Source organism: Ctenopharyngodon idella, chromosome 2, assembly GCF_019924925.1.
Source record: "Ctenopharyngodon idella isolate HZGC_01 chromosome 2, HZGC01, whole genome shotgun sequence".
NCBI lineage: Eukaryota > Metazoa > Chordata > Actinopteri > Cypriniformes > Xenocyprididae > Ctenopharyngodon > Ctenopharyngodon idella.
The window spans coordinates 23,744,158-23,888,336 of record NC_067221.1 but is presented as its reverse complement, the minus strand read 5'-3'; the positions used below and the strand labels follow the sequence as shown (position 1 = coordinate 23,888,336).

Here is a 144,179-nt window from a genome sequence, read left to right as displayed (position 1 = left end):
AAAAAACCAAGCTCCTTACCTGTCACTGTAGATAGTTATGTGAATGCATCCTACCCAACACATTCCAGCATCTTTGACAAGTCGAAGGCATTCCACCCAAACGCACGTCCCATGTCCGGAGTAATAGGGATGATGGAGCATTCATTGAGAAATCCTCGCAATGCGTGCCCTACTTTTAATGAAGCTTTTTTCTTTTCTGTTCTTTTTTTATTATTATTATTTTGATATCAGGACAGTTGTAAGAAAAAAAAACCCAACATAAAATTGAATTAAATTAAAAACATGTTCATCATAGAATAGATATATTCAAGTGTTTTATGTTTTTTAATAAATTATTAAAAAAGAGCTTCAAGTCATTGACCTTTACAGGCTCTGATCTCTCCTCACATTCCTGCTCAGCTGTGCCACTACTACACAATAAATGCTCCTTTCCTCAGCTCAAAACCTTATGTACACCAACTAGCCAGTATTTAACAAGGCCAAAAGCCAGGAAGAGAAGTGCTGTGGGGTTTTACAGACAATAATGCTCAAATAAGAGGCTTCTCTGAAAGAGCCATCATAGAGTCAATTTCTGTCTACCCTCATCTGATGGTTCAAGACTGCCTTTTTGAATATTGTTTTTCAGCAGTTAGCATAAGGCTTTGATAAACTAGAAAATGGTAGTTTCTGTCGTGCTGCTTTGTGAGATCTTTCATTTTCAAACTTGCATTCAAAACTTAAATCATCATTCTGAAAATTACAGTTGTGAAAACCACCCCCTCACTTAAACAGGGGGCAGAAAATAACTAGTGTGAACACAGTTTGGGTTTTCAACGTGGCTGCAATGTCTCAGTTGTTTATTATTTAAACAATAAAAAAACAGATACTTTATCTTGTTGCTTCTGTTGAAATCATATAAGATATGACCACAGTTTCTTTAATATAATGTTACAGTCTGACATTTTAGTAAGTTATGTCTGCCAAGTTTGTTGCTTTGGTGCAAGTTTGATTTAATGTCAATGGTTTTACAGATAACTAGTTGTCTGTAAATTAAATACAGTTTAAATTAAACTGTATTTAAGGTTGTATCCATCAATGTTATAGGAATGCTAGGAATTTTTATTTCACTGCCAATATCCAGGAAAATATCCAAGTAATTGCTATAATACAACAGATTGTAGCTCCAGAGTTTCATGATGACCTTAGAACATTTTGTTTTGAGAATGGAGAGTGAACTAAATGTTATATATGACTCTCTGTTCACCTATCTCTATGTTTTTATTACTTTTCATTACTTAGCTACTCCAAAAGCTATAAAGCTGACATTGCTCAAACATTGTGAGGAATCATATGTGAATCTTAAATCTTAGGAACTCCATATTGACTGCTTTCTGATAACTAATTTTCCTTCTACCTATTCTATTTTTATTTATTTATCCCCCCACCCCCATAATAAAAAAATTGTTTCTAATCATAATTTATGTGCAGTTTCTAAATTATTGTCCTACTCATCAATCTCTGTTTTGTTGACATATTTCTTATCTTTCTATTATTATGCTGACTTCTATCTCATCTTTCTAAGTATTTTTTTTTTTTTTTTTCATGAAATACAGCCCTCCACACAATATTATGACTGCACCCCCTTCAAAACAATTTAAAAGTAATAAATATTCTTCAGTTTGACTCATATACGTAATAACAATTCCTTATTAGTTATGCAGTAAGTAAGAAACAGTATTCTAAAGTGTTACCAAAACAGTTAGGCAGTTAAAGTTGAAAAATTACAGTTCTAACAAACTTTAAATTAGTTTCCCCTTTGCTCAGTGATGTAATATTTGCTGAATGTCCTTTGATTTGAGGATCAAGAGAGTCTGGACATAAAGCAATATTTTTCCTTTTACTTCAAGTCAAAAATCAAAAGATGAACATCAAAAAGTTACAAGTGTGAGACCCCTTGGGTATAGAGAGTCTGCAATTTCTGAAGTAAACAGCAAGTGACTAAGTACTTCCTGTCTGTTGGCAGAATTGGCATGAGTGAAGGGTGGAGAAAAGAGGCCACCGAACATACTTAGAAGCGGGTCCAGCTCTCTCTGAACCACCTGGCAAAGAAAAATCTTTCAAAACACAATTTGAGATGACAGTGTGCTACAGAGATACATTTTGGGCTTTTTTTTTTTTTTTTTTTTTTTTGAAAAACAGATCTGTGATGCAATCTGTTACTTGATGTTTAGAACTTTCACAGCTCTTGGCTCTGTTCTTAAACCAAGCTGCCTTGTTGTCTATGGTCTGCAAAGCCATCTGCCTTTCAAGGAAGCATCCAAACGAAATGTAACCTCATAAGTGACTGATTTGAAATGCTTTATGCCAGTAACTCCTCACGAGCACCACATGTTGAATTTGCTAACCTAACCTTTCTCACTTTCACAATATACAAGATAAAGACAATTCAGAAGCTAAGTTACATTTACTTTTGGTCATCCAGTAGATGCTTTTATCCAAATAATCAAATTCAGAGTTTTTAAAGAGCTTAAAGGCCAACTGAAGTGTCTTGGAAGGCATAGCATTATTCAGTGTGTTGACGTAATTTCAACTGATACAGGAAGACATTTTTTTAAAATAGCCAGTAGCATTTCATTTATATCACAGGTCGGCCAGAGCCGCTGAGCTCGGTAAAGCTTTGGTTTCCTTCTAATCTCTATCTGTTTCTCATCCTAATCTCCTCTATATCGCTTTAAAATACAGCATTCTGTGCAGAATTCAAATCGGTCCAATACATTTTGTGGTCTGCGCCGACTCACGCATATGATCCGCTCTGACTGCTCGCGCTGCGGTGGTTCACCTGACACTAACAGCTGAAAACAGACTTCATTTGTGTCAATGGAAAGCATATTTACACTGTCTGAATCATTCCCTATCCTCTATTTAGTGCACTATGTGCCATTCACCATACAAACTAGTAAATGTGTGAACAAATGACTGATTTCAGCCGCAGCTTCAGCGTCTGTTTATAGTGTAGGAGGGGTGGGACTTCAGATTCTAGAGAACATTTGATTGGACAGAAGATTTGATGAGAAGCTAAAGTGTGCGGTGATGTCATGAAAATCTGTGATCCATTTTAGCGGAAGTGAGAGACTGTATGTTTTGAATGCTTATATCGCCTAAATGTGAATTTTGTCATTGTTTTGGAAATTTTTAAACTTTGATTTCAAGGGGACTTTAAGTATTAAAACTTAGTTACTGTGTTTATCAGGGATCTGCAAGAGAGAGGACCCTGGCGCAGAACAGTGAAGGGGGTTTTTATTAACAGGACTGTAGACAAGGCAAAAGGGGAGTGAGACGTGAAACACAATTTAAACTGTAGGGCAAGGCAGACGACGCGATGCAGGCAGGGAGGATGACCATTGAGACCAGTCTTGGGTGACAGACTTGAGGACTGCAGAGCAGGCAACACCAGGTGGTTAAAGGAGGAAAAGACTAGGCAGGAACACAAAGAACTTAAAGCTTGATGCTTGCAAATCAGATAGCTGCATTAGTCTTGCTGCCAGGCAGTGAGTCAGCAACCAGGGAGAACTCAGGATACAGGGCAATTCAATTCAATTCAAATTTATTTTATAGCACTTTTCACAATACATATAATTTCAAAGCAGCTTTACAGAAAATGCATGTCAACATTACAATTTTGAGTAATCTGTTATCTGAGGTGACTGTGTCCAAATTATGTAATTTCAGAGATGTACATATACAAATAAAACAGTTAGCTAACACTGTATTAATTTAAGGTAGAAACAATGAGCTCATGGAAGTAATGAATACATGTTAACAATGATTAGGATATATGGAAAAATTTGGAATGGTGCATATTGATCCAGAGTTTGCATCATCTGAAGTCCTCGCAGAGGTTGGGGTCATCTAAGGGCAGGGCAGGAACGAACACGAAACACGAAACTCACAATAAACAAGACAAGACACAAGATAACAAGGCAGAATGCAAGAATAAAGAGGCAAAATTAACCCGATGCACCTACTATGACTAGAGAACAAAACGTAGGGGAAAAAACTAGGAACTTATAACTGGAGCTTGCAAATAAAACATAAGACAAAAGAATAAAACTAGCAGGGAACTCTATAAATACTAGAGGAGAAAAATATTAAGTAGAAACAGAAATGTAAATCAAAAGAAAAAACTAAACAAGACTGGGATGCACAGGAGCAAAACTAGCTAGAACAAAACTAGAGAAAAACCAAAATGGCAAAAGGATTCACTAGAGCTAGAAACAAGATTAAATATCATTCAAGGTCCAGAAAGGTATTAAAGACATTGTTAAAATAGTCCATGTGACTACAGTGGTTCAACCTTTATATTATGAAGTGACGAGAATACGACGGTGTTCGAACATAAACACGGAAGCGCTGAACTGCATCAACTGCGTAAGAGAGTAACAGGGTAGAGAAGAAACTGTTGAATAAAGTCGTTATTTTTGTTTTGTTTTTGCGCACAAAAAGTATTCTCGTCACATCATAACATTAAGGTTGAACCACTGTAGTCACGTCGACTGTTTCAACGATGTCTTTAGTACCTCTCTGGACCTTGAATGACAGTAATAACGTTGCTTTCTATAGGGGATAAAAAATAAAAAATAACCTTTTGGATTTCATTAAAAATAACTTAATTTGTGTTCTGAAGATGAACGAAGGTCTTACGTGTTTGGAGCGACATAAGGGTGAGTACTTAATGCCAGAAATTTCATTTTTGGGTGAACTAACCCTTTAATTATTTGAGGCAAAAACACAAGAAAACGTTAGGATTTTACTGTAGAAATAAGTATTGCTTTTCATTCACCGTGAGGAAGAAATAGTGTTCTACTTTTTTTTACCGGTTTTTGATTATGGGGATGTAGTGTATCAGCATGCTCCCTCTTACCTTCTCGCCTCTCTGGATTCTTTGTACCATGGTGCTCTGATGTTTATAACTGATTGTACATTTTCAACACACCATTGTGAACTATACAAAAGATTGGCTTGGCCTCGAAGAAATATTTGAAGAAAAATGCACTGGTATTTATTGATTTACAGAGCCATACTGGGTTACCTGCCCTCTTATCTTTGTTGTTTTATTCAGTGGAAATTGCCTGCGTTCCACTCCACTTTTAGACACGCACTCACAAACTTACCTAAGCACTTCCCCTCGGGGAATCCCTGCCGCCATTTTGAAGTGCGTTCCACTTCGTAAAGTGGATGAGGGAAGTTTATATGGACAGACCCTCTTCGCCTCGATTTTTTACAGAGGGAGCAAGTCTACCTCGATGTACACTTCAAGCAACTCTATATCCCACAATTCAACGTGATTGTGACGTGGGGGTTTAAATAATAAATTACCCATAGTGAATTTCAAGTGATCAAGGGCTTAGTGCATTCCATTTAAACCTTATGCACGAGTTCCACCAGTAGTGGGCACTCATGCAACGTAAGCAATGACGCACATCCGAGTCCACGAGATGGAGGGAAGTTAGCGAGTGAAGGCCGTAAAAATTTGGAGTGGAACGCAGCCAAGTTACAATCTTTGTGTGCCCCTTGTCAGAACTGAGCTTGGAAAAACTTCCTACATATATGCTGCCACCAGTTACTAATGGATTATTTGGGTGCATGTAAACATACAGTAGCTACAGTGTGCAATAATCAAAAAATTGCAGCAATAGTTAGTGAAGGTTTGTAAAACATTATGGAAAACGTAGCACCACCAAAAGCCCAAGAAGGCAAAAGAAAGTATTGTTCTGTTCTGATGTTAACCTCTGAAAAATGCACATCAACGAATTTGATTTTATGTTTTAAAATATATGTGGGCCACAGAAGAAGTTCCCTGTTATTACTGTCAGAGGAACATGCCTTTTATCCTATTCACTGCAATAAAGCTTGCATTCTTCTCCAGGGCCAACAATAACTGTTAACTTCTTGTGCATTGAGCCAGAAGCCAAGTGTGCAGCGCCGCGATGACTTGGAAAGTGAATGGGGACAAATATTTTGAGGAAGCGTATGAAAGAGACTGTTAAGACTCAGGATCTCGGGGGTGGACTAAAATGTAAAATGTAAAATAAATGTTAAGTGCATTTCCTGGAGAAAAAAAAAAAAAAAATGTCTATAAAGACATGGTGTTTTGTCATGAGAGATTTTGTCAAAAGAAAGGAGCCAAGACACCAAATTTTGCATTAGAATCCGGTGACAACTACACCTTCAGTCCAGTTGAATTAACAATAAGTAGTGTGAGAGGGAAAGTTTACACAGAGGATCTGAATTCTTTCCAAAGAAGCTGAGTGGTAACTGTGAGAGAGTTTGAAGCTGAGTGATTATGGCCTGGGGACTGAGTCAGTCAGTGTAGCGCTACTGTAAAACATGATTGTAATAGCTACCACACTACACTGCCATGCCCTTATGCTGCTGCTAATGATTCCAATGCCTCAGTCGAGTGGTTGCAACTGTGCATGTGTTGACATACCGAAACATTAGCCAAGACTTTTCCCTCTGGGTATAATGAGCTTGTCAATATCATACAACAGTGAATACTTTCAGTACTGATCAGCTTCACATTACCACCCAATGTGATCTCATTGAACAAGAGACAATGAAGATACAAAATACCAAACTGATTCTTTGTTGAAAATGTAATATTTACAGTGAAACTTCTTTACAGTGAGTAAAATCTACAAGCAGGCCAGAGGTGACTGGTGAACATTAAAGGGTTAGTTCAACCACCCCCAAACACCCCCAGCCCAAAAAAAAACGTCATCTTTTACTCACACTCATGCCATTCCACACTTGCATGATTCTGTGGAACACAGAAGATTTTTGAAGTATGTTTCAGTTCTAATATAAAGTCCAAAACTTTCAATCTCCTTAACATCATGACCAAAGCACCAGTAAGGTTTAATGGTATTGATGTATCAGCATATTTGATTCAGGCTTTGTATATATGAGTTTATCAATGATTTGATTTGATTTGTGAAAGAATACTTTATAAAATTTTGCTTGTTCATCATACAAAGTGATCATATTGCTTCAGAGGACTTGAATTAAACCACTAGAGTTGAATAGATTATGTTTACGCTTCCTTTATGTCCTTATTGGAGCTTCAAAGTTTTGGACTCCATCTACTTCCACTTTACGGACTGAAACAGCTCATAAAAGGTTGAGTTTGGGACACCATGAGGGGGGAGTAAATTATGACAGAAATTCAATTTTTGGGTGAACTATAACTTTAACAGTGAAAAGTCACACATTCACACCAGCAGTCATTCTTCACTGTCAGAAAAAACTGTGCAAAAACGTTACTTTTAGGGGTACAACAGCTTGTCACTGGGGAAGTACGCTTAAAGGGACAACTTTGTACCTTATCCGCCCCTGACTGCATATTAAGAGTAGTGATATGTACCCTAAAGGTACTACTATGAACCTTTTAGGGGTAAATAAGGTACCAAGATGACCTTTTAAGGGTATTGCCCCAGTGACAAGCTGTTGTACCATTTAATTTTTGCACACATTTTTATGAGAATGTTGACACACTAGTCCTACACCACTATTAAAGCAAATCAACCATAGTTTCTTTATACAAAAAGTGCAAACGTTAAAACCAAATATATTTCTTGGAATCCTTCGGTTATAAAGAATACCAGCACAAAGCCGCTCCTCATCGCAGCTTATATACAAGCAGTCTTCTCCTCAAGTCTCTAATTCAAGTAAAGTGCTTCTAGAGCAACAACCAAAATGGTTAGCGCTTTCAAGTGTTCTCTTTTGAGTTCTTGTTTGCTGCTCCTCCGTTAGAAGTGTTGAAATAAAACAAGTTTTAGTCAAAAAAGTCCCACGAAGGAAAATAAATTCTAAAGCCATCACACAAAATCCAGTTTGCCTCGGCCGCTGTACTTTCCCCAGTTGACCAATGACAGAAGTCGCTGGCTGCTAAGATCGGACTGTCGAATCTTGTCACAGGTCAAGCAGCAGTTCTCATGGCCTCCTACTGGAACCATACACTCTAAGTCCAGTTTGGCCACATGACCCTTGGTGAGGTGTTGGCCGTGAAAGCTGTAATGAAGGCGAGACAGCATTTCTCGCCTCTGTTGTCGCATTTTGCGGTTTTCGCTGCGGAGCATACGCAAGGCCAACATGATGAGGAGGACCAAGATGAGGCCACCAGCGATGGGAACGGTGATGACTGCCGCACGGAACCATACCTCCTTGGAGGAAGGGATTTCCTGTAGACGTGCAATCACGTGACGACTGCCTTCAGTTTGATGTCGGTGTTTGTCTGAATAAGAACAGAGAGTGTTTAAGGCCACGACTTTATGAAGCAACTGAAGAAAAGCAATGACACTCTTTTAAAAAGATAGTTCAACAAAAAATAATTTACTTGCCCTCATTTTATTACTAACCTGTATGATTTTTACTCTTATGGAACACAAAGAAGCTAATTTGAAGACAGTTCTTCAGAAAGTCAATGGGTTCAAAAACAACATTGGACAGAAGATTTTTTTTTTTTTTTTTTCCCAAAATATATTTTTTTGTGTGTGATACACAGAAAAAATAAAGTCTTACAGGTTTGTAACAACATGAGAGTGAGTACACAATGAAAGAATTTCCATTTTGGGGTGAACTATCCCTTTAAAAGAAATGTACTCTGTTTCACAAACCATCAGCCAAGCACAGAGGGGAAGTTGTTTCTTGGGTAAATTCGATATTTCAACTTCAGTTTAGTTCAAGGATGAACAGAGTAATATTATTAGAGAGCAGAGTGGCAAAAATAGCAATTGAGATGTAATAATATTAATAATAATAATAGTAATAAAAGTTTATTTTCAGCATATAAATGAATTCTTATTTTTATTATTCCCTACAATTCCCTACAATATCTATATAAAAAAAAAAATGCATTATCAACTGACACAATCATTTATAGATAATTCACAGAGGTAGCTAAATTGGCAGAAAAATTCAATAGACTTCTATTAATTGGCCAAGTAGGGACAGTTAATGACTAAAATAAAAAATGGCTGATAAAAAATGGCTGATTTATCTATCACTAGCAATAACTAAAGAAGACTTGTACCATGAATTTCACCTCCTCTGTATATGAGATCTTGCAGGCCTCTGTAGTTGCACATATCCTCGTGGCAACACTGAAGAGTGGAAGATCCAATAACAGTATCATAGGTTGACTCTGGATGGCAAGTTTTTCCAGAGTTCAGCAGAGGGTCGTAACACCCGTGAGATAAAAGAGACTTGGTGCTTTGTGGGTCTAAGGTGCGGGTGAAGCAGGCATTCAGCTCTGATTTGCACATGTAACCGGTGGCCACGCAGTGGGGAGCATCGCAGTAACACCGTATTTCTCCTGTTACAACAAAAGAGATATTACTGCATAGTAGGCTATTGATAGAATACACTCTAGTCCAACTGAACTTAAACATAGACATTCATTTTCATAACTGATCAAAGATAGTTGCCACATTGATATAAAAGATCATATTTTGGCATTTGGCTTTCAGACTTGGTTCTTATAAAGATGCTGCTCTGGATAATTGCTCTGACAGAACTATAAAAAGAATTGTATTGATATTGACAAATATGTGACAATTCATGTTGCAAAGTAATGCAAAACAAAAGTGCAGTGGAAAATCTAATTAAATAATAATAATAATTAGGTGTTCAGAAAACTTTTGATCACACTTTACATTAGCACTCATGTTACAATGTAATAACTACGTAGCCTAATGATATTGTAATTGTTAGTACTTACTGTGGCTTTTAATCACTTTTAGCTTTTAGTTTTATTTCTAAAACAATTCGTTATATTTATAAAGAATTGTAAATATATCAATTCGTAGACTATTCTGACTATATGATCACTCATTCACTCACCCTTAGTGAGGAGAACAGCCATCGCGCACAGCTCGAGCTGAAGCCAAATGGAAACGAGACTGCTGTTCCGCCGCATTGGACAAAAACACTTTGCCTTTCAGATTCGCATAGATACAGACTTTATAGCCCAAAATGCTGTATTCATGTCCAAAATGTGTTCCAACTCGCTTCTTTCAAAACTTTTCGTAGCATTTTTTTAATAGAAATGATCACATCGTGGTTCTGTCCTCGCTGCTCTCTTCAGGACTTCCAGATAAAAATCATTTGTGTGCAGAAAAGCCGACGCGCAGTCGTTTGATTAAAATTAAAAACCCATGTTATAATCCATTTGTGTTTAAATTCGTATGCGAAATTCTCAGACTTGACTATTCACATAGACAATCTCCTGTGTATATACTCCGCTTGAGTGCTCTTAAATGTTGAAGGCTTGAGAATGAGCGAGCAGCTCCTCCTATTAAGAGTCATCGAGCCGCTGGGCTGTTTCATTCACACGAGTGAGTTGTGACTGTTGCCTCCCCATGTGCCCATGCACGGCTAATACAGCTTAACCCTCATGTTTTGCAGGGAAAGCATGACTTTACTTATTTTAACTTAGTGACGCTTGTGTGTAAAAAATAGCCAATGTTTAAATATTTTCTCCTCACCTTTTTCACCTTTTAAATTGATATATCCTACACAAGTTTCATTCATGAATTACAGTAGTATATTAGGATATTTAAATGTGTAGGCTATTACACAAGCATATTTATATGCTCTCCGGAAGCCAAAACAAGTACAACTTACCCTGGTTATTCAGTTCAAAAATAAATAAATAAATAAATAAAAATTGCATCTTTTTTCATGCATCAATGCATCATTTTTGCTGCCTTGAGAATCAGTAAATGTTTGCACCTTTTGTAATAGTATCAAGTCACCTTTATTTAGTGCTTTACAATATAGATTGTTTCAAAGTAGCTTTACAGGGATAAACAGGAATATAATGATTCAGTGATGCAGAGGTAATTTCTTCTGCAAAGCAGCTCTAAAAATAAAATTGTCATTGTTCAGTTGATTCAGTGTTGATTCAGTTCAGTTCAATGACCGTAAAGATCATCACAAATTAGTTCAATTAATTTATGAAGCAGCTCTGTAGAAAACAGTGATGTCATAGTCCAGCTCAGTTCAGTTCTCATACAATATCGTCAGTGCAGTCAAATTACTAATATTGCCTATTATGTCTTCAGTATGAAAAGAGGGATCAGGAAGTCACGGATGGAAACGGTTCAAATATGCAGCAAATGCTGAAAAACCAGGATCTGGATTATTTAAGTTTAACTGCTCAGGGGAAAAAAATGACTCATTAATCACAGAAAATAAAAAGTTATGGATCATCAAGGTATAAAAACACAATATTAAGAATCAGTCATGTAAACTTTGATATGGGCCATTTTATTATTAATATTATTTAGCTAATTTTGTACTATTTGTAAACATTTGTTGTTTGAAATAGCTCATTTCAGTGAAGCATTAAAAAAAAAAAAAAAAAATTAGGGGCCAATTGTTTAAAAGGATTCTGATCGGATTTCGGCCATCAGATTGGATCAAATCTTGAAAATGGTTTGTTCAAAAGGAAAAAAGGATTCTGAAATCAGATTAGATCACAAAATACAATCTTGGTTTTGATCTGGATAAAATCATCAGTTTGTTTTGTTCAAAACTTTTTAGTAAAATTGGGATACCTTTGATCCAAAAAAATCTGGATTATACTGATCCCATCAGAATGGTGGATTTCAAGAACAAAAATGGAATAAAACTTTAAAACTGGTCAAAACATACATTTATATCATGTAATATACATACACACACATATTTTTTTATTTTGCTCTTGATTAGTCTGATCCAGATTAAACTTTTTGAACAACTGGCCCCAGGGGCTAGTTGTTCAAAAAGTTTAATCTGGATCAGAATTATCTGGATTTGGAAATCTCAAGTTTTGCTATCTAGGATCAGGTAATCCATTTTACTTTTGTGCTGGTTTTTCAAAGCAAAACTGGATTGGATCACCCTGATCCAGATACACACTTTTTCAGATAACCAAATCCGGATTTACTAGTGCTCTACAGAGCCCCTAGAGGGACATGGTGATGGAAAAAACATTAGATATGATCATTAGAAATGATTATATATATATGCATGCACTGAAATATTTCAGTGCATTTGCATTCTCTCATAAAAGTTTTGCATAGTGTTCACCTGAGAAACTGCGTTCGCTCACAAAGAACTTTTGACTGGTTCATCTCTTATGATTGTGCCAATGTAGTTTACAAACAGTGCTAAAAAAACACTTTGAATTAAATACAGTATTTTTGTTTGATATTTACAGCTGTTTGGGGATTATTTTATGGCACCAAAATCTATTTTTTACTTTACAGTAGGTTACCAAAAGGCTAAATATGTTGCCTAATGTCTACTTCTAATTTATTACTTTAACAGTTAAACTAATCAAGAGCAAAATACAAAAATGTGTGTATAATATATGATACAAATGTTGTTGTTGTTTTTTTTTTGACCAGTTTTAAAGTTATTACATTTTTGTTCCAGAAATCCACCCTTCTGATGATCAGTATAGTCCAGATTTTTTGGATCAAAAGTATCCCAATTTTATTAAAAAGTTTTGAATAACACAAACTGGTGATTTTATCCAGATCAAAACCAAGATTGTATTTTGTATTGATTTCAGAATCCTTTTTTTTCTTTAGAACAACCCATTTTTAAGATATGATCTAATCCGATGGCCGAAATCCGATCAGATTACTTTTGAACTGGCCCCTGGTGATTCTGCAATGTATAATCTTATGACAACGGTAAACTTTTAATGTAGCCTATTGCTTTTATAAAATGATTACTACATACTACAAATATAATTTACAAAAATTATTTTGATGCCTTTTTTTTTTTTTTTTGTAGCTTAATCACAAAACTACTACTTTCTAGCCTACTTTATTCTCGTAGAGGATTTTTAAAAGCAGCAAAATTGACTTGACCTTTAACTTTTAAATTGGTAGTAAATGCCATCTCTTTTCCTGCACTTTGCTGTTACTGTGTGAAGTTTTCTCCAATGATGTAATTGAAAAAAGTAATTAAAACACTGCAATTGAAACTTTGCTCCACAGGAGGGCGAACATGTACAAACCTGCTAGCAAAAGTTGAGTCCTTGAAAGGGACTACCTCTACCTCGGCCAGGGCATGACTGCATGCATTTTTATTAAATCAGCCAATGCACAAAAGCAAACATGTACCAAAACACAATGTGGTAATTTGTTTATTTCCTGTAGCTTTTAGAAACCATATACAAAGCAACATACCCATCATCTCTATTTTGAAAGTCCATTTACAGCCTATTGCATTAAAATTGGTCTAAGTTCAAACCCTGCATTAGAGGGCAGCAAAGACAGAAAGAACAATGGAGCAAAAACTATGAATGACATTGCAAACATCAAAGAGGAATCACCAGTTTTGCCTTATTTTCACATCCTTTTCAAATACAAACTGACAAGTTGACTAAATGCTTACAGATTCTTTTTTTTTTTTTTTTTTTTTTTTTTTTTTTTTTTTAAGACTGGTTGATAGTTTATGTAAAAGATGAGAAAAATGCAATCACATCCTGTACTTCACCATACTCTTCTCCCACAGGTCAGTTCAGACAGTCCCAGTGGTCCTCTTTCATCCTTAAAAGATGCATTTTTGATGTCCGACCATAGCTCGTGTATAAAATAAAAAGTCCTTTCATTGCATCCCCCAAAACCAGGCAATATGGGAATGACGAAACTCATTTATATGAGTAAAAAAACAACTGAGCAAATACAAACAAATCAAAACATTAATACAAAAAGAGTCAAACAGTGCTGGGGTGCAGCATGAATAGTAATCTCAGTTAGATGTGTAACAGCACTGCAGAGAACAAGAAACATCAAAGGCAGATAGTGACAAAAACCCTTCATCAGGGTCAGAAACTCAGAAAATGTGCGTCTACCGCTTCGGCAAAAGCTTTTAAGTGCCACATCAACAAATGAGAAATCGCTAGCACCCATTCGTTTTTCTGTTGTGAATTAAGGAAGATCATTTATACATCCTAAATAATCTTCTGAGTGGCAGATAATCAGCCAGTCATGCCTAACTTTTGAGAATGAGTGCTCAGAATTATATTGGGTTTATTTTAATTGGTCACTTTGATAAACGCCAGCACAGCTGGAAGCGCCCTTGTGCACAGATAGCCCTTCTAACATCATTCATAATCACTGTCAGTCAGTGGAGGACGGGGGATTTTAAGTCTCCAGTGTGACAGTGAAATTTAGGATCCATTAACACAGGCATAACCTTGAAAAACCAGCACATGAATCGCCAGATCCACTGCATGATTCCTCACAGGTTAGTCTGGGTTGGAGAGCGTGTTCTCTGAACACTTCTCTAATTGCCTGTGGATCTGAGAATTGAGAAGCCATGTACGTCAAAGGACAGTGAAATTAATCTATGATCTCAGGGCTTCGTGTTGCCTAAGCACTTTTGTAAGGTTCCTATCTCTCTGTCCCGTTTCAGGCATTGCAGCCGGTAGTTTGACTGCGGATCTGAGAGCTCGGGCTGAGAGCAGGGGTCCAAACAGCCAGGGGCTGGACTTGTTCGGAAAGAGACTGCCATGAGCTCCATAGCCACCCTCTCAAACCATGAAGGAATTCTGATTCTTTAGTTTGTCAAGTTCTTTGATCTGCTGTCTCAGAAACAGAATCCTGTGTGAAAGCAAATAAAAAAAATAATTCACTAAATGTCATGTAGTTACACATTGTTCATTATTTAATCTAAATCGGGGTTACAGACCTCTGCTCTCTCAATGTGGCCTGGATTTCACACACTCGCACTAAAGAGCGAAGGTTCTTCAGCTCGGTGCAGATCTCTGACATGTAGAGGGTCCCCATATTGTGGATATCCTCACGCAACCGTGACACCTGTGCGACAGGAAATTGAGAATAAGAGTGAGAGAGGGGAGAACTTCAACAGTTAGAGAACTGATGTTTGATCCTTTAGAAGATTTATAAACAGTTGAAGAGACAAAGGCATGTTCACACCTGCTTCTCTACATGTTCTGCAGGCCAGCCTTGAACATGCTTGATGAGATTTTCATCAAAGTGCAATGCTAGAGAAGGAGTGAAAGTGCTTTGGGTTCGAGAGGTGCTGCCTGAGGCGGGAATGCTGATGCCCGCACTGCCATTAGAGCTCGACAAGCCCTCTTGGCTACTATAAAACAAAAAGAAAAGATTATTAAAAAAAAAAAAGGAAGAAAAAAGAAAAAAGAAAAAAGGAATTAGAACTTTAGTTAATAATAATAAGTTTTTTTGTTTGTTTGTTTTTTTATAGAAGTATTATAATGTATTAAAGTCATATCTTCACCAAAATTACAATATGACGTATACACTCACCGGCCACTTTATTACAGTAGGTAAACCTGTTCAACTGCTTGTTAACAACCATCTAATCAGCCAATCACATGGCAGCATCTCAATGCATTTAGTAGGGGTGGGTGGTATATCAAGTTCGCATGACATATTGATATGTTTTTTTACAAACAATATGGAATGAGGCAATAACGTTTAGATCAATATACAGTAGTTTTATACGAGTGCATTTGAAAAATAGAATGCAGAGTGAGCTGCGGCGGGGAAAGTGCATATTCCAATTTGTCCTAATCATGAGACAGGCTTTATATATAATAACTGGTAAGATATAGTTAACACAGTTTACAGCGGCTTGCCCTGTCAGATGCTGAGTCTGACAGATATATGTGCTGACAAATACTTGAATGTTTAATGCTTGAGATGTGGTGTTTCCTCAGTGCATAACTTACAGGTATATTTAAATGTAAATGTAAACGTAAATGTAAGAAATTCATGCAAATATTTCAATTTTGCTGTTAGGAGTGGATGAGTCTTCTGCAAGCAAATCTCTGCTAAACTTCACAGACTTTCGTGAACGAGCAGTGCTGCGTGCTCAAATAAAAACTGGTTACAACCGAGGTATGCAGAAGAGCATCTCTGAATGCACAACACGTCAAACCTTGAAGCAGACAGAATACAGCAGAAGACGACCCCACCAGCACACTCCTGTAAGCCAAGAAGAGGAAAGCATGGATCCATCCTGCCTTGTATCAATGATTCAGGCTGGTGGTGGTGTAATGGTGTGTGGGATAATTTCTTGCCACACTTTGGGCCCCTTGGTACCAATTGAGCATCATTTAAATGCCACAGCCTACCTGAGTATTGCTGCTGACCATGCCCATCCCTTTATGACCCATCTTCTGATGGCTACTTCCAGCAGGACAACGCACCATGACACAATGCTCAAATCATCTCAAACTGGTTTGTTGAACATAAAAATGAGTTCACTAAACTCATATGACCTCCACAGTCACCAGATCTCAATCCAATAGAGCACCTTGGGGATGTGGTGAAACAGATCATTGATGCAGCCGACAAATCTGCAGCAACTGCGTGATGCTAACATGTCAATATGAACCAAAATCTCTGAGGAATGTTTTCAGCACCTTTTTGAATCTATGCCATGAAGAATAAAGGCAGTTCTGAAAGCAAAAGAGGGTCCAACCAGGTGCTAGCAAGGTGTACCTAATAAAATGGCCGATGAGTGTACATGTACATGTGTGTGTGTGTGTGTGTGTGTGTGTGTGTGTATATATATATATATATATATTAGGTTTTATATAAATGCAATTTCTTTGTAATTGTAACATGCAGGTTGCAGTTCCACACTGAACTGGTAGATGGTGCTGTAAGACAACATCTGATAGGCTGCTTCTACATTGCCTACAAACAAAAGAAAAGTTCCTACTGAGAGATCCATACATTTGCCTGTGAAGACGGGGATCACTGAATTCCAGAGGTTTGTCAGAGCTGACTGACTGCTGGGACATTGATCCTTGTCTCTGAATTGATGCACTGACCTGAATTTGAAGAACAACAGAGATCAGAGAATCTAAACAGAGATGTCAATTAAATAATGGCAAATATACTTACAGGGTTCCCAATCTAAACCAAACATCAAATTCCCTGACTTTCACTGACTAAAAAGCTGAATTTCCATGACCTATAATGAACGGAAAAACAGGCTGCTGTTGTGCTGAGCACTGAGCAGACAAACATCTGCCACAGACAGTATTTTAAAATCCATCCATTTGCAAGCTTTATTTACTTGTTCACAGACGTTTTTAGTACAAAACTAAGTTAAACATTCATACACACTACATTTTTTTGCTCTTTTACCCATTAAATGCACTTTGGTATTTTTCTGTACTATTTCTACAGAAATTAATTTATAGTTTTTATGCTTTCAGGTGTTAAACGCTTTAGAGGATTTTCTGTTTCTCATCAAGTTCATCATTCAGTCTTTTGATTTCTTCACATTTAGTTTTTGCAGACCGTCTTAGACTGTTTGACACTAGGCTATTTATGTAAATGGTTATGATTATTTAAGTCTGAAATAAATAATTATTAAATAATTAAGTCCCATAATATTTTTCCTTCACAAGCAATGTTGGTAGTTTATCCAATGTGCATTTATTAATTTATTCATATTTATTCATTCTACCATGGTGAATAAACGAAGGTAACGGCTACGCACGACCAATTTGAAAATTCTGTGCGACTGCCACTAGCTTACCGTGTCCTAACCAGACTTGACAAAGCTACAAGACGACAAAATCAATCATAAATCACAGCCAATCATAACAGCATGTGGGTGGGCTCTGTTCGCAGCTAAACATGAAAACCAAACGAAATTAAACAAAATTAAACCATAAAACATTCAAAATACATACTCAGTGACTGATTCAATCTTTGTCATGAAATACACTTGTTTGAGCTTTGCTTAATATTAAAATGGTTTTAGCTTGAATATCATTTTGCATGACTTTAATAGCCACTATGAGAGCAACAATGGATAATTTACCTCAGGGTTTGAAAAGAAATGAAAGGAAAGAAGAAACTGTAAGTAATAAATACTTTTCTTTGTGCATTTATGTCCTTGTTCCCTCTCTATGACCTGAACTATTAGCTGCAAAATCCCAGAAATATAGAAACCATTTCAAAAATAGAATCCTGTGTCGTGTCGCGGCTGGTTAGGACAGTCTTTGAAGTGGTCATTTTGTAGCCAAAGCTCTTGAAATTTACATTTTCCTGGCATGTTTGCCTTAGCAGGTACAGGTGACTGCATTTGACTTAAGTGATTGCCAGTTGAGTTGGAAGGGAATAAAATGCCGCTGAAAAATAGCCTAACCATAATACGCAAAACACGTAAAAACGCAATAAAAAAAAATGTGGTATAGAAAAATTACATTGATAAATGGAAAGTAAAATTTAATGCAACAAACAAAAATGACTTGAACAAAAATGACTTGAACAAAAAAAACAAAATAAGAATTCCCTGACTTTCAATGTCTGGAATAGACCTTTTAAAATTCCATGATATTCCAGAAATTCCATGACCCGTGGGAACCCTGTACTTAGTATAAACCTACAGCAGTACACGTCTCTAAAATGTATGAACATCATTGCATTAGATAACTAAATATCAAACCAAAGTGGCATTTCTTTAAAAGAACTATAGCAAAAGCACATTTTAAATAAAACAGTATTAAATGATAAATATGGGTGTTTCTTCAGCTTTGGGTACTTTTATTTCCCAGGGGATGATTTTTTTTTCCTCTTTTCTCTTTTTACTTTAAGTTAAATGAAAATCATATTTAAAAAAAGTTGTGAAATCTTATTAAATCTGTCAAAAATGCCTTTTATATAGAAATCTGATTGTGTTACCCTTGTCCTAGACTCAGATTTTCAGATTTTAAACTACACAAATCCATCATAAAAATATAGGAATTATAACATTTAAAACCTAAACAGAATATCTAAACCAAAAGCAAAACAATCAAACCATATTTATTGTTAAAAATGACGTCAATTTTTCAAAAGTAACTGACCCACATTTGTGGTATCTCCACCAACCTAAACAATTTAATATCAAAAAAAGTTTTTTGAAAATTATATTTAAAGCTGCAGTCCGTAACATTTTTTGGTTAAAAATGATCCAAAATCAATTTTTGAGCAAGTACATAACCAACCAGTGTTGAAAGCTATCTTCTTACCTTAGCCCAATTCACAACAGTAAGCTTGTAATAACGTTTTATAATTCGGGTGGTACTGGTAGGTTTCTGCGGGAAATTCGAGCATGCAGCCTTTCAACTTTGTGTCATTACGTCACGTGTGTTTACATAAAGAACGAGTCCCAGCTAGGCTATATGGCATGTGAGGATGCTGCATGTGATGGATCATTTGTAGCCTTTTCTCACAGCAGCTGGAATAATTAAACATTTTAATGGCGGATTATATGGTATGACAAATTAACATTAGAGATTAGACTGTACAGAAATTGAAATCTACAGGTAACAATAATACACAGTAAATACACGTAGTCACGCAATGCTGATGTTGTTAACATTAACAATTTGAGAACAACGTATAACAATAATAATTTGCATGGTTTGATGTGATATGAGCTAAGTGATCGTTAGATTTAATCACCATTGGTAGCATGATTTATTGTAAAGCTTTTTTTTTTTTCCTCCCCTCAGTTGGTCAGAACAAAAGTGGCAGATTTTTTACTTGTTGTATTTTGGCCATACTTCAACGGCTACAATCTGTGATTACGAAGTACAGTATCCTCCGGTGCAGTGACTGACAGCCACAAATTCTCCTCAAAACATTAGATTCACCCACGCTCAGGAGCCGTGCCGATGCACAACCCACGTAAAGATGATAATTCCGCAAATAACTGCAATTGCAGGTTTCGAACAGAGATGGCGACAAAGAGGCAAAACTTACGGACTGCAGCATTAATAGTGTCTTTAGGACACTATTACTACACAACTGTAAAGTTATCCTCCGCAAGATGTAATTTTACTCCAAAAATGTAATGTAATTTTGATCACCACCATCACAGAAAGCTAATTTGGTTGAAATCACACTGTGGTGGGAATTTCTGACTTGCAGAAGAAAAAAAAAAAAAAAAGACAATTCTGGTGTGATGTAAAAGTCAGGAGGACCATAATTGTCTGTAGTTAAAAACAAACAAACATATACGTTCTGGTTGTCAAACTTACTGGAACAAGTCCATAACTAATGAGATGCATAAACTACACTTGTTCTTGCTCTGCATTTAAGGCTGGCATACACTACATGACTTTTGCCCAGATTTGCAGTCTGTAGGTGTTGACTCTACTTGCCGAAAGTCAGAGCACAGAGGGGGGGAAAAAAAAAAAAATTCACAGAAAATCATGTAGTGTCTGATGGTCAAAAACTCCTGATTTTTTTTTTTTTAGCATATGCCACATGGATTGATATGTTATCTAATACAATGACTGAATGACATTCTTAAATTAAGCATGGCTTAAGTGTCCAAACACCTTCTGATGCCACTTTAACAGAGAAGCTTATAAAATGACTAACTGCTACTGACCTTTGGTTGTGAAGAGAGAGATGCGCAACTGAGCAGGGGTTTAGAGACAGCATTGGTCTGAGGCGTGCTGACTCTAGGAGACACGTATGACCTCGGTGAAGAAGCATCTGATGCTAATGACATGGGTGACTGTCCGGACTGTTGAGCTGTTCATTAGAAACGCAGTTATAGACATGGAATCCAGTAAATAGATACATAAAAGTTGGTGTGAGAATAAGAGGACTTTTTAAATGTGTCGATCTGCCAGTTTTGGATTGCTATAATTTACAAAACAACAATATAACAAATATACTGAATCGTACTTAACTAAATTACATTTTTTTTTCAAAATGTCTTATTCTGCACCCAAGTCTGAGCTCACCCATGTAAAATACAGTGGCTTAAAGAATTGTTCAGCATGTGCGTGTCCATGGTCTTGGGTGTGTATGAATGAGGAACAGTACAATACACAGTTTTGTAAAGTATGTTCACATAGTTCCATTACAAAATGTGGATTAGTTGCACTGCAGAACAACATCAGTTAAGGGAGGTGTGGAGGGTGACTTCAGCCGTACCTTGTGTGGAAAGCTGAGCAGCTTGGGAAAGCAGAGTAGTGACGTTGAAAGCGGACGGTCCGGCAGTGAGAAGCTTATGAAGCATAGACTGTAAGGAAGCTTGTGTGACAGCGGCTGTGAGGACTTGAAGACAAAGACAGAAAAAGACACACGTAGAGTCAAAGCAGTCCTAAACAAGCAAAGCAATCTGAAAAAGGCTCTAGCCTTTCAGCTTATGGTATTTTCACCATGTGGAGAGAAGATTCCACATATTGTGCAAAAAGCAGTTGTCAAGGTGTCAAAACAGCTAAAGCACAACATTTTTTGCAGTTTGGATGAAGGCCTAATCGTAAATATAAATTGCTACAGGTAGGTGCATTTGTATAGATCTTTATTATTTGCTTCCAAAGAATACAAAAACTCACATCACAGGGTTGATGTCACTTATGAATGTATTCTATCATAATTAAGAGTTATGACAACATCCCACTGGTTCAAATGGGTTTGAAATCATTAACTTGCAGAGACAACTCAAGAGAATGAACCAAACTGATCATTCAAGAATACATCAATTGACAGATTTAGGGCAGGGAATCAAAACTCAGTTCCTGGAGGGCCAACAGCCCTGCGGAGTTTAGCTTCATCCTTAATTAAATGTACCTGATGATCCAGCTAATCAATTCCTTCAGGCATATTTGAAAGCTACAGGTATGTGTGTTGAAGCAGGGTTGGGACTAAACTCTGTAGGAATGCGGTCCTCCAGGAACTGAGTTTTACACCCCTGGTCTAGAGAGCATCTCTTCCTGATCAAGGTATTAAGGGCTCTTCCTCCCTGAAGCAATAGATAGTTCAGCTGTCTACTGAATAGGGTAAGGTAAAAACATAGATTTTTCAATTAGTTTTCATTTGAACAGTCCAAATATTGATTCTTAAAATCCCAAGATGGAATTTTTACTGCACCATACATACCTATACCCAAATGAGTAAGATCAAAGTAAACCAAAATAGGAATCAAGAGCTTGTGAATCAGAACTGAATTTGGAAATCTGTAGGGCTGCTCCCTAATAGTCACCTAATCGTTAGTCGATAAGAAGGGGCTTAGTCAACTAAAATTTTATTAGTTGCGGGGGAAAAAAAACTCCACAGGAAGTGGTGAAGTCACGCAGTCCGTGATGGACAGATCATTACCAGCTGGTCTATGTGGTAATTACAGTACATCGGGCAGGACATCCAAACACTCGCCCATCATTCATCGGCCTCAAACATGGTTTATCATCCGAAACATGTTAAGTAGTAGCAACATGCCCACAAGCTTTAACATTAACCTAGAAAAATGTTGGCTATTCAAGTGTTTGTGCGGAGTGTGAAAGCTTACTGTAGTGCGCTTACTGCATAACAGCTAATATGGAGATCACTTGCACTTAAAATACGCCGTCGTTTTTGGTCTTACAGATAAAAGTAATACATCTTTTGAATCTGTAAGTCTACTTTTATTTTTGTGCACTCATAGTAACAAAACGTGCTTTTGTAAAATAACGAAAGCAAACAGGGTGCGCTTTCTGCCATCTCTCTCTGTGAATTTAATTGTGCGAAAAAAAAAAAAAGAGGAAAGAAAAGAACCGAAACTCCACGTAAACTTGCTTCATAGACATGAAAATGTCTATAAAAAGCAAAATGTCTACTTTTAAATGAACTATTTAAAATGGAAAACAAATATTCTCAGGTCATGTAATCCATATGAAATGTGCATATATGCACGTCCACTACTGCGGAGATGATTCAGCATCGTCAACTTCATCACTGCAGCCGAAAATACAGAAAACACTAGTTTATCAGTTAATTATTAAAATGTTAAAGCAGTCTCCTTGCCGTTTTTCCCTGATGCATTCATAACTGCCGGTACACTGTGGCGAGCTTTATGCGTGCGCTTGAGTGCCGGCTCTTTATTATGATTTATATGGTTTATTAATAAACGTGCGATTAGTCGACTAATCACTTAAAATGAACGACTACTAGTTCACTACGAGGAAATCTAGAAATCTGTATCCAGCCCCACCTCTGATGAATAGGAAATTTAGACAAGATTAGAGAGAAGAATAACAGTGTAAGCAGCATGAAAAGTACGAGGACCAGGAAAAAACTTGCAAGATCTGATATTTTTACTTTAAAGAGATTTATGCACAAAGAATAGTTTATTTTAATAGGAGCAAGATGACAAGAATGATTGGAGTGATTTATGAGAGTGCATCTTATAGAAAATAATAAGAAGCTTAAAATTACTTTTTTACTCTGAAGACTTTGAGTGCAAACCATCCTTTTACTGCCAAACAATTTGGAAAAACTTGAAAAATGTGGTATACTTTTATATTATAGGCTTTTTACAAGAACCAAATCAAACTTCATTAACCATAAACTGCATTTAAAAAAATAAAAAATAAAAAAATAAATAAAAAAAAAACTTATTGATTTATCATAGGCCACATTCCCAGTTTTTGATAAATTTAATGTCAATAAAACAAAAACTATCATGATTTATTATTAATTAAAAAAAATGATTAAATAAGAAATATATTACTTTTGTGATAATACCACTGTACTGTAAAATATAAAATGAAGTACTTAAAAATAATAATTTAATTTAATAGAACAACTGTAATACAACAAGACTAATATCTTAATATATTTATTTTCAAATGTTATACTATCAAGCTTTTATTTTGGCAGTCCTCAAAGCATTTCTTTTGCTACAAATCAGATGAAATGGGTGGCGCACACTTTATTCCCAAAAGCGCGTTCTAAGCAACTTGCAGACACTTGCAGAGATGGTGTTTGAATCGAACAAAATTTACTGAGAACTGAGCCATCACTGAAAACATCAGATCATAAGCTGTTCATGTGTGTTTAATGAACAGTGCAACTGCGGACTGGTCCACGATAGACGCCCGCTTTCAAAAGCTCCTATCTGTATCTGTGTAAGCGCTCTGTGAAGAGCGTCATTGATGACTATTTACAGCATGTTTTTGAAGCTGTGATTATTGAAGCCAATCAGACATATCTGATGAGCGCGTGAACACAATGGCCAATCAGAAGGGATTACTGATCTAATGGTGATTACTGTACACGTTTTTGAAGACTCCCCAAACAGAAGAAACCAAAAGCCCTAACCAGTAAAAATCAATTTCATTTTTAAGTTTATTCTCTCGATAAAAACAAAAACAAGTTAACGTAGCACTTAGCGATTACCTTCATTAATTTTGCCCATGTCCACATTGCTGTGGTTCATCTGCAGGGTGGCCTGCAGCGCGGGCAGCAGCTGTCGGAGGAGTGCGGGGTCCTGAAGCAGAGTGGAGGCTGAAGCCTGCAGGGCAGGAGACACAGGCACTGTGGAGGACGAGGAGGAGCTGGACGTACTGGAGGGGTTAATGGACAAAGGCTGAGAATAACCAGAGTGTGATAATGGCTTCTCCGCTAAAGAAGATTCTGAGGAAAGAAAGGGATTGTGGAAAAACAAGACGCATGTTCAGAACCACTGAAACCATCAGCAAAATGAACTATCAACATAATACAACTTGAAGGAACCAAAGAAATTTGTTTCCGTTACTTGTACTACTGAGGGCACTTGTGGCACTGGCCTGCATCGCCTCTTGTCTGTAGTCTCGGTCTTTGGGAAAGCTGTTAACCACAGTCTTGGCACCTTCTCTCTGCCTTTGTTCTCTGTTCACACAGGAAGACTAGCGTCAGTTGATGGTTGAAGAGGAGTATAGGCAGTTACAGGAGATCTAAAGCAACTAACCTTTCCAGCCATTCTTTAGGTTTCTCCCACTGAGAGACTTCTGTCCTGCAGTTATAGTAGTACTTCTTCCCAGATGAACTGATATGCTCTGACCAGTCATCTGCTGGCTCACGATGCTGAAAGAGACAGGAAATAATGTTGATATTTAGAGAACATTAGGAATAGAGATGAGTCACAATTATTCATTAGTGAGGTCAACTTAGTCTTTTTTTTTATATCTGCTTTAAATATCCTGTACAGTTGAATCGACCTTACAATTAGATCTCACGGTTTAAAATTAACCAATACATTTTTTTTTTTTTTGTAAAATGTTTGAATTAGAATTCCATTTATAATTTTATTAGAACAAAACTCTGCTGTGAATGAGTATATTTAATTATACATTGTCATTTGAACTGAACAACCAGCAGACTGATTTAAGTGTCAGACACTAAAATATACATCACAGTAGCCTCATGTAGCCAGACCTTCAGACTGACAGCATAAGGTCTGGACTCCATCGCAGCTTTCACTGGCCAAGGACCCCCCAAGAGTCTGACCGACATGTAAAGCAACCAATAACAGTCCGTTTTGTTCCGCATTAAGTCTAGGGTGTGAAAATGTAAAGTCGATGTCCCTACGATTACAGACCAGCGCGCGTCTAATAACGTTGTGCAAGTTTACCGCAACAATGGTGCCGTGAACTTCACATACTTTTGAAAATCCAGTGTTTAGTTGATCCTGATAAGCGCTCATTGTCACAGTCGTAAACACAACGGCTTTCTTCTTCCATGAAGGGGGTTTGGCACCACAACAGCTTTGTTTCCAGGCAGACCGTTAAAGAACGCGACACACGTCTCCCGGAAATCCTGTAGAATTCAACCAATCAGATGACGACTACGAAACTCCTGAAGTGTTTCCCATTTTGTGTGCCTTATGCATCAGACATTCAGCCATCGGTCCGTGACGTCTGAGGCTGAGACTGACATCACAATAACAATTCTTTTTTTATTTGGGATCAAACATAAGTGAAAAAAATCAGTGAGGGAGTCAGTTATGAACTTTGCAATAGCTCTAAACAATTTACACACAAGTGAGTTGTTGTGAATTTTTTCGACTGAAACAAGTCATTTGTTTGCAAATTGGACATCACGCCTCATACTTTGTTTATTGTTGCATGCTGGAAACTGGTGCACACTCTAAAGCTGTAATTAATTAACAGCACCACATATAAGATGGTATCAGACAAAACATCATGGGGATGCACATAGTTTTCCCAACATGTTTGTCGCCAATGCCAACTGGATTTTTTTTGTGAGGACTGCGACAGCGTTGTTCAATAAAAGTATGGCTGCAACAACTAACTGATAATAATCGATAATGAAAATAATCACATTTGTTGTTGATCATTGATTATTCGCACATGCGCACTGAAAACATCTACCAGTCATGTCACTAGTGAATAAAGCATTTCTAAGTATAAAACGCATCTGAAATATAGTGAAGGACAAAGATTGAGCTGTTGGAGGCGAACACTGGTGCACATATGCGTGCTGATGGAGCACAATAAAATAGGAGTGCAATAATTGACTAAAATATACATTTTGATATGTTATATATTAGGGGTGGGAATCTTTAGTCACCTCACGATCCGATTCCGATTCCGGGAGTCACGGTCCGATTACAAAACGATTCTTGATCTACTTTTTTTCTTATTAATTAATTATATTATTATAAGTAGCCTAGTTTTTAAAATAATTATAAATTGAAAAAATTACTAAATTAAAACAATTGTTTAAGAATTTTAACTTACATAACCTCAAAACATACGAGCAAGTAGCAAATAATAAAGAGGAGCAAAGAAACATAAGCAATAAACAAATAGTGCTTTCAGTATTTAAGATTATCTGAACGTTTTCCATTCAAGAATTATGAGTGATTTTTCTTTATCTTTACGGTTGTTTGATTGTTACTATGACAACATAGACGGCGGGAACTCTTCACGCATGGATCTCTTTTGAAATATAAGAAGTAATGTGGTTTGTCCTGTCCTTTTAATCCCTTAAGACATAACTGGCTGTGTTTACATTAATTTTGCGTCACAAAATCATTTTTGAGACGCAAGTGCATTAAACCACTTAAGCTGGATTTATACTTTCGCCCTGGCTCCGCACCGCGAGCCTCCGCAATCTCCACAAACGGACAAGACTTTTATACTTGGCGCGCTCGCCGTTGTTCTATTCTTTGAAACGACAGGGGGTGACTCAGAGAAATTGTCCTCTAAATCAGCAGGAAGCAGCGGTGAGAAGAAAGGTACACGTGACAAATGTTTATTCTAGTAACCTTAAACTTCACCAAAACCACACTGCAAAAAGAATCGTGTAAAACCCAGTAAACTGTGAGATCATTACTTTCGACATTAGAAAAAAATATATGGATATGAAAACATGTATACAACTAAATTAATGATCTCTTAAAAAAAATGTCTAATTCCACTAAACATTTTCATTTAGTTTCGTAAACATTTTTTATTAAACATAGACCTTTATTTTCATTAAAAGTGATTATTTCTGGTATTGTAGGCACATTTTGTAAATGTAACCAACTAATTTAGAAGCACAATCTGGGTGCCGGTGTGGTGAGACGTACATACTCGGCCAGATTCGCCTCACATTCGTGCATCTTCGGATGCGGAGCTGCGTGGAAAGTTAGAAAATTTGCCGTGCACACCGCCACACGAAATGGGTTTGCACACACTGAACGCCGCGATGACATCACTTTTGTCGCGCGCACCCAAGCAAACTTGTGGACGCGTCGAGTATAAATCAGGCTTTACACGGAGTCGCGCACAGCCGCATGCGCGAGCACTCTTCACAATAGCGCGCATCAGCATTTGAAATTGAAAGCAGCCTTCTGAGTTTCATATTTTAAATAAATAAGTCCACTGCATTCCAAACGACATAAATGATGACTTCGTAGAGAATTTGTAAGGAAAATACCGGCGAGCACTGCATGTGTAACATCAAACAAAGCGCACGTCTCTCACAGGCCACCCTGTTCAATGAAGCCCGCGAATGTCCTTGTAATTCGCTTCAACCTTTCCGAACTTTATGAATGATTATTTTGCGGAAGGTTTGAGTGGTGTATGTGTTTGAGGAATTGGAAGCAGGCAGAATACGGGTGTTTCTAAAGCACACTCAGCGTCATCGCACATCTGGTTAAAAACTATAAGCTCAGAATCGATCCAGAATCGTTGGAGAGAGAATCACGATGCATCGATGGATCGATTTTTTCTCTCACCCCTATTATATATGCATTTTGTAGGACATTAAATGTATGTTTAAAATGCTACATGGAACCCAAGTAGTAAATTTAAAGGAACTGTTTTAATGAGATATAACTTAATATATCCAGATAAGTTAGTGTGTGTGTTAATGAGTGCGTTTAACCCTTTGCTTTGCACAATGTATAGCATAGCCTACATGCCTTCTTCAGTTTGCAAACTGTTTGAAGGAAAACACTGGGCAAGAGGTGTTTAAAAAAAATAATAAAATTAAAATTCAGAATTTTAAATCTAATTAATCGATTATTCCAGGACACAGTTGATTGATTGATTATCAAAAAAGTACCCTAAATAAAAGGTTGCATAGTTTTTATTTAGTTTTGTTGAATATCTGTCAGTTCCATTGCTGGGCTGTGTTAAGCATTCATATACTGCTAACAAACACATCTGATCTGTGTCTGGGTGACATGGCCCTAAACCAGCTTAATTATACAGGGCTTCCTTAACACTAACTAGCTGTTCAGACAATCCAGTGACTAAACAACTTACCATCTCTGAAGTTCTGTTTGGATGAGGGTGAGAACTGGATGCATGATGGGAGTTTTCTTGTGGAGAAGAACTGACGCCTGAAACATAATTGAGATGATCAGAAACAGAAACTACTATGCATGTGAAAACCTGAAGTATTTGCAGAATATAATTCACTGAAACAAGGCAGATTTCTGGATATCCATTTAACACACTGGACTGCTAGTTCATAGGCTTGAGATGACAGTCCTGCGGCTGAGTGGTGGAAACATGGCCTCATGACAGAATGAGCTGGTTTCCACTGATGTCCCAATTGTTGATCACTGCATATATAATTTTAGACCTTGTGTTTTTTAAATTTTTGTCCAGTTGTGAGAAAAAGAAAAAAAAAGTAATTATTTCTCACTAGAACATTTTTATATTTTTGGACTTGAAGCGGTACTGCACAGACCGTTCGGTGTATGACATCAAAGTACTGCGAGGGCTATTAGAGAGCTGACGGCTCAGTATGCTTTTGAGTCACTCTTGCGGTACTTTGACGTCATCGGTTAGTGCTGCGGCACTTCAAGTTCAACAAGCCTAATAAATGGTTCACCCGATTCTTTCAAAACACAGATTCAGAAATGAAATGCAGCTGTGTGTTGCTCGGAGATGAACAGTTCTGCTTTGTCTTTATATTTTCTTTGGCAAAATTGAGCAAAACAGAATAAAATAAAAAATAACAATAAAATAAAACAATATTAACTTATTTATTTAACTGTTGTATAAAATCAGTATCACATTTGCACTCGCGCTATTCTGGACAGAAAAACAGCACTTTTCTCGTGTGATATAGATCATATATATATGTGATTAACTATCCCCTGGTTTCACAGTCAAGGCTTAAACTAGTCCCAGATTAAAATGCAAGTTTGAGCTGTCTCAACTACACAAATTCCCATGATCGATCGTCATTTAAATTAACGATCAATTAATCGATTAATCGTTAGTCTTAATACTGCAATATGTGTCTACTGCAGTGGCATATAGTCAACAGCATGACAGGGTGTGCAAAATGCTGCTCAATGCCATGTTCCTCACCAAATGAATGAGAAGGGGTTTTAATCTAAATAAATGGCTAGAAGGATTGTAAAATGAGTTGATGTGATTGATCATTTATTAAATTACTTATCAAATATAACAACTAATACAACGTGTCCCCAACACCACCTCAGATGCGTGCTTGTCAGAATGTGTAGGCCTACTCTTGTTGTGGACGCGCTCTTCCTGGAACAAAGCGATCTAAACGGCAACTAAACCTAATGAAATCAAAACGATTTTTTAAAATAGTGTTCTCATTAATGTTATGGAATATGACAGTCCCAATCATAGTTATTATTAGTCGTGCATTGCTATCTGAGCTGCACGTACTGAAGCACTGAATGAACACCGGTAAACTGGAGCACTTTGATAGCGCATTATTTAACACAAAGAAACGCATCCTATATGAGAGTAATCAGATATATACAAATTAAACATTACAAAATGTCGCGAATGCACAAGTGAACTTGAACTAAGTTAGATGCTATTCAGAATGTGAATCATGTTGTGGGCGCGCTCTTCCAATCTGATAATCATGATGAAGGTGTAACTCTAGCTATAAAATGGTCCCAAACATAACTCTGGCACGCTCGCTTCATTTTTCCTCGCGTCTGCTTAACATGTACCTGTGAACCTGCTTAATCGACAATTGATAAGTTTTAGCGATTAAATGTATTATCGACAGTTAATCAATCATCCATTAAATGGTAACATCCCTAGTCTCAACTGAAAATAACTTGCACTGACATTTCTTAAAATAGGTCAGTGCCATTATTTTGTCTCAAGATGCACACCAGTAAGGTTTTTTTCTAAGGCATTTTTATGCTTAAATATCCTAATTTAACGAAGGCCTATTCCTAGCTTAAACTAAGCCCTGTCTGTGAAACCAGGCCTTTATCATATGATGTAAATATGAGACAAACTCAAACAGGGACATTTTTGCCCCATATCCATAATTTTAGGGACATTCTATAGGCTCCATCATGCAGTGAGTTGTTGCCCTGCATCATAGTCGTCATCAATCAACTGCATGAAATGTCAGATGACCTAGGTAGGTCTGGGGCGGGGCAAGTGAGTAAATATATGAGCACTATCACACGAGTAGCCGTGCGATATGGCTGTTGGATAAGGGTGAGAACTGGATGCATGGAAACATGGAGTCGTTGTTTTCTTGATCACTGCATATATAGTTTTAGACCTTGTGTTTTTTTTTTTTTTTTACATTTTGTTCCAATTGTGACCAAAAAAAAAAAAAAAAAAAAAGTTAATTCTCACTTGCCCTTAAGCCAAATCTGTTAGCTCTGGAACAAGTAATGGATTAATAAGACCAAAGATTGCCCGTTTGATATACCCAAAACGAATTATGCCTCATGTTTAAACACTATCTTTATAAGAGCCAGCTGCAAATTCCTGAAGGACTGGCCGAGATGAAGCTGTACCCGCACATGAGCGCTAAACGGTCACTGATGGCCTGGAGCTCGCATCTCCGAAAGCATCTAAATAAATTCAAATAGGCGCTATGTTTATATTAGGGGTGACCCTGAATAGTTGACGATTCAATGCTTCGATAGGAGCCTGATTCGACTACCAATTTCACAGTTGAATCTTCGCAGAGGTGTTATGAAACGAGATATGGGGGAGCTCAATATCTGATTTTACATAGACGTACCGGTTCTCTCCCAATAGGTTAATATACAGCCTATTATGATAATGCTGTAAATAAAAATGTGAAAAGTAAGAAGCTTTTAATAAATATTTTTAATATTTTTGCGTGAATAAATCCAACCACCCCTGTGACAGATTTAAGTTTCACTTCCATGATCCCTGACCAGCAGAGGGCATCTTGGCGGCAAGGATTAAATCTTTAACAATGTCTGGGATAAGAAAATCTAAAGTGTAGAATTAGATGCACTTTGAAATGGTAAAAGATGATCCAAAAAACCTAAGATGCAAGTTGTGCCAACAAGTCATGTCCTACCACTCAACAACGACAAACACTGCGGCACGCTTCTGCCAGCCAACGTTAACGAGCTGACTAGCGCACTGTTTGAAAAGACTCAAACAGACACAGGCAGATCGCGTGAAAGATGATCAGGTAGGGTACAAGTGATTTCAAAACATTTCAGCCGGTTCTAATTTGATTTTTGGATGCTGTGAATGTTTAACTAAAAAGACTGCCACTCCAGTTTAGCGTTTATTGTCTCTGCAGTTAAAAAGACAAAGTTGACAATTCTGGCTATACTTTCGTTATTTTAATAATTTCTTTAATTTTAATTTATTTATTGATCACTCTGGGTTATCTAATTTAACTATTTGTGGCTTGTGTTTTGAATATATTTTCCCCTGCACTTTAGGCATTTTGCACTTGTGACTTGATTATGACCATTTTATTTTTATAATTATTTTTATTTATTAGAACGGTAGGCTATATTCTGTTCTAATTCAATTCTGTAAATTAATCAGTCGAATATAGGCGATCTGATTCGAATCTGATTCGACTATGTAAATCCGTAGTCGAGGACACCCCTAGTTTATATATAAATCGCATATCTGGGGTCTAAACAACTATATTCTTGCCTAAAAAAAAACTCTTAAAACTACATTCAGTAGTAGTCAAAATGCTGTTTTCTTACTTGCCATTTATTTAAATCAAATCTGTTTGTTACAGCCTCAGCTACAACTACAGTGTTTGAGGGTCAAAGTAGATGCTATTCACAGGCAGCTAATGAAGACCATAGGCTGGTATTAGGCAAATTTGTTACAAACCTACGTAGGTTTGTGCAGGAAGCAAGGCTGGAATTACAGACGACTCGTTTTAAGCACTTCAGAATCGGTTCTTTCTTTTGAGAGACAATAATTCTTTGATCTTTGAAGCTTTGCAGACCTTTTACATTCGCAAAGAGCTATATTACACACTGCATAAAGGTACACAAAGGTAATATCTGAAAAAGCATAATGGGGGGACTTTAAGTTCATCATAAGCATTAACTGATAACTGTACATTATATTTCCCCATATAGCCCACTTAATAAATAAGTGGGTTATATGGGGAATTGTTTTTGTTTTTTTTAATTAAAAAATAAATATGATTTCCCATATAACCCACTTAATTATTAGAAAGATTAATGATTTTTAATGATTAATTTAAACAGAATAGGATTTTAAGGTTCTAGGGAATTAAGAACAACATGCAAATGACATTAACTATATGCATATGGAACCACACTTTGCTCATACTCTTACCGCTGTCCCTCTCACGAGGCCGGTAAACGTGGAGTGCTTTCGTTTGACTGTGCCCTGTTCCGTCACTCTGCTTATTGTCTGGACTGTCTGATCGCCGCAGCATTTTAGTTGGTGGTGTGGAGTCTGACGAGTCTCGCATCTTGTCATGGCGATGGTCATTTGCAGAGTGACTCTTTGACTGATATTTGACAGGCTGGAAAATACAGTGTGTAAGAAAAGGACAGACAACCTTTTTACAAAGACCACTGAACTTTTATTATTGAAGAGAAAAGCAGGTGTAAATGATTTCAATATTATTAAATAACTAAATGAACTCTTAAAAATTATTTTACTACAAATGCTGTTAAAGAAAACCTGGTGCTTTTGAAAGAAACTCAAATAGGATGCTCATTAACCAAAACTAGACAGGAATCCAGATGATCTGCACTCTTATCTGTGTTTGTTAAGCTCACCAAGTCAATTCCAATAAGACGTAATACTGTATCTGATAAGACCTAAAAGTAAATGAGAATTATGAGCTATTATCTATTGGTTGTGAATCCAGTAATTAGGTTAGCTGACTACAAAACAAGCTAGCAAGCTGAGACGTAAACTCTCTAATAAGACTCTTCATAAACTAGTAGTCTATTTAATCTATAGAGCAATTTGCCAAATACAGATAACTGAACGCGATTACCTACAAAAGTATGACGTGTAATGTATATCATAGTTTCAGTTAGCAAAGCAGGAACTAGGCCTGTGAGCACTAGTGTTGTGCTAAAGCCGGCTAATACAATTTTGACACTATTTCGGCTTCTCTGCCAAATATATAACTACTTTCAAAGATAAAATACTTAATTGTGTACCTGGTAGGATTGAGGATCTCTTCGATCATTACACCTGTGAAAGACAAAAAAGTTAATATAGTCAGAAACGCGCTCTGCTAGCCAGCTAATGCTAACGTAGAGAAATAAAAACAACTCGCTATCAGAGGTAAAACAAAAACAAAAACTACTTTGAATCAATTTCCTCAAATATGATACGCAGTTAGTTTAGGCTTTAAAAGAATAGCTGAAGGGTGTAAACTGGAGGTAAATGTCTGTTTACCCATCATTGAGTCTGGATGGATTCGTTGCATGCATTACCATTAATGCTGCAATGATGTGGAAGTGAAGTGTTACTACTGAAGCAGTTCTGTTGAACTACAGCTCTCTTTACTGCTACTGTCTGCAAACACACACTGTTATATCGGTAAAAGTAGCTCTGCTGCAGTGCTGCTTCGCTATTCGGGAAAGAGCTGACGGTCCATCGCTTCGTTTTGCTCGCGACTGCGCCCTGCAAGTGCACGAGCAGATCAGCACGCGACGTGCACGAGCAGATGACTGCAACCTGTGCTCGCGAACCGACAAACGTGAAATATTTGCTAAACCTATTTAAATAAAACCAAAAGAAATGAAAACAATTGAGATAAGTACAAATCCAATTAACAAATCCAATTAAATTAAGTAACTTTTTTTATGTATTTGAATTTCTCCATAGATAGGCTACGAGATTCAATAGTTACAGAAAACAATATATATGACGCCATTCCATTTGTCGTATATATAGGACTTCCTGATGAAAGCAAACTTGACTGAGTAGGCCTACGCTCTACTGGCTACAACGGGGCTACAGGCGCACCAAAGGTGCATTTGATTTAATTTTCCTCTTAACCACTAGGTGGCACAAAATCCCAACGCACCACTTTCGTATGGGACGGAATTAGACTCAAAATGATTTACGAATGCATGCACAATTATCCATGAACTTGATAAATGTTGCAGATATGTTTTAGCTATCCACAACCAAATGCCTTTCAACTTGCGTGTGCAAAATTCAGAATTAAGTGAATGTGCAGCAACTGTAACAAATTTTGGTCATGTTGTCATTACTCAAAAACCTTTTCATTACTCAAAAACAATTTTTATGTCGGTAACTTGTATCTGTGTTCTACTTGTTAACAGTCACCAAATGTTTTTACAAGCAATGTTAGAGTCACAATATTGTTTGAAACATTAGAAGTCAAATGTTACATCTGCCCCCACATACAGAAGTAACAACACTACCAGTCAAACGTTTTTGAACAGTAAGATTTTTTAATGTTTTTTTAAAAAGTCTCTTCTGCTCACCAGGCTTCATTTATTTGATCCAAAATACAGCATAAACAGTAATATTGTGAAATATTTTTACAATTTAAATTTAAAATAACTTTTCTATTTGAAAATATTTTAAAATGCAATTTATTTCTGTGTTGGCAAAGCTGAATTTTCAGAATCATTACTCCAGTCTTCAGTGTCACGTGATCCTTCAGAAATCATTCTAATATGCTGATTTGCTGCTCAAAAAGCATTTATTATTATTATCAATGTTGAAAACAGTTGTCAAGTCAAGTCAAGTCAAGTCACCTTTATTTATATAGCGCTTTTTACAATGCAGATTGTGTAAAAGCAGCTTTACAGTGATAACTGGTATATAATTTTGGCTGCACAGCAGCTCTTAAAGAAAATGTCATTGTCCAGCTTAAGTAAGTTCAGTATTGATTCATTCTGTTGTAAGAATCAATAGTTATTAATTTAGTTAATTTATCTATATCAGCACTGGAGTAAACAGTGATGTCATCATCCAGCTCAGTTCAGTTCGCATACAAGGGTGTCAATGCAGGCAGATCAAAACATTGTTGAATATCAAATGTCAAGTGTCCCCAACTAAGTAAGCCAAAGGTGACGGTGGCAAGGAACCCAAACTCCAACAGGTAACATCAGGTGGCAAACAGGTGTTAAAATGGAGAAAAAAACCTTGGGAGTCGGGGGGCCAGTTCTCATCTGGCCAACAGTGAACAGTGCATGATTATGATTCAGGCAGCTTTCATAAGTCCGATTGGGATCGCAACAGTCAAAGTATTTATTCCAGTTCCATCTAGTTGAGGATCGTATTCATCACGCCAGTATAGGACGGTTTGTTGAGGATCTTTGCCACTGGCTATCGTGTTGATGAGGCCTTCACAGTGGATGATCTAGTTGACACAATCTCTGCTGACACTTCAGGGCTGCATTGTTGTCGTTTCTAGGCACAGGTCCTTGATCTCACCTGTATACAGCCCGGATCCGGCTGACTATGGTAAACCTCGGGATAAACAGAGAGACTAATATTAGTATAGATGCCATTCTTCTTCTGATGTAACGAGTGCATCTGGTGTTATAGGAAGTGTTCCCGGTTCCGGCTGACCTAATTAATGCAGCCTGACAATCCTTTAATGGATTATATAAATGTGATAATGTGTTATGTGTATGCCAGGTTAAAGAGATGCGTTTTTAGTCTAGATTTAAACTGACAGAGTGTGTCTGTTTCCCAAACAATGCTAGGAAGATTGTTCCAGAGTTTAGGTACCAAATAGGAGAAGGATCCACTGCCTGTGTTTGATTTTGATATTCTAGGTATTATCAACTGGCCTGAATTCTGAGATCGTAATAGACGTGAAGGACTATAATGCATTAAGAGCTCGCTCAGGTACTGGGGAGCTAAACCATTTAGTGCTTTGTAAGTAATTAGCAAGATTTTAAAATCTACATAATGTTTAACAGGGAGCCAATGCAGTGTTGACAGAACCAGGCTAATATGGTCATACTTCCTGGTTCAAGTAATAACTCTAGCTGCTGCATTTTGTACGAGCTGTAGTTTGTTTATCAAGCGAGCAGGGCAACCACCCAGTAGAGCTTTACAGTAATCTAGCCTTGAGGTCATGAACGCATGAACTAACTGTTCTGCATTTGTCATTGAGAGCATACTGTATGTCGTAGTTTAGATATATTTTTAAGATGGAAGAATGCGGTTTTACAAATGCTAGAAATGTGGCTTTCAAATGAAAGATTGGTATCAAAGAGCACACCCAGGTTCCTAACTGACGAAGACTTAACAGAGCAGCCATCAAGTGTTAGACAGTATTCTAGGTTATTATGTGCAGAAGTTTTTGGTCTAATAATTAGAATCTCTGTTTTTTTCTGAATTTAGTAGTAGGAAATTAATCCAATTTTTTATATCAGCTATGCATTCCGTTAATTTAGTGAATTGGTAAGTATCGTCAGGGCACGAAGAAATATAGAGCTGAGTATCATCAGCGTAACAGTGAAAACTAATGCCATGCTTCCTAATGATATCTCCCAAGGGTAGCATGTACAGGGTGAAAAGCAACGGTCCTAGTACTGAGCCTTGCGGTACTCCATATTGAACTTGTGATCGATATGACATCTCTTCGTTTACTACTACAAACTGATAACGGTCAGATAAGTATGATTTGAACCATGACAATGCAATTCCACTAATGCCAACATAATTTTCAAGTCTATTTAAAAGAATGTTGTGATCGATAGTGTCAAATGCAGCACTAAGATCTAGTAACACTAATAGATACAACCCCGATCTGATGATTAGAGCAAATAATTTGTAACTCTAATGAGAGCAGTCTCAGTACTATGGTACGGTCTAAATCCTGACTGGAAATCCTCACAGATACCATTTCTTTCTAAAAAGGAACATAGTTGTGATGATACTGCCTTTTCTAGTATTTTTGACAGAAAAGGTAGATTCGAGATCGGCCTGTAATTGACTAATTCTCTAGGATCAAGTTGTGTTTTTTTAATAAGAGGTTTAATAATAGCCAGCTTAAAAGTTTTCGGTATGTATCCTAGTGAAAAAGATGAATTAACGATATTAAGAAGAGGATCTATGAGTGTGCTCATTGTACCACGGCATTGGACTAATTTCCTTAATCTTTTTTAAGCGCAAAGGAGCTACTGCGTCTAATGTGCTGGAAAAGAGAGAGTCACTAGTTTCTGTTGCAACATTGAGTTCTTCTAAGCTGTCTGGTATGCTAAGGTGATGAAACTGATCAGGAAGATTATTTATAAAGCAATCTTTAGTGGTACAAGTGATAGTTCTACCATATTTGTGGCAGGGAGGCAGTTTAGCAGCCTTGGCTAAATGTAGTATACACGAGACTAGATAATGATCTGAGATGTCATCGCTCTGCTACAGAATTTCAACAGCATCAATATCGATTCCATGTGACAATATTAGATCTAAAGTATAATTACGACAATGAGTGGGTCCTGAAACGTGTTGTCTAACTCCAATAGAGTTTAGAATGTCTGTAAGTGCCAATCCCAATGCATCTTTTTCATTATCTATATGGATATTAAAATTATCAACAATTAGGACTTTATCCAAAGCCAGTACTAACTCAGATAGAAAATCAGCAAATTCTTTCTTTCTTTCTTTTTGAAGTTTGTATGGTGCCCTGGTGGCCTGTATACAGTAGCCAGCACAAATTTCAAATGGGATTTGTCACTTACATTACACAATGTTACATGTTACAGTTGTGTACAATTTACAGTTGTGTACAATTTTGTTTCAGAATTATTTGATGAATAGAAAGTTCATCAAAAAAAGCATTTATCTGAAATATAAAGCTTTTGATATATATTATATATACTTTCACTTTTGATCAATTTAATGCATCCTTGCTGAATAAAAGTATTAATTTCTTTAATTTCTTCCCCAATAGACCCCAAACTTTTGAATGGTAGTGATAATGTTACAAAAGCTTTTTATTTTCTATTTTCTATGATAATTTTCTAGCTTTCTATGATAATCCTTGAAATTACCAAATGTACTGTTAAACAAAGGCCTTGTTCATGTATTTCAGTTTTGTTAAATGTAATTAAAAAATATTATTTTTTGGGGTAATATTAAATCTTAAAATATTATTTTATATTTGGGGTAAAAGGCGCCCCAACTGTCGGGGTTAAAGGTACAATAATTGACGTGATAATATATAGTATTGCCTGAACTTTCCAGTCATTGACATGAGGGTATTCACTAATCTCAATATTTATAAACTAATGATCATCATATTTAACCATAATTAAAAAATACTGTATTAATCATATGATAGGCTATAATAAATAACATTTTTTTTTATTTTTATAAATGATATCTATAAATAATATTACCCCTGTTCTACTATAAAATGAGCTGTGTGAAAATATCTAGTTAAAAATGCAAAGCTGTAGTCAACGAAACGTAACAATAACAGTTTTACACAAATATTAACATTTGCACAATTTATTAGCTCAAAATACATAGATTGAGAAGGGGGACTGTGTAGAGGGGGCCCAGAGGCCAGGAGGGCCTATAAGGGTCTTCCCTAAGGGCCCCGGTTCTGGAATGAGATTTTTATGTGTAGCTCCATCAGTTCAAAAAAATAAAAAATAAAAAATTTCCTGCACTCTACAATACACTGTGGGAGTAGTGAAAAGCACATTTTCCTTAAATCTCAGCACAGAGGGACTCTTTCACCTAGATCAGTGGTTCCCAAACTTTTTAGAGTGGAGTACCCCCTCAAGGGATTACCATCCTTCTGCATACCCTCTCTCTTCCACTTAGACTGCAGTCACACCTTTACCATTAAGGGACAATATTTGCCCCATAAATTGATTTTCCAGTGCATATTTTTACCTTTATGAATAACTTTATAAAATAAATTATGTTTTAAATAAAAAATGTTCAATAGAGAAATATGCAATGATGGTAAAACAAAGTGATACTTTTAAATATTAAACTAAAACCGCCAGTAGGTGGCAGCAAGTCACTGTTTTTATGAGTGAGTCATCGAGTCATTCATTCAGTAAAGAAGCAAGTGGTTGTGAATGAATCATTGACTCTCACGATTCGTTCAAAGCCGCAGAATTGTTCGTGAAATACCGACGTGTGTTGTAGTTCTGCTGTGGTTTTCGTTAGAACTATTATTTCGTTGCAAAATAGAGTAAATACTGACATTACCATGTTTAAAATGTACGTTTTGTTTTTTGACCTGTTGTATAATAAAGTCACGTTTGCAGTCATGTGGATATTTGGGAACAATTGCATTCTTGCGCGTTATCAACATTAAATACAAGAACTCACACAAGGTATGTTTTTGTATCGAAGAAAGTTTGAGTCTTGAATCGATATCAATCCACTGTCTGTGTCTATATTTGTTCTTCATGCGAGTAAGTGCTAAATCCCCACTTTTACAAAGGTGCATTGTCGAGAACAGCAGTAATTTAGCGTGATTTAAGGCAGCAGACTCTGCACGCAATCTATGCGTGCTACTTCTGTGGATACAGTCATTTTTGACTGCAAAAGATGAGGTAATTTGATTAAATGTAATGGGTTTACGGCATTTTGCCAGTTAGAAAAACATGCTCGGTTTTAATATTATTTTAAGGTAGGGTAGAACTAAATGAACTACTCAGCATTTTGTTCGCGTACCCCCCTTTGTCACCTCACGTACCCCAGTTTGGGAACCACTGACCTAGATATTATAATATAGAGACTATGTCTGTTCCCCGAACTAGTAGATACAAAAACCTCCCAAACCCATTTTAAGGTAATAATTTAATTGATGTCCAACAAATAAAAAAAGATAGAGTAAAAAATATATATAATACAAATAAACAAATGATAAAGCTCGGTTTACTGAATATTATATCCCTTTCTATAAAAGCACTTTTTGTAAATGATATAATAATGCAAAAATACAACATAAAATGTGCTCTGTTTGACAGAAACCTGGATAAAACCAATTGCATTACCCCCCAGGATTACTGTTATAAACATGAGCCTCGTCTGAACAGCAAAGGGGGAGGTATTGCTGCAATTTATAGTAATATTTTCAGTATTACTCAGCAGTCTGGTTTCAAGTATAATTCTTTTGAAGTGATTGTGCTTTATGTAACGTTATCTAGTGTAAGTGATAAATCCCATGCGACATCTGTACTGGCTACTGTATACAGGCCACCAGGGCACCACACATACTTTATTAAAGAATTTGCTGATTTTCTATTAGAGTTAGTACTGGCTGCAGATAAAGCCTCAATTGTTGGTGATTTTAATATCCATGTAGATAATGAAAAAGACACATTGGGATTGGCACTCTATCGGAGTTAGACAACAAGTGTCAGGACCCTCTCCTTGTCATAATCATACTTTAGGTTTAAAATTGACACATGGAATCGATGTTGATACCGTTGAAATTTTGCAGTAGAGTGATGACATTTCAGATCATTATCTAGTCTTGTGTATACTCCACTTAGCCAAGGCTGCAAAACCAACTCCTTGTTACAAATATGGCAGAACTATCACTTCTACCACTAAAGATTGCTTTAGAAATAATCTTCCTGACTTGTCTCAACTCCTAAGCATACCAGATAGCTTAGAAGAACTCGATGTTGCAAAAGAAACTAGCATCTCTCTCTTTTATAGCACTTTAGACAAGGTTGCTCCTTTACACTTAAAGAAGATTAAGGAAAACAGTCCAACACCGTAGTACAGTGAGCAGACTTGCACCCTCAAGTGAGAAGCCTGGAAAATGGAACGCAGCTGGAAGAAAACAAACCTAGAGGTATTTCCATTGCGTGGAAGGATAGTGTTTTGGCCAACAGAAAGGCATTAAAAACTGCTAGGTCTGCTTACTTTGCGACTCTCTTAGAAGAAAACAAACACAACCCTAGGTATTTATTTTATACAGTGGCTAAATTAACCATAAATAGAGCTTCAACAAGTTCAGTCATTTCCCAACACCACAGAAGCAATGACTTTATGAATATCTTTACTTGTAAGATTGATACTATCAGAGAGATAATTATAACCATGCAACCTTATGTTTTGCATCAGATATTGCACTGTAGACCCTCTAAGGAACAATTCCAATCTTTTTTTCAATCTTTTTTTTTTTTTTTTTTGCTATAGGAGAGGAAGAATAGTCTAAACTTGTCTCAGTCATAGATCCCCTTCTTAATATTATTAATTCATCATTGTCACTAGGATAGGTCCCAAAAACTTTCAAGTTGGCTGTTATCAAGCCTTTCATTAAAAAAAAAAAAAACACAAAACTTGATCCTAGAGAATTAGTTAACTACAGACCGATCTCAAATCTCCCTTTTCTGTCAAAAATACTAGAAAAGGCAGTATCCTCACAATACAGAAATGGTATCTGTCAGCATAAATCCTTCCAGTCAGGATTTAGACCGTATCATGTACTGAAACTGCTTTCATTAGAGTTGATTTGCTTTTATCATCCAAACCATGGTTGTATATCTGTCTATTAGTGTAACTGGATCTTCGTGCTGCATTTGATACTATCGACCACAACAGTCTTTTGAATAGGCTTGAAAATTATGTTGGCATTAGTGGAATTGCATTAGCATGTTTCAAACTGTGCTTATCTGACCATTATCAATTTGTAGCAGTAAATGAAGAGGTATCATATAAATCGCAAGTTCAATATAGAGAACCGCAAAGCTCTGTACTAGGATTGTTGCTTTTTGCCCAGTACATGCTATCCTTGGGAGATATCATTAGAAACCAATGTAACGCTGATGATGTTCAGCTCTATGAAACTCATACAGGTTTGGAACAACTTGAGGGTGAGTAGGTAATGACAAAATTTTCATTTTTGGGTGAACTATCCCTTAATGTTTATTGCAGTCTCAAAATTTTGCCAGTGGAATATCAAAATCAACTGGAACAGCCTTCCTAGCCTTGTTCCGGAGGCAGACACTCTTTGTCAGTTTAAATCTAGATTAAAGAGCCATTTCTTTAACCAAGAATACACATAAAACACTCACATTTCTAAAATTCAAATCCATTAAAGGACATTTCCACTACCGCTGTAGTGGAAATGAAAATGCAGATAGATCCGTTTTGACTAATGGAACTTTGAGACAATAAACAGGTGATTGCAGTTTATCTGTGTTCTTCAAGCCATCTCGGGTATTTTCATAAGAATAAAGTGTATTTATAACGCAATGCAAATCAACGTAGCCTTTATCACAGTATGAATACTATAAAGTAATATATTTTCTGCCTCATTCTGTGATAAGAAGTCACATCAGATCAACATCGCATGGACATTATATAGTGAGTTTGGAGCAAAAACGTGGTTTCAATCAAATAGTTAAGTCAAGTCACCTTTATTTATGTAACACTTTAACAAGTACATCAGATGTTATGGGACATGTTCTCGGTTCCGGATGACCTAATTAATGCAGCCTAACAATCCTTTAATTGATTATATAAATGTGATAATGTTTTATGTGTATGCCAGGTTAAAGAGGTGTGTTTTTAGTCTAGATTTAAACTGACAGAGAGTGTCTGCTTCCGAACAAGGCTAGAAGACTGTTCCAGAATTTGCATGCTAAATAGGAAAAGCATCTACCGCCTATAGTTGATTTTGATATTCTAGGTATTATCAACTGGCCAGAGTTTTGAGATCGCAATAGACGACATGGACTATAATGCGTTAAGAGCTTGCTCAAGTACTGAGGAGCTAAACCATTTAGTGCTTTTTAAATAATTAGCAAGATTTTAAAATGTGTGTGATGCTATATAGGGAGCCAATGCAGTGTTGACAGAACCAGGCTAAATACTTCCTGGTAAGAACTCTAGCTGCTGCATTTTGGACCAGCTTGAGTTTGTTTATTAAGTGTGCAGGGCAACCACCCAGTAGAGCATTACACTAATCTATCCTTGAGGTCATGAACGCATGAACTAACTTTTCTGGATTTGTCATTGAGAGCATATGTCGTAATTTTTATATATTTTCAAGATGGAAAAATGTGGTTTTACAGTGGCTTTGTGGCTTTCGAATGAAAAATTGGTATCAAAGAGCACACCCAGGTTCCTGACTGATGACGAATACTTGACAGAGCAGCCATCAAATGTACAGTATTCTAGATTTTGGTTCAATAATGAAAACCTGTTTTTTCAAGTAAGAAGTAGTAGTAGAAAAAATACTAGTCATCCAATTTTTTATTATTTTTTTTTATATCAGCTATGCATTCCGTTAATTTTGTGAATTGGTACTATGTTTCATCAGGGCATGATTGTAGTGTTTTGATGCTGTGTTAAAGTGCCCCTATTATGCCTTTTTTAAGGTTCCTAATATTGTTTTGGGGACTCTCCTACAGCAGGTTTACATGCATGCAAGGTCAAAAAACACTTTTGTTTTCTCATAATATACATTTCATTTCACCTGAGTTTTCAATCTTTTGTAAACGATTCGTTAGAAGCAGTTCAAACAATCAGTCTCTCTAAACCCCTCCTTTCCGTGAGCCTACACTGCTCTGATTGGTCAGATGGCCCAATCCTTTGTGATTGGTCTACTGCGCGCACATTGCCATAACTGAATGACAGCTATCAATTCGCAAGACATTGTATAAAGTGTATGGACAGAAAAGATAGCATCGATTTTACCTTATCAATTCGAGCCCGAGTCTGACGATGAAACGTCTGAAGTAGTCTATTAACCAGAAACTGATTCTTAATTACGACTGGAATATGACGTTCCTATATGGTAAGTTTTACCTTAGTTGTTTATAAGACGTGATAGCAGCGTCACTGTTATACTTTATGTAGGGTCCGTGTACGTTTTGATAGTTTGTTTTCCAATTTGAAATGAAATATGCAGAAACGAGAAAACGGTAGTTTCCCGTTTTTTCGTTTGTTGAAAAAACGGAAAAACGAGATTTTGGCTCGATTTTCGTTTTTTCGGGTCACGGATAGAAAACGGAAACACGAATTCAAAACTTGTTTTCCACACGTGGGCGGTCATTACACGCCCTTTTCAGCCGATTGGTCAATCAAATCTGAGCCAGTGACGTCATCATCAGTTCGTTCAACAAAATAACAGTCCTCTGCTGCTATATCAGTTTATGTCATATATCGGCTTTTTTCTGTGCAACAATAACGCGTATTTCACAGAAATAAAAAAAAACCTACAGTAAATTTAATTAAGTCTGTTTTTAAGCAGTCATTGTGTTTTTAAAATGTAAAATGTAAATGCCTCTATATCTGTAGCCAAGCGCATGACATCCTTTGGGCTAACGTTACTATCACCGATCTATATAGGCTATATATAAGCTAATGCTATTCTCTATTATAGATCAGTGGCTACTGCACTAATTTTTTTTTTTTTTTTTTTCTTATTTTAATGTTTTGTTTACATTTTATACATTTAAATTCAATCATTTAGCAGACGCATGACATTCCTTGCAGTATATAGTAGGCTATGCAGTCATACATAATCATTACAAAATAGGCTATCCACCAGGTGGCGCACAGGGACAACTATCACCATGGCCGCGATAACCTCCGTGCTGGGTTTCGTCTTTTTTACAGTGGTTTCGTCGAAAGGCGCAGTAGCTAAATATATTTTCATATTTTCATTGTTATTCATGCACAGCAATACTAATGCGCTGCGAAGTCATCGATAAAAAAATAAGAGCAACTTCTTAACCAAAATAGTTGTTGTTGGTGGTGGTGGTGGTGTGTGTGTGTGTGTGTGTGTGTGTGTGTGTGTGTGTGTGTGTGTGTTACATTTGTTTTCACGATATGTAGCCTATGGAAAAAAGACAAATATGAAATATAATAAATATAGGCTAATAAAACTGTTATTCCTATTTGACATGTGACAACACCGGGTATGTAGGATGTAGAATTTTTTTTTTATTTTTTATTTTATTATTTTATTTATTTATTTATTTTGGCCAGATTCTGACGAATTAGGACCAAGCAATAATGAAAAATAAAACCATCTCGAGATTAAAGTCATTATAATCCGAGATTACATTTGTTAAATTTCAAGAAAAATTGTCAAAATAAAATGTTGAGAATAAACTCAGTAAATTACAAGAAAAAATGCGTTTTGTTTTGAGAAAAAATATAGCTAAATTTCGAGAACAAAATCGAAACAAAATGTTGAGAATAAACTCGAAGTCAGAGACGTTTTATTTTGAGAAAAAAATCGTTAAAATAAAATGTTGAGAATAAATTTAATTGCAGAGAAAGAAGGTGTTTATTCATAACCTGTCACGGCTTGTGATTAAGTCACATTAGCTGCTGTTGCTGGGGAAGTAGCCTAAATGTAAATGTACATTCATGCGACATGTCATCGTTAAATGCGTCTGCCACGGGATCCGTTATGCTCCTTGCTACAGGTTTGACGCTAGACAATCGGTAGGCCTAATCACAAATGCAATATATATATATATAGATAGATATAGATATATATACAGGTGCTGGTCATATAATTAGAATATCATCAAAAAGTTGATTTATTTCACTAATTCCATTCAAAAAGTGAAACTTGTATATTATATTCATTCATTACACACAGACTGATATATTTCAAATGTTTATTTCTTTTAATTTTGATGATTATAACTGACAACTAAGGAAAATCCCAAATTCAGTATCTCAGAAAATTAGAATATTACTTAAGACCAATACAAAGAAAGGATTTTTTAGAAATCTTGGCCAACTGAAAAGTATGAACATGAAAAGTATGAGCATGTGCAGCACTCAATACTTAGTTGGGGCTCCTTTTGCCTGAATTACTGCAGCAATGCGGCGTGGCATGGAGTCGATCAGTCTGTGGCACTGCTCAGGTGTTATAAGAGCCCAGGTTGCTCTGATAGTGGCCTTCAGCTCTTCTGCATTGTTGGGTCTGGCATATCGCATCTTCCTCTTCACATTACCCCATAGATTTTCTATGGGGTTAAGGTCAGGCGAGTTTGCTGGCCAATTAAGAACAGGGATACCATGGTCCTTAAACCGGGTACTGGTAGCTTTGGCACTCTGTGCAGGTGCCAAGTCCTGTTGGAAAATGAAATCTGCATCTCCATAAAGTTGGTCAGCAGCAGGAAGCATGAAGTGCTCTAAAACTTCCTGGTATACGGCTGCGTTGACCTTGGACCTCAGAAAACACAGTGGACCAACACCAGCAGATGACATGGCACCCCAAACCGATCACTGACTGTGGAAACTTTACACTGGACCTCAAGCAACGTGGATTGTGTGCCTCTCCTCTCTTCCTCCAGAATCTGGGACCCTGATTTCCAAAGGAAATGCAAAATTTACTTTCATCAGAGAATATAACTTTGGACCACTCAGCAGCAGTCCAGTCCTTTTTGTCTTTAGCCCAGGCGAGACGCTTCTGACGCTGTCTGTTGTTCAAGAGTGGCTTGACACAAGGAATGCGACAGCTGAAACCCATGTCTTGCATACGTCTGTGCGTAGTGGTTCTTGAAGCACTGACTCCAGCTGCAGTCCACTCTTTGTGAATCTCCCCCACATTTTTGAATGGGTTTTGTTTCACAATCCTCTCCAGGGTGCGGTTATCCCTATTGCTTGTACACTTTTTTCTACCACATATTTTCCTTCCCTTCGCCTCTCTATTAATGTGCTTGGACACAGAGCTCTGTGAACAGCCAGCCTCTTTTGCAATGACCTTTTGTGTCTTGCCCTCCTTGTGCAAGGTGTCAATGGTCGTCTTTTGGACAACTGTCAAGTCAGCAGTCTTCCCCATGATTGTGTAGCCTACAGAACTAGACTGAGAGACCATTTAAAGGCCTTTGCAGGTGTTTTGAGTTAATTAGCTGATTAGAGTGTGGCACCAGGTGTCTTCAATATTGAACCTTTTCACAATATTCTAATTTTCTGAGATACTGAATTTGGGATTTTCCTTAGTTGTCAGTTATAATCATCAAAATTAAAAGAAATAAACATTTGAAATATATCAGTCTGTGTGTAATGAATGAATATAATATACAAGTTTCACTTTTTGAATGGAATTAGTGAAATAAATCAACTTTTTGATGATATTCTAATTATATGACCAGCACCTGTATGTGTGTATATATATATATATATATATATATATTTACAACAACACTATCCAACACTCGCACATTTAACAACAACAACAACAACAAAAGATAGGCTATATTTGACGCTGACGTTCAGCATCTGTAGCTGTAATTTTGATCTTTAATGTTTGATCTTTACATCTTTCCCCAATCTTTTAACCAAAGTGTTATTAACATTATTCAGTCCAGGCAATGTTAGGCTATATAAAAAAATAAATAAAGAGAGATGAGCTATTGTTCGTTTTTTAAAATTGCTTACTGTGACTTCAAAATAGAATAAAATGAAAACTGTAGTTTTTTTTTTTTTAATCTGTGCTTCTCATCCTCTACTCTGTGTATGGGTAGCGCAGTTTCACCATGCATATTAAACTACAATCAGTATTACAACAGCCTGCGTGCTGATTAACATTTCTGAAATAAATATTTCTGTGAAATACGCCTTAGGTTGCACAGAAGAAAGCCGATATATGACATATACTGATATAGCAGCAGAGGACTGTTATTTTGTTGAACGAACTGATGATGACGTCACTGGCTCAGATTTGATTGACCAATCGGCTGAAAGGGGCGTGTAATGACCGCCCACGTGTGGAAAACGAGTTTTGAAGTCGTGTTTCCGTTTTCTATCCGTGACCCGAAAAAACGAAAATCGAGCCAAGATCTCGTTTTTCCGTTTTTTTTAACGAACGAAAAAACGGGAAACGACCGTTTTCTCGTTTCTGCGTATTTCATTTCAAATTGGAAAACAAACTATCAAAACGTACACGGACCATGTAGGTGCACCAGTGGGAACTGTATCAGAATGCCAAGCGAAGCTGAAAACCTCTAACATAAGATAAACATTTAGGCCAGATGTGTACAGACTTTTTCATCATATCTACTAACAAAGTAAAACATGGCTATATCACTGTTTGACAGAGTTTTTACTGTTTACAGAGAGAATACTTCAACTAGTTAGCGCGGACTAGCATCTTAACATCTTATTATAATACAGATAGAGCTCCACTCTACTGTAATAATAAAAACGCAGAGGAAAAAACAGTTTGTTTTGTATGTTGTAAACTCCCACGTTAGCCGAGCACAAACGTGAATAGCTGATGATGCATTACACTTTGTAAACAAAAGTCGTGCTCCATCCTTGATCATTACTCCTAATAAGACAGACAAGCTGAATTAATTGACACATTTTTAGACAATATTGGCCCCACATCTGAATAGCAGAACTACAGAAACGTGAGTTAGCCGGTTAGCAGGAGACAGACTAGGGTGTACGTTACACAACATAACATACAAAACTATGAATTTTGAACGATCGCTAGAAAATATAAACAATTATTAATCATACTTACAGGTTGAGATTCAGAGGAGCAAGCTGGTCCAAATAAACGGGGCATTGATCCATATTTTAAGACCAAGCATTTTGTGAATCCTGCGTTAAACTCCCTGAGGTTTGAGAAGCACTCATCAGTAAAATGACGGGAACACAACAAAAGACTGTACTGCTGTGGTATTGTTGAAAAAATGAATTTTCCCTGGTGTCTGCGCATGCAATAAGTGGGCGGGCAATATGCTAATGTTTCGTTGTGACGTCACAACAAAATGGCTTGGGATTCATTTTACAAATGACTCGTTTAATTGACTCAGAGTTGAGACAATAACTTTATATACGGTGCACTTTCAGATTTAAAACTTTGCAGGATGTTTTCATTCACTTAGAGCTATGTTACACACTACACGAAAGGTAATTTTCAACTTTAAGCTAACATGCTAGCTAGCCCTTAATCAGCTGTTACCAAGACAATTACTAATTTTGAAAAGTGAAGATCATTAGAATGTTTCTTTTTTAAATAGCTACATTAGGTTACACCAACAAAATTAAACTAGAGGTTAGATCAAGTAGAAATAGCATTTTAAGGTAACACTTGCAGCTTAAAGGTAGGATAGACAAAGTTTTTCATAAACACTTTTTGTTATACTGGTTGAAACTCTGTTCACATCCTGATAACAATCAATAGAAGTGCATTTAAAAAATGCACTGGTAACACTTTACAATAAGGTTCATTAATTAAACAATAGTTAATGTATTAACTAACATGAACTAACCATGAGCAAAACATTTGTTACTGTATTTATTAATCTTCGTTAACCTTAGTTAATGAAAATACAGTTGTTGTTTGTAATGTTAACAAGATTTTAATAATGTATTAGTAAATGTTGAAATTAACATTAACAAAGATTAATAAGTGCAGTTCATTAATAGTTCATGTTAACTAATGTAGTTAACTAATGTTAACTAATGAACCTTATTGTAAAGTGTTACCAATGTAATTATATCGTCTGTGGAAGTCTCAGGACCAAAATGTTTGTCCAATCATTGCATTCGGTCCAAATGCAATAATAGGATGTCAGACATCACACATCATCAGCATGTTTCATGAGGCAATGCAGAGACAGACAGTCACCGAGCACTGCAAACAAACAGCAACCACCTTTTACAGTTCCTCCTGAACCAAAACAATGAGGGTTCATGACATAACTACCGTGATGAAGAGATAGCAACCCGTGACGTTCTACTCGGTGCAGTTCACGTCCTCAGACTTGGATTTATGCATTTCTATGGAAACACTATCAATGGCGAAATGAATCTGCAGCAGTCAGGTGGTACAAGTCAGTGCTCTTTGTTTACGTTCATTATTGAAATGTCATGTGCTTTGAACCATGAGGTAATTTAATGCCATCTCTCGTGGTGGTTTGCAGAATCTGCTCTGTGCGCATTCATGTGTTTTGGAGGAGGTGTGGCTTTGGAGAGAGCTCTGAGGGGAGGTGGTGGGATCTTCTGATTTCAAAGCTAGCGCGCTATTGCTAGCCCCTCTGAAATTGCCTACCCTACCTTTAACACTTTTAATAGTGTTCCATAGATTTGCATAATGCTTTTGCCTCTGCTGCCTCCTTTGTTTGAGGCAGTACACCCCTTACAATTAGATTACCTGAAATCTAAATTCTACCTAAAATATTGTTGTTGGTGTATTAGTTTATTTTCATTATAGTAAACTATTCCAGCTCAAGAGAGACATGGGGAGATGGAGTTCTTTCTAGAGTTCTTCTCTAACTGGTCTACAAGGCCATATTATCAGCTATTTATTTAAAATAGGTCAGTAAATAAATGTTGTTGGTTTTGAATGTGCCTGTTTGTTTGTTGCAAAAGGTTTATTTAAGGTTTATTTGTGCTACAGTATGTGGGAGCTAAATAGGTCAAATGCTGTGCTGCATTATTGAGTGTTTCTGCTTGTCTGTTTCATTTAGGTCATTATTGATGATTATCAGTCTGCCTGATAGTCTGTGAATGAGCCATTGTCACTCTTTTTTATTTCATGCAGAGTTCAGAAGTGAACTACCAGACAAGACCATTATTGGAACTTCATTCTGCAGGCCAGGTAAGCTTTCGAATATAGCAATGTGTGATTTCTGATACTAATAACAGTTTCGTGACAATCATAGTCACTCACGTTTATAGGGTCTTGTGAGAGATGTTTGAGCAGATTAATATAGTAGGATTATTATCCTATCTTAAATGCAGACATTACTGTGTTGTTTTATATTTGTAAAAGTAAATAATAACATGACATTATAATAATGACATTTATTTTTGAGGCTGAAATTGAATAAAATAAGTGGTTATTTATAATAAGAGAAATGGGTTGAATTTAAATGGAGCTGAAGGTGCAAAAATGTGTGGAAAAGCAAAATCAAACAAAAGCAGTATCTACTGATAACATTTTGTAAAAGATATTTACCATCAATAAAGGAGCAATATGTATTGTTCCAATTATAATATTGTTAAACCCTTACTATACATTACCGTTCAAAAGTTTGGTGTCAGTAAGATTTTACACTAGATTTAAAAAAAAAAAAAAAAAAAGCCTCTTATGCTCACCAAGGTGATTTGATCAAAAATACAGCAAAAACTGTAAAATTGTGAAATATTATAACCATTTAAAATAACTGTTTTCTATTTGAATATTGTCAGGATTATGCTTTGTGTCCTTGTGACCTAGTTTTCATGTCTGTTTCTTTCTCATTCAGTTCACCTGTTGTCAATTAATTAACTCATTAGTTCCCCCATTTGATGTTGTATTTATACTCCCTGTTTCTGTCAGTTGATTGTCCGATCTCGTCAATGTTTTACATCTGTGTAGCTGTACTCTCTGTTTATCTCCTAAGTTTCCCTGTGGATTTCTACATAAAGACTGTTTCATTTGACTCTCATTTGGTGTGAGCTCCTTACACTCATAATACGTAACAAATATATTGCAAAATATAATTTATTCCTGTGATGGCAAAGCTGAATTTTTCAGCTTCATTTACTCCAGTCTTCAGTGTCACATGATCCTTCAGAAATTCTAATATGCTGATTTGTTGCTCAAGAAACCTTTCTTATTATTATCTATGTTGAAAACAGTTGTCCTGCTTAATATTATTGTGGAAACCATGATATTTTTTTTTTTTTTTTTTTCCTCTGGATTCTTAAATATAAAAGAACAGCATTTATTGTTTTGTCTCAAGATGCACACCAGTAATGTTTTTTTTATTTTATTTTATTATTATTATTATTATTTTTTTATAAAAGCTACTTAAATACCCTAATTGAACTAAGGTCTAATACTGGCTTAGTCTAAACCCTGTCTGTGAATTCAGGCCTACGTATTTACTGTCATTTTTTATGCATTTAATCCTTGCTGAATGTAGGTAAAAAAAAAAAAAAAAAATTCTTACTGACAATGAAGTCATCTAAGCTAGAGGAGAAATATTTACCACTAGGTGGAATTATTCTCATGTGAAACCAATTGAAATTACACAATTATAATCTTTAAGTTTGGTTTATTTTTAGATATTATCATGATCTTCAAATATTTCAACTAATATCTATATATTGTTTAAAATGTTTGTTTGTAAGCAGGGTCTTCATCTGCTGTCTTATATCATCACCAAACCACAGAATGATGATAAACCCATCATCTGGACCAGGAGGTAAGAAGGATGTTTAAGGGTCATGAATGCTGTATCTGTAATTAATCATCATGTTTTAGTTTTAATACAGAGGGTGAGAGTTGCAAACTTTTACTTAATACAAGTAGAGGGTAATATTTGAATGAGAAAAATCATAAACATTCTTCATTCACATGTCTGTTTGCTCACTTAAAGGAAAGAAAATGCATAATAATAGAGATTAATAGTTTAATAGTCTAATAGTAGAGACTAATAGACTGTTTATCAAATTCCTCTCCTTCTATCTTCAGGTGTGTGTAGGTTGCTCGCCTCTTTGCTTTATGGGCTGGAGTCTCACATGAACACCTCAGAGGATAGCACTTTTCTACAGGACATGCTCATGGGCAATACTCTGCATCTGCTTATCAAGGTCAGATTTTATTTTAGCAGCAACCAATATATGAGTGGTGTTAGCCCACTTTAGTGACTGCTGTTTGCCAGTGCTATGACTCGAATTGGGTGAAATCATTTAGATCAAGTTGTTCCATTAACTTGACCATAAGAAGATACACCTACACATTCACTCATTCATTCACTCACTCAGTTATTCACTGATTCAGTGACTCGCTGACTCATTTATACTCTCATTGTCTTGCTCTTTTACTCACTCACTCATACATTCATTATTCACTCAGTCACTAATTTGTTAATTTTTTTAATGACTTGTGGCTGGAATTCACTTCACAGATTTTTGCCCTGATTTGCAGTCTGGAGGTATAACGCGGGGGTTTCAGAAATGAGGGAGAGTCGAATCCAAACGCCACAAAATACATTTATTAACAAACACAAAAAACATAAACCCAGGCACAAGGAGACATAGGCCAAAAAAAATAAATAAAAAAAAATTAGACACTCCAGACACGGAGCAGAACAGAGTAAATCCAGACATGGGGCAAAACAGAGTAAATCCAGGCATGGGACAAGGCAGGCAAAACAAAACTGAACACAACACACACGTAAACATCCATAAAGGACAACACCAGACACTAAACAAGGGGTATAAATACACAGAGGGCTAACAAGGAAATAAGAAACTCCTGGGAACAATGATGGGCTGATTAACAGAAAAAACTACAAATTGACTACAACATGGTGCTGGAAACATGAAACTAGAAGTACAAAATAAAAACCAAAAAAACAGGGAACAAAAGTCCAGGAGGGTGGTGGAGCAGAGGTGGAGAAGGGGGAGGGAAGGAGGGCCAGGCCCCTGAGGAGGAAGTGGGTCTGGTTCATGTTACCAGCCGAAAAGGCTGTTTTTGAATTATATGCTTCTCCTGTATCAGCCAAGGAAGCCGTTTTTAGACTCTCTGTTTGTCCAGTATTGGCCAGGAAGGCCGTTCTTCACTGTCTCCTTTCAGCCCTTCATCTCCTCCTGCACTGCCTGTTCATGTTACCATGGCAAAGCCGGTGGAGATGGAGACCACAGCGGCACTGGTGGAGCTGGAGACCATGGTGGGGCTGCCGCAACAGAGAGAGAGTGTCCAAAGTGTTCAGAGGCGGCTTTAGTGGCCGTGAAGGGGGTAACAGAGGGTTTAGAGATAGCCTCCTTAGCCGTGACAGGGCAGGCAGGGGGTTCAGAGATGGCCTCCTTGGCCATGACAGGGCAGGCGAGAGTCCAGAAACGGCCTCCTTGGCTGTGACAGGGCAGGAAGAGGGTTCAGAGATGGCCTCCTTGGGCATGACAGGGGAGGCAGAGGTTTCAGAGACAGCCTTCTTGGCCATGATGGAGTAAGGCAGGCAAAACAGAACTAAACACAACACATGAGTAAACATCCATAAAGGACAACACCAGACACCAAACAAGGCAAACACAGTGGTATAAATACACAGAGGTCTAACAAGGAAACAAGGAACACTTAGAAATAATGACGGACAGATTAACAGAGAAAAACTACAAACTGACTACACCATGGCGCTGGAAACAGGACGCAACATAAAAGTCCAAACAAACAGGGAACATGTAATAGAAGGAGTCAACACTAGTTGCAGAAAGTCAGAGCCAGTTTGAGGATTTTGGGCAGCTGCAGTTGAAAGATTTTACATAAAATCACACAGTGTATGATGCGTAGTGTATGATCTCTGATTTTTTTTTCTTTCTTTTTTTTTTTGCTTCTGAATGATTCCATTCATTTGGAGGACATGTTCGATAATTCGTGCCAATTTTAGAGCTGAGTTATGTCTCATTTTCTCTGTGTTTGTGTTAGCTTGAGTTGGACTTTGAGTTGGTTTTTACAGTTTCTAGATAAGTTTTCTTTGTCTGAATTCATTGGTTTCCATGGTTTTTTACTGATTGGTTGAGTTGTATCACCTGTGTCTTGTTTCTTTGATTTAGTTTGCTTGTGTATTTAAACCCTGTATTTGTTCTGGTCATTGTCTGATCTCATCAATGTGTACCGGTTGTTCTGTTCATGTTTTAAGTCTTAGTATCCTAAGTGTTTTGTTTCTTTGAGTTTGTATATTATAAAATAACTGCTGCATTCAGATCCTGCGCATCTCATACTCGCTGCAACCATTTGTGACAGAATATCAGAACCTATGGATCTAGCAGCAGTCCGGATGTTCCTTCTCTCTCAGGGGGATCTGCCCCTCAAGGCTCATACGCAGAAGTATTTAGATCTCATCACCTTTGTCCACTATGGGAGCTCGAGGGAGCTTCCAGAACTACATTGACTGGATATCATTTGCATTGTGCCAGAGCACAGCAAAAAGTCTTCTTCGTCAGTCCGTGAAGGTGTCCTTGTTGGGTATGAGGGAATTGAAGCCCTATCTGTACTTCAGAGGCAGTGGTAAAAATTATGTTTTCTGGACTAATTATGAGCAGTGAGGAGTGTGAAGAGAGCACTATGCCTGTTTTGTCACCCAGCACCATGCCTGTTTCGTCGTCTGCACCGAGATTGTCGCCCAGCAACATGTCACTGATGTCTTTGATGTTCCCTCCCTGCCTCCCACTCCCACCTTCTCTGCCTGTTCTGCGCTGTCCAGAGAGGCCGTTCCTGAATCTGCCTGTTCTGTATCAACCAATGAGGCCATTCCTAAAGTTTCTACCTGTCCTGTGTCGGCCGAAAAGGCTGTTTTTGAATTATATGCTTCTCCTGTATCAGCCAAGGAGGCCGATTTTAGACTCTCTGTTTGTCCAGTATTGGCCAGGAAGGCCGTTCTTCACTGTCTCCTTTCAGCCCTTCATCTCCTCCTGCGCTGCCTGCACCCAGCATTGTGGATCCGCCTTGGGCTTCGAGGTAGCCAGCTCAGCCCTAGTTCCACCTAGTACCTCCAAGCCTGTAACTCCACCTTGGCCCATCAATCAGTCGGCTACACCATGGCTCCTCCCTCCCTCTCCACCACCTGGGACCGTCATCCCTACGGCTCCACCAGGCTTCCTCTTCCATTCGGCTCCGTTTTGGTCAGTTGTTACTCTGACATCACCACTTTCACTTTCTTCCTTGACTTGTCTCTCCACTCCTTTGCGTCCATTGGGCTCTGCCTTCCCACCAGCTCCAGATTACTCCCTGGCTCCACCTGCCTTAGTTTTCACCTTGGTTACTCCTGCCTTCATCTCTGCCCTGGCTCCTCCCTCCTCCGGGAGACCCTGCTCAGTCTGGCCCGACATCCTCCTCCAAAGCCCCCACCCACCCTCCTCTGTTGGACTGTTTTTGATGTTTTGAGGTACGAGGCCATGCCTTCCTGATGCACTATAAAAAATTTCAGACTGCTCCAACTCAAAAAATTTTAGTTACTGGTCACATCTAAATTGTTCAATTGGCCTAATTGAATTTCTGTGAATTTAATTTTATCAGTTGAGGCAACAATCTGTTAACATTGGCTCAATAACAAATAATATGTTAAGCCAATTGAAATTTCAGGGTGTCAGGGTTATGTCTAGTTTTCTCTGTGTTTATGTTTGCTTGAGTTGGGCTTTGAGTTGGCATTTACTGTTTTTAGATCAGTTTCCTCTGTCTGAGTTCATTGGTTTCCATGGTTTTTCATTGATTAATTGAGTTGTATCACCTGTATCTCGTTTCCTTGATTTAGTTTGCTTGTGTATTTAAACCCCGTGTTTGTTCGGTTCACTGTCTGATCTCGTCCGTGTGTGCCAGTTGATCTGTTCATGTTTTTGAGTCTTAGTATCCTGCCTTTTATGAAAATAGCACATATTGTTTTCATTTGTCACACATCTCCTAGCAATGAGGCGCATGTTTCCGAGTTTGTTTGTGTTCTGAATGACTTGAAAGTCTTTTAGTTTGTGACCCTCAATCGTTTGGTATATGATGCCCAGTTTTTCCCAGTTTTTAAGTCAGCAAGTGTATGACAAGACATCATTTTACTGTTTTAAAATTTGTGTATGATTGTGATGTATTCAAGTCTCCACTCTCTCATTCATTGTCTCTTAATCATTCGCATTCTTGATATTTCACTCATTAGCTTTTTATTTCACCTCGTTCAATGTTATATAACTCATTATTTCAAATTTTCATTCATTCAGTGAGTAAGTGAATTACTCACTTCAATCACTCATACATTTGTTCTTCCATTCAATTCTCTTAATCATTCATTCACTCACTCACTCACTCACTCATTCACTCATTTACTCACTTTTAGTTATGGGCATTGGGCACACTGGCATTTCTTTAAGATGAAATCTTTTGCAAGCTGAGTTCTCCAAACACTGCAGCCAGTGCACACCCAGCATCATCATTTGCTGGCAGACGGGTCTAATGAATCCAGCACATGCTGTCTGCGACACTGAGAGAGGGGGAGGTGGGGAGAGAGGGAGGAGAGGTCGAAGGGGAAGGGGAGACTGTGATAAAAGCCCAAACACAGCTCAGCTGGACTGCTGGTGCTCTGTTCCATGAGTCACGTGGAGCTGTTAAGTGTTCAGTGCTCTTGCTGGATTTTGCTCTTTTAATGCTAAGAAAGGATCAGATTTTCCAATCGATCTGACTTTTTACTTTCCCTAGAGAAACTACAAAACTGCTCAAGAAAATTGTTTGAAAGCTGTTTCTGTCATACAGAAAATACTTGTACAAATGCATGCCAGAAATATGCCACAATGATCATTTTAATGCACAAAGTACTACATTATGAATACTGCTTCATGCTATATCATAAACATGCACATACTGTACAAACATGTGCAGAGGATATAAAACACATTCAAGATGGAGAATGAATGAATGAATGAATGAATGAATGAATGAATGAATGAATGAATGAGGGGTCAGTGACATTTTTATTTTAAAAGAAATTAATACTTTTATTTAGCAAGGATGTGATCAAAAGTCTATTCATCAAAGAATCCTGAAAAAAAAAAAAAAAAAAAAAAATTACAGTGCATTACAGTTACCACAAAAATATTAAGCATCACAACTGTTGTCAACATTGGTAATAATAAGAAATATTTCTTGAGCACCAAAATCAGCATTAGAATGATTTGTGAAGGATCATGTGACAATGAAGACACTGGTGCTGAAAGTTCAGCTCCACCACAGGAATAAAAAATATTTTTTAAATTATAATAATATTTCACAATATTTCGTTTTTATTGTTTTTTTTATTATTAAATAATAATAATAATTTTCTTCTAAAATGAACATTTTTATCAAGCTTGTATGTTTAATTTGTAATGTAAAATTGAAATGTAATTTCACTTTAATGGCAATTAATAGGTCCCTTTCATTGCCATTAAAGTTAAATAACATAAACATACAAGCTTGATAAAAATGTTCATTTTAGAAGAAAATTTCAGACGGCACTTAGAGGCTTTTGCATCTGAACTCTTCATATGTATTAATAGTATGTATACTAGGAAAGTGTATGTATTATGTCCTGTAATTTAATGACCTTTTTGCCTGTGTTACATTTCATTTAATGAAAATGATTTATAATTTTCAAATATTACAAACATACCATGTAGTAATATTCTATGTAGTTTTAAATTAAAATAAGATCATAGAAACCTGCAACTGTAATAATTATAAAAGAATTCTAAAATATTTTTAGATGAATTATAGCATGTCAAACCACAGGACACTGCTGAAACTGTTTAAACTTCACCCACACACACCTGTTGAGGGACCATTAAAAAGTAAAGTGTTTGTTACATTGACAAGTATCCCCCAAGAAGCAAGTTATGAATTTATTTTGTACATTTCAGCATGAGTCTGAAATATCTTAGACCGATATACCAATTCTCACCACACAACAAGATCCAACTAATGTCAGAGCCCATCTCAGCAGCGAACACAAACATGCAACTAAAGGATTATACTAAGTACTCGCAAAGAGTATGTTTTTGCTTTTTCCAAGGCACTGCCATATGACTGTAAATGAAATCAGAGCTCTTTTTCAGTTGGAAAATAAGCAATTATACTGCCATTAAAAACAAGAAGAAACTTTACAAATAATGTACCATAAGAATCTGAAATAAATGTAGCATGTGGTCTGAGTCAGAATACATCTCCATAAATTGTAGTTTTTGCATATCGCTAGGTTGACATAATGGCAGTTCTCTTATTGTGAAAATATTTATATTTATTTAGACATATGACTTTAAATAATTTTTTGGCCTTCCGCTACAGGTAGGTGTGATTTTTTTTTTTTTTTTTTTTTTTTTTTTTTGGCGCATGGATTTGCATTAAGAAACAACAAGAGTCATTAAGCGACAGCAAGTCTGTAAAGATACTTTATGTGAAGTTTTGTGTAGAATGTGGTCCCAAACCTGGCCAAAATGTGTCTAGTTTTAGTGTGTGATATCATCTTTAAAAAAAATGTAAAATTGTTTTACTTAATACATCTGTTATGAAACATGTTCCTCTTTATGAGTACTGTTAGCTGTGTGAGGGCCGTAAATACGATTACATCTTTCTTGGCTGATATTATAATAGCTTTCCCATTACTTTTGCTGCACATAAAGAACAGCCAATGGATGGACAGACAGATAAACACACAAAACTCCTTAGCTTTTAATGTTTGTATATTAATGTATTTGACTGATATATTACCCTTTGGTAACTTTTGCTCATCATAATGTGTGATATATTACTCACAGAAATACAGAGAAACATTTTGCTACTAGATGAATTTCGAAGGTTAGGGTCAAAGGGGTGAGCACTAACCCTCTGGGCATCGAACGGCAGCCTAACGCCACTTCTCCTCTTCTCACAGGTCTATGACAGGCTGCAGAAGTACAAAGCCCAGCAGCCCGCTCCGCTGCTGGATAGCATACGCGGCCTGGCTCAGGACGTAAGTTCTCCTCTGGGGCATCTAGTGGTTTTTGTCTCCAGACCAGAGTGATCAGACAATCCAGTGGAGCTTGGATGAGATTCAGTTGCAGGACCTTTAGTCTGTTTAGTGTTGTCGGTTTGAAGTGTACTGGAAGGGATTACTAGTGAACACTCCAGAGTCACATAAATATATGAGCTGCACATGCAGCCTCAGACACTCACTTATTTATTGTTTTTTTTTTTAATAAAATAATTTGGCAACTCCTAAGGCCAAAATTTTTGTGTGTAAATGCCCAAAATGACCTGGTTTTCCCTTAACTCTAAAAAACCACAGTGTATAACCACCAACATGACGAAACGGAAATATATTGTTTCAAACAAGTTTCCCGAACACTCCTTTTATCTGCCATTGGTAGGGCAAATAATTAATCCCGCCCTAAACTCGCTCCATTGGTTGAGCCAATATTGCTACGTCATGCTGGTCAGAGGTCGGTCTCAGGAAATCCAATAGTATCTGGCCGCAGAATCTGCAGAAACCAGCAGTTTCAGACCAGCAGTGCCAGACAAGCAGCCACAGGACAGAAGTAAGGGGCAGAGCTTACACAGTTAATAGAGTTGCGCTAGTATACACGTAATGTTCTTTTATTAAACATGAGCTATATTCACATGGATTTTGATTGGATCGATATTTAACAACAATACTTTTTAATAAATCACTTTTGTGTTCGTATATGCATAAGATATCATGATGTACAATGAGCAATATTTGTTTAAAAAAAGTTTGTTAATGGATAATACAAACACCGCTTTGTTAGTTCATACTGCATGAACAAATTAAACTAGTGAGAACAAATATGTTTAACTTTTTAATTTTGAAAATATATTAATAAATGTGTAACTGTATGTTTCCCATTTGACTGTATTATGTGATAATATTATTTCCTTCAAGTTCATGTTGTTACAAATAGTAGCTGCTTAAAGAGTAGGGGCATTTAATGTGAAATTTACTGTATTTAATCAATGCAAAGCCTTGAACAAGTGAAACGTGCATTTAAGCCAATAAGACATTGACAACAGAACAAGCTTGATGGAGAATACGGTGAGTTGTCTTGTCTGTAATACTTCTGTTATGATGTGTTTCATTTTAAATGTTTATCTGCTAAAAATATTGATTCTGTGCACATATTTCTCATTTTATCACTGAAGCTTGAATTTATTGTCATACTTTAATTAATAGTTGTTGTTTTTTTTCCCCCTGTGGTCAGTTCGATTACTTTTCAGATTGGTTTTTGTAAATGGGCTTTACGATGAACTTACTTTGAATTTACTACTAATGAATATAATTTCCCTCTCTGTTGGTCACATTCGACAATGTTGTGTTGAACCGACAGGTTGGGGGTCGTGATGGGGGGCCCCGATTACCTCTGAGAGTATCAGAAAAGGCCAATGAAATTGGTGTGCAGAATTTGCAGTGCACTGCACATTTCAGTTTTGTTCTTCTGAGCCAAAGCAGCGCGTCTCTGTGTATGAGCGACTTCCTAATCACCTCATCTCCTGGATATACAGCAGTCTCTCTCGAGTGTGCACGGTTAAGTGCGAGAAAGTTCCCCTGGGTGCTTCAGCAGCCTAAAAGAGAAATTTTCTTTTTCAAGAGCAAATTTTTTCTAAAAGAGTAATTACACGGCGGTTCGCTTCTTTTTAAAGATGCTGTTCCGGCCATGTCCAATTGGATGCAGGCAATTTCTTTCTCCCTCTGACGGGCAGTGTGTTCAGAGTTTGGGCCGTGCCCATGCTGAAGCAGCTTTTGTGGGTAGCTCATGTTCTCATTGTGAAAACATGACCATTGGAACGTTGCGGTCGCGGTTCTTCAAGAGACCGAGAGCCTTCACAGCAGCTTCCCATCCTGGTCTTTTTTACCCACGGGTATGAGGCCTCTGCGGCGAGCACTGAGGGCGATGTGAAGAGCGAAATGGCAGCGTTTTTGCTGGGTAAATCCCAGCGAGCCTCCCATTCCCCAGCACACTCAGTTCCCCCGATGGAGTTACTGGATGAGTTAGGCAGCTCGCCCATGGGTGAGCTTAAGTGAATTTTACAACATCACAAAAAGAGCAGTTTCCTCTTTCCCTGGGTCACACACACATATTCACTGACGGTGGTCATGGCTCTCGTCTTCACGACCAGACACCAGATGGCTGCAGCTGAACCTCGGTGGACACGAAATCTTCACGTTTTGCTGCATCAGGTCCGCACACAGGAGAGTGCAGCGGTGATAGATACCATAACTCAGGCCAGAGCCCCCTCTACTAGGCAGCTGTATAACCTGAAGTGGCACATTTTCACTATGTGTTGTTCTTCCCGAGGTTAGGTCTGTGCACTCCTTCCTACAGCAGGGCCTAGAGAGGCACCTGTCTGCTTCCACTCTTAAGGTGTACGTGGCTGCAATAGCAGCGAACCACGACACTGTGGACGGCAGGACTTTGGGGAAGCACGACCTGATACTTAAGTTCCTGAGAGGCGCTCGGAGGTTGAATCCTCCAGCTGAAATTCTCTCTAAGCTTAGACTTACGGCCTAAAAAACAAAAACAAAAAAAAAACAGAAGAGGCCCTTCACCTGCAGTGACCTCTTGTAAAAGACGACTAGCCTCCTTGAAAAGGATAAGGTCATTTTACCCTGGGCATTGGAAGGTTATAAGGTTATGAGCTTTGCTGCACTTGTTGTTGGCACGAGGAGGCTTGCCCGCATTGCACCGCAGTATCTCGTGACTTGGTGTTGTGGCGATTAGTATAGGGACCCCCAACCTATTGGTTCGACACAACGTCGAACGTGACCGACAGAAAGGGAACGGCTCGGTTAAGTATGGCAACCTTTATTCCCTGATGGAGGGAACGGAGATGTTGTGTCCCTCCTGCCTCAACTATGTACTGACCGCTGAATGGCTGAGATGCTACCTCAGCTCCTCGGCACAAACCTGATATGTGCATTGCATGCTGGCCGCCCTATATACCCGTATGTACGGGACGTGACCTGGCATGCAAATTCTACACATTACCAATTTCATTGGCCTTTTCTGATACTTTCAGAGGTGAATGGGGCTCCCAAGGATGACCCCCAACCTGTCGATTCGACACAACGTCTCTGCCCCCCCCATCAGGAAACGAGGGTTACCATTTGTCAAAGTAAAGATATTATTCATATTAATTTCATTTTCAGGGATAACTGAGGTCTTTCTGTAGAAATGCCATGATAAAATGGGCTTAAGAGTCGTTTTTGTTGTTGTTTAAGTGTTTTTGTTTTTGTTTTGTTTTTTGTTTTTTTTAAATTATGAGCAGTTTATACATTTTTTACATTATTACTTTTTTTAAAAAACAATAATAATAATAATAATAATAATAATAAAAGAGAAATGCATGTTTCACTTTTTCTATGCTTTGAATAGTTATTTCTAATTCCATATGATAAAGTACAGTATTTTTTTAAGTATTATTTGTAACAACATGAGCATGAAGGAAATAATATAACATACACAGTCAAATCAGAAACACTTGTTACACATTTATTAATATATATATTTTTTAAATGGAAAAAAGTGTAGTTGTAGTCTATATCGTTGAACTAATATTGTGTTTGTATCCATTAACATTAAACATGATTAAAAGGCTATGTTTTAAAATATTGCTCATTGTACATCATGATATCTTATGCATGTAGCAACAGAAAAGTGTAACTATGTAAGCTCCGCCTCTCACTTTATCCTATAAAATCTGAGAAAGGATAAAGCTAGACTCATCAGTTGACAGCCATTGACCTGAAGTTGGTGCAACAGTCACTAGTCGCTCCATCACTTCGCTATACCATACTGAACACGTAAAAGTCTGTCATGTCATTCAGTGCGAGAGCCACTCTGCACTGTGCAGATGCTTATTTCATGTGTGTTCCAGTATTAATGGACATATGAGCTGTGTGTCATCTGAAGACTTAGATAGAGTTGTCGTTGGATGCTCCCATAAGTTCATTTTTCTATTTGATAGTCTTGAAAGCATCAAATGAATCAGTAATGTATATGCACCATCATTTTCTGACAAAAGTTTAAAAAAAAAAATCTGAAATTACTGAATTATTACATTTTAAAATTACTGTTTTATACATGATATGAATTTGAATATAATTTGAATATATTTTAAAATGTAGTTTGTTTTTGTGATGGCAAAGCTGAATTTTCTGAATATCATGTGACACTGAAATTCAGTGTCACATGATATTTCAGAAATTATTCTAATATGCTGATTTGGTGTTTACTATACATTTGTCAAATAAAAGCAGCCAAAATGCAGTTTTGAGACTTCCAAAAACATTTAAAATATCGTAATGATTCCAAACTTTTGAACGGTAGTGTGTATATATTTTCCAAAAAAAAAAAAAAAAATGAAAATCTTTGTGGTAAGCAGAACTACTGGCTCAACAAGGCTCACAGGAAAAAAAAAAATGTTAATGTTAATGTTCTGCCTTGTAAAGTAAAAAATTACCATTTTTACGCTGGATACTGGATTAAACTTCAACTTCTGTCGCCATTACAATTATCTCCCTTTAACAGTATTCAAATTTCTATTATAAAACTAAAGTTTTTTCTCTTCCATGCACATCTTGCAAAAACAAAAAGCCCTGTCTTTATCAACTCAATTCTGCAGAGACTCTCAAAACAGAGATTATCTCCAGCTTTTGACTGTGCATGCCGCATTTCATTAAGGCAAAGAGTGGTTTTGAAGTTATATCAATTTCCATCTTCTCTCAGACTGAAAACAAGGAGGACATTTTGGAGCATTAAGCTGTTAAAAGCAATTTTCCTTACATCGCAGCTCAGTGTAAAATTTCAGTTTTGGAGATTTAATGTATGTTTAATGTCAGGTCCGGTGTCACTCACAACCGCATTCAGTCTAGCTGGTTGTTGCTTGGCTGAACCACAGCAGAAACAGCTATTTCTCCAGGGCTCCTGGTTCTGTGGCTTTTTGACCTGCTATGTAAACACTCACATAATATTGTCAAGTGGGTTGGTTAGATTGAACCAGACTGCCAACCATTGCCAAAGAAAACTGGCACCAGATCAGTTCATGATACCTGGACCATAAACTATAAGCCAAAAGGAATGGTCAGAGACCTTTTGCCTGTTATAACATATACACATTATTAAATGTTTAATGTTTTTCATTTTTCGTTCCAGTTGGCAGAAGAGCTGCATGGTGTTGTCACCAGCCCAGAGACAACAGAGTTGTTATACCTGCTCTCCAAACCTCATGTACAGGTGAGAAGAGAATGTATATGTGGGTCAAGATTTGAAGAAGATCACAAGAAAGGAAGATCAACACATCTGACTGACTGAAAATAGAAGCAGATAAAAGTATTCTTTTGTGACGGGCTGGTGTCATTAGACAAAGTACATTAATAGTATTTTGGTGGAACATCCATCCAAATCATGAGTATTTCTTTCTTTTCTCGAGTTGTCTGTTAATGGCATGCATATTCTTCTGTTGGAGCAGATGATAGAGTTGATATACAACTGATAATATACAAAATACATTACTCTCTTGCATCAAGCATGAACTGGACATGAAAATAACAAAAGAAAATAATTCACCTTTAGGGCTGTTAAAAACCAGACCCACACATTATGTTTATAGAGTTCAGGAGTTTTACTTATAAGGGCCTTGACAGCTTTATTTGTGATCATTGGTCTAATGATATGTTGCTTCTTGGATCATTTGTTTGGCTCTCACATTTTATAAGGCAAAACTGGTTTGCCTCAGTGAGGTGATATTGTGGAAAGATTCTTTATCAAGCCAAGTGAGAGGACCAATCAACAGTGTTTATTGTTAACTTACTTGATTTGCTGAGAATATTTTTACCCTATTCAAATGTTTGGGGTCTATAAGATTTTGAAAGAAGTCTCTTATGCTCATCAAGGCTGCATTATTTGATCAAAAATACAGTAAAATAGTAATTTTGTAAAGTATTACTACAATTGAAAAAAAAACTATTTGAATTTTAAAATGTTTTATTTTTGTGATGGCAAAGCTGAATTTTCAGCATAATTACTCCAGTCTTCAGTGTCACATGATCCTTCAGAAATCATTCTAATATGCTGATTTGCTGCTCAGGAAGTATTTCTTATTATTATCAATGTTGGAAACCATTATCTCTTTTTCCAGGATTCTTTGATGAATAGAAAGTTTAAAAAATGCAATGTTTTGTAACATTTTAAGTGCTTTTACTGTCATTTTGATCAATTTAATGTATCTTTGCTAAATAAAATTATTAATTTCATTAAAAAAAATTACTGACCCCAAACTTTTGAATGGTATTGTAGAGGATAAATTAATCTTTGTTATTACATACTATCTCCAAAACTTGATTCTGATTGGTCAGTCATATCATTTTGCTATTTTTTTTTTTTTTTATAATGATAACTAACAGTTAATCTGTTTTCAAGATTCAAAAATGATGTATTTTGACCCCTTTCAAGTGACCATTTCCTAAAGTCCCTCTGTAGTAAAGTCCCCCTGTATCCCTTAAAACTCATCTTTGATCTTCAAAATTACATATTTAAACGTTTTTCCTGTGGAAAAAAAAAATTCTTAATGCCTTAAAATAGCTTGAATGTAACTCTACACCGTTGCCTCATTTAATATACATGGATTTATGAATATGATAATTAGCCCCGCCTCCACTCACTCGCACGAGCTCAGACGAGATCCACTCGGTCAACTTACTGAGGTAAACGCTGCACAATGGTATCGCTTTTTACAATGTCGGACACATAACGGTAATTAATATGATTAGCGTTTTGCTTAACTACATTATCAAACAGATAATAATTTTAATAAATTTGATTTTCACCACAGGGGGACTTTAAAATATAAAGACCCATTCATAACATAAATCTAAGAATATTTCAAAAAATATATAATGACAGTATTGTAAAGACAAAAGTGTTTTTTTTTTCTTCTTCTTTTTTTTTCTAAATAACTGTCTTTCATTATCTTTATATTAAAGCAAATTATTAAATAGTTATCTGCAAAACATCTTGTAATTTGAAATATCTTTTTTCTACCCACTATTATGGTAATGTTAGATACAATTGTAAAAATCAATGCATTTTTCCCATTTTCCCAACATTATCCCTTATAAATACTGCTAAAGGAATTCCTAACCAGACACTATCATACTGTGCTTTCATTATCCTCTTCAGGCTTTTCTCTCAGTGCATGACATGGTGGCCCAGAAAGAATTTGACCCTCGGTTGCCACCTCTGCCCCCACTGCCTGATTACGATGAGAAAGAGGAGGATTCGGTCAAGATTGTTTGCCTGGTTAAAAACCAGGAGCCACTGGTAGGTCCCTCTGAATGACATAAGAATAGTCCATCTATATCATGCTGGTTAAAAGAGGGTTATATTAGTAGAAACTCAGTAGTTAATTCATTGTGGACAATCATATCAACAATCCAGGAGAGAGATCTGCTTCAGCTTTAAATATAAAGTGCAATGGACTCCCTGCAACTGTCATACTGTCAGATATACCTTTAAAAACTAATTTGTGAAGAATTTTGTTTGATAAATCATTTGTACGTTAACTTTCCATGAATTAAAATGTGAGTTATTGCCCATGTTTAGATTAAGGTCATGGCACTGAAATTGATTAGGAATCAATTGAAATCAACTGAAAGTGATTACTTCACTGAATTGTTTTTGATTATAATCAGCTGAACACTAATAAGGCCAGAGTATTTAGAGGGAAGATTTGGATTATAATACTAAAGAGTATTAAAGTGCAACCTGGATCAGTTTTGCCCTCAACTCTACCTCCAGAATCATATTTTCCATCACTGAACAAAACCATCTGCACTTAGATTTGTGTTACTTAGGTGGGATACTTTGAATACAAATAGGAAATATTGTACAGCGCTCTGCATGTAAAATGCATGACTTCAGATCGAACCCTCTCAAGCAAAGTTTTTATTGTGAGTTATCCTTCTCGTTCTGAAGCACATTGTGGCTGTCTTCCCATTCATAATGCACAGCTTGTAAAATGGCGATTTTCTCCATTATTACTCCTTTCGTCTATAACATCTGGTGAATAACGCCAAAGGAGGCAGCCATTTGAATGGAGCTTTATGAATTCCAGAGAATGAACGGAAAGAGCATCATCATTTTTTGGTATGACCATGACGACGAGTCCTTTCTTTCCATCCGTTCACTAAACTCAATTTTTTTTTTTTTTTTTTTTTCCCATCAGTTGTCTACCATGATTGTGATTAGAATAGAATAGTCTATGGTGAATTAATCAGACAACAGTCAAACACACAAAATATTCAAGAAGTCAGAGAACAAAGAGTGTCACCAAATAAAAATCTGTATGTATGTCTGTCAGTATATACACTGTATACCATTCAGAAGCTGTTGTTTTTTTTAAAAGAAATTTAGCAATAAAATCGATCAAAAGTGACAGCAAAGACTTTTACACATGCTTTACAAATGCTGTTCTTTTGAACTTTCTATTCATGAACCAATCCTGCACAAGGTTTAGCACAATTGTTTTCAACATTGATAATAATAAGAAATGTTTCTTAATCTCTAGATCAGCCTTTCAGAATGAAGGATCATGTGACACTGAAGACTTGAGTAATGATGCTGAAAATTCAGCTTTGCATCACAGGAATAAAGTACATTTTAAAATATATTCAAATTAAATTAAAAACAATTAAAAAAATTATAATATTTCACAACATTACAGTTTTTACTGTATTTTTTTTTTTTTTTTTTTTTTAAATAAACGCAGCCTTGATTTACATGAGACTATTTTTTTAGAATTCTTTTTAAAAAACTGATCCCTAACTTTTGAATGGTATCTATACTTTCTTATACTTTCTTTGTTTTAGTGGTTTGGATGTACAATAAAATCTTTGTTCGTTTGTTTGTTTCTCAATTTCTTTGCATAAAATGATCTAGTAGTCTACCTGACATCTCATACTCTTCCCTCCACCCAGTACACACACAGATACAAACAAAACTGATAGCATTTCCCGTCATCAGGTTTGGCCTGTGCTCGATGTTCCAGTGAAAATGTTTGCGGTTTAAAAGGATTACTGTAGTGGAAGTCAGACCGGGCAGATGGGGTTAGTGATCACTGATTAAACTATTAACCTTAAATATGATCGTTTTGTCTTGGAGCAGACCATTTTAAAGAGGCACAGTCCAGAACCCGTCTTTTTTTCCGCACCATGGGTAGAGAGCTATAAACACTGGGTCATGGCTTTTCCATTTTCTATTTAAGAAGCATGAGAAGGAACTAGGAAGTACTCCACAATCCAGAGATCTGTTTGTGCTTCTAATAGGGGACCTGAGCCCTGTGATTAAGGATTACAGGCCATTTTGGCTTCTGTGGTCATGGAACTATGTGGGCCTCCTAACTCCTGTATCAGTGTCCCATGTGGCTTGACTACATCATGTACCTCATTGTCTGCTTCTAAACAGGCTTGTTAAAGCTTGGTCTCCTGAAACGGGTCATGTCAGAGGCCCTTTAATGACTAAAATGTTCTTTTAACCATAGTTTGGACCTCTGAAAGTTGATAATATGTTTTGGAGAGTTTAGGCTATGCAGTAGTGCAGCTGTGCTGTGGTGGCCATGGTTGGTATATTGATTGCCCTAGAAGATGATGCTTGTGAAATTAATAATTTGGTCCATGAATAAAACAGATTTTTTTTTTCTCTCTAAGCAATGTGAGATGCTGCTAATGATCATATCTAATTAATCAATGTCAAATCTAATGTGTGTTTAGATCCAATGAATCTGAAAGATTCATTTCACTGGCTGCCATTGGCTTGCTTAGTTGGGGACACTTGACACTGATATTCAACAATGTTTTTGATCTGCCTGCATTGACACCATTGCATGCGAACAGAACTGAGCTGGACAATGACATCACTGTTTTCTCCAGTGCTGATATATAGATAAATTACCTAAATTAATAACTATTGATTTTTACAATGGAATGAATCAATACTGAATTTATTTAAGCTGGACAGTGACACCATTTTATTTAAGAGCTGCTGTGCAGCCAAAATTATTTGCCAGTTATCACTGTAAAGCTGCTTTGACACAATCTGCATTGTAAAAAGCACTATTTAAATAAAGGTGACTTGACTTGACTTGCTGATTTTTTTCCATCAGACACTAAAAGAAAACTGATCAGATGTTGACATATGTCAACAAGCTGTGTGATTTAAACAAAAGCTTTTTTGTCTTAATTTTAGCTTTCGTAAATAGAGTTTCCCTCATTAAGTTTGACTTATTCATCACAGTTTCATGAAACATTTAATGCTCAGCTCCCACTGCATAACATGTTTAAGATTCCTATTGTGATATTCACACCTGTATCGCCATTTCTACTGAAATTTCTGTCCAGAGTTCTACTTGGACTTATCCTGACAGTCACATATTGATTTACAAGGCAAACTGGGATTGTTTGCTAGTAATTGGTCCCTCCAGATATGAACTCGAGCTTTGCTTTGAACTTGAGTTGGTTTGCTTTGAATGAATTCTGGAACCTTATATTTTTATTTCTGAATGACAGCCTACAGACCCTCAACAAACATTTCTATGTTCCAGGGAGCCACCATAAAGAGAGACGAGTCCACCGGAGCTATAATTGTAGCTCGGGTCATGAGAGGAGGAGCTGCTGATCGGAGTGGTGAGATGTACTTTAAATGTATTAATATTGTAACCTCTTTCACCATTGTGTTCTAGATCAGCACTCTTAAAAGCAAAGGTTCTACTTAAAAACAAAATTTGTATATAGATTAATGCAATAAAAGAACCCTTGATTCAAGCATCTGAATCATCAGATGCAGAAAGTGTGCTCAACTGCACAGTGAATGTGATTATAATGCTCTTCTACGATTCTTTGATTAGAATTTGATGGATTACTGCATCTATGACACTAGAAATGCATATAAATGTGTAATTTAAATAAAATTATTTTTACCTTCTTTCCATGAAAAATACATGTCCATGGAAAATACATAGCATCAGTTTGAATAATTTTATTTATTATTGGATCATTTTAATTTTATTAGGAAAAAACGTACATATCTAAGCTTTGTGGATAAGGCACCATCTATAGTTAGCCCAATTTGTATCAAAAGGCATGTTTGTGCTGATAAGAATGGAAATCATTGAATTTAAATATGCTTTGTGCAATGCAATACTAATGAGTGAATAAGAGCTTTGCACTGAAATAAATGAATTCACCACACAATATTCAATTAATTCTTCTTTCTTTTAAGACTTTCTTCTCATTGTTAATTAATGCTACGTTATATACGTTATATAACGATAAGTTGCTATGTTAATGCTACAGGTCTAATTCATGAAGGTGACAAGCTCAAGGAAGTCAATGGAGTTCCAGTGGAAGACAAGAACCCAGAGGAGATCATTCCCATACTAGTATGCATTGATGGTCACCAGCATATGGTGTGTTTGGATACTGGTTCCCCACATGGGATGCTAGTGTGCTGGTGTCCACATCAGGTTTCTTAACTAGCTTAACCAACAAACCTCTCTTGGTCAACATGACTAAGCTGGCTAGACCAGCACTAGACCAGCAATATCAGAATAGAAACTGATGTTAGTCTAACCTGCATGTATGAATGTGTTTGGGCATTTGGTGTGTCTGTGCATTACTTTGAAGCAGTGTGCATTTATGTTTGAGGGTTTTCTGGAGCCTAACAAATTTACATTTTATCTTTGTAATAATAATAATACTTTTATTCAACAAGGATGCACTGAATTCATCAAAAGTCACATTAAAGTAATTCATAATGTTTCAAAAGATTTCTATTTCAAATAAATTATTTTTTTCTTTAACTCTCTATTCATTAAAGAATCCTGAAAAAAAAAAAAAATGTATCATGGTTTCCACAAAAACATTAATAACAAAAATAACCATTATTAATAATTGATAAGTGTCATATCAGCATATTAGAATGATTTCTGAAGGATCATGTGACATTAAAGACTGGAGTAATGGCTGCTGACAATTCAGCATTGCCATCACAGGAATAAATTACATTTTAAAATATATTTAGTTCTTTAAAATATTTACAATTTTTTAATTTTTATGTACACAAAATTACTGTTTTTACTGTATTTCGATCAAATAAATGCAGCCTTGATGAGCATAAGAGGCTTCTTTCAAAAAAAAAAAAAAGGTAATTATTCCAGACTTTTGACCGGTAGTGTAAGTGTTATTGAATCTGAACCTTGTAAGCTGTATGTCATTATTACATCCTCCAGGCCCAGTCAGAAGGAGCAGTGACCTTCAAAGTCATCCCAGGCACTAAAGAAGAGCTGGAGACCATAGATACCAAGGTAACTTTATGAAAATCAAAGTGAACAGAGCAGTTTTCTGCATTGCATTTTACACTCCAGATATTTAAAACCAAACTTGGTGACATATCAACATGTGTTTATGGATTCTTGCAGATCTTTGTGAGGGCACTTTTTGACTATGATCCCCAAGCAGATCCCGCTATTCCATGCAAAGATGCCGGGTTGGAATTCCATAGAGGAGATGTGTTACAGATTGTAAGCCTAGAAGATGACACCTGGTGGCAGGCCAGACAGTACGGTAACGCCAACCTCAGGGCTGGGTTGATTCCCTCAAGACAGCTTCAGGAAAGGTAAGAAAACTTACATAATCAGACTGTTGCAAAGTTTCACTCCAAGTCTAGACTGAAGAAACTAAATCCTTTTGTTGTCAGAGTCGTACGCACACTTTGTCAGTCAGACCCAGATCCTGTCATCATGTTCTCAATGTTGAATTAGACAGTCAATGGCAGCTCAGTCTGACACTCCCTTAGTCTATCGTTAAATCTTGTAAGAAAAACAATCAATCTCATCAACATTTAAACCAAATTCCTTTTGTCTGGACAGTTCGGTGCCTGGAAAGACAATGGGAATCTATCAGCCTGCTGAGATTTTGTTATTGTCTGTCTTTCAACTGATGACATGACAGTGACATCATTGAAAGGTTTACTGTATAACTTGATCTAGTCTCAGCCGTAGATGACACGTTCCATTCACTGACCTTCTGATGCAGCCCAAAGTCATATTTACAAGCTAGTTGATTGATGTGATTTGAATAGTTTGCCAGATTAGTGATATCGAGCCTTTCTGTGAGACACTTAGTAACATATGAACTTGATATTGATGAGCAGAACAATATATATATATATATATATATATATATATATATATATATATAAAATTGCATAAAAATTATATAAATTAAGTTATTTGTTTTTTTCCATAAAAACATTAAGTAGCACAATTGTTTTGGAGCACAGAGACTCTTACTGATGGCAAACTTTTTAACGCTAGAGAATCTTTGCCATAATAGGCTTCATCTGAACTTCATCTGACTTTGAATAGACATCTTTACAATAAAACTGTGTTTTCAGCATAGTTCCAATGTTTTCCCTATAGGAGAGTGACTTTACAGAGACCTGAAGTTCTGTTTCACCTGCCCAGAGTGTCGAAGGCATTCGGCGGTAAGCTCAGAACTCCATGACAATTACTAGACAGAGCTGTATTAAAACGACATGCAGATAAGACATTATTTGAAATATTAAAATACTAAAAATATCCACTCTCTCTGGCGCTGTCTTAAATGGTGCATTTGATGTGCACTAGCAGGCTTGAGCCCAGCAAGGCAGTAGGGTGTACCTTTTGTCATTTTAGCTGATTTGCACCCTCATTGTGCAGTTTTTCTGAGCCTTCACTGAGAAATCATGTCAGATGTCTCATTCAGAGGAACTGCATTGGGAAGTCCAATATATATATATATTTTTATTAGCTTAGCTTGTTCTTAGCTTGTTCATTTAAATGAATTAGTTCAAACAAATCCCTAGGTATATACATAGGAAAAGCATTACAACCTTTAAAAATAAAATTAGCTTCAGAAGTCGGATGTCATTATAACTACAGGTGTTCCAACGGTTCAGGTTTTAAAAATCTGTCTTACATCAGACTGCTGCCTCTTTTCCTTTGGGTTTTCTGAAATCTGAAAAAGAAAGCATGATGTTACTTGCAAGTCAATTCAGTTGTCAAACATACAGTCACATTCAAGAATATTAATATACTAAACACGATATGATTCACTTTTTTTTTAAATTGCTCAACACAAAATAGTCTAACTATGGTTATAGAATCATTAAACTCTGTTTATGTAATCTATTTTTCTAAAAACTATTAATGCTTCAATATCAAAAGAAATAACTATGGTAGGGATTGTCTAATTTTTCCAGCCGAGTTTATCTCCAGCCCTAATTAAACACACCAGAAGCATCTAATCAAGGTCATGTATCAATGAAAACTTCCAGGCAGGTGTGTAGGAGCTAAACATGAAGAGGAATAAATGCCTCTGAGCTATGGCCATTACTATAAACTATATCTACATAAATTACATAGCATTCAAGTAAAAAGTTTATCTTGAAGAATAAAAGCTTAGATTTTTTCAATGAAAATTTCTTTAAAGGGGTAGTTCATCCCAAAATGAAATTCCTGTCATCATTTACTCACCCTCAAGTTGTTCCAAACCAGTATGACATTCTTTCTTCTGTTGAACACAAAAGAAGATTTTTTAAAGACTGTTGGTAACCAGACAGTTGATGGGCCCCATTGACTTCCATAGTAGGAAAAAAAAATACTATGGATGTCATTGGCTGCCATCGCAGACCCCCTTGATGGTTTATATATGAGACCACCGCTGTGTTGTCCGTGCGGACCAACACATGGTGGCCCCTCAGGTCTGGGAGGAAGTCTTTGAGTGGGCTTATGCGCCAGGAAAGATGATGGCCCCACCACAGACCCTGAGCTGAGCGACCACCCAGTGAGGGAAGCATCCGTTGTAAGCATTACGCGACGACAAGGAGCTCCCAGCACTGGCCCTTGGGAAAGAAACCAAGGTTTTTTCCACATGACACAGGCATGTGTGACCTTGATCATGCGAATCAGGTTTCCCCTTGGGGAGAACCCCTTGGTTTTGGGCCATCACTGCAAGGGTCTCATGTACAGCAGGCCAAAAGGTATCACGTTGGATGCAGCTGCCATCAGACCCAACAGTCTCTGAAACTGTTTGACAGTGAGTGACTGGCCTAGCTTTAACTTGTTTACAGCTATGAGAATCGCTTCTACTCGAACAGGAGATAGAGGCGCCTGCATCATAGACAAATCCCATTCTACGCCTAGAAAAGAGGTTCTCTGAGCTGGAGACTTTTTGGCATTTAGCCTCAACCCCAACATTTTCATATGAGCGAGAACAGCATCTCGATGCTGAACCGCTAACTGTCTTAACTGAGCTACAATGAGCCAATCGTCTATGTAGTTCAATTTGCGAATGCCCTGGAGTCGCAACGGAGCCAGAGCTGCATCCAAGCATTTTGTGAAAGTGCAGGGAGATAAAGCTAGGCCGAACGGAAGAACCCAACACTGGTACGCTTCGCCCCCGAAAGTGAACCTGAGGAACTTCCTGTGCTGAGGAAGAATGGAGACATGAAAGTATGCGTCCTTTAGGTCTATCGTGACAAACCAGTCCTCAGACCATGATTTGTTTCGGAGTGAGCATTCTGAACCTGAGTTTCTTGACAGAACGATTTAGCTGGCGCAGATCTAAAATAGGACGCAACCCTCCATCCTTCTTTGGAACGATGAAGTACTGGCTGTAAATACCTGACTCTCTGCTGGGAGGAGGAACCTGTTCTATAGCCTCCTTTTGCAAAAGAGTCCATACCTCTTGTTCCATAACCATAGCTTGCTCAGGGCTCATCACTGTGGATAAGACCCCGTTGAATCTGGGCGGGCGAGACCCAAACTGAATTCTGTACCCTTTTTCTACTGTCTGCAGGACCCACTGAGATATATTTGGCAGAAGTTTCCATGCTGCCAGAAAATCTACTAAGGGAACCAGTCTCTCGAGACTGGCCTTTGGTGTTACACGAGCAACCAGCTCAGTGCCCTAAAGCGGCGAATCGGCAGGGAACAAGCGAACTGGCCCCTCTGAGACCCTCCTCGGAGGGAGCGAATGTCCCAGCGCCGCTACGTTTCTGGGCGCACAATTAGACATATGTTCGCTGAGAACCGCTGCACCCTGAAGCACATGAGGTGGTAGGGTTGGCAGAACGGCCCCCTGAGGGCACAGAGGGGAGACGGGCACCATATAATGAGGTGTACTCCGACTCGCCCCGGAGGGGACTGCCCTCAAAAGCCTGACGGCACTGGCGTCAGGACTTCTTTGCCGAAGCCTTCTTCACGATAATGATGGTTCTCAGATCCGTTTTATCCTTAGAAGGCTTTGGCTGCGAGCACCGCCCCAATCCCCAATCTCTCTGTGAGGGAGCTCGGGTGGCGACTCTCCGTTTCTGTTGCGTTCTGTATGAGGAACTCGTACTCGGCTGGGGCTGCTCCCACCTGGCAGCCCCAGAGACCTGATAGTGGCGGGGAAGAAATTTTTGGTATGTTGCCTCCCTCTTCTTTGCCTCCTGAAACCTCTCAATGACTGTATTCACTGAATCGCCAAAGAGGCCAGGAGGAGAGAGCGGGGCAGATAAGTTGAGCCATAAATGCCTCTCCGTGGCTACCAGGGCTGCCATAGATCGGCCAATGGATTTGGCCATCTCCTTGGTAGCCCGGAGAGATAGATCTGTAGCTTTCCTGAGCTCAACGAAAGCTTCACAGCTCACTTCTCCGCCCTCATCCAGGTCCTTCAGCAGGTCGGCTTGATAAGCTTGCAGGATGGACATAGTGTGCAAGCATGTCGCCGCCTGACCTGCTGCCGAGTATGCTTTACCCACTAGCGCAGATGTGGTTTTTACAGGCTTATGCTGGGTACACACTAAAAGATTTTTGAAAACTTATAAGATTTTCAAAATGTGAGAGACCACAAACATGAGGACAAAAAAATCCTAGATTTAACCGTTTTGCTCCTATAGTGTGTGGTGTGCCGTGATGTGACAAAGACAGCACATCATACATGAACAGATTTTCAACCAGAGTCCTGAATGTGAACAAGGGAAATCTTGCAATATCTCACTAGACTTCAGAGTAAACACGACGGACGATAGGCAGGAAGAAATTGCGTTGATAGTGTTTGAAATGATTTTGGTATGTTTTACTGGACATGTTGTATAAACACTAGTGCTGTTGCCACAAATCGACAAGCTGATCTTCCATCTCTGCTGTCCAAATCCATTTAACTTTGTGCTGCACCATGACTGCTTCTGTCAGCTCACTTTCTGATTGGATATTGTTTCATTTCACGTGATAATCTCTAGAGCATGCGCACGTTTGTCCTCTGGGTTCCCCCCACACATTAGGATTTCTGATTCGCAATCGGGGCGCCTCCAACGTTCTTCTGAGCAGATTCAGTCACTCTTAACACACCTCACACCACAGGAAAATCTGATAAGATAATCTGTAGAACCATCTGTCACAGAGTCAGTTCCAACGACTAACAACAACACATCGTCACCGGATCTCCACGCTCCGCCCACTCGTTCACAATCACCGGAATACTGATCATCTGCACCTGCACCTCATCACACCAGCACTACATAGACTCACACTCCCTGCACTTCAGTGTCTGGTCTTGTTTTTACTTACCTGGACTCCTTACCCGTTTGCTTACCTGTTGTTCCCGTGTTTCCACTCCTTCGTCAGTGTCCCGTGCTCCTTCGTCCAATCCACACCTGCAAAAGAGAATTGTGTTAACTCCTCAGCTAAGTGACTTTATCAACGTGCTCAATACTGCTACTTACCTGCCAGTGCTTATCCTGTGTTCGTGCCTCTGTTCTAATAAACTACCTGTTGTTGACTTACCCTCTTGTTCCCGTCTGTGTCTGACAGAAGACCAGACCATATGCAGAGCTCCATGAACACAGGCGAGGATTGTACACCGGATCTGTTTGCCGCATTGGTAGACGCTGTACAATCCTCCCTCACACCGCCATCCACGAGCATGTCACCCGCTGTCACTCCCGACCTCGTGCACGCTGTTCGTCAGGCACTCCTCCAACCAGCACAGGCTGCAACAACTTCTTCAGCTCTGTCAGTCCCCCTCCAGTGTTCACTGTATTTCGAAGCTCCAATCTTCCTCTATCCCCTCCAAGCTTATTCCTCTTCTCTCCACCTCCATCGAGAGTCCTGAGACGGATCTGAAAGTGGAAATTCCTCCAGAACACTGGGCGTTCCAGGATGTCTTCGGTTGGCCACACAACTACCACCTCACCGGCCATGGGACTGCGCTATTGACCTGCTGCCTTGGGCTACTCTACCCAAGGGTAGAGTTTACCCATTGTCCATCCCGGAGCAAAGGGCCATGGAGGAGTACGTCAAGGAGGCTTTAAACCAACAATACATCCGTCCATCGACATCCCCTGCCGCTTCAAGCTTCTTCTTCGTGGCCAAGAAGGACGGAGGCTTGAGGCCGTGCATTGACTACCGTCACCTTAACTCCCAGACTGTAAAGTTCAGCTATCCCCTTCCTCTAGTCCCAGCTGCTCTGGAACAGCTACGGGGAGCTCGCATCTTCTCCAAGCTGGACCTGCGGAGTGCGTACAATCTCATTTGTATTTGCCGGGGGGATGAGTGGAAGACTGCCTTCGTAACACCATCAGGCCACTACGAGTACCGGGTAATGCCGTACGGCCTGTCCAACTCTCCCTCTGTGTTCCAGAATTATATGAATGAGGTGTTCCGGGAGTTCCTCCATCAGTTCGTGATTGTCTACATCGATGATATCCTCATCTACTCCCGGAACCTGGCCGACCATCGCCAACACGTCTCCCAGGTCCTAGAGAAGCTACGTCAACACCACCTGTACCTCAAGCTGGAGAAGTGCGAGTTCCATACCATCTCCATTCATTTCCTTGGTTACATCATAGATCAACATGGCAACCAAATGGACCAGAGGAAGGTGGACACCATCCGCAACTGGCCCCTTCCATTTACAGTCAAGGAGTTACAACGCTTCCTAGGATTTGCGGCAGGGTGATCCACCACGACTCCATCCATGTGCCTTTTACTTTAAGAAGCTATCCCCGGTGGAGCAAAATTATGACATCAGGAACAGAGAGCTGCTCGCCATTAAGTTAGCCTTGGAGGAATGGAGACACTGGCTGGAGGGAGCGCATCATCCTTTTGAAGTCGTCACCGACCATCGTAACCTAGAATACCTCAGAGAAGCAAGGAGACTCAATCCTCACCAAGCTCGCTGGGCCTTATTCTTCACAAGGTTTAATTTCTCAGTCACCTACCGTCCAGGAAGTAAGAACTGAAAGCTGATGCTCTCTCTCGTCTGTTCCAGCCTGAACCCGAGAACTCAGACCCCGAGACCATCCTCCCTCCAGCCATGATCGTGAGTCCCATTCAATGGACCATCAACCAACAAATCTCCGAGGCTAACTCCTCCGAGCCCGCTCCGCCGGGAGGTCCTGAGGGGCTCCTCTACATTCCACCGGCCCATTGTCAGCCCCTCATGGACTTAATTCACTCCTCTCTGGGCTCTGGACACCCAGGCAGTACACGTACCCTCTCGCTTCTGCGGCAACAATACTGGTTGCCGTCCATGACCCAGGATGTCTCCCGGCACACCAAAGGATGCTCAGTCTGTGCCGTTGCCAACACTCCTAGGAGGTTCAAAGAGGGTAAACTCCTCCCACTGCCCATACCACAGAGACCATGGACTCACCTCGGGATCGACTTTATGACCGACCTACAACCTACAACAACTACACTTGTGTCTTCGTGATTGTGGATCGGTTCTCCAAGTCATGTAAGCTAATTCCCCTCAAAGGTCTACCCACAGCTCTAGAAGCAGCAGAAGCTTTGTTCCATAACGTGTTTCGCCATTTTGGGATTCCAGAAGACATCGTCTCGGATCGTGGTCCTCAGTTTATATCCCAAGTCTGGCAAGCCTTCTTCAAGCTCCTAGGAGTGTCCGTCAGCCTGTCCTCTGGATACCATCCACAGACCAACGGTCAGACTGAGTGGAAGATTCAGGAGATCGGGAGGTACATGCAGTTGTATTGCCACCGGAACCAGGACAGCTGGAGCCAGTTCCTGGCCTGGGCACAGTATGCCCAGAATTCCCTCCGGCAGACCACCACAGGGCTCACCCCGTTTCAGTGCGTCCTGGGCTTCCAACCTCCTCTCTTCCCCTGGTCGGGTGAGCCCTCCGAGGTTCCAGCTGTCAACCACTGGTTCCAGCAGAGCGAGAGAGTGTGGTACTCGGCTCATGTACACCTCCAGCAGGCAGTTCGGAGACAGAAGCGGCAAGCGGATGCCAGAAGAGGCCCTACTCCACAATACCAACCTGGCCAGAAGGTGTGGCTCTCGACGTGGGACATCCATCTCCGACTGCCTTGCCACAAGCTGAGTCCCTGGTACATAGGTCCATTCACCATCCAGAGGCAGCTCAATGAAGTAACCTACCGGCTCAACTTACCTCCTCAGTATCGCATCTCACCTTCATTTCATGTCTCACTCTTAAAGCCTCACACTGAACCCTTGCCTTCTCCCTCTACAGATCCCGGTGACGATGCGGTACCTCATCCTCCCGACATCGCTGAGGAGGAAAACATCTACCGGGTGCGGGCAGTTCTCGACTCTCAACGACAGGGTCCAATGCTGGAATACCTCATCGACTGGGAGGACTATGGCCCAGAGGAATGTTCCTAGGTCAACCGTCACGACATCCTCGAGCCCTCACTTCTAACCCAGTTCCATACCGACCATCCAGACTGTCCTGCTCCTCGGGGTCGAGGTAGACCCCGTCGTCGCCCCATCCGCCCCTTATCCTGTGTTCGTGCCTCTGTTCTAATAAACTACCTGTTGTTGACTTACCCTCTTGTTCCCGTCTGTGTCTGACACCATCAAGATAATCGGGACCTTACCTAGGATTGTTGGAAGGGGAGAAATCGGCCCAAAATCAGCCCGATTATCTTGTGGTGTGTACCCAGCATTAGTGGGTAATTTCGGGGCTTTCAGGGACGATGCAGACTCAGGGGAGAGATAGCTCGCAAGCGTTTCTTCCTCCCGAGAGTGACCATGCTGTTTCAGTCCCATGATGTTAGAATAATTGGAGGTTTGGGGACTGAAAACATGAAATGAAGCCAGTTTCTTGGCAAAAAATGGCAAGCCCCGATGAGGAGGTTGTGATCTGAATGGCAAGAAGTGTTCGTCTAATAGCTTGCATGACGAACCTCCTGTTTCTCGGCTGGCCAGCTGATGTTTAATTTGGCAACAGCATGAGTCACAACCTCCATGAGCTCCTCATATGCCTGTGTGTGAGATGGCAAATCCTTTGTGTGTGAGATGGCAAATCCTCAACATCACCAGGATCGATACAACTCCTCAGAGCTGGATTGTTGCAGTACCGGCGCTCCACCACGAGCGGAAGAAACCGCAGAGCGTGCTTCCAACTCATGAAATGAAGTGCTGGACCCTGCAGGTGAGGGCAGAGAAAAGGCAGTGCCCGTCCCTAACCCCTCTGCAAGATCCATTTGCGAACCCCACGACGTGAGCCTTTACTGTGCCTCAGCAGCATTGGGACCCGAGCCACAGGGAACGCGAGCCGAGGCAATAATAAAAGAAATAATCTTTTTTGAGTAACGACTCCAACACTGGCTATGTCCTCCTTGCTGGAGTGTGACGTGATTTGTGTCATGTGCAAGTGCGATGGATCGCATACAAACCAATAGGGTGTCGGAATGGTATATGTTTATACTTCTCATCCAACCACAATCAAATTCACTCTATCTGGATGGCGTGATTTATCTGGATAGGTTTTTTTTTTTTTTTTGAATGATGACCAGCCGGAATGAAAACAAGCCGAAATGAAATAGGAGTAACAAGGCTATTTTTAAAATGTAAGGAGTAGAAAGTACAGATAATTGCGTGAAAATGTAAGAGGTAGAAGTAAAAAGTCGGCTGAAAAATATTTACTCCAGTAAAGTATAGATATCCAAAATTTAAGTAAGGTAACAAAGTATTTGTACTTTGTTACTTGACACCTCTGAGCTCCCAGCAGTTTTCAGAGACAGCTGATCGCACTGCTCACAACCCCATCGAGGGCTGCCTGAGCATGCTCCGCTCCCAAACAAACAACACAAAGCTCATGTGTATCCTCACCTAAGATAAAACGAGGGCAGGGAGGAACACTCTGCTTGAACTGCTGTTTGTTCGCCATAGTTGTCTAATATATATATATATATATATATATATATATATTGAGAGACAGACAACACCAAATAAGACACACGATTTCAACAGAGAGTGCTTGCTGAAGACACAGAAGCTAGCACGGTTTGGTTTAGGTATGATTTATAGTTTCCTGGTCATGACGTCACCCGACTGCGATTTCCATCACACCATTGGACTGATTTCACATGTGCTTCTTGATGCAATCACGCAGAGGCATTCCCACAGCGTCTTCAACGAGTTCCCTTGAAAAGAAACTAAGGTTGCGTTTAAGTATAATTTTTTATGCCCTTCCCTCGCTAACTTCCCTCCATCTCGTGCACTCGGAGGTACGTCATTGCTTACGTTGCATGAGTGCCCACTACTGGTGGAACCCTTGCAATGTGTTTAAATGGAGCACCCTAAGCCTTTGATCAATGGAATCCGCAATGGAGATGATTTTTCTCTATGAATTTGTTTTACACACCATTCTATAGGCCTGTAGGTATGCTTGGGCTGTTGGAGAAAATATAAAAAAAATTTGCACAAACGAAAATGATTACAATATAGTAAACTATAACAGACAGCTTAAGGTAGCTACAAGTATTATAACTACAGTTATAAATAAAGTGCAATCTGCTGTCACATCACAATCATCTTGCACTGTGGTCTTCCTGAAGTGTACATATTGAGTAGATCCGCTCTCTCTGTCAAAATCGAGGGGTCGAGGGTCTGTCCAAAAAAAAAAAAAACCTTTCCTCACCTGCTTGACAAAGTTGAACACACTTCAAAATGGAAAGAGCTTAAGGAAGTGTATCCCTGCATCCCAATGTGTATACTATCCATCCCAAATAGTATGTGATTAGATTAAGTTTGTCCCAAAGCATATGTTGAAAAGAATATGCCAAAAATCACAGGATGGTCTACTATTTCCAGTAAATTGTGAATCCGTGCAAACTCTAATGGCTAATATTGCCCACAATCCATTGCACTTTGGAGGAGGATTCATTTCAGAATTACAGACACGAATAAAAAGTGTTAAAAAAAAAACTACAAACATGGCGGATGTGCACGACCAACAGTTATGGTTTAGATGAAGGGTTTTGAGTGACTAATAATCAATATTTAACCTGATAATAAAAGTGATTATTTAATTTTATCCATGTTATATTTCATACATGTTATATTTCAACATGCTATTTATTTTCTCTCTAATATGATAGAAAATTAAATGAAATGAAATGTGGAGGAAATTGACTTTGACAAGATGATTGACAGGCCAGTTTACGGTGACAGGATGGTAACTGCGACAGAGCGTCCGTTAAAGATGCAATTTTATGACATGATAGTATGTCCCAAAGCTTGTCTACTCTTCTGCTACACACTCAAAAGTAAGTACTTTTTCTTCACAAAATGAGTACATACTTTTAGGGCATATTATAAGAATAGGCAAAAATTGGATGCAGCATATGTCTAAAAGTGCTTTAAATTATGAATAGCTTGTAGCTTTAGTTTCCCCAACACTAGAAAATTCTAAACTAACATTCTAACCCAGCAATACTTCCATCGTAATGAAAGTAAAAAAGAAACTTAAATAGACAAAAAAAAAAATAAATGCAATATATAATCAGAATCAAAATGTACAGACAGTATAATAAATATGATTAAATTTACATATTGCATATGTAAATATATTGCACTGTTGTACTATACAATTTGCTAATACTTTGATAGTCCACTTTGCAACTACATGTCAACTAGCAGTCATTAGCGTATTAGTGGACTGTCTGCTTAATATCTGCTGACACTTTATGTTGATGCACACCCAACAGACATTCTACAAGTAACTTCGTTTGAAAGTACATGTCAGCTTATTCTATTAACCCTAACCCAACCCCTAACAGTCTACTATTACTCGAAAAAGAGTTAGTTGACATGTAGTTCCAAATTTATGAGGGTTAGTTGACATGTAGTTGCAAGGTTAATTATAGTTAGTAGAATGTCTAAAGTGGACTATTGAAATAAAGTGTTATCTATATGTTAAATAAGACATCAAACACAACCAATAAAGTCCAGAAAAGCATGTGTTGAGCTCCTGTTGAATGAAATATATAAGCAAAGAACAGACTCAACATTCCTTACATTGTGTTAGAATAGAGAGTAAATTGGAAAGGATTGTGGAAATGGAGTGATGTCACACTTAAGATCACTACAAAGACTGTTAGTGTCAGTCAGAGATAAGAGTGTGTCTAAGGGTGCCAGGCATCTTCCTGGAGCCCCTCTCTGGAGACGTGAGCTGAATAAATGACCTGATAAAGTCTGAGGAACTGCTGTAAATCACAGTGGTTCTGCCGGACATATTAAAAAATGTTTTACTACGTGTGAACACATTCATACTGAGCTACGGAAAGATTGCAGACACCCTGTTCAGAAGAGTCTTAGTCCATCTTGTATTGCTAAAGACATCAGAACGATGACACTTCTCCAGATTTGAAATGAAAAGCATTTTGAAAACTAGCATATTAACTAACTACACACAGAATCTCAAAGCTGTTCTTTCAGTTTTATTGAATATTATTTTACAATAATGTTATATTAAATATTATAAATATTAAATTATATTAAATTTAAATAAATATTATTTGACAAAAATAATAATATAATATTTCTTTGACAATAATCTTTTGATTGATGTGTATTTTGTCAAGATTTAATTAGTATACATTTGTTAAATTTATGTTGTAAATGACACTAAACATAGAAAGAAGCTGTGTGTGTTATGTTATATTATCCTGTGTGTCCTCTGTGTGTTATTTTATATTATATTATACAAATAAATTAAAAAAGAAAAGAAAAAGATCTGAAATCAGGGACAGTGTGTATGCAAAAGGAACTAGGTTCTTGTTTTGGTCCAGTCACACTTGATGTATTTGAGGATTTAATTTTTAGTTTATTTGTTTATTTAGGAACTAACTAACTAATTGCATGTGGTCTAAGTTTACTGTTAGTCTGCGGCAGTTCACTTATGCATTATGAATGCAAAGCACTTTGTGTACACTTTATTTTTACATTCAGGGAAAAAATGTAAAAGGAAAAAAAAAAGTATAAAAAAAACTCTCTGATTGTACTATTTCCATTAATGTAATCAATTGAAATTCAGTTGCCTCTAAAAAAAAAAAAATCTTCCTTACTCAAATTTGCACATGCAAACTTCCGGCTGCTATTGAATAAGCTATTTTATAATACGCTGCATTTGTTATTACAGCTTGGCATTCTTTAAACAAATATGACATCAAAGAATGAGTAATGCATTTTCTTGTTGTCTTGGAATACTTCATCTGAGCAAGTTCATCCATACAGATGAACATTAAAAACTCAAAATGCTGACACTCTCATCAGATTAGTGAGAAGCACAGTGATGCTGTCCACCTCAAAATATCATAGTAACATGTAGTTGTCATTGTGCAAAGTCTTCATTTTGATGCAGTATAAACTGTTGAGGGAATTAAAGCAGGGTGGAAAAGGGAAAGCCAATAGATGGATCTGGAACAGTTTGATCTCATCTTGAAAAGCCATTGTAGGTCTGTTCAAAGCAACAGCCTTCCCAATAAAAGCTCCATCTGTGGGTTGGATGCGAGGAGAGTGACAGCTGCTCTGTGACTCTGAGTCCTCGCACGGCGATGATCGACGAGGTCACTTTACGGCCTCTCCTATAACACACTCAAACACAGAGCTTGGGTCGAAGCAGAAGGTTACCAAAATGCCACATGTTAAACTCAAGACAGCACCAGCATTTTTACTGGCTCTGTAAAAGCATGAAACACATCATTCCCCAATGAACCGCAGGTGAGGACATGGTTAGGACAAGTTGAGCTTAGTCACAGAAAATTGCAATTACTATTCCGAAAATCCACTCTGGCCACAGCATGATGGACATTTGGACTGAAGGTCCATGTCTTGACCCTTGGCTGCCATTGCATTGTGGCTTTTAAGATGAGAACACACACATTCAGGACTGTGAGCTTTGGATTGATGGCACTCACCTCGTCTCTTTTGAGAAGTAAAAGCATGTCCGTTCTCTTCCAAAATAATTTCATTTTCCTTTCTTTCCTTGATTTATGGTACATCCATCAAAAAACCCTTGTCATCTCGATGTTTACATCCTAAAGCCACCAAATGAAAGAGTAGAGATGAGGAGAGGTGTTTAGAGATTTTAAAGGAATGGGACAGTTGTTTTTTTCTTGCCCTCTGTGATGTTTCTATAATCTCACAGTAGAAACTTTAAATTATCCCATGAGGCCACGTTCATGGAAGCGATGCAACTGATGCTAATAGGTCACATGATGACAACATGGCAGATGTAGTATGTCCTGGTTACATTCATATTGTACACATTCATGCTATATAGAACATAATTTTTTAGCAGTTGCAAAGCAACTATTGCAAGTATGCAATTTTGGATGCAGCCATTGGCATCTCAGTGTTAACCCTTTTTATAGTTTTGCAGGGATGCTGGAGGTATCACCTTGGATGGATAGCCAGCCCATATTATATTATATTATATTATATTATATTATACTTAAGCAGTAAGGTACGAGAGGCTGTGCTGTGTCCTGAATAAGTCACGGCTGAAAAGCGTTGTTAGGCACGACGCGAATACAAAAACAAATACAAATTTTAAAGCCAGAAATAAATGCAACTTTCATGAAGTAAACTTTTTCTAAAAGCCTTCCTTCCGCCGGAAAAAAATAGTCCCTGACTGTGAACAGCAACAGAAGTTACATTATAACGCCATTAGTTGACGGCAAAGACTGTCTTTATGAGTGTGTCAGTCAGTAGCGAAGACTTTTATATTAAATTGTTTTGAAAACAGAACAAGACGCAATTGACAAATGCTTTGACTAGCACTGTTAGTCTCGTGAAAACCTCTTAAATGTTAAAAGGACAAGATGATACATTGGACATTTAAGCAGATTTTTTTATTATAAACATAGGACTGACCTGAAGGAAAATGCTAAATCTGAATGCAGGTAATACAGTAAGCTTCAATGAACAATATCAATTGAGAACATACAGTTTACGTTGCTAAGAGTGGTTGCTAAGGGTATTGTGTGGTGATACACAGAACCGTGAAGCGGTCATAGCCGTGTTTTATCGTGAATAAAACACAGCTATTGACCAATCAGAATCAAGGACAGGAACTAACAGTTTTATATTATATTCAATGTTTACATTCTAAAGTCAGCAAATGAAAGAGTAGAGATGAGGAGAGGAGTTTAAAGTTTGAAGAACTTAGACAAACCAACAATAGGTCTGGTCCATATTGCAGTTTTTAGGGGCAGATTTGTCTGAAATATAATATGATGTAATATAAAAACAACTAAATAAATTTTGAAACCTGCTTATGCTAATTGGACCCTTATTTGCTTTTACTCCTGAAAGTTGTATGTAGTCAGCCAATCGGATTAGAGCTGGTCAGTGAACTAACTTTGCCTTTTAACTCTGTGACCATGATGGTACAAATTTAGGCAGTAAAAAATTACATCATATGCTCACTGATTATACAGTAAGATTGATTGATGAAGTGCTAGGTCTTTTGCTATATTTAAGTGCAGCTTCTTTCTTTGACAAATAGCTATGTATGTGAATGAAAATGAATTTCCTCAATATTAGAAACCTCTACAGAATGTCAAAAAAGTATTTTTTTTTCTAAAAACTATTTTTAGTTGTGAGTGCAACTTCTGATTAACCCTTTCTCTCTCTCTGTCTCTCTTGCCCTCTCACTCACACTGAACAGACAACATGGAAGGTAATTTTTCATCCTTCTCAGCACATAGTCACATAACAGTAACCCAACTCTAATTTGCCAGTATTTTTGTCTTTGTTTACATCATGTGTAAAAAACAGTAACATTGCAAATTACCCCTTTCTTTCACCACTTCTTGATTAAGGGTTGCCCTGACTTCATCTCACATTTATCATTATTTGATTAGAGTGCACTTTTTTCCTTTTCTCTCTATGCCCTGCTTTCACTGGCCAGATGATGTGGACTATGGAGCATTAAGTGGCATTCATATAGGTGAGGTTTTTTTTAGTTGTCTGAATGGTAACCTCTTGCTAACATCAGTGTTCTTTTATACTATAAGCACTGTAAACACATAGCCAGTGAGTCCTGAAGCTCCATGCACTGTGTAGAGCAGTAATGCTCAGAAATGTTGACACAGTATGACAGGTCAAATCACCTTTATTTATATAGTGCTTTATACAATATAGATTGTTTCAAAGCAGCTTTACAGTGATCACCAGGAAATTATCATTCAATGATGCAAACAGACTTTCTGCTGTAAAGCAGCTCTAGAAAGACAATAGTGAACAATCATTATTCAGTTAAAATCAGTTCAGTGTTGATTCAGTTCACTTCAATAACTGTGTAAAGTTCATAATTTTTTGGAATGAGTTTAATTCAGCTCAGCAGCTCTGGAGAAAACAGTGATATCCTCATCCAGTTCATCATTTCATAAGATGAATATATTTGACCTAAAATTATACAATTAGTTTAACCATTGTTTTAACATTATACTGAGTCAATATAGAATGTATGAAGAATGTTGCAACTCTTCAGCAAAGTCAATTAAATGTTAGATCCCTTCCCAAGTATGGTGATCGTCTTGCAAGGGACCCTCTTCCTAAATTAATATAGGCCATATATATATATATATATATATATATTGCCGACGATAAAGCACAATATCAAAATATTGCACTATTAATGCTTGTAAAAACCTGAAGATTTTTTTTCTTACATAAAACTATATTAAGACGGTTAATTTTATGATTTCCAATCAGAAAGTAAAATGACAAATCATACAGTATCAAATTTGGTGTTCTCAAAAACATTGTTAACATGTTAACATGAATTAAGAATGAACAATACTTCTACAGCATATTAATCTTAGATAAAGCTGCAGTCCGTAAGTTTTGCCTCTTTTTCGCCATCTCTGTTTGAAACCTGCAATTGCAGTGATTTGCGGAATTATCATCTTTACGTGGGTTGTGCTTCGGCACGGCTCCTCAGCGCGGATGAATCTAATGTTTTGAGGTGCAGCTATGTGTAGGGGCTGTCAGTCAACACACCAGTGTGGATCTTTACTGTACATCGTAATTACAGATGCTACGTCTTGTATATACAGTGGGTACGGAAAGTATTCAGACCCCCTTAAATTTTTCACTCTTTGTTATATTGCAGCCATTTGCTAAAATCATTTAAGTTGATTTTTTTTCCTCATTAATGTACACACAGCACCCTACATTGACAGAAAAACACAGAATTGTTGACATTTTTGAAGATTTATTAAAAAGGAAAAACTTAAATATCACATGGTCCTAAGTATTCTGACCCTTTGCTGTGACACTCATATATTTAACTCAGGTGCTGTCCATTTCTTCTGATCATCCTTGCGATGGTTCTACACCTTCATTTGAGTCCAGCTGTGTTTGATTATACTGATTGGACTTGATTAGGAAAGCCACACACCTGTCTATATAAGACCTTACAGCTCACAGTGCATGTCAGAGCAAATGAGAATCGTGAGGTCAAAGGAACTGCCTGAAGAGCTCAGAGACAGAATTGTGGCAAGGCACAGATCTGGCCAAGGTTACAAAAAAATTTCTGCTGCACTTAAGGTTCCTAAGAGCACAGTGGCCTCCATAATCCTTAAATGGAAGACGTTTGGGAAGACCAGAACCCTTCCTAGAGCTGGCCGTCCGGCCAAACTGAGCTATCGGGGGAGAAGAGCCTTGGTGAGAGAGGTAAAGAAGAACCCAAAGATCTCTGAGTTCCAGAGATGCAGTCGGGAGATGGGAGAAAGTTGTAGAAAGTCAACCATCACTGCAGCCCTCCACCAGTCGGGGCTTTATGGCAGAGTGGCCAGACGGAAGCCTCTCCTCAGTGCAAGACACATGAAAGCCCGCATGGAGGACTCCAAGATGGTGAGAAATAAGATTCTCTGGTCTGATGAGACCAAGATAGAACTTTTTGGCCTTAATTCTAAGCGGTATGTGTGGAGAAAACCAGGCACTGCTCATCACCTGTCCAATACAGTCCCAACAGTGAAGCATGGTGGTGGCAGCATCATGCTGTGGGGGTGTTTTTTAGCTGCAGGGACAGGACGACTGGTTGCAATCGAGGGAAAGATGAATGCGGCCAAGTACAGGGATATCCTGGACGAAAACCTTCTCCAGAGTGCTCAGGACCTCAGACTGGGCCGAAGGTTTACCTTCCAACAAGACAATGACCCTAAGCACACAGCTAAAATAAGGAGTGGCTTCACAACAACTCCGTGACTGTTCTTGAATGGCCCAGCCAGAGCCCTGACTTAAACCCAATTGAGCATCTCTGGAGAGACCTAAAAATGGCTGTCCACCAACGTTTACCATCCAACCTGACAGAACTGGAGAGGATCTGCAAGGAGGAATGGCAGAGGACCCCCAAATCCAGGTGTGAAAAACTTGTAACATCTTTCCCAAAAAGACTCATGGCTGTATTAGATCAAAAGGGCGCTTCTACTAAATACTGAGCAAAGGGTCTGAATACTTAGGACCATGTGATATTTCAGTTTTTCTTTTTTAAAGAATCTGCAAAAATGTCAACAATTCTGTGTTTTTCTGTCAATATGGGGTGCTGTGTGTACATTAATGAGGAAAAAAAATCAACTTAAATGATTTTAGCAAATGGCTGCAATATAACAAAGAATGAAAAATTTAAGGGGGTCTGAATACTTTCCGTACCCACTGTATGTTCAAAATAAGAAGTTTCACCGGAAAACGTCATCTGAAGGAGTAAGTAACGTGTCATCCACTTTTGTTCTGACCAACTGAAAAATGTTTTACAATAAACCACGCAACCAATGGTACAAATTATTATTGTTATACTTTGTTGTCGAATTGTTAATGTTAAAAACATCAACATTGCGTGACTATGTGTATGTAGTGTGTATTTTCATTATTCATAACTGGATTAAGCGAAAACGTGTGCTATTATAACCTTATTACCCAATGAACCATTGAAATGTCTTGTCTGTCCAGCAGAAAAATTGCCATCTCTGCATCCCTTTTTAGGTCACGGCACCTTTCAAAATCTCTGCCGACATTTATTCTTGTTTTCGCACGAGCCTGGTCGCTTTCCCTTTTTTTTTTTTTTTTTTTTTACTGTGGGCTCTCCGCAGTCTGAAGACTTTTACTTTACTACAGTTGTTGATGATGATTGTCGTATTAAACTTTCTGGATACCAAGCCACCATTTCAAGTTTAAATACATTCCAGCTGCTTTAAGAAGAGGCTACAAATGATGTGCCACAAGCGATATAGCCTACTAGTCTACAAATGACCTCCTCCTTTCTGTTTATAGACAAACATCAGCAAACTCGATTTCCCATGAATTCCTACCAGTATCAGTCAGATTATAAAACATTATTACAAGCTTAACGTTGTGAATCGGGCTAAGGTAAGGAGATAGTTTTGAACACTGATTGGTTATGTACTTGCTCAATAATTGATTTTGGATCATTTTCAATCAAAAAAAGTTACAGACAGCAGCTTTAATGTTCATTTCAACATTTACTAATACATTATAAAAATCAAAAGTAGCATTTGTTAACATTAGTTAATGCACTATGAATTAACATTAACAAACAATAAATGACTTTATTTTATTTATGAACATTAACAAAGATTAATAAATACTGTAACAAATGTATTGCTCAATGTTAGTTCATTTTAGTTAATACATTAACTAATGTTAACGAATGAGACCTTATAAGTGTTACCAACATATTTAATTAATATCTTAAGTAAAACAGCCTTAAATACACTTTGTAAAACGTTTTTTTCCTCAAATTAAATCATTTTCTCACTCACTTGCGCCCCCTGGGATGTGAGTTGCATTTGAAAACTGGCATAGGTTTAGTTCCAAGGAAACACATAAAATGTATATCTTAAATCAAAATGGTTTTTGATAAAAACAGTCTGTTTAAAAATGAATAAATACAAATATGGGTCAATCACGTGACAGGTCTTTTTTTTTTTTTTTTTTTTTTGTCAAAAGGCCTTAATAATAATAAAAAACAAAGATATGACATCCAAAGTATGTAAAGTAGTACAACTAGATCTCTTTTGTTGAATCCAAAAGGTTTTAATTATATTTTGCTACATATCAAGGTATTTTAAAGATTTTGAAGTGTCAAAAATCATTCCGTTGAACTGCCAAAGGCCAATACAGCCAGTTCATTTGTGATTAAAATATACAATAAATGTATATATTTTTTATTCTGGCATGATTTTATAACATCATATATCAACATGGTGCAAAATGGTATTAAAATTATGTGTAGAAGTTGTTGCTTTGTTATGAGAAAGAATGTCCAGAAAAATTAATTTCACTGAAGTCATTCGGACTAACCAATATAAAGGGACCATTTTGGATCATGTCATGTTGTCAATATCATGTGACAGGATGTGACATCATTCAGACACCTGCAAAGGACCACATGGTCATGAAGCAAAGTAACCAACTCTCTCTTAACTCTGACAAATTAATGTTTTCTCTTGCTCATACGCATGTCCCAAAACATCAGGTCATTCGGTACAACCGCTATAAAACATGGAAAATGTTGTAATATTTTAAAAACTTAAATATAAAATGTTTGATTGGCCTTTTGCTAGCTAGCTAGATATCAGCCTGTTAGCATTGTTTGAAAATACCGTCATTTGGTATAACCAAAAGTGTCATTCGGTAAAACCGATACATTTTGGTTAAACCGAATTACTTTTTGGTGACAAATTTTGTCCATCTCGTAAAAAATGACAAAAGCAGTGTTAACTGATTATAAAAACCACATAATATCATTGTTAACACTTCAAAATTAGTTAAATCTCCATTATGTTTTTTTACACTTTTAAAAACCTTATTTGTCAATGACCCATATACATTTCTGTTTAAGGCCAAAGAATGGTATTAATGCAAATGCAACCAGTCAAACTTTTTTACAGTGTATGTATGTGACTTGGCCTGTTAGCCAGAGTGCTAATGAACAAGACAGTTGTTAGAGATATCCATCTCATCCTTTTCATTCGTACTTTTGCATTATGTTCCCACACCATTATGAGGATGATGTTTATTCAAGGTGAGGGTCATTAGTTTTAGATTTAGCCTGATCTGGTTTGAGCATTCATGCTAATGTGAGAGGCTTTGATGGCTTCAGACTGGGTGCTTTGTGCTGGTCCATTAGTGATAAAGGCCATCAGAGAGTTTAATGTGCACTGCGCTCATTTAGCGGCTAGGCTACCGGATGAGTCTAGCAGAGACGCACCTCATTTTCAGCTCTTTGGCAACCTTGACCCCACTTCAAAAGTCAGCATGTCCACAACTAATCTCCATGACACACAATGGCCAAACTTGCGTCAGGGCTGCTACGGTCCCTCAAGAAAACATGCTTAAGACATTACAATGGGACCAAGCCATACTGGGCTTATTTTGCCAGCTCCAGAATTTCAGATTTATCACAGCAGCAGTGCAGCAAGTATGTGATGGAAAATTGGATGCCTTTGCCACAGATGGAGAGCTCTGGTAGCACTGGATGCTTTTTGAGCAATTGTCAACATTCTTCTATAAATCTATTCAGCAAAGCCCCTACTAAAATTTAGAGGTGCTGTTCAGAGTAACCACGCAGAGATACAAGGCCCAGGGTATTGTGGGATATGAAAAGGGTCATGAGGGAGAGGTGTGGTGGGATATTAAACTGGGGAAACCTGGAAAAGGTATCAGCAAATCCCAATAAGATCCAGACGTGGAAAAACAGGGACACATTAAAAACAGGCTCTATTTACAAACCAGATTATTTAATCAGTATGCAGTCCCACATGCAACAAAGAGCCAACATGTTAATGCATGTTCGAAGCTCCAGAAAGCTTGCTTACTTCTCCAGATCATTTGGATGTTTTCGGTGTCAGGTAGCCACAGCCCATGTGCATTAGTAGACTTCTGTAATATGGCAATTGAAATTCTCCATCAAACAGATAATGGTTTTAGCATGCAGTCTGGTGCAACTAACCGCATATAATATGTCATACATTTTATGTACCGTTTGTGGCAGATAATGTGGACTGAGTGCTTGATGAGGTTAAGTGCAGCGTATGGTTTCTGAAGAGGCATAACAAAGCACTCCCCGTCATATTAGCGGATTGTCTGTCCAGATTCCACGACATGGGATAGGGCCTGTGTCTGTGTTGGATTACTGCTTGCATGTTAAATCACTATCGATGATTTAATGGTTCATCAGGGTGGCTCCGTGCCTCGCTCTAGGAACGTGAGGGCAGCAGTCTGGACATGTAGAGGGTATCCAGTGTGTTTTGGGGTACCTCTCACTCTTTCTTAAAGGGATAATCCACCCCAAAATAAAAATTCTAACATAATTTACTCATTTATCTTTCCTCCACATGCAGAACACAAAAGATGATGTTTTTAGAACGTTGGGATCAAAACAATGTTGGAGCTCAATGACTTCCACTGTATATCAAAAATAAGAAAGACAAACATTTTGTTAAAATATCTTATTTTATATTCCACAGAAGAAATAAAGTCATATAATGAAAAAGGGTGAGTAAATGATGAAGAAGTTTTAGTTTGGGTGAACTATCCCTTTAATTTATTCTGGATTATGAACTATGGGCATTGCACTCAAAAATGACTGTGCTTGTGTTAGATTGTGGAGGGGCGGGGTTTAAGAGGACTAAATGATTGGAGAAATCTAGCATATGTAACCAAAGAGAATCTGTCATTTCCCAAAAATTTAGTTATTACATTTTAATTCAACATTACAAGCTCAATAAATAAATAAATAAAATGACACATACATTGATGAATTGTTTACAGTAAGATCAGTGCAAGATGAGTCATCAATATTTTGGTTCAATTTAAAAACAAAGACTGTACATTTTAAATGTATACATATGCTAAAAAGTTAATATGGTCAGCTTTTAGGCTTCAGGCCCCTAAATATGATGATCCCTTTTCGAAATACCCCCTTCCGATAAATATAAAGGCATCTGTGTATAAAGACTTTTTTTCTGAGAAAGATATATTCCAAATATGTATTAATAATTATCTGGAAAAAATCTACTTTCTAATAAGTTGACACTGTATCATATCTGTCAATAAAATAATTTGTGATTACCTTATTTTCCGGAATATAAATCATATATACACTATATAAGTTTTGGGACGCCTGCCTTTACGTGCACATGAACTTTAATTATATCCCATTCTTAATCCGTAGGGTTTACTATGGAGTTGGCCCATCCTTTGCAGCCATAACAGCTTCAACTCTTCTGGAAAGGCTTTCCACAAGGTTTAGGAGTGTTTTTGGGAATTTTTGACCATTCTTCTAGAAGTGCATTTGTGAGGTCAGGCAGTGATGTTGGACGAGAAGGCCTGGCTCGCAGTCTCCGCTCTAATTCATCCCAAAGGTGTTCTGTCGGGTTGAGGTCAGGACTCTGTGCAGACCAGTCAAGTTCCTCCACACCAAACTCGCTCATCCATGTCTTAATGGACCTTGCTTTGTGCACTGGTGTGAGTCATGTTGGAACAGGAAGGGGCCATCCCCAAACTGTTCCCACAAAGTTGGGGGCATGAAATTGTCCAAAATGTCTTGGTATGCTGAAGCATTAAGAGTTCCTTTCACCAAGCCCAACTTCTGAAAAACAACCCCACACCATAATCCCCCCTCCACCAAACTTTACACTTGGCACAATGCAGTCAGGCAAGTACCGTTCTCCCGGGAACCGCCAAACCCAGACTGGTCCATCGGATTGCCAGACAGAGAAGCGTGATTCATCACTCCAGAGAACACGTCTCCACTGCTCTAGTGTCCAGTGGTGGCGTGCTTTACACCACTGCATCTGACGCTTTGCATTGCACTTGGTGATGTAAGGCTTGGATGCAGCTCCTCAGCCATGGAAACCCATTCCATGAAGCTTTCTATGCACTGTTCTTGAGCTAATCGTAAGGCCACACGAAGTTTGGAGGTCTGTAGCTATTGACTCTGAAGAAAGATGCCGACTTCTGCGCACTGTGCGCCTCAGCATGCGCTGACCCCGCTCTGTGACTTTAAGTGGCCTACCACTTTGTGGCTGAGTTGCTGTTGTTCCCAATTGCTTCCACATTGTTGTGATACCACTAACAGTTGACCGTGGAATATTTAGTAGTGAGGAAATTTCACAAATGGTCTTATTGCACAGGTGGCAACCTATCACGGTACCATGCTTGAATTCACTGAGCTCCTGAGAGTGACCCATTCTTTCACAAATGTTTGTAGAAGCAGTCTGCATGCCTAGGTGGTTGATTTTATAGACCTGAGGCCATGGAAGTGATTGGAACACCTGAATTCAATGATTTGGAGGGGCGTCCCAATACTTTTGGCAATATAGTGTGTGTGTATATATATATATATATACAGATGCTGGTCATATAATTAGAATATCATCAAAAATTTGATTTATTTCACTAATTCCATTCAAAAAGTGAAACTTGTATATTATATTCATTCATTACACACAGACTGATATATTTCAAATGTTTATTACTTTTAATTTTGATGATTATAACTGTCAACTAAGGAAAATCCCAAATTCAGTATCTCAGAAAATTAGAATATTGTGAAAAGGTTCAATATTGAAGACACCTGGTGCCACACTCTAATCAGCTAATTAACTCAAAACACCTGCAAAGGCCTTTAAATGGTCTCTCTGTCTAGTTCTGTAGGCTACACAATCATGGGGAAGACTGCTGACTTGACAGTTGTCCAAAAGACAACCATTGACACCTTGCATAAGGAGGGCAAGACACAAAAGGTCATTGCAAAAGAGGCTGGCTGTTCACAGAGTCCAAGCACATTAATAGAGAGGCGAAGGGAAGGAAAAGATGTGGTATAAAAAGTGTACAAGCAATAGGGATAACCGCACCCTGGAGAGGATTGTGAAACAAAACCCATTCAAAAATGTGGGGAAGATTCACAAAGAGTGGACTGCAGCTGGAGTCAGTGCTTCAAGAACCACTACACACAGACGTATGCAAGACATGGGTTTCAGCTGTCACATTCCTTGTGTCAAGCCACTCTTGAACAACAGACAGCGTCAGAAGCCTCTCGCCTGGGCTAAAGACAAAAAGGACTGGACTGCTGCTGAGTGGTCCAAAGTTATGTTCTCTGATGAAAGTAAATTTTGCATTTCCTTTGGAAATCAGGGTCCCAGAGTCTGGAGGAAGAGAGGAGAGGCACACAATCCACGTTGCTTGAGGTCCAGTTTAAAGTTTCCACAGTCAGCGATGGTTTGGGGTGCCATGTCATCTGCTGGTGTTGGTCCTCTGTGTTTTCTGAGGTCCAAGGTCAACGCAGCCGTATACCAGGAAGTTTGAGAGTACTTCATACTTCCTGCTGCTGACCAACTTTATGGAGATGCAGATTTCATTTTCCAACAGGACTTGGCACCTGCACACAGTGCCAAAGCTACCAGTACCTGGTTTAAGGACCATGGTATCCCTGTTCTTAACTGGCCAGCAAACTCGCCTGACCTTAACCCCATAGAAAATCTATATGGTATTGTGAAGAGGAAGATGCGATATGCCAGACCCAACAATGCAGAAGAGCTGAAGGCCACTATGAGAGCAACCTGGGCTCTTATAACACCTGAGCAGTGCAGACTGATCGACTCCATGCCACGCCGCATTGCTGCAGTAATTCAGGCAAAAGGAGCCCCAACTAAGTATTGAGTGCTGTACATGCTCATACTTTTCATGTTCATACTTTTCAGTTGGCCAAGATTTCTAAAAATCCTTTCTTTGTATTGGTCTTAAGTAATATTCAAATTTTCTGAGATACTGAATTTGGGATTTTCCTTAGTTGTCAGTTATAATCATCAAAATGAAAAGAAATAAACATTTGAAATATATCAGTCTGTGTGTAATGAATGAATATAATGTACAAGTTTCACTTTTTGAATGGAATTAGTGAAATAAATCAACTTTTTGATGACATTCTAATTATATGACCAGCACCTGTATATACGTAAAGCACGCACATCAAAAGCCAGCATGCACACAAATTTGGATTTATGCTGAATGAGAGAGGTATGCAAGCAAAGTTTATTTGTATCGCTCATTTCCCACACTCCAATAGTTTCAGTTTCACTTTAAATAAATTTGTTTAGGCTTGGTGTTTAATGAATGCCACTATAAGTAATGTTTGTTTTATTTATTTAGTTTTTTAATTCCATTTTGTTCTGAATACTGTTACATACTGTTACATTTGTTCTGGAGTCAGGTGAACTAAATTACATGTTTAGAGTGTATAATATTATATTAATGTTTGTAATTTTTTTATTTACCGGCAACCATCCATTATTTTCTCCGGCCCCCTGGGGATCCCCAGGTGCCAGTTTGAAAATTCATGCAGTAACATATAGTATAGATGACTTCAAAGCTAATGCACATGAACTGAAAGCCCCAAAACAGTTTGATTTCATGGTGCCCTTAACTCTCAGAGCTCATTTGAAATGTGCTGATTTGTCTAAGCTGGTATCTTGTTATGTATCCTTTTTTTTTTCCTGCTGGGCACTCTGAGATGAGATCCATTGCTCCCTGTCTGCAGTGATATTCCATGTTACAGACTTTGGAAAACAACATGACCACCAGGATTACCGTGATCCCAAGTCAATCCTAACAAAACGGCTTCCAAAAACTCAAACATCTCTGTAACTTATAATAAGACAGAGGCTGTTCTAGCCACTGAGTGTAATTTCACAGATGTCAGAGCTTGGAGATGCCCATATCATTTCAGTAAGTCAGGGCCTCGCCGTGCCCACAACATGGCTTCCGCGAGACCGCATGCATGTGGTGAAAGCCCTGCTTATGTGTAGCCCATGAATTAAAGAACATCATCCTTCTGGAGTGGTGACTCCTGCATGGTGTTATTTTCTGAAACTGGTCATGTGGCCATATTTCTGTTATTTTTCCGACACGAAAAATGCTGCAGGTTCCAGATTTCTAATCTCTAGATAAAGTCAGCCTCTGTCAGCACCACCATCATGTTATGATCAGCAGTCATCGGTTGCATTAAGGATCGAGCCTGATCCTGGTTATTTACTGCCAGCCACTCAGCTTTCCTTGAACAGGATGGAAACATGCAGTAATGTTCATTAGTTGTAACCAAGGTCATCTGTGAACAGGGATGAGCATGAAGGCTGATGGAATTATAGTGTCAGACTAGGAGATTGTCTTTGGTACATCTTTTGCAGCATTGTTGTGCTCATTAAAACATTTTTCCTATAACCTCATAATAGCTTATGTATCATGAATTGTTCTTTTTTCTTTTCTTTTTTTAAATGTCTGGCAGATATTAAAATCATATGAATATGAAGAACTGGTGACTTGTTTTTTTCCTTATTGTATCTTTCAAAGACAGAAAACTGAGGGAAACAGCTTTCACCTTAAAAGTATATTCTGTCAATTCTAAGATTAATTTAGTTATAGATATTAAGTAATATTTTTGAATTCTTGAATTTAAACAAGTTTTAGTTTATTTATTTAGTTGGTAACACTTTATTTCGATTGTCTACTTTAGACATTCTACTAACTATACAGTGCCCTCCACAAATATTGGCACCCTTAGTAAATATGAGCAAAGGCGGCTGTGAAAATAAATCTGCATTGTTTATCCTTTTGCTCTTTCATTCAAAAAATTTACAAAATTCTTTCATCGAAGTAAAACAATTGAAAGTGGGGGGAAACTCACATTATAAAAAAAAAAATTCTCCAATACATGTTGGCCAAAATTATTGGCACCCCTAGAAATTCTTATGAGTAAAATATCTCTGAAGTATATTCCCATTCATATTCCCATTTTTTAGCACACCAGGGTGACTAGGAGCATAAAATTGTCCAGCCATGACTTCCTGTTCCACAGGAGTACAAATATGTGTAAACAAAAAAGGCCAAATTCCCTTAATCATTCATCACAATGAGAAAAAAACAAAGAATATAGTTCTGATGTGCAGCAAAAGATTGTTGAGCTTCACAAAATAGAAAATGGCTATAAGAAAAAAGCTAATGCTTTAAATCCCCATTTCCACCATCAGGGCAATAATTAAGAAGTTCCAATCAACTAAAAATGTTACAAATCTGCCTGGAAGAGGACGTGTGTCTAAATCGTCCTAATGCGCGGTGAGGAGGAAAGTTTGAGTGGACAAAGGATCACAGCTGGAGAATTGCAGAGATTAGTTGAGTCTTGAGTCTCAGAAAGCCTAAAACAAAATTATCAAACAGCACCTACATCCCCACAAGTTGTTTGGGAGGGTTTCAAGAAAAATCCTCTGCTCTCATCCAGATCTTCCATCAGGACAATGATCCAAAACAAACATCAAAACCAACACAAAAATGTGTCACTGAGCACAAAATGAAGCTTCTGCCATGGCCATCACAGTCCCCTGACCTGAACCCTAAAGAAAATGAGTGGAGTGAACTAAAGAGAAGCACCATCAACATGGAGTTTGAAATCTGAAGGATCTGGAGAGATTCTTTATGAAGGAATGGTCTCTGATATCTTGTCAGGTGTTCTCCAAACTCATCAGGCATTTTAGAAGAAGACTTAGAGCTGTTATCTTGGGAAAAGGACATTGCAATAATTGTGTGCCAATAATTGTGGCCAACGTGAACTAGAGAAAAACATTTATTTCATAATGAGCTTTTCCCCCCATTTTTAATTGTTTTACTTCAATGATAGGTGTAATGAAAGATCAAAAGGATAAACAATGCAGATTTATTTTCATAGCCGCCTTTGCTCATATTTACTAAGGGTGCCAATAATTGTGGAGGGCACTGTAAGTAACTTTGCAACTACATGTCAACTAACTCGCATTAGAGTATTAGTAGACTGTCTGCTTGATATCCACTAACACATTATATTGATGGTCCCGCAACAGACATTGTACATGTAACGGACTCAGGCTTTATGTTGAGTTTGAATCCATTTGTAGAAGTTGATAACTTTACAATAAGGTCTCATTTATTAACATTAATTAATGTATTACTTAACATGAACTAACAATGAGCAGTACATTTATTACAGTATTATATAATTATTTGTTAATGTTAGTTAATAAAAATCCAGCTGTTCTTTGATTGATCATGTTAGTTCTCAGTGCATTAACTAATGTTAACAAATGCAACATTTGATTTTTAATATTGTATTAGTAAATGTTGAAATTAACATGGGGGGGGGGGGGATCACATACAGTTTCTGCCAATCTCATGTTAATCTTGCGTACCTATAGAGTAATATTGCATCCTTCATATCTCTGAAAAGTCTTTAGTTTTATCATATTTATAAAAGATAGATACGCTGTACCGAGTCTTTCCAAAAAAGGCTGAGCCCCTGGAGGCATGCCGTGGGCAGAGCTAAAGAGTCACTAAACAGTTGATGCAGTTTTACTCACCATCCGTGATCTGCAAATCCAGGGCCGAACTGAGATTTGTTTACAAAGCATTCATCACCGAAATTCCGGGAACAAACAAACATACGTGCACAACTCCGTTGCTGCCCCAGAAAAACAAACTTCATCCACTGTTCCCTTAACGCTGGGTTCTTTGGGAAGCTGAAAAAGGTAATCTTTCCCTCACAACCAAAAACACACTCCTTTGGTGACAGAAGCTGTGTCTCATTTCGGAGGCTGCATCCTCTGGAGGTCGCATTTGAAGGCTGCATACATCATCAAGGATGTCATATTTAAAGAAAGTAACCATAATGAATTTGACTGATATTCATCATTGTGAGGTGTAAAATACTGTAATTTCTTTCTTACTTTGCAATCTAATGGTTTTTTTTTCTTAAATGAGACTGCCTCGATGATGTATGCAGCCTTCGAAGGGTGCAGCTCCTGAATGAAGCGCGTTGATGGACGTGCGTTGCTCCTGCAGTGCCTATACAAGGAATTCCGCCCCTTTATTACATGATAAAGGACATACTCAAAAAAAATTCAGCGAAACATGTCCACAACCGGAAGTAGTATTTTTGGCACAGAAATACTCCGTCATACGTGTTTTGAAACTTTGACAGTGTAAAGAATGCATGAAATACCCCCCCCCCCCCCCCCCCCCCACCCCCCCCCCCCCCCTAACTAAGATTAATAAATGCTGTAGAAGTATTTTTAATTCTTAGTTCATGTTAACTAAAGTAGTTAACTAATGAAACCTTAAAATGTTACCCAGAAGTTTGTTGCAAAAAATAAATCCAAATCAACAGGCAAAGTGATGGTCAAAATATACTAGGTTCGGTGAACAAAACAGTCCAAAGAGGCAACGAAGGCAAAAACTTTAATCTATTAAACATGATATCCAATAAACAGGCAAAAAGGTCATAACAAGAAGCTGTCACAATGGCAATGGAAAACCGCTCAAGGCAGCTAAGACTGGCAATACTTCACAATGTGTTTGCAGAAATCTTAGCTCTTTATACCTAGCAAACAGGAAGTGACCCCCTTCATACCTGGGACCTAGATACCTGGGACTGAGCTTCCTGCTGGTTAGCCGTAGACACAGGTCTCTTGTGGAAAGCCAGACCCTCTGACCTGCTATATGGGTACATTCGGCCTGGTGTGCCATGTCTTTGAGAGAGAACGGCCCCAATTCCACTGTCGGAAGCTCCTACTTCAGTGATGAAGGGTAAGCTTGAGTCAGAATGCTTAAGGATGGGTGCAGCTTGTTTTAAGGGTATTGAAGGCAGTTTTAGCAAATTTGTTTCATTGAAGTTTCTTGGGTTTTTCCTCGAGTAGTGCTATTAGTGGGACTGCAGTGATGCTGTAATTCCTGATAAATATTCTGTAGACATTTGCAAAAGGAAGAAATCATTGAAGTTCTTTGATAGTGTTAGGCTGTGGCCATTTGGTGACTGCTTTGACTTTGGATTGGTCCATCCAACCACACCTTGATGACTGATGATGATGTATCATAAAAATGTAGTACTGGTGGTACGGAACTCACATTTTACAGCTTTGATGTACAGTTGGTTCTGTTGGAGCTGGATTGGGACTGTCTTGACATGTTGGATGTGCTCTTCTTTTGTTTGGGAATAGATTAGGAAATCAATGTATGCAATGACAAACTGGTTCAGGAGGTCTCCAAAGATTTCACTGATGAAAGACTGGAAAACAGTAGGTGCATTGACAAGACCATATGGCATGACCTGATATTCATAGTGCCGTCTAGTGGTGAGGAAGGCAGTCTTCCATTCATCTCCTTCTCTGATCCGAATGAGGTTATAGGCACTTCGAAGATCTAGTTTGGTGAACATACGTGCCTCCAGAAGTTGTTCAAGTGCTGAAGGGATGAGAGGAAGTGGATATCTGTTCCTTATTGTGATTGTATTGAAACCTCTATAATCAGTGCATGGTCTTAGCCTGCCATCTTTTTTTTTCTCCACAAAGAAAAACCCTGCTACAGCCTGGGATGTAGAGGGATGGATAAAGCCTGATTCTAGGGCTTCTTCAATGTAGTTTTCCAAAGCCTGAGTCTGTGACAAGGGGTAAACTTTACTTTTGGGAGGTGCAGTATTTGGGAGAAGTTTAATGGGAATGGATTTCGACAGCTGTATGTTTGCCGTTGAATTCTGTTCCTTCCCCTCCCAAGAGGTTCTAATATTTATCAAACTGGCTCAGTCTCTCACTTCCCGATGCCCTTGTGGACAGTGTGCTGACCTCTGGTGCAGTTGCGTACAAAGAATCCTGAGTTTGAGTCCAGGCTTGTGGACTTTTCCAATTCCATCTGCCTTCTCTTTCCAATTTTGCTTCCTGTCAACATATTTCATATCATAATAAATGGCAAAAAGGCAATTTAAACTGATGCTGGTTAAAGTCCATCCACACACAGGATAGAATCAGCATCTTTTAATATTACTCAGTACTTATTTGAGTAAGTACAATGTAACGTCTTGTTTACTGACATAAAATAAAATGTAACCTGAAACAGTTCAAGTTGTAGAGTGATTGGGACAGTTTGTTGTGATATGCCTTGTCCTATGGGTTTGTTGTCAACTTCTGTGATATTAATTGAAGGGATGCATCGCAGAATGGGGATCTTGAGTTGCCAAATGAGATCATCGTGGATTAAATTGACAGCAGCCCCAGAATCCACTAGTGCTGAAACATAGTGTGTTTTATTAGAAACCTTAATGGAGATGGATAGAGTGAAATGAAGAGTAAGGGAGTGTTTATTTCCTCACCATTTTCCTTGAGGTGTTGTTGGTGCAGGTATTGCTGTGATGATTGGATTGGAGACAGTAAAAGCATAGATGTTCCTGTAGATGACAATGTGGTTCTTCTGGTGAAACTCTAGTATAACTGATTTGCATGGATTCTGTGGACTGAGGCATAGAGAGAGCAGCAGTGGAAACAGGAGCCATTTTGGTTTGATTGGAGCAGGGGTTGTTACGAATGGGATTATCCAATTTAATAGCCATGGTGAAAAACTGTGATAAGCCTGTGGTCTCATCCTTGAATGCTAGCTCCGCTTGTAATTTATGGTTAAGTCCTTCTTGAAACACTGTTTTCAGTGCCACATCATTTCACCCGCTCTGGGCTGCTAGTGTTCTGAATTGGATGGCGCATTAGGCTGCACAGCCGATGCCCAATCCAGTGCTTTACTGATAAGTAGACTCATCATAAAAGAACATTTAGAAGTATCATAACAAAATGATTCTGGGTGATTAGAAAAGTAAATTCTACATTGGCATAAAAAGCCTCAGAATTTCTTAGCAGAACTATCTAATTTATGGGGTACCACAAATCTTATCAGCTCAGCTCTAGTTGGCAGGAATGATTGAATGTACTGTGTTAAATGTTCGTTGGCTGCTCATAAGTTGGCGAGTTGGCCTTGAAACTCCTGTAGCACCACACTCTGGTATGCGTAGGCCACCTGGAGCTGTGATACTTCCGCTGGATTCATTTCTGGTGAAGTATTCTCAGGCTTGATGTTGGGTTTGAATCCATTTGCAGAAGTTTATTGAAACAATAAATCCAAATCAACAGCCAAGGGATACTCCAATGAGAGTTAGTTGACATGTAGTTAACTAAAGTTTAATTTATAGTTAGTGGAGTGTCTAAAGTGGACCATCAAAATAAAAGTGTAACCACACTTTATTTTACAGTGTCTGTGTTATGTTACATGTGCTTACTATAGTAATAACAGTAAATTATGCATAATTACATGTACCTATACCAAACACACATCCTAACCCTATAGAAAGTACATGTTGTTATTAATTATGTTATTAATATTACTGAATTTATGGTTGCACTGTAACAAGGACATCTTAAAATAAAGTGTAACCATAATTTTTTGTATTGTATATGTAGTTTCCTTAGTCTACTAGTTAGTCTACTTATTTTTTATATTATTACAGTCTACTAGATTACTTATTCTGAGCTGTAAATAAGAAAGAATAAATGAACATTTAAAGGAAACTAAGAATGAAAAACTACTATCTAGAGATTCTTATCTAGTGGGAGTCCAGTGGGCCACTCAGATAAAATTCATCCTCAGGCCTTGGTGTAATTATCTCTGCCAAACCTTTCTTGCTTCTTTTTGATTTATTTATCCAGAAGCAGCTTGGCCTTCATGCTGGATTTTGTGAGACATTAAACTTATGGAAGCATTTAGGGGATTCAGTAAGATTAATATTGGTGGGACAAATCAAACCAGTATTTGTACAGGGGATACTGCAGCAGACAGTGTGAGAAATGCTTTACATCTGTTCATCAAGACAGTTATGTTAAGGCCCTTCTCTACATAATTCCCAGGGGTGTAGATGAACATCAACAGCTATTCAGTGCCCTCTAATGTGTTTATCAGACGTATCATTGGTAGCTACCACATGAATTGGACAATTGTTGTATGGCCTCCAGTTTTAATTTCTTGGCATGGCAGAAAATGTTTTTGACAGTGATTACCCAACATTTTTACAAATCTGTTTATAAATTGTGTCAGTTTGTTGAATGTTACTTGAAAACAGAGTTTGAAATATGCATCTTTTCCACAAAATCCCAACAAACTCAGAACGTTTGTTTGTTTATTGCACAATACTTCATTTGATTTATATGTTGGAATTAATGTTTCTGATGTCTGTATGTTTAGTTTGTGCTGCTGAGTTGGATAGTTTATGAGATATGAGCCTTTGGGATTCCATATGCTGTATGCCTGATAAAAGTGTTGATATAGCAGTGGCTAGTTTCTTACCATGCTATTTACAGAAAAGAAACACTTTTCCCCTGATATTATGAATATGATCATTAAAATTTATGAATATATCTCATCACTTTACAATGGCAGGGTTACACTAAAGCCCTGGTTTCAGTGTTTGCATATTTGGTATTTAGACAGTGACAAGTAGACCAAAAAATTACCATTGAAGTAGTTGAATATTGCAAACAAAATGGTGCTGCTTGACTTTCTTTGACACCTCTACTCAGATCTGCTCACTTTTAGAATCTCCATTAATCCTTCCCTCATTCACCTTCTGGCCATGAAAACATCAGGGATGGGCAACTTCAGTCCTAAAGGGCAACTGTCCTGCAGAGTTTATCTTGTCCATCCCTGCAATAGATCTACCAATTGGTACCTATGTTGTTTGAGAAAGAGAGGCACATTAGGAGAGAAACTTGACACTGATTTTGGTTTTATCCTGCACATCTCCTGGATATGCACGTTTTTCCTTGTTGGAATGAAGAACCTACCCAAATGTTAACTACATTTGGTTTAAAAAAAAAAAAAAAAAAAAAAATCTCACAACAATTATTCTCTTAAATTGTTGGCTGCAACATTTGAGTTGCCTAAAGGTTCCACTATCTTTGCAGGATCTTTGCAGACTCTGCATCAAGGATGTCCAGTCCTGCTCCTACCACACCTGCTAGTAATCCTGAAGACATTCATTAACTGGTTCAGGTTTGTTTAATTTGGGCTAGAACTAAACTAGCCCCAATTAAACAAACCTGAAATGCTAATTGATTTGGTCAGTCTCCCAGTCTTTTTTAGGTTACTACAGTCTTCCAGACTTTCATTAGTGATGTGCTTTGGGACATGCTTACCTCAATACCTTGACAACATGCTTATCTTCCATAAGTATGTTGCTCACAAAGCTATTATAGAAAGGGAACTTTGTCCAAGTTTGGAACAATGTGCTTCACATTTCCACAATGTCTTTCTTGAGATTTCTCATATCTTGATTGCATGGAAATAGATCCGAGCAAGACTTAAATTGTTAGGGATTGGCTGTAACCCATTTCGGTAAAGGGGATTCAGCTCTTCCAAGAGTTTTCAAACCTTTATATGATGTTCTTAAGGAACTGCAATGTTCCAATCACTAAGTTGGCCATGAGAACTTATCTGCCGTTCACAAAGCATCAGCATGACAAAGCATTTAGAGCAAAGATGCAGACTACTCCACCTTACCGTTATAGTGAAGCCTATGTTCTTGTAAGTTAGCCTCTGCAAAATAGGTTTGTACAATTCATTGTGTCCATCCTGTTCTGCACTTAATCATGGTCTAAAATAATCAGTTCTGCTTGATATCCTAGAGCAATGTTTCCCAGCTTTACACGTTTTGGATGTCTCCCTAATCAAACACACCTGATTCAACTCATCATCTCATTTGTAGAGACTCCAAGGCTTGAAATGGGTGTGTCAGATAAGAGAGACGTCCAAAATGTTTACAGCTAGGGGGCTTCCAGGAACAGGGTTGGGAACCACTGTCCTAGAAATTTGCTACTTAAGCTTCCATCACACGGATAGTCTTTGAGAAATCTCCTGCACCCTGGTGAATACTCCTGTTGGACAGTTACTTAAGGGGGTTTCTGCATGGTTAAAGTGTTCCTCTGACTACCACATTGTTGATACTCTTTGGTCACTGTTAAACTCATGAATGTTTGCATTTCTCAGAGATTTACCAAACAGCTGGTATTGCCAGGACTATTGTTTTGAGTACCTTTTGGATTCAAATCTTATTATTTCTCAGTTTTGTTGACCCTATTTTGGTCCTCATGTCTGATTTCAGGTTCCAAGAACCTCTTCCAAAGCAAAATTAGACATTGACAGCTATCTAAAACATACACTAATGATCCAGACAAACACACTTGTCTAATAAGAAACAGATGTAAGTACAACTTTCCAAATATATTTGGCGTTTTTACTTGGTAGGAACTCTGCAAATTATGCTGTAATTTCTAAACACATTACTCAATATAAGAGAAAAAAGAATCAAATTAAGCCTGACATATTATGTCATTATGACCTATATAAATTCAAATAAATAAAAAATGCTAAAAAGAGTCCAAGTATTGATATTAAGTTAATCAATTTAGCTTTCTCCATTCCCCCAGCTGGTTTAAGGAGAAGTTTCCGGCTGAGCCGGAAGGACAACACGAGTCAGCAGGTGAGACAGAAGATGGGTGAAGCACATGCTGCTATCCATTTCCCTGTTTATCAGGAGGTTTTGCCTCACCAGAGAAAGCCTGAAGAGCCGCACCGCCTTGTGCTTCTAACTGGTAAGAAACATTCTTGTTTAAAGAAATAGTTAATCAAAAAACTTAAATTCTTCATTATTTATTTTTAGGCTTCAAAAGGGCACCATTGTGCAAAAGTAATATAATAGTTTAATTAAAAAAACAGTCCATAAAACTTTTATTTTTTTCAGGTATATATTCCAGACCAAAATTTGCGTCTTTCATCACTGGTTATCTTCCCCACCAGTGAGCTGTGAACCAGAATCAGAACATTCTGATTTGTGAGGAAATCATTTTGACCATATTTGTGAAATGGATCAATTAGTTCATTAAAAAATAAGATCAGACTTATTGATTAATTCACAAATCGAGTGTTGCTACATCTTTCATGAATGCTAAAGGCAGTGCTGGGGCGTATGTTAAGATTTTAACTTAAATTTAACACAAAGCTATATTTGAGAAGACTTCTAATAGAGCATAAAAGTCACATGGGCCACTTTTACGATACTTTTCTGGTTGTTTTATGTCTTTTTTAAGCTTGACAGCTTTAGTTGCTGCTCATGTGTATTTTTATGCGTTTATTATCCTTTTGTGTTCCTAAGAAGAACAAAAGGCATGCAAATTTGGAACAACGAGGGTGATCATATTTTCATTTTTGGGTGATCTATTGCTTTAAGAACATTCTTTCCTGTTGTATAGAAAGAGCAAGTCTGGAAGGTTAAATTAACACATGGATTTACAATCTATGTATCTGTTTTCATTGTGCTGCCTAGACATAGACCTGGGTCTGCTGAATGTTCACCTCAAAGTCATTTCCAAAGCCAGCCTCCAAATGAGCCAACAGAATATGTGCTTATTATCTAAACATGAAAGCCCTCCATACAGCTGGAGCCACTCACTATTTTTGTATGTCATTTAAGTTCCCTGTTGCCACAGTCTATCAGTAGCAAGAATTTAGAAAATGACCATAATCAAAAGTTGACATTCCATTAAACATGAAATACAGAGCTATCTGTTCAGGAGTTTAATGAAATAGGAGTTCAGCTTCTCTTTTGCTGAGGGTCTAAATATAAATATTCTGAATTGAATGGCATCTTGGCATGTAGAATTTCTATTGTTGTAAAAGTAGTAACTGTATCCCTAAAATGTCATCATTGCTCTGGTGTTTGCATAATTATGAATGCATGATATTCTATTTAGAAATTCAATGAGGCATGTGAGATCATTTAGACTTTTTCACTTTTGTATCCACCGCTGAATCAAAAATGTGTCCCTGTGGTAAATTTAGAGCATTAATTCTTAAATATATCAGGGGTGAGAACAGCTGTTGGCAAGGTGTAGGTGAATGCAAGACTTCTTTCCTAAACAAACAACAGAAAATGTACAGGAGCACTGTGAACTCTCTCCCAGCACTGAAGGACTTCAAGTGAGCCTTGACAAGTCTGGCCAAAGAGCCAATATGTTCAAGGACTGCATGGATTTATTTCAAAGACGTTAAATCATCTCAGCAAGGTCAGAACCTGGGTTGTCTTGAAAAATTAGAAAAAAAGGAACAAAAATGTGACACTAGACAGTGTTATACTTTTTTTTTTTTTTCTCTTGATTTTTTTTATTCGTCTATCTTTTTGTTTCTGTCACAACAGCCCACAATGTCTGACTTTATTCATACCTACTGAAATTGATGAGTTATGTTGGATTCAGACAAATAGAATTTGGGCCAGTGACATGACATTCATTTTTATATATATATATATATATATATATATAAATTGTATGTCATTTACTAATATTTACTCTAATCATATATTTTTTTTTATATATTAATATTTTTGCTCTATATATTAATTTATTGAAAAATACATTAGAATTCATACAGTCAAAATAACAAATTTGTAATTTATAAGTACATACGATTACATATCTATTTTATTATGAGCATGTTTTTAATTAATTTTTTTAATATGCATTTTGATATAGTTTTTGAGGCATTAAATGTCAGGATAATGTAACTATCCTGATTTTATTTTATTTTATTTTATTTTATTTTATTTTATTTTATTTTATTTTATTTTATTTTATTTTATTTTATTTTTCATAAACCTTTTGTACAACAAATCCAAGTCATGTGGTGCAGACCCTCATGACATCATGTCAAGGTCAGTAATTAAAATATTAGATAATTTGACTTTTTTTATGAAAAAGCAAGGTTAGTTCAGGTTGTAAATAACATGTGATGTGACTCCCTCCTAAAAAACTTTGATATTTATAAATTAATAATTCATGATATAAAAATATCATTTTACATAAAAAAAAAAAAAAAATGTGTCTACAAACATTTATTTCTAAACTACATGTCCAGTTCCTTATCATGAACTCTCTAATATGTCATTTGTTATTTTGCATATGAGACAAACAAGATGTCCACAATAGTTTGAGCCCACCAAAGCCGTTTTCTCATCTCTAATGAGCAGGTTGTTGCACAAATTACTAGTTTCACTTGTAATGTATGTCATTCTCATGAGTTTATGTTGGCCATGGATACAGAACGTTAACGTCTAATTTGACTAACTCTATGATCGCTGCTTGCCTAGGAATGCCGTATAGAACTATAACTTAAAAGACATCCTGGAGTGAAAATATACTGGATCTTCCTTAATGTGTTTGTTCAACTTGCCACAGACATAGCTTGCAAATATTTCGAAGACCATCAACCCACAGGTTTGTTTGCAAGATGAGCACTGGTGGATGATGACTATGAGGGCAGGCAGAAAGCTTGCGTGAGGTCAAACAAGATGATTTAATATTTTCATATTTAACTTCAATGCGATTCTGTTCTTTCCTGTTGCTCTGTGAAAGTCGTTTGCTGTGAAAAGCAATACTGGGCCGAACGTGAACTGAATTGGCCAAAGGCATTTAATGCATTATCAGAATGGCAGGAATTTCACTCCTGAATCACATCGAGAAGGCTAGTTGCAGCCAGTGTAGCGATAGCATACATACTTTGATTTCTTGAGATGCACCCACAGGGACCATCCTGTCTGTTTGTGGCTGGCAGACATTGGCTTTTAGTCTCTCTTGAATGGGCACCAGACAAATTCTTCATTTTCACTACAGTAATATGGCTTTACCTTCTGGGGATGCTCAGGCCAGAGCAGAGACTGGATCTGTGTTTTGGAAAGTCTGCGAGTGGCGGGAGCCACAGCCTGAAATCAATACAGCATTACCCCATCATCCTCATACTTGTGTCCCAGTGATGGAAACAGCAGATGCCTGCCGGAATAATGGGCCACTTCATGGCCCAGACAGTCCATGAAGACTTTAAATACAGTACATGTCCGCCTACAAACAAGGACTTCACTGAGGCTGTTCATGTACCTCTCAACCAGCCAAGTCTGCAGTCTTTTATATTGGGGGCAAGATAAAAGAGAACATATTTGAACAGGGATCATAAGTGCTAAAGTGTGATGAAAATGTATACTGGTGATTCAGATAAGCTTGTGTTTATATTGAATGAATTATTATTTAGTGAATGCTGACTGCTGCTTTATTGCTTTCTTAGTGTTGATTAATTAATTAGTGATAAACTGCTGGTGTGTGTATATGTGTTGTACAGGGCCTATAGGGGTTGGTGTGACCGAGTTGAAGAGAAGACTTCTACTCTCTGACCCAGAACACTTCAGTGTAACTGTGCCACGTGAGTTCATATAACATTTGTGCAATAAATCAACCTGATAGTATTTATCCGTTTCAAACAACCAATAAGACCCATGTGTGTAAATCTCTTTAGAGTTGCTTGAAGTGTAGTTCACACCTTAAAACAGTTTTGGGGAAACTGTTACCAGCCAAACTACAAGCTACTCATTATTTAAAATACTTAAACAACAGCAGAAACATTATGAAGAGGATGAGATGGACCACTCATAGAATAGCTGGGAATAGCTGCATTAGCTGCATTGGCATTAGCTTGACCAGCCTGAAAATTGCAGTTGTTAGTTTAATTTGTACTAAAGAAGCACATTTATGATGTCATTGTTGTTAGATTTTAATGCTGATAGGAAACATATTAGTTTTGGAGGTCATTGTCATCAAGTGGCAGCTATTAACCCCTGGAGAAAGACCACAAAATGGATACACCCCCTGTCCCAATTGGCACTTGCAGTCTGAGTCTGCTCATTTGTGACGTAACACTGCTTTGACTGTCAAGAAGAAGTCTGCTGTAGAGCTTGCACCAGTGTGGGCCCAGCAAAAGTGCACATCGAGGGCACATATCCACAAAGGTGGAACTAGCGAACATCTTTCTGAATCCTAAAATGACAAATGGGACATATGAATAAGTGCATATGTGCATAAGTGCATATGAAGTGTGCCATTTGGGACAGAACTACTGTTGCTCCCCTAAGTTTTGTACTTTAAATTTAGAAAATTTGGTATTGTTTGCAAAGCACCAACACAGAACAGCATTTGCGTCCAATTGCCCCAGATGTACTGCAAAGGTTCCAAAGAACGCGGGGGTCCATTTCTGCTGAAGGAAAGCAGAAATGAGATATACAATGATCTCTTTGCCTGCAGTGCTTCAGTCTCACTTGTCATGAAAGTACACAATTTGACAAAATCATACGTCGTCAAAGGTTCACTTCCACAATTTAGTAAGATTTCGTTCACATCTGCAGCGAACACTACTAGAGTATACATAAACCGTACCTCAGACTACCTTTTTAGAAGGCTTTCACAATGGCATTTTAGTTTGAAACAAAGCATGGAATCATGGAAAAATTTTCAATGTGAAAACTGTCCCAGGAATGTACAGTGTGTGCAGTCAGAGCAGCAAACGAATAGTTCACAATCAGCTGTCTCCTCAAAAGAGATTATCGTTTATTCTGCTGTGTAAAAGTACTAGTGTGCAAGCACCCTCAGTTGTCTACATACCTGTCCGTTCTGATGGCTGCCAAGTGAACTGACTTGGCTTTAGGGAGTTTTCACATTGGGCTCGTTTGCTGTGGTTTGATTCTGAGTGCAATTGTACCAGGACCAGTGCTGGGGGTAATGCATTACAAGTAACTTGAGTTACGTAATCAGATTACTTTTTCAAGTAACTAATAATGTAACGCATTACTTTTTCAATTTACAACAAAATAAATAAAGTGCAGAGGTGTTGTGTGGGCTGTGTAAGCACGGTGGTTATGGTAGACTAAATGTGAACACGCATTTACTCATTTCACTTGCATGAAAACATTAATTATTCCTCAAAATGAATAAAAACAGTGAAATGCAATCTCAGAATTTTATGCAAACCTGTAATAATTAACTATTAAATTACACAAATATACTTTATGTATTTAAACTCAATTTATTAACCAATGTCTTTGCTGCTGACCTTTAATTATCTAATTCAACCATACAATAATAAAATTACTTTAGATTAGATTAGAAATAAGAGTGTTGCACTTCCTTCTCCTGTATCCTTTTCTTCTTTAATCCAGAATGGCAGCATAACTGAAAGGTTTGTTTGAGCTGCGCCTTCTGCTGTACAGGCATAAATATGCATTTCCTTCAGCCTGAGGCTTATTTATTTCACTTCTGGTGTGAAAAGGCCTTAACATTTGCCAAAAATAGAAGAATTTTTGTTGTTATTAAAAAAAGGTGAGAAAAAGTAACGCAAAAGTAATGTAACGCATTACTTTTCATAAAAACTAAGTAATGTAAATATTTACTTTTTTAGGCAGTAATACTGTAATGCATTACTTTTAAAAGTAACTTTCCCCAACACTGACCAGGACTTTCTGCTACTTGCAAATGGACTCTTTTGAGGAGGCAGCTGATTGTGAGCCATTCAGTTGCTGTTCTGATTGCATTCACTATATGCACGATTACAGTGCATGCTCACTCTTGCTTATATCCAAGGTCATCACCAAAATCATCCAAATCATCAACACTTTCTCATGCGGATGTTACTTTACTTCCTGAACAAGCACGGACCCGAGTTCACATTCCTGCAAACTGCACCACAGTTCCTTTGCAACTGAACTACAGCTAGTCTCGGGTGCAGGTACTCATATGAATGCATCAATTGTTTATTTCATAGGTGAATCTTTTATTTACAAGAAAATGAAGTAAATTGGCTTCCTAATGGTACAGTACATATGAACCACTGAATGGTACATACAACAGCTTTAGTTAGTACTCTCCAACTCTGCCTCCAAGCAAGCAAACAGACAAACAAGAATCATACACAGCCATATTTCTTAAAAGTAAAACTATTACCTTGATTGCACACTCTTGTAAATGTTCATGAATAATTTGTAGGCAGACCATCAAATTTTTCCACACTGAGGCCTAAAGCTTACTAGACTGCCAGAGTGGAGAAGAGAACAGAACCAGCTTTTCACTGCCACTCTGGGTGTCCAAGAGTGATGTGGACATTGGGCGATAGAGTGATGAAAGAACAGGATAATCACAGCCACTAACAGCTAGACTGTCGATGCATTGATGGAGGAAGCGGTGTGACTTTTTCTCCTTATTCTGGAAAAAGGCCATCTTTCTGCCTTAGGTTGGCGCTTGTTATGCCTGTTTCTCCCTGCTGGAAGCTCAAACTAGCAACTTTCCATATTTCTGACTGTGTTCCAAGCTTCCAAACTGTAGCAAAACAGGGTTAGGGTCTAACTTTGTCTGACATATACATTTATTTGATTTATGGCGTTTAAGTAGTGAGTCCTAAAATTGATTGCTAAGATGGTGGCAGCAACTTTTAGCCGTATATGACTGCCACAGCTAATGACAACCACAACAGCTGCTATCGCATTGTCTCAAGTTCAGTGGAATAAAAGGTTTGTAACAGACTCCTGCTGGCTCTAAATGTCCATATGAAGCATTTACTTCAAAGCTGACTCACTGAAATGGGCTTGTATTTGCTTTTTTTCATGACTGGGAACAGTGTTTTGTTGATGGGCTTCATAAACAGAAAATTTTAGTTTGATTTGCATTGATGACGTGCGCTCACACACACAAATCCCATTGCCTGACTTTCTGCCCCCCCAGTGGCAGTTAAAGTTTATTGTTTATTTTGGAATATGCAGAGAACGTGTGGACAATTAGAGTTAAGGTGTGTGGCGAGCTCCTCAGGCCTTGTTAAGCTCACCTCTGAGCATATTTTCTGAGTGACTCAGTCTAGTTTAATAAGGGTCTTACTACCTAACCCCTGCTCAGTTTTGGACACATGCTACCAGAGACAGTTCTGCCTCCCGTGCGAAAAAGAAAGTGTGATTAATTGTACTAAATGTGCACTTGCAGTGTACTTCTAAACTTAAAAGTGTACATGTTTTATATCTAAAAACTGTACTTAAAGAGAGTACACTTTCATCACTGTTTCTTAACAAACATATTGTAAGTACACTTAAAAAGTGCACTTTGTAATAATGTAAAATCAAAGGCTTTTCTTTTAAAGTACATTTTAAATTATTGTTTTAATAATCTTTTGCTTATGTTCTGCGTTGTCTAATGACTAACATACTAAAACACATGTAAAGTACTTGATTAGAATTTTAACTGTAGGGTGTTATTAACATTTAAATAATGTATTTTAAATGCACTAAATTGCATCTGCATCATTACAAATATATGTAAATTTATGACATACAAGTTTCAATAGATATGACATTAATGTATATTTTAGTTTACCATAAATACTTGTCAGTACATTTTACAGTACATTTTAACCATATTTTGAAGGCAATAGAAATAATTATGAAATTACAAAAGAGATGTATTTAAGTACATCTTTATATGTAATTTAATAATGGGTCAAACCAATTTCATTTAATATAAACTATAAAACGTTTTCATTTAATTATAAATAACATGGAATTAGGTGTCAAAAAACATAACATACAGTTCACACTTAAGTATATTCTTTTATATTATTTCCATAACATGTACTCTTTACAATTTACTTGACGTTGAAGTATCAGCATGAAGGTGTCTTTTCCTAATTTTATGAGATTTACTTGATAAGATGCTTTAATCGTCTATTATGAAAAATATTATATTGCTTATGTTTGGGGTCTCAGACACACTATATATAAAATATGAATAAATGTAATGAACTACACACTACACAGCTTGCTATGATATTGTATATTTTATTGCATTTTCCACTTTTCTTTTCTGGGATCAAATGGACACTAAACAGAAATAATGTTATACCAGTCACATTTGTTTTACTTTTTTGTTTTTTACTTTTTGGTAAACCAGATGGATAAACCAATAATGATATCTGACCAGTTGGTTTTAAGGTCAGAGAAAGCTATTAAATGATTTTTAAGGAAAAATCAGATGTTCATTTCAATATTACTATTATTTTTACATGCATATCAGGGTCTCTGGGATCCGCAAAAAGTCAATCTCAATAGAAAACAAGTCTTAAGTTCCTGTTAGCTGGTTGGTTTAATTTGATTTAGATTGCATTAAGACACTTGATTATTTCCAGACTTTTTAAATTTCAACAGATACCACTCGGGAGCGGAAAAAGCAAGAAAGAGAAGGGGTGGAGTACCATTTTGTCTCCAAACACACTTTTGAAAAAGATATCCTCAACCACAAGTAAGCTAAACACTCCTGAATGGTACCCAGCCCATGTTGTAGTTTATTCTAGAGGCTAGTTTTGGGCTGTGCTGTTTTACAATGCTAAACCTCTTTTGTTTAGTGGGCAATTATAGAAGATTATAGTCATGAATAATGCAGATTTAAATACAGATTTTAAAATCAAATAATACTTCTAGTAATCTACTACTTTAACTTTTATCTAAAAAGTGGATTTAAAAGAAGCAAACTCCATTATTCCTTTCTTTAAAGATGCTCCTGGAATTTAAATCACACATTTAATCCTTGTTAAAGCTTAAAATGCAGATCACAACCATTGACAGGAAATACTCTTTTTCTCAAATTTTCACTCAAAAATGAGAGGAAATCTCAAAAGCATGTGTCCGTGAACAGTGTCACATTATATTAAAGTAGGGGGATATTTTAAGAGCCCTCTGTGGTTTGAAATGACTTTTTGTCTTGTTAGTTGGACATAGGGAAAGAAGCAAGTGAGACAGGAATGACGGAGAGCAGACAGCCCAACTTTCCAGAGAGGCGCACTAGAGAGAGGAAAAGCGGACTGCTTTTTGCATCACTCCACCGAATTACCATCATCTTTGATTACCATACAAATGCCTTGAAGCCAAAGGCTAAAGCCCAAAGTTACTACCAGAACTTAGCAGTAGGAACCTCTACTTCAGTAGAAACCATCTACTAGGCAAATGGGTAACACTTTAGAATGCTGTTCCGTCATTAATAAATTACTACAAAAGAACAAATGAGTAATGCAGTTTTAACATTCAAGTAACTACTAATAACTAACAAGAAAATCTCATTACCTAGTAATTACTAAGTAATAACACTCAGTTGAATGCAGTAGTTGACTAATCAGTAACTACAATCTTTTTCAGACCTCCTAGAAAACTAAGAAACTATATACAGTTTTATAATTAATAATAATAATAAATTGATAATAAAATTAACATTTTAACTACCATGTTAACATTTAACCACTTACATAATCAGTTGGTAATATCAGACTTATTATTTGGGTAAGCTGTTAATAGTTAGTAAATTTTATTAGTTACCTTACAGAGCTATTTACGGTCACACTTTATATTAGGTGCCTTTATTACATAAACAGTAAACAATGTTCTTATTGTGTTCATGTTTTATTGCAAAACATGTTTGCTTCTGTTGAGGTGGGATACGGGTAAAGTTAGGCACAGGTTTAGTGGTAAGGGTAGGTTTAAAGGGTAAGAGAATGCTCAACACTAATAATAGATGTAATTAAAGTTAAGTAATTAATTATTGAAGTAGTTAAATATTTACAGATGTAATTATATGCAGGTATTTTTAAAAAATTATAAGTACAATATAAAAACATATGTACACAATAAGTGCATTGTATTAAATTATTAATTGAAATGTTAGTACATAGTAGTTAAAGACACCTAATATAAAGTGGGACATTATTTACTAACTTTAGGTAATTTTATCTCTTTTCCCACCATTTACAAGATTTTCCATCATTTATGATACAACGCTCCCCGCCATTGACGAGTTTTTCCGGCAATACATGTTTTTACTGTTATACAGTAGGGGGCACTATTACAGATCTTCTGAAATAGTACAGCATCAGGAAATGAGTTTGTTTTTAAATGCAGTAATTGGGACCTTAGTATTGTGGCTATTTTTCCATTATCCCTCTGGTCATCACGTTAGATGTATTCTTTTTTTTTTTTTTTTTTTTACTTAAAACAGAAGGCAGTTTAAGTCCACAATTCTCATTGAATCACTAGAGAATCATAGAGACTACTGGAACATTTTGAGTCATCAGCCATACCTTAAATGCCCGAAAAAATGTGGCCTATACAATTTTATTTATTTAACGTGCCTCACAGAAATATATGGTTCTATGTAGTATGACTAAAGTGAAAATGGTAACCCACTGGTAATGACTGTTACCAAAAATGAAAAATAGTATGAAAAATAGTTGTTATTGATTAGCTAATAGTAAATTATCTCATTCAATTATCTCATTCAATCATTCAATTATCTCATCTCACTATTACTTAATAATTCAATAATTATTGAATTCATGTTAGTTAATAGTAGTTAATAGTATAATACTGTGTTACTCATTTGTTCCTGTGTAGTTATTCATTAACAACGAAACAGTATTCTAAAGTTTTCCAGTAAATGATTCGAAAATTCAGAAAAGTTCTGGGTTGAATTTACTAAACAGTTGTGCTATTTCTGCATGCAGTATTTCAACACACAGCCAGTCTTGTTCACTGACAATTCTATACCCATGTTAAGTAGATACTGAAAATCATTATATATAAATCATTATATATAAACATGCTTCCTTTTATTTTGTTTTATTAGTTTCATTATAGATTTTTCACAAAATTACTGTATTGGCTCGGCGCAATTAACATTACACTATTACCACCCATGAAAAGCAGATGGTAAATAGAATTTAATGAAAAGTATGCTAGATTATGGTAGTCTGCTACATCCTCTACAACTGAGCACTATGGCCTGCAAGATGGGGAATTTGTGTTGTTACTTGATTTGCACAATTCCTTTAGTGATTCAGGAGTTAAACAACTAGCAGCATGTACAAATAAATGGTAAATGTTCCTTTCCTATTCTAATTTACTTTGTAAGATTAGAATTACAGCTGACTTTCGGAAAGAAACATGACAAAGGAGGCACAAAATGATTTACTGTCTTATTTTCTATGCAAATATGGCACACTTATGAAAAGCATTGCATTTTCATTTTGGATCATTCTTTGGAAACCATTCCTCAAATATTTGATCAGGTGGCATTTCATTTGTGTAACATACATAAAACATACTGTGCCAAAAAATCTAGAAGGATGATCTGCTGAAATATGTTCCAGTTTACTCTGAAAGAATGTGATGATGTTCCTGTGACAAGAGCCAAAGCATTTTATATAGCGTTATTTTCTTTAATACTAAATCACGATTTGTCAGCCATATGAAAGTTTGTGACATGTACCATTAATCCACCCTTTTGCTACAAACACATTTAATAGTAGTCAAGTGTTTACCACTTTCAAACAGCACAGCAAATGGATGATACTGCACTGTGAATGTGTTGGCGACGACTTTTTGAAATTAAGAAAAAAAAAACACGCTAATGTATAACAGCAAACTGGAACACATCACCTGGAGATTTATGTTTGAATGCTCCAAATTGTCATTTATTTTCAAATGGTTTATGATCATCATATTATTTATAAGATATTTTCATAACTTTTTATTTAAAACAGGCATGTAAAGGAGTTTAAATTATTAGGGCTTTAAATAATAAATATGTCTATGTTCCCCATATTTCCCCATGTTTCACCTAGATTTTTGGAGTATGGTGAACATAAAGGGAACTACTATGGTATGAGTCTGGATTCGGTGCGCAGGGTCATGGCGGAGAGCAAGGTCTGCCTGTTGGATGTGGAACCTCACGTGAGTAAAAGATCATTCATGAATGGCAGGGTGTGTGAGTGGCAAGAAGCACTGGATCAGGTATCTGCGTACAGGGGTCTTCGACAACAGTGGCCCCTTCCAGGACATATTTTTTAATGGATTTTATTTCATATTATTAAAGAACCACACATGCAATATATGGTACAAATACCACAATTTGTGCCTCTCTCCAGAAGCATAAGCGAAAGAGGAAAAGAGAGAAACAGGGATAAACAGAGTGAACGAGAGCCAAGGAGTCCTATATTACATGTCATATTTGTTGACTTTGGAACATAGACTCAAGGGCAGGAATTATGTCATTCTGGATGGGGAGCTTCTGTCAGCTTCACTCCAGTTGGTACATTTCCTGTGGTCTGATTATTTTTCATCAGCTTGTAACATTTATAGAAAACATTCTCACTGTATTAACGAACCTACTATGTGGGCACATATTTGAATTTATGCATGGGTGATGCTAAAGGACTTGTGCAGGATTTTGGAAATGTGTCTAGTGTTCCATACCATAGAAAATGGTTTGAAATGAAACAGTTGCATAACATGGACACATTCATACTAGGCAACGATTGATCATCTGTATTTTTTTAATAGAAAGACTCTTATGTTGCCATTTAGCTCACTGTAATTTTTTCACTGTTTTGTTCTCCATTCTCTAACAGACTATAGCAGCCCTTTATTCCTCCGAGTTTAAACCCTATATTGTATTTGTGAAGCCTCCATCAATAGAGCGCTTAAGACTGAGCCGAAGAAAAGCAAAAGTTCTGGCAAGTCAGAATGAGCAAACAGCCACAAAATTCTTTACGGTAAGAGATATAATAGTTTCTTGTCATCTCTATAGTGTTTGTTTATCATGGTTGTTATACAGAAGTTTTGTGCTGTCTGATTATGTTACAGTAAGTACATAGAGGTTAAAGACACTTGTGGGATCAAAAACGGAATGGGAGAATTCTCAATGCATGACCTTCCTACAGCAGTTCAGTACACAGCAGAGATGGACAAGGTCTGACCTGACCCATCGTCTTGACCGTACTTAGCTTCTCTGGCATTTAATGCACCTCTTTGGCAAGGGCCCCTTTTAAAAATCTCTCCAGGGTGGGCTGCAGGTGTGCCCCATGAGCACACACAGGTTTGTCTTCTTACGCTCCCAACTGTCTGAGGGTTTTTTAGGCTTGGGGCAGAAGGTTTGCTGGTAACCCCACTGAGACCCATCTGTGTCATGCTGTGAGCATGAGCACCTAAGTCTACCCCAGGGTCTTATAAAAGACTTGGGTCATCTCTCTCACACCTGGATGTTGTTTTACAAACTACCAAGCTTCTGGGTGCAAATGTGTTGCTCATCTTTCCATATTAACCGAGGACACACGTGTCCTATATGACTGCACTGAGCACTGACCTTAACAAGACACATTTGGATATTGCTTGTGTTCATGATTTAATGGAATAACTCATCGTTACTGTCTCCTACACTTTATTTACTCTAATTCAAGCCAGTTACGTGTGACATATAATGTCACATCATTTTTATAATTCATAAACCGCAAAGTGAAATACCTTTTGAGGCATGGAAAGACATTTATAGGTTTCTTTCGGACCATCTGCAGCTTTGGGTGATGTGTAAAAATGTCTTTTCACTGTTAAAAATAGTGGGCAATATCATAGCTGAGGAAGAACATTTCTCACACTGACCGTTGACCTGAATGAATTTAACAGGACCACTTAAATACACTGAACTGTATGAGTAACTTTACTCTCATGGCTGTTTTTCTAAATGCTTCAAGATGACTATATATGTACGAGAACATAAATTAAGCTTAAACTTAAGGAATTCTTTTCACTAGGTTGACCAAAACAAGGGAAACACTCCAAAGCTTGGTATCTCACTTAAATGTACAATCTGTAGGCTGTGGAATCTAAGCCTTCTGGCATGCAATCTGCAAATGTCAGTCATGGTGATGATATAAAAAGCATCAGCATTATATTTGTATTATTTTGCTTTGTTGATCCCTTTAATCAGATGAGATTCTGACTTGTAAAAGCATTCACAATCTTTCAGAGCGCTAACTTGTCATCTCATAATTACGATAATTCTGACATGAATGCACCACATAAACATCAGGACTTTTGGAAAGTAGCTCAATAAAATTTGAGGACTGTAACTAACTATTATATTTAAAATACAGTAATATGATCCTCATGGATGTCCCTTTTATTCATTTTTGCAGGAGGAGGACTTCCAGGACATGATTACCACTGCCCAAGCCATGGAGTATAAATATGGCCACTTGTTTGAGAAAGTGATCATCAATGACGATCTGGCCATGGCATTCACTGAGCTGAGAGACGAACTCACAAAGATAGAAACAGAGACTCACTGGATCCCAAATACATGGGCTCATGTCTGAGAAAGCAATTCATGTTCACTGAACCACTTAGACACATGATAACTTTTGACTGTTTTGGATATTTTCTGCATATAAAAAGGCACACCATATTATTGTAATTATACGCTTATAAGCAGTGTGTGCTGGCCCGTCATGAATCAGCTCCATTCATAACTGCCAAACTCATGACATTGCACTGAAGTTGAAACAGTTTTGTTTATGTTGAGAAACAAGTAATTGTAAAGAATTTTTATCTCCCCCTAATTCCTACATAATGATATACATTATGCTATTTTACTAAATGATTTCTATACACATATTGCTTTGTGCACTGTTGTGGCTCATGTTTTGACATTAATCACTTACAGACGGGGATTTTCCATTAAAAAGATGTGTTCTTAATTTGGTTTAAGTGAGGTGGAATAGGACTACAGATTTTTTTTTTTTTTCATAAATTGTGACTACAAGATTGAACTCTAGATTAGACCTCTGAAACACATCCAGGTAGCTCTATGTAACAAACAGTTCCAATCCAAGTTTAGATTTTTCCTGACAATGAACTCAGGGCTTTACGGTGATTTAAATGCCTTAGAGTTCTTGAAGATCATTAACGTTTGCAGGTATACAAGGTGATCCATGAGTCAACCCCTCGAAAGAATCAATCCAAAGCACCACAACTGTTTTTTTTTGTTTTTTTTTTCCCCAAACATTGCATTTGGAAAGGTGAGTTGACATGGAAGTTAAGAGGAAGACATTTTCTCAAGATGACCTTAGTTGTTTCTGCAGAAGCCAGAAGAGGAAGGGGACGTTTATTTTCACCAGCACTCAGTATATTAAAGTAGAATTAAAGAGTAACGGGAGAGTTCCTGGGGTTACCTTGGATCGCTGCCTAGTCAGCATGAGGGATAGACTTCCACACATACCTGCCTTTACCTTCCAGTGAAGCCGGAATGAAAGGAAGCTTGAATTGGAGAAGCAGATTTTAGATGCAGTATATGGCATATCAGAATCTTTTTAAAAGAACTGACAAATTATGATTAGTAAATATAGTAAATTAGTAAATGATTAGTAAATATAGTAAATATCAGGACAAAGTGTTGCATCTTTATTCTATTCAGCATTTCAGGGATTCAGTATTTCAGCTGCTTTGAGCCTTTCACTCCTTCTTTCATATATGAAACTATTGTGGTTCAGTTCATATGGTACACATTAACCACATGTTAACTAAACTCGCTAATATAATTTGGGTCTTACTCCTGCAAATCTCAGGCAGTCACTTTGGTTATAGAATGCAGTTGTCACTCTCTTCCATAACACTCCATCTTCTTTCAGACAAACACAATCTTTCAGACGAACACAACTACACGTTATAGCGTAGTACGTCATGGCGTAGTGTAGAATGTCATGGCATTGTGTACTATGTTGCGGAAGTTAACGCTTTTTGGACGTACATCGAATGCATATGGCTGTTGCGCCGGAAGTTCGTTATTTTACTTTATAAAGTTTTAAATAAGGATATTTGTCTTACACAATTGCATCGATTCTCTTCAGAAGGCATTTATTAACCCCCTGGAGTTGTATGGATTCATTTTCTTTTTTTTTGTCTTCAAAATTTGGGCAGTCATTTACAGCCATTATAAACCTTGGAGAACTAAGGATATTTTTAAATATATCTCCGATTGTGTTCGTCTGAAAGAAGTTAGTCTTATACACCTAGTATGGCTTGAGAGTAGTCTCAGCCTCAGACGTCACGCCCACGGACGGTTGGCTGAACGTCTGATGCATATGGCACACTTAACTGGAAACACTTCAGGAGTTTCGTAGTCGTCATCTGGTTGGTTGAATTCTACAGGATGTCCGGGAGATGTGCGTGTCATGTTTTTTAACGGTCCGCCTAGAAACAAATGCCATGGCACCAAACCCCCTTCGTGGAAGAAGAACGCCGTCATGTTTACAACTGTGACAACGAGCGCTAACCGGGATCAACTAAACGCTGGATTTTCAAAAGTATGTGACGTTTGCGGCTCCATTGTTGCAGTAAACTTGCACAACGTTCTTAAATTAATAATTTATTAGATGCATGCCGGTCTGTTATTGTAGGGACATCGACTTTACATTTCAGGCCCCTAAACATGACGAGGAACAAAACGAACTGTGATTGGTTGCGTTACATGTCAGTCAAACGTCCTCTTGGGCGGTCCTTGGCCAATGAAAGTCCAGACCTTCTGCCATCAGTCCCATCTGTGGTCTGGCTATGCGAGACTAGCTTGAGGGTGAGTAAATCATGGAATAATTTTCATTTTTGGGTGAACTATCCCTTTAACGTAACCTGTGGAGGTGAGGACAAAAAAAAAAAAAAAAACTACTTAAAAAAAGAACCATGATACATTTTCATATAATGATTTTCAACGCCTGTGATAAATTGTAATGTTGACATAACATTATCAAATAAGAATAATTCATAGCTGAATCTAGATTCCTAGAAAATTACATTCTCAATTTCTAGAAAATTACATTTTTTATTTTAAAAAAAAAATGTTAAACCATTTTAAAAGATTGTTAACAGTAATCATATATCATAAATTATATTAACCATGAATATCATATCAGGCAAATGTGTGTTAAGTGGTGTGATTTTAAATAATCATCATCTCTTTGTTGCCTACCTCTTTCAATTGGTTGGCACAAGTGTACAATATAGCTTTAGATAGTAATGTGACAGCATTCTTACTGATTTGAATCATTTGATGGTCACTGCAAGCCTATATGTTGTGCATTATTACCAGAGCCAGACTGCTCTTCACAGAGTTTAAAACTAAAATAAATACTTGAAAAAGTTTCCCTGTTTGTCAATTAGTTTCCATAGTTCCTGATTCCACGCACCTGTTCTGGTTCTCCTGTGATTACGTTCTCTGAGTATACAGTATAAGTTTCCCCAGTTCATTTTTCCAGTACTATGTCTACGTGTGGTTGTAGTCTCCAGCGATCTCTTGTATTGTAGTTTGTGAATTAGAATAAAGACTAATATGTTTCTATGTCCTTTGTTGTGCTCTCTCTACAACAGCCACACCTGACACCACCTGTTAAGCTATCAAATTCAGGGACCTCTTTCTTAGTAATGAAATTACATCCATCTTTTTTTTTTAATATATTTTTCTCTCAAAGTTTCCATGTATCTGCGGTGGATTTGAAATGAGTTTATTAGTCAGTCATGGCACATCTAAATGTCAGTCAATTTCTTTTTCTCTAACTGATGTATAATGACTAGAAAGAGGCCATAGAATGAGAGAAATATGGATGGAGAGATGGATCCTGTATTTGTCTGGTTTTGTGTGAAGGAGCCGGATGGGTAGACAGCCCAGGCTTTGTGGCTTTACGAGAGGTCATGTTCCTTCACGGGCTCACGTCATCGCTATTAAAGGGCTATCTGAACAGCGAGGCCCAAGTGCGTTAATAAGACCAGGATACTTCATGCGCGCACATGCACACAAAGAAAATGCCAACAAAAATATGGCGAGCCCAATAGTGTTGCGGACAAGGGTTTAAAATAACTGATTGAGTTAAATATGCTACCATAATTCATGTTGAACAAGAGATTTGTGCTTTCCTGATTATCACAAAATACAGCAGCAGAAGCAATGTTAGAACAATGTTAATGTAACTACATAAAACAAAGCACACTTTATCCCTAATGTCAAAACGCTTCCCAAAATCCCTAATGTCAAAAAGCTTCCCAAATTATAGCCAGGCTTTGGCCATCATTAAATTCAGACCTTCCTCTCTGCAACAGAACGACCATTTGTGGTCAGCAGTGAAATCAAGTCAACTATTTCATGTTTACAAAATCTAATCACACAGGGATGAAGTTTTTTTTTATATGGGGCTGTTTCTAACATATTTTTTTAAAACACACTAAAGGGCCGTTCACAAAGAATGCGTTTTTCCATTCCATCGCTCTTCCATGTTTTTCAATGTAAACGCGCTACTGACATCTTTAACCGTTGCCTCGCGTCTTTTTAACCGTTGCCTCACGTCATTCTAAAAACACGGTGCTCAAGTTAAAGAAGTTAAACTTAAAAAAAAAAAGACCTTGCGCCTTTTTTCCATTCCTGCGCCTCGCGTTTTTACTAGCAAAACCGCGTTCTGTGTAAACCGGCCTTAAACACTCTCCAGAGAGTCACACCTTCCTCTGGACAGCAATCAAATCATTTACATAATGACCAACGCAATCTACTAAGAGCAGTGCAAACTAGCGTTGGGTCACAAATAATCAGAGCTGATGCTCATCAGGTGCAGGTCGACACAAGCGCAACTTGTTACATGTAATCTGACAAAAACGTACACACATATATATATAGGCCAACATGGCTTGGCAAACGATATGTTTGGATAACATCTTCCTCTGGCATTCCAAAGAAATTAATACGAGTGGAAAATTTTGTCTACCACGCACTCTCTGTTCTCTGCGGTGTCTCCTCCTAGCAGCAACAATTGCTGCCATGTCGCAAAATGGGTTAAGACATTTTTTGGGCATTATGTAATGGCGCAAATACCAGTAAATTGACTAGCGCAAACATTAGTAAATCGCGTTGCGTGATTCATTTCAATACTCTCCTCCCATAAATTTTGCGTCTGAAAGGGAAACTCCTACAAATGCATATGCAATAAGGTCAGCCGCAAAAACAACTCAGTCCACACCTTTTCAGCGCTAATTTTGCACTGCGTGTCTTTAGTAAATCCCAACAATACTTTTTTTAATGTCAACAGAGGGTTTGCTCTGGCGCAAGTTGTTAGTAAATCTGGCCCTATGTCATTCCAAGCCTGTATAACTTTCTTCTGCACAAAACAAGATATTTTGAAGATCACTGGGATCCAGACAACATCGACTTTCATTGTATGGACATTTTTCAAAATATCTTATTTTGTTCCACAGAAGAGGAAAATTGCACACAGGTTTGGAATGATATGAGGATTAGTAAATGATAACTTCAACAACTTTTCATTTTTGAATGAATTTTCCTTGAAACTGATTACATGGCTTTATTTTGACATGAATTCATCTAACATATCCATAATACACTCCACAAATCTCAACTTTTACATGTAACACAACAATGATAACAATGAACATTCTGCAAAATCATAATGTTGATAGAAACTTTTTTCAAGTTAGCTTGAAGAATATACATCTACTTTAAAAAACACAGAGAGAGAGAGAGAGAGAGAGAGAGAGAGAGAGACTAATTTAACTCTAAATAGCATTTACTGAAATTGAAACTGCTTTGGGATTGAAAAAATTATATTTAAAAGACATATTTTCAGTTCAGCAAGTTCTCTTGTTCTAAATGTACACAATTTCAATGTTTTCATAGTACCAATAAATCAATAAACTAATACCATAGAAAATGGAATTGTTTGGTTCAACAGATCAAATTCCAAATAAAGGCTCCAGGAACAGGATGCTTTTGTACGAGCAAAAATGTTTTATTTAGTCTTTCATAAAGCTGTCCCACTGTACCGCATCTGTGTTGGCTCAATGCAAAAATGGGTTTGCGATTTTGCATGCTAGAGCTAACAGTCCTTTAGCCGGCCATTCTTTCTTTCCAAGTATGGATTAGTTAAAAACCACCACTCCTCCCCGACCTTAGAAATGTTTCAGTATTTGTTTATCAAAGCTGATAAGAGCATCTGCACACATCGCTCTAGTGCACTATACACAGGTGTACGACTAGGTTTTGCTCACCCTTTTTTCCAGTGGCATGATTACGTTGGCTAAGAAAGTGAAGAATTCCCCACAAACTTGTACTGTATAACCAAGCACGCATAGACTTCTGTCTCTTGCCGCCAAATGGCGAACTAAAGCGTGTAATCATTCTGACAGCTGGACAGTTTCAATTAAGCGTTATTTATGGAGACTTGAGGAATACAAGACACACTGGAGAAGCAGAGGGATTCTAAACATATTGAAAGCCAATCACAACAGATTCAAGCAGAACGGGCAATTCTTACAGCTGACTGGAGCACATGAGATTGATTAGTTAATGAACCACTCTACACTGGGTGAATCTGACCTCACCAGATGGTGAGCAATGGTAAGCAATTCTGTGATCAATACGGATCAAGATGGATAAAACAGACCACCTCTTAGAACGAAATATGCTTGGGATGGAAATAAGCCACAAATGCTTCAATATTACGAGAACTTCACTTAAACTCGAATCACCAAACAGTGTTTGGGTCATGGCCATAACCGTCAAACCACCATCTTGTGTGATTCATTGTGTCCATTTATTTAAAAACACAAATGTTCCTTTTGGTATTTTGCCCCCTGCTAGTAAATGAAAGAGCATGCGGTTGTATTGTTGGGCTCCACCTTTGCAAGCACACGACCCTGAAACCATGCAGCAAGTTCCCACTGTGAAGGTTGTCTGTCTAACTGACAGCTCTCATACATTCAATGTAAAATCTTCCGGAGACAAACATGCAACTGCCAGTACCTTCAACAGTACTCAAGACTGATTAAAAACATTGAAATTGATCTTTGATCTTCACTTTATGTAATTACTCAACTTTTTAGACAGTTGAGAAGACAATGGAGGCTGGATCTGCTTCAAAACACCTAAGCTGTATCCATGATCTGGGTACTGTAGCACTTGCAATGACCAAAAGGTCACAAATGTGTAGGTATAGTCACAAGGAGCAACTTCATACCTAGAAAAACTCAATGTTGTCCACCCTTTTTTTTCTCATCTTTTCAAATTTGATTTGTTCTCAGCTCCTGTGTCTGCATGGAATAGCAATGTGGGTTTACACTTTCCATCAGATCCAGTCATCTGCATCTCTTACTGTATCATGAATACTTACTATTCAGACTTTGTACACATTGGACATAATGTTTATTACATACTGTGCAGCTGGGAAGTACACATATTTGAACGGAGGGTCAAGAGGTAAGGCTAGACTTACCTCTTGACCTTCCTTTTATTTCATGACAGAATACTGAAACTCCTTGTACTCTAATATACAAAAACCGGAGCTCTTTTTTTCCATAAGATGTGATTTACAGCAATGTCTGATCACTTCTTGTTAGTGTAGAACCTTTGGGTAGCATGTGATCAGAGCCGAGGGCCTGTGGGTTTAATGGACTATGAACAGAAAGCACATAAAGAGCCAAAGAAACCCCCTGTTTACCTCTAACCAAATCATTCACTTGGCCATCATGTTGGATCTGGGATTACAAAAATGCAGTTTTCTTACATTATTCTCTTGTGTTTTGAATGCATGTATAATGAATGTCCACTGGTATGCCGTATAATGGCAGTTGGATTTATAGCAGATTTGTGTTCAGAATGTAATTTTATGCTTGTGACATTCTGTTCTCTTCTGAGCAATCTGATTTGTTAGATAATATGTAAAACTTTAGGAAGACCTGAAGAAGAAAGAATGAGCTGATATACTGATATCACAAAGAAGAAAAAAGAAGCCTTATTAAAAGAAAGAATAAGAAAACCTTATTAAGTAGATTGAGTAGATTAAGAAGATATATTTGAAAATCTGTTGTCCACTGATTCTAAGTCAGCTGGTGCAACCAACATGCATAAAACAAAATAAAACATAAAACAGTAAATTATATCAAGGACCCCTGCAGACCATCATGATGGTGTGTCAAGGTCAACAAATCTCTAAAAACACCAAATAATTTGGCCTTTGACAAGGAAAGGTTATATCAGGATGCAAAATGTCTTGTGGTATGACTCCCCAAAAGCTGATATAGGTATTTCTGAATATCAAGGTTAGGAACTTTTTTAAATTGATTTTTTTAAATGCTAGTTATTCAAAAAGATATGAAACCAGCATGGCTTGGCACATGTTTTTTAAACTACATTTTTCAAAGAATTTACTGTGGACAGAAAGAAAGAAAAGGGGGGAAAAAAGATACAAAATGCATAAATACCAAACAAACGAGAAGTGGAAAATTCTGCTGTGCTTTCAATTTTGGCAGTTTCATTGTCCACTGGACATATTCTTCATTCATTTCCATACATGAATTGCAGAGACAAAACTATCCATTAACAATGACGAGTCACTTCTCCATATTTGACATGGCAGAAACATGAATGTAATGAATGTTTTTGTAAAATATCCACAAAGAGCTCTATTTACTGCAATCGTAACCAGCCTCTACTTAAGGTCATATTCATATGGATTTAGTTTGGCATAAAGAATCATTGGGCAGCACCTATTTTCCAATAAAAACACTCTTTTATGTGGCTGTTGCAATACGGTGGCCAAGTGAGACAAGACTCCAAAAGCAGGACGCTTCCTCTCTGGAGTGTTAGAACATGCCTGTAATAGTTCCCGGAGATACAAATAGACATTGTAAGCAGGTATGCGAGTAGAGGTGTTGCTACTTTGTGGCCTTGGCAGAATTGAACATTTTTAGCCAAAAACATCAGTTCAGAAAAGAACATGAGACCACATCCGTCTCAAACAGCTACGTTATGTTGTGTCAGGTGATTACTTTTTACGGCACAGAGTATTCCACACAAAATCAGCAGGTCCTCTGAGGAGGCGTGATTCGGACCATGACTTCAGCGCCGTTGATTGTAGGAACTCCCATCATGGTGATTTACGGATGTTTATTTTCCTACACAATGAGAGGCTGTGAGAGAGGCAGCAGCCATCTGGAGTAGTCCTCGGATGGGTATTAATTCAATCTGCCCTGTTAACGAAATGGTATGGCTTTAACTCATGCATCAGAGGCCAGGGAAGAGGCTCAGCCATGCATGTTCTAGTGTTCTGGCTGAGAGGCAAAGTCATCTGTCCAATGAAGACTTACATGGAGGTGAATGTATCTGCGTCTTTCTTTTTTACACCTTGTACATCTTCTTTAGGAAAGCTAGTGGCATATCGAATATCGAAGATTTCACACTATCCATCTCAAACTATTACTATGCACAGAATGAACAGCTATGGTTAGGAAATGGTAATATCAAGGAATATCAGCCTGAGCAAAAAGTCAAACACAATATCTCCATTTAATTTTGTTATTGGCCCAGCCGTTTATAGACTCAGAATTAAGAGTCTGTTATATAATTGGAAAGTTGATCAGACTTGACCATTATATACCTAAAGCCGGAAGAGTGGCATTTTGGAAGAATATGTTGGATTGCTAGTCCTTTCAACTAGAAAAATAACTTACAAAATTCCTATGCATGCAGCCAAATTTTATGTTATTCCACAGTGATGGGAGATTCGTTTTCCATTGCAAAATATCCTAATTTGTGTGTCTGGTCTTTCTTTTTGGATGGCCTTTTTGGAGGATTATGCCTTGGGTTGTTTGTCTTGGTTCATTTTAGAATATCGGGAGTGTTCTTAAGTCTTTCTAAACCTGAAAAATGAAGATGATATTTAACCCATTTAAACCCATGGGCCATTAAAGTGGCTGAAGACTCTACCAGACTTTATACAGTTTGTATTTTTTGCATGGCTATAGATGTTTTAAAGACACGAGGCATACAAATAGACCAACTTAAGGAAGAGCTTTCTATTGGAGTTGTTTGAAAATACACAGCTTGCTAAAAGATAGTTTTTGGGGAAAATATGGCCATTAATGGGTTCAATATTCTATGGCTCTCTTAATATAACTGAACAAGTTCTAATATCTCACTAATATGTAAATAATTAAACAAAACAAAACAAAACAAAAAAACAAATGACTGTTCATACACTCTTCAGTTGCCGTCTTTAGGATGATGTTTACCACATGGCCTTCTACCAATGCTATGAGGTGCCAGCTGCCTCACACATGGGCCAAAAGCAGTTTGCCACCATAAGTCACTATAGTGCTGGAGAATTATGCCGTCATCATCTTCATCATCTTCACGACGAACTCATTATCATCCCAACACCTCATTATGCTCCATTTGGGCTCAGCCATACTCTAAACAGGGAGTCATAAATAACAATGATTACAATAATGAGAGCAGTAATTGCAGGTGCAGTTTCCTCCATGTCATTAGCAAAGCTCCATGTTTAACACTGACCCATGATGAGTCTAATGAGAAACGTGAAATAACAAAAGTTTTAGGAGGCTCACCTCTCCCCTGGATCATATAGTCAATTGGCTGTGAAAGGCATAAAATTGCCCATTGCTTGTCGACGGAAACCAGCATGATGCTAAGTAAGAAGAGGTTAATGTGCTACAAGGGGATTTCGTCCTGAAGCTGAGACCTGGAGTTACGAGCGAGCAGAAAAACATAAAATTGTCAGCATCCAAAAAAGCACTGGAAGCACGACTGGAAAGGGGTTAGCGAGTCGGCGGCTGTCAGAGTAGATTGCAGACCCCGGTAACAGAGACGTATGAAGCTTTGTTTGAAAAAGCAATGCGGTAAGTTTGAAAAGCCCAGGAACAGAGGGAAGTCTTGACACATCCTCATGGCTCTCGAAAGAACACATTTGTACTGAATTATCAATGACTGCTTAACTAGCACTCATGACCCGACTCATTAGGGATGTGAAACAAGATGTAGCCCGTGAGGTGAAGGAACCATGTGGCGCATGGTACTGTATACACACCACTCTGTGGAAAATCATGTGGCAGGCACACAGTATTTGGACCAGAGGACTAGGTTCGGATGAACATATGGGAGCTATTTGTTAGGTTAATGATGCATTAGTATGAAAATGTGATTGATGGCAAAGTCATAATTATATGATATAGTAACTACAGTGTTCAAACACCCAGGGACTTCTGGGAGTGTACGTGGCACAGACCAACACATTCACAAAGCAATTCATCAAGGGAAAGGCACGCTGGGCATTGCCTCTTCAGCCGGGCTTATTTTTACTAAAGAAGGCTGAAGAGCTGGATGTGTAATCGCTTGATAGAAGCAAACAGAACAGTAGAATACAATTCCCACTGCTTTGCAAAACTTGATGTGCTATATTTGTACTGCAATAAAAGCAATAAAAACCTGTATTCTCATCTCCTCTCTCTTGTTTCAGAAATCAGTTAATGGCAGTTGGAGAGTTGCAACACCCACTGCAACAATTATCTAAAAATAAAATAAAATAAACTGCTGTAACACTGAAAATACAGTGGATACTGGGTCAATGACAAACAGGTGTCCAACAAAAAAACTTTATTTTACAGTGTCCTTTTTACACATTACAAGTATTTGCATATATGAACCTAACCCTTATCCTATAGCCTAACCCTATAAGTACATGTAGTTAATTAATATTACTAAGTACTTCAATGTATAATTACACTGTAACAAGGAAACCTGAAAGTGTAACCAAAATCTGCAAATACAAATACATTTTAAATATTTTAGTTACACTTTCTTTTAAAGGTATAATTACACTTATAAAATGGTTAGTTCCTGTCCTTGATTCTGATTGGTCAATAGCTGTGTTTTTTTTTTTTTCACGATAACCCAACAGTTCTGTGTATCACTACACAACACCCTTAGCAACAACTCTTAGCAACGTAAACTGTATGTTCTCAATTGATATTGTTCTTTGAAGCTTATTGTATTATGTAGAAGAGTATTGTGAGAAAGAGATCAAGTGAGCGAGTTTATTACCTGCGTTCAGATTGATCATTTTCCTTCAGGTCAGTCCTATGTTCATAATAAAAAATCTGTTTAAATGTCCAATGTATTATCCTATCCTTTTAACAGTTAAGGGGTTTTCCCGTGACTGACAGCGCTAGTCAAAGCATTTGTCAGTTGTGTCTTGTTCTGTTTTCACAAAAATTCAGTCTTTTCAATGTAAAAGTCTTCACTACTGACTGACACACTCATCTAATGCCGTAATATTATAACGTCTGTTGCTGTTCACAGTCAGGGACTATTTTTTTCCGGCGGAAGGAAGGCTTTAGTGAAAGTTTACTTCATGAAAGTTACATCAATGCATATTTTTGGCTTTAAGATTTGTATTGTGTGGTAACCGTTTTATAAAAGCAATAACGTACTCAAGGCTAGCGCTGTATCGTGAATAAGTCACAGCTAAAGGGGTTGCAGGCACTCCGCTTCGCGTCGTGCCTAACAACGCCCTTTAGCCTTGACTTATTCACGATACAGCACAGCCTCTCGTACCTTATTGCTTACATACAAACTGAGTAATACTAATTAACAACATGTGCTTACTATAGGGTTAGGGTTAGGATTAGGTTTGGTTTAGGGTTGGGTGTATGTAATTATACATAATTTACTATTATTACTACAGAAAGTGCATGTAATGTGTAACAAGGACACTAAAATAAAGTGTTACCAAATTTTACAAGATAAACTAAACTTGATCTGATATTTTATGAGACTTATTGACACACAGTCATGAGGGCCTGTCTATGATATCATTTCCTGTTCATTTTTTTCTTGCCTGTTTCAGCATGTTCAACATGACTTTGATTTGGCAAAGAAAAGTTTTTCAGATATTTATAATACTTTTTTTTTTCTTATACACAGAAAAAAGATCAAAATGAGTTTAAATTTAGAAATTAAAATGACAAACAACAGAACAAATGGAGTCAAGTTATATTCATTTAATTTCTTACGGAGTTTTGAATCAGTAGATTCAGACAACAAAAGGAGCTTTAAATTACATGGCTCTGCAGGATTTTGGAGATATCCTGATGTTGTGTTTTTATTACAGATCTTTTTTCAGTCTTGTGACAAAAATGTTCTTAATTTTAACAATTTGCATTGTTTTCTTTTATTATTATTTTTTGTTTGTTTGTTTGTTTGTTTGTTTGTTTTGTAGCTCTTGTGTGTTGTCATTTGGCCGTGAGTTAGAGTCTTTTTTTCCCCTAAGCACAGTGTCCAAAACCTTAGTGGTCATGTAAGGTGCTAAAATAGGATGAGCCCTTAAAGAGAGCCACCTGCAGAAGAGCAGAAAGAATTATACCTGTCCTAGTTATTGTCCTTGCCCTCAATACATTTAGGTGCTCTCAAATGGGTTAAAAGAACATTTTTTGACATAACTTCTGTGCAAGAGGATGCACCCCGTGGAGCTTAGGATACAAATGATGGAAAGGCACTATGTGAGTTCCCCTAAATTCATCACCTCAAAGCCTTTTGAATCTTGAAGATCCACAGTTATACAGTGTTTAGCATTAACTTGGATGCATGAAGTGAATACTGTTGTCTATAAAAACCACCAATAGATTTCAGAGAAATAATTTATACTCTCCTCCTACATGTAAAGAAATTTAATTCTGAAGTTTTCATCGACTTGTAATATATTAAACTACCTGGTACATCTCTCTATTGGACCATTCCCCAGCTAGCTAATGGGCAAAACAGCAAGTATGAGAAGACGCTAGCATTGGTATGTCATCATACTCAATTTACGGTACTCTGTGGATATAATTCAACCTTGGTAGATTTATTAGCAAAGAAAAACACATGACGTAAATAGCCTGTACTGGGATTTAACATTTTGTTAGACACGGAGATATGTTGATTAGAGAATGTTTAAGGAATTATGAGCGGACAGTGTTAAGGTGGCTGGACGCATATGGAAATGAAATTACATCAAGCAGCCTGTGAAAAGCAATGCATTTTTACAGTCTGGATTATATAAAATGGTGTTACAGCTTTTAGTGCAGCACACTATTAAAGGGATTGTTCAACCCAAAATAAAATAAAAAATCTGTCATTATTTACTCACCCTCAAGTGAGTACCAAACAGTTGCTGCACTCTAAAAAATGTTGGGTTAAAAACAACCTAAGTTGGATTGAAAATAGACAAACCCAGCGGTTGGGTTAAATGTTTGCCCAACCTGCTGGGTAGTTTTATTTAACTCAACTATTGTTTAAAAATGACTGTATTGCTTGCTTAAAATGAACCCAAAGTAAACATTTATTAAATTGTTTATTAATAAATGTTCACCTTTTGATTATTGTTGCTTCTAGTAATTATGTGTCTGATTTTTATTACCAACCTATTTTTGATTCATTTTAAGCCAGCCATTTAGTAATTTTTAAACAATAGTTGGGTTAAATAAAACTGCCCAGCACGTTGGGCAAACATTTAACCCAACCTCTGGGTTAAAACAACCCAATCGCTGAGTTTGTCCATTTTCAACCCAACTTGGGTTGTTTTTAACCCAGCATTTTTTAGAGTTTTTTTAAACCCAGTACTTTATAGTGACCAACAACTACAATCTCTTTACCCACCAAAAATAATCCTGTTACTAATATGATCTTACAGTACGTTCCACATTCCACCTTCTGTTCAATTTTTCCAGACTGCACCTTGGCATTTTGTCTGACTAACTGTACTCACTATGTGATTGTGGTATGAATTAACATTTCATTTGGCCCAAGTCAGGGGGCAATTCTTCAAAGGATTTATATTAGTGGAATGGCAAAGGTCTAATATTGTAGGGATATCAATTACTTACTGAACTACACAATTTCGTGTGCAGTAAATGTACCCATGATGAGACTTCCTGTATGGCAAAAAGTAATGTACTATAACTATATGGTCAAAGCAGTAAAGAATCACTTAATACGTCGAAGTACAGTATTTCTTTAACATGACTGGTACCACAACTTCATGTGCCAGTATCAATTTAATTCCAATTTTTATGTCGAAGCCAGTGACAAGGTAATCCGTACGTCTGGCTAGCACCAGAAGGAAATGTGATCCGTCTTGGCCTACTGCTTATTTAGATAAGACATGTGGAGTTGGTTATAGAGTCTGAGACTGCAGTAATGCTCTTCTCTACAGAAAGTCAGTGATAGCCGACTCTGCCGCACGTGGATACCGTGACCTTTCAGATCCACAGTTGCCGCCTTAGAACAACAGCTGCCCAATCAAAGAAATAGATGTGATTGCTAAAGCAATGTCTAGCCAATTAAATCTAGAACGGCTGTAAAGAGCCAAACACAAATCACACATGAACAGAATATCCTATCAGCCAATTGCTTCAGTTATACCAATGAGAAAAACAAGTGCATTGTAATAGTGAGCTCATCAAACAGCATTAGCCGCAATTAATAAAAGAACTGCTAGATATATTAGATCAAACTAGAAACATAATAGCTGTTTTTTCTTCTGTGATTATAAACTCAGGCTTGCATTTCATGGGAAAGTGCCATGTACCACAGTCATAATTTTTCCAGTACATGCAATGCTGTATCTGTGACCAAAATTCAGGAATCAAAACAACAGATCAAAAGGGCGCTGAGACTGTTAACCAAATGACTCAAAAGGCTTGTGGTACATCAGATACATTCAGTGACACTGTTTCTATTCAGATCATTCCATGAGAATATAAAAGCGATTTTGTCATTTACAGACATACTGTACGTCTCTCTGGGCCGTGCTCATTTTATTGTGTGTTGCAGAGCATTTGTGGCTGTGGTGTTTGTGGTTTCAGATTTGCTCTAATTGGTACTATATTGCAGTAATCTCAAGTTGCCCAATACTTTTTCATTGGGGCCTGTAAAGAAACTGCAGCTGTTTTTGCAATATACTCACTGAAAGGTTACATTACACAACATTACTCAATATAATGTCAACAATATTACAGCAAAGAAATCAGGAAGTGCACATATAACAGTACATACTATAGTAACTAATAAACTATAGTAACTATAGTATAGTTTTATGTTTCTATACTGTACAATTCCATAAAAAGTTCTAAAACATCTTTAAAAATATGCTCTGTCTGAGCATAAGCATACTTCCTTCATGAGAAAAAGAGCGGATAAACAAGTGGGAATTAACCTGTGCCTTTCATGTGGGAAGTTTTTTACATTTGCAGTGTTGTGCAACTTAAGTGAATAACTCGACCTTCTTTTTTGTGTTTTCCTAGGTGAAAGGGGGGCTGCGTGTAGCTAGTATCAACAAATGTGGTAGTGAGGCTATCTCTGAGGAAAAGGAATTTATGGCGTGTGTTGCCGTGTTATATGCCTGGGCTACTGGAGAGGAATGTGCTGTCTGTTTTAAGGTGTCATGTGGGGATGCTCTTTGTGATTACAAAAGCTAAAAAACTAAAACACCCCTATGTGAGAACATCTGTGCTCAGGTCTGAGTGGGAGCAAAGATTTCTCCATAACCATAATTATATGCACTTTAAAAATATATATATTTTGTCATAAAAATGTTTTTATTCTGAGTTCATTTTGAGGCGGCAATAAAGGCTAATGTGTTAAATGTATCAAATCTAGCTACAAATCATCATAATTGAAATCAGTGGAGCCCTGAGTAAAGGCTGGGCCTGCTTCAGCGGTGTGCTCCAAAAGTCTGATATGCGTGAGCCGTTCCTATCGCGAAGCTGATAATAAAATGTGTGACCCATTTGAATTCTTTTGAAAATTTACCACTTTAAAATGCTATGGAGAAAGTCAAACATGATCTAAAATAGCCACATAAACTAAAAAGACTGAAAAAGAGAAAATATCTTATTGCGCCAACATACATAAGAAAGCTTTTTAAACTATACTCATGACCACCTTTACTAGAATTTATTGTGCTAGACTAACCTGTTCAAGTTTCATATATATGGGGAAACAGTCATTACACCATACAATGAAATTCTTATTCTGCAAATCCTCCAGCAACCTCAAGTGCATTACAGTAGTGCATAAAAAAGTATGTGTATATAAATAAAGTGCAATGTAAACATAAAAAGATACTTGTGCAAAGTAGACTTAATTGTTGTTTCACATTTATATTACAACTGTGGCATGTTGCAGCTAGGCTGCTATTTTTAATAATAAATGCTTAAGAGTCAACATTGGCCTATAAGCATGGTAATGAGGAGCCATCAATGGTCTTACCTGTAATTATAGCCTTATGGTAACAAATGCTACAGTTAAACAATTACAAGAACTATAGATTTTTATAAGGGCAAGTATACAAGCTAGAACTGAGAGCTTTACAGGACCTTCTTGAATTATTGACCAAACAATCAGTTTTTCCCCAAGTGTAAAATGTGTTCTAATGATGACTGATGGGAAAAACATGGCATTCAGATATTCCAGATGAATCATTAAGAGCCTGATGAACTGTTAAGGAGTAAATAAGCAATTTCAAAATAAGAAAATGTCAAGTTTCCTGTGGCCTTTTGAAGTAGAACATTCTGTCAAACTGATAAGGTTCCAGTTAGCTACTTAGGCCTACATAATATAAAATGTATAATATATCCTATCTAAACAAGTAGGCTTATTGTTAGACTATTATTTTATTGCAGTTATGTTATCAACCAACTTTGCATGTGGATGATACCACAAAAGACAATTTTTGCAAAAATAAATAAATCAATTAAATAAACTTCACGAGGGAGCATGCCCTGGAACCCCGTTAAAACATAGGCTGTGTCCGAAATCGCCTCTCTACCCTTAAATAGGGGATTTGAGGGGACAGCCATTTCTAGAAGTAAACCATAGTGGACGTTCTTGAGTTCATTCATTCAATCCCACAATGCACCATAACAAATGTACAACTGATGTACGCTCAACGGCAAGAGAATCCCCATACTTCAGTGTGAGAGTCGCGCGTCGAATGAATTCCCGTGTCTGACCTGAAGATGGAGCCCACAACTTTTCCAAACTGCTGATCCAATGTAGCTACAATGTAATATATCATACAGGTATAAATTCATTTTAATTGCTTATTACTTTTTTTATTTACGGTTTATACATACTAGTTTCATGGCAGAGTTCGAGGTAAATATTTTCATTACTACTGAAGCTGCCAGTTTGCTAAGCTTCAAATGATTAATAAACAGCAAGCACAAAAATGCAGAAGCAGCAGCCCACTAGGTGTCCGTTTTCATTCACTCCTTCAAGTGGACTATATTAGTGGAGTAATGTAGGTAATAGTGAATGAGGGTATAGGGCGTGATTTTGAATACAGCATCAGATATCATCAGTTCATACTGCCGTTGACAAGCGGATGTGATGAGACCTGGGGCCTGTATCATGATGGTAGTTGAACAAACTCAGGGTTATAGGATTAGTTTCAAGTTGACAAAACCAAATTACTCCAATCCGGCTTTGTTGGTACCATGATGCTGATCATCAACTTTCTCTGTCAACTCAGGCTTTGATCCTGAGTTTGTGGAGCGCGTGCACATGAATGCGTGACATCAGTGGCAAACAGCCAATCACATGCCTTGCAACAGAAAGAAACTGTGATTTACTTCTCACGAGAGAGTCAACACGATTCAAAACTCTTTTGCTGAAGAAAATGAAGAATTTAAACGCATTTACACTAAAGAAGAAACTTGTCCATGAAAAAGGACAAATAAAAGAAATTATCTTGCTCTATCAGAGCAAGTGAAAGTTGTCAAGTGTTTATATAGTTGATTATATATAGCAATAGAGACTCAAACATGTAAGGTTATGTAGTCAAGAGTTATCTGTTGATTCTACAGCTTACATATGATCTGTATATATTCATATTTATTTAAAATAAATGCTTAATAATAACTGTTAAACTAAAATTGCTTGTGTGAAATGGATTAATAATAATATAGATCATATAATAATTATATAAATCATATATAAATCATAAAGTAATTCTATAAATTATTAAAGCAAGAAAATTTCATCATTAAATATTTGTTTTTACTATATAGTGACCTTTAATTTGGAGGAAGAGAAACTGGGGGAGGGACTTTATTGCGTTGGATGTGTCAGTGTCACTTTGCTCACATCTGATTGGTCCAATTTCGGTTTGAGATCTCTTACCCAGAACATAACCTGCCCCGGAGCAGGTTAGCTGTGGAGCGTAAGTTACTATGGTGATGAACACCGCTAAAAGCCAAGTCACTTTCATGGTACCTAAAACCCAGGATTGGCACAAACTAATCTTAAACTTAACTGGCTAGCCAACTAATCCGGCTTCATGGTACAGGCCCCTGTTTTCCTGTTTGTTCACGTGACGTTCGGAATAAGGCTTATTCATCTTAAAGCTATCAGCTAAAAGTCGGTCATAATTTAAGATAACGATAACTTTGTAAACTGATTTAGTTTGTGATAATGACTTACTGGCTACATCAAATTTAGTTTATTTATTTGTTTTATTTAATATTTTTACACTAAATGGGTGGGTTAAATGAATTTGTTTGCTTGAAGCTGTAGTTTTTAGTAGCCTGTTTAATAAAGGACACTACATGGTCTGCTCTTTTTAAACTTTCCACCACATGAGCATGAAACATTTGCTTTAGGTCCTCCTAATGCTGAGCTAAGCCTCACCAACGTACCTATAAAATGTTATCCGTAAAATAAGAGGGCTACAAATGAGAACTCCACTGGAGACGGTCCAGTCCCGCTTACAGCCAGACACACAGTAGCGGACACGATCGAGCCCCCTAGACTCTTTGGGAAAGACGAGAATCGAGCTATATTCATGTTCCGGGGTGTGAAACCCTTCAGTGTTGGGCTGATATAGTGGAGTCGCAGTTGCTGAGCGCAGTGCTGTTGAATATCAGCAAGTGGGATGGAAGACACTGAAATTATAGTGTCGCTGTAGTTTAGCGACTAACAGGATAACTTTGTAAGTGTTTTTATATTTTTAAGCAATTTGCTATAGTTGCTATTGGAATGCCGTTATATAATATTTAAGTGGGCTTTTTAAGTTACTTGCACTTTAAATAATTCTATCGGTCTTAATTGTTTTATTTACTGAATACATTGTAGCCTACCTACAATGCATTTTCGAGTAATTATACTGAATGTGCATTTAAACGTAGCCTAATTAATGCCTACATATATTGTTTTTGTTTTTTTTTTTTTTTTTTTTAAATTATTTCAAATAAGAACCCATTTCGTTCACAGGGGCATTATCGCAGTATAAGGAAAATTTCCTGGACAGACTTTGGAGCTACATTGTCATTTGGCACATGGCACTTAATGAATGCAGCGCGAGCAGCGATGAACACGACAGTCTTCAGTAAGTTTGATCGGCTGCGTTTTGAGGAGACCGAACAGAATGTGGAAAGAACCAGTAGGAGCTATTTAGAGGTGATTGATGGACAACATTCAGATTTACTGACAAGCCACAAAGTGATGGATGGCACCGAAGCTCTTAAACACAGGCGAAATGGGTATGTATGTGTTCTCTATTACACAAAATGCATTCAACAGTCTAAATGTGACTTAATGTGATTAACATAGTTAATGTAGCGTAGATACTTTAAATGGACGCTTCTTTTAAATTTTTCCCGCTCCATATGCATAAGTAAATATTCGTTAACTATTAATGTTTATTTATACTTTTCATATTTAAAAGACACTGTGGAAAAAACGTTACTGTTATCTCTTGTAGATAAGTGTATAAAAAAAATTGTTTTGTTCAACTGGCTGATTGGCAAAATGATGAAGATTATTGAATATTTGCACTAGGTGGTAGTTTGAATGGTTGTTTCTTCAATTTATAGGAAAGCAGTACAGTAGCTTACTACATCCTCATTGGAAGTGAGATATTTCTTATCTTTGTACTACTTCCTACAAGGATGCTATCATGGAAATATAACAAAGATGTGCTCCTCAAACTCATACAGTACACGCAAATTGTATTTCTGTTATATATGTTATATATATGCATCACATCGCTATATATGTAAGGTAAAGGGATATTACACATATTTGGTCCACAGTGACATCTGCTGATTGTCTTGGTTCTGGATATCTACATCATCTAATTGGACATCATCTATTTTCTTTCAAATGTTTAATTACTTTGAGCTTCAATGCTCTGCACTTTGTTTACAGTATCATTTGTCTCTATTACCAGTCATGTAAAATGTTTTGATTATGCACTGACAGTGCAATAATTTGTGTTAATATAGTGTGGTGAGCGGTATGGATGCTTTGTTGACGGTTTGTCAAAACTAAAGGCTCAAAAAGCAACTGTATCTCCCATTAAATGTATTTTTTTTTAGCTAGTTTTGCATGAAAAATTACAAAGAAT

At 37.5% G+C, this 144,179-nt stretch overlaps 4 protein-coding genes across 8 annotated transcripts in view; 2 read left to right on the top strand and 2 right to left on the bottom strand.

The window, feature by feature from the left end:
* Positions 1–6,620: 6,620 nt before the first annotated feature.
* On the bottom strand, positions 6,621–10,384 carry bambib (BMP and activin membrane-bound inhibitor homolog (Xenopus laevis) b). 2 transcript variants are annotated; one of them, XM_051861443.1, is made up of 3 exons: positions 9,880–10,384; positions 9,083–9,352; positions 6,621–8,272 (listed from the first exon to the last, which is right to left on the bottom strand). In XM_051861443.1, exons 1-3 carry the CDS (start codon positions 9,953–9,955, stop codon positions 7,857–7,859), a joined length of 762 nt encoding a protein of 253 aa, XP_051717403.1. In that variant the 5' UTR covers positions 9,956–10,384; the 3' UTR covers positions 6,621–7,856. The 2 variants fall into 2 exon arrangements, with proteins under 2 accessions (XP_051717403.1, XP_051717392.1); XM_051861432.1 differs by having other exon boundaries at positions 9,071–9,352; positions 9,880–10,381.
* A 2,780-nt stretch (positions 10,385–13,164) lies between these two features.
* Positions 13,165–34,310, bottom strand: wacb (WW domain containing adaptor with coiled-coil b). Of its 4 annotated transcripts, none has more exons than XM_051861409.1 (13): positions 33,994–34,297; positions 33,715–33,748; positions 32,870–33,062; positions 28,568–28,644; positions 24,757–24,872; positions 24,565–24,677; positions 24,207–24,443; positions 20,985–21,107; positions 20,431–20,576; positions 16,767–16,864; positions 14,979–15,147; positions 14,731–14,858; positions 13,165–14,642 (listed from the first exon to the last, which is right to left on the bottom strand). In XM_051861409.1, the coding sequence occupies exons 3-13, from the start codon at positions 33,006–33,008 to the stop codon at positions 14,573–14,575; spliced, it is 1,416 nt and encodes a 471-aa protein (XP_051717369.1). In that variant the 5' UTR covers positions 33,009–33,062; positions 33,715–33,748; positions 33,994–34,297; the 3' UTR covers positions 13,165–14,572. The 4 variants fall into 4 exon arrangements, with proteins under 4 accessions (XP_051717369.1, XP_051717357.1, XP_051717362.1 ...); XM_051861397.1 differs by having other exon boundaries at positions 33,956–34,294; XM_051861402.1 differs by lacking the exon at positions 20,985–21,107 and having other exon boundaries at positions 33,956–34,310.
* A 17,497-nt stretch (positions 34,311–51,807) lies between these two features.
* On the top strand, positions 51,808–124,324 carry mpp7b (MAGUK p55 scaffold protein 7b). Its single transcript, XM_051871100.1, has 19 exons — positions 51,808–51,903; positions 52,589–52,659; positions 52,929–53,047; positions 59,839–59,916; positions 65,114–65,194; positions 67,139–67,279; positions 70,557–70,638; positions 71,308–71,393; positions 72,243–72,317; positions 72,432–72,628; positions 73,434–73,437; positions 79,309–79,468; positions 80,530–80,673; positions 108,650–108,814; positions 112,386–112,466; positions 117,274–117,367; positions 120,735–120,843; positions 121,521–121,664; positions 123,084–124,324. The coding sequence occupies exons 1-19, from the start codon at positions 51,809–51,811 to the stop codon at positions 123,261–123,263; spliced, it is 2,106 nt and encodes a 701-aa protein (XP_051727060.1). The 5' UTR covers position 51,808; the 3' UTR covers positions 123,264–124,324.
* An 18,295-nt stretch (positions 124,325–142,619) lies between these two features.
* Positions 142,620–144,179, top strand: part of mkxb (mohawk homeobox b) — a 14,562-nt gene continuing 13,002 nt past the window's right edge. The window contains exons 1-2 of the mRNA XM_051881624.1: positions 142,620–142,763; positions 143,045–143,313. Coding sequence (XP_051737584.1) covers positions 143,120–143,313 — 194 coding nt within the window. The 5' untranslated portion in view covers positions 142,620–142,763; positions 143,045–143,119. The remainder of the gene's footprint in view (positions 142,764–143,044; positions 143,314–144,179) is intronic.

Excerpts from the sequence above, each read along its gene's own strand:
- bambib (XM_051861432.1), bottom strand. The coding sequence starts at position 9,955 with ATGCGGCGGAACAGCAGTCTCGTTTCCATTTGGCTTCAGCTCGAGCTG. Across the intron at positions 9,353-9,879 it reads GGCTGTTCTCCTCACTAAGG|GAGAAATACGGTGTTACTGC; the intron begins GTGAGTGAATGA and ends TTGTTGTAACAG. Across the intron at positions 8,273-9,070 it reads CAGAGGAGGTGAAATTCATG|ACAAACACCGACATCAAACT; the intron begins GTACAAGTCTTC and ends GTTCTTATTCAG.
- wacb (XM_051861397.1), bottom strand. The coding sequence starts at position 33,996 with ATGGTAATGCATGCAACGAATCCATCCAGACTCAATGATGG. Across the intron at positions 33,749-33,955 it reads CCATCCAGACTCAATGATGG|GTGTAATGATCGAAGAGATC; the intron begins GTAAACAGACAT and ends TGTCTTTCACAG. Across the intron at positions 20,577-20,984 it reads TGCTCAGCTTTCCACACAAG|CTCAACAGTCCGGACAGTCA; the intron begins GTACGGCTGAAG and ends TCTAATGAACAG.
- mpp7b (XM_051871100.1), top strand. The coding sequence starts at position 51,809 with ATGTTTTACATCTGTGTAGCTGTACTCTCTGTTTATCTCCTAAGTTTC. Across the intron at positions 53,048-59,838 it reads CTCTGCATCTGCTTATCAAG|GTCTATGACAGGCTGCAGAA; the intron begins GTCAGATTTTAT and ends CTCTTCTCACAG. Across the intron at positions 59,917-65,113 it reads TACGCGGCCTGGCTCAGGAC|TTGGCAGAAGAGCTGCATGG; the intron begins GTAAGTTCTCCT and ends TTTTCGTTCCAG.